This window comes from Poecile atricapillus, chromosome 4 (assembly GCF_030490865.1).
Source record: "Poecile atricapillus isolate bPoeAtr1 chromosome 4, bPoeAtr1.hap1, whole genome shotgun sequence".
Lineage (NCBI taxonomy): Eukaryota > Metazoa > Chordata > Aves > Passeriformes > Paridae > Poecile > Poecile atricapillus.
In genome coordinates this window covers 73,949,007-74,089,823 of record NC_081252.1, presented here as the reverse complement: position 1 = coordinate 74,089,823, position 140,817 = coordinate 73,949,007, and the positions used below count along the sequence as shown (strand labels likewise).

The window sequence follows — 140,817 nt, the reverse complement described above, 5'->3', positions numbered from 1 at the left end:
CTGGAAACTTTAAATTGGCATCTTGGGTGGGCTGAATTATCTTCCTGAAAAGTCCTTGAAGGGCCTTGCCTGTAATAATGTTCCTCGGTGCCTGGCGTGGGTGAGCAGCTCTGAACTCCCAGCAGAGCTCCATGGTAACCAGAAATGGCATTAATAAGAAAAAATCACCACTTCTGCTCAGTCACTCTTATAAAATAGCCCTGAAGCTGGAGGACCGTGTGTCTGGCTCAGGTGTGACACAGGTTCAGGCTGGAGCAGCCACTTCCACCACTTTGGCACCCCCTGCATCCCAAGTTTTGGTTGCCCCCCTGCATCCCAAGTTTTGGTTGCCCCCCTGCATCCCAAGTTTTGGTTGCCCCCCTGCATCCCAAGGTTTGGTTGCCCCCCTGCATCCCAAGGTTTGGTTGCCCCCCTGAATCCCAAGTTTTGGTTGCCCCCCTGCATCCCAAGTTTTGGTTGCCCCCCTGCATCCCAAGTTTTGGTTGCCCCCCTGCATCCCAAGTTTTGGTTGCCCCCTGAATCCCAAGTTTTGGTTGCCCCCCTGCATCCCAAGTTTTGGTTGCCCCCCTGCATCCCAAGTTTTGGTTGCCCCCCTGCATCCCAAGGTTTGGTTGCCCCCTGAATCCCAAGTTTTGGTTGCCCTGTGAATCCCAAGCTTTGGTTGCCCCCCTGCATCCCAAGTTCTGGTTGCCCCCTGATCCCTGCTGAATGATATTTCCTCTGCAGAGCTTCCAGAGTGAGTTTGGAAAAGCACCAAGAACAGACAGGAATGAGAACATCCATGTCATGGCTGCTCCAGGTATCCCTCATGGCTTGGGGAATGGAATTTCTCAAAAAAAACCAACCCAAACCCCAATCTTTGGTTTGGATTTCATCATGACCATCTCTCAAGGGGCTGCTGTTGGTGTGGGATGGAGGAGCCAGCAGGACAAAAGATAAGAAAATGCTATTTCCTCAAAGCCACGGTATTTCCATTTGTCATTAGAGGCTGGTGATATCTGGTGAGGGTTGGTCAGATTTATTTGTAATTTATTTTTTTTTAATCTACTCTGACTTTCAAAGGCTGACAGGACATCCTGTGCTCTTGAAGCTGGTTGGTTTTCCAGACTGTTTTGGGTTTTTTTTGCTGTTATCACTAAAAACCTAGAAAGGCTTCAACTTCTGTGCTGGAAGAGTTGAGTATTTCCCTTACAGATTCCACATGAAGGACAGGAGACCAGTTCTTGTCCACTGAAAATGCTCTTCAGTTCCTAAAAAGTGGCCTGGACTTCAACTGACTAGATAGTGAAAGAATTACCTTTAAATCACAGCTTTCAGAGAAATTTTGAGCACTGAATTTCTGTCAGCAAGAACAGAATTCAGTTGCTGATTTTTATTTAATCATTTTGTTCATGCAGAACAGAGAAACAGTGAACCTGAATGAGGGTAACTGAAGCAATAAATAAATGTTTCTGACAATTTAAGGTATTTTTTGGTTTGTTTCTGGTAATGAAGATATCTAGGCTCACTGAAGAGCTCTGATAAGCCATAGTAGTGCTCCACTATATCTTATTTAAATGTATGTGTGACTCCCATCTTGATGATCAGGGGATGAAAACAGCCCAGAGAAGGAACCTCTGCTGGAAAAGCATTTGGAAGTGAGACCCTTCCTTTATGAAAACCTTAAATTATTTTCCCTGCTGAATTATCTTTGATTTTTTTTTTTTTTAACTGGCTTTTTAACATGAGTACTTTATGATGACACTTAAATAACACTTTATATCTTAAAAGCACTAAGTGTGCATTAAATCCTGCTGTAACTATTAGGAAATAAGACTTCTGGCTACTGGCAGAAAAAAAATGAATGTGATGCTTTTTGGTATTTGAGTCATTTATTACCTAAAATAGTACAAGATGGAGGTCTGGCAGGGGGTTATGCAGCCCAAGTGTGACACAGATATCCAGGAAGGAGACCAATCCAGGCAGGCACAGGAAGGTTGGGATGATGAGCACTAATTCCCCCAGGCAGGTTTCTATTAACATCACCGTTCCTTGAGTAATTTTTCAGCTGGAGCTTTTGCCTCACTCATCTCTGTGGGTATATTAAATAGTACATGGTGTACCAGAGGCTGAGAGATGTTTTGTAAGGAAGGGGATGTGTGGATCCTTCCCCAGCAGATCAGAGTTTGTAGCCAGAATTAGCAAAATACAAAGATAGATACAAGTTCTGTGAGGGTGATATCAGTCTTGCTCAAGTTGGTTTTAAATAAGCAAAAAGGGTGAGGGTGTGGTTTTTTTAAGCAAACCTGCTTTGGTAGAGAGGGGAAAAGAGATTTCCTTAAATTCCATCCTCAGCACTGTGCATTTGTGGGTGACAGCTCCTTTCTCCTGAAGGAAGGAAAGTCTGAGCGTTAATTCTGCGATTGCACATCTTGTGTTTGTTTTGCCTTCACTGCCATGACTTTACCCCCTCTCCTCAGCTGATACTGATGACTTGTTAGCTTGGTTAATCCCTCTCCCTCTTTGAAAACACTGGATTTTTCAGCTGCTTTACCAAGCTGGGAACCAGGTTCATCATTAATTCCTGGTGTGAATGCTTTACCCATCTCAAGTGCTCCTCATTCCCATGGCTGATTTTTGTGGAGGTTCTTTAGTCCTCCGAGTCCCTCTGCTCTTTCCTCCAGTTGCTATTAGCTGGAAGTAGGATTTCAGCTCTTTTCATGCTGACAGACACATCAGTAAGTTGTCACTTCCCTACAGGGATAAAAATCTACCTCTGCAGAGTGGAGCTGACTTTCAACCTGAGTTTGGTATGGTTTAATCTTAACCTGCTGCTCTCTGCATCACCAAATGCCCCCCAACCCTCCTGTTCAGCTCTTCCAAGGTGCCCTGCGGGCCATAAATTTCCCATATTTTTCTCTCTAAAAGATCCTTTGGCCCTCTCCAGTTTCTAGCTTGTAAGGGGTGGATTGTTTATCTAGATTTTTTTTCTGTTTAAATATACAGGCATCTCTTTATGGTGTCTTCTCCTGGCTATACAAACATCTCACCCGAGAGGCTTTTTCATTTTGATGTCCCTGATGTAGTCCAGCTGCTTTAGGAGCTGGGATAGTGTTTGTCAGGAATACCTGCCCCTGAAAACAGAGCAGTTGAAAGCTGAGGCTCTTAGGAAAACCCAATTGCTTAGAAATAGGACTAGCTTTGCTTTCACCTGAAAAAAGGCAATAGGTGAGGCCTCTGCAAACCCATCAGTCTGTGCGTGGAGCAGCAAGAAACCAAATCCCTCAATCTTATCACAGAACCCTGGAATGGTTTGGGTTGGAAAGGTCTTTAAAAATCACCCAGTCTCACCTCCCGCTGTCCCAGGTTGCTCCAAGCCCCATCCAACCTGGCCTTGGACACTTCCAGGGATCCAGGGGCAGCCACAGCTGTGGTCCTGTGCCAGGACCTCACCATCCTCACAAGGAACAATTTCTTCCTAATATCCAATCTAAACCTTCCCCTTTCAGTATAAGGCTACTCGTCCTTGTCCTATCATTCCAGGCCCTTGTCCCCAGTCCCCCTCCAGCTCTCCTGGAGCCCCTCTCAGTCCTGGAAGGCTGCAGTAAGTTCTCCTTGGAGCCTCCTCCAGCCTTGTCATGCCATGCTCCGTGAGCAGCGTGGTGGACCCTGATGTGTTGATGCTGGAGCGCTGCCTCCTGTCAGGGATGGGGGAAGGTGTGATGCAGGCACTGCCTGGAGCAGAGCAGAGGTTCTTGGAGGAGAAAAGGTCTGCGAGTGCAGCCCTGACCTTGACTCCAAGTTCACAGGCAGATAAAAACGAGCTGGAGAGCGTTCAGATGTCACGAGCTCGCCAGGGTCGCTGGGTCTCTCCAGCTCTGCAGATGAGGGAATGTGCCAGTGACATGTTTTTGGAGGAGTCTGAAAGGACAGGCCGGTTTGATATTTAAATCTGTATCCGGGGAGGCGGCAGAGTTGTGTGTCTTGGAGGAGAATGTGAGTTTATTTGCTTGGATGTGTGCTCGGCCACCACTTGTAGCATGAAATGTGAATTTGGAGAGCAGCTCTCAGGAAGGCTCCAGTGACTGTGGGCTGATGTGGGGTGGGGCTGATGCTTATTTAATGAGCTCTGAGCTTAAATATTCAGTATAGGAGCCCAGCTCTGCCTGAACACCCCCTGTGACCCCCCCCCCCCGGGCCTCTGACTGCTCAACTCCTATTTAATTGCAGCTTTTGCTTGTACTCACAAGGTTGGTGTAAAAGAACTGAGGGGAATCTTGAAAAAGGTCTCTTGGAGAGCAGCACTGAGGGTTTTGCTTTGCTTTTCACTTCTGAGGGGTTTGGGGGGATTTTGAAGCACGAGCTGCTTCTTGAGTGACTAAAACCCAAGATTATTGGTTTTTATTTTACCTCCACAGTGTGAGAAGGAGCAACCTCATATGAGTCACCCAGCAGCTCCTCCTGAGGTGACACAAGGCTGGACAGCTTCAAATACATCTGCAACATGATTTCAGATAAAAAATTCTATATACATGTGATTTTTAGCTGCACCTAGAGTCCAACCAAGAGCCAATTTGGCACTGACAGCTTCAAAGTTAATCTGTGGTGGAGTTTTTTTCTTGGGGGGTGCTGTGTGTGTGTGTTGTCCTACTATGAATAAATATAAACAGTCTTCTCCATCCAAGTGTTAGCAAAAGCAGAGCAGGGGATTAAAAAATGTGAACACCCACCCTGTTTTGCCTGAAAACCTCTTAGAAAATAAACAGTGCTGCATGATAGACTGAACTATTTACACGTCTACTTTTACCACCAATGAGAGTGGATGGGAAGGAAAAACACCTTCAATGCCTCTGGTGTCTTGTTGATTTCTGTACAAACTGGAGCACTCAGGTGCAGGTCCATGACTACCCTTAAAATGATAATATTGATGTCTACCTGTTCTTCTGTTTGCCTAAAACAACCTCTGTGACTCCCTGGTGATCTCTCCAAGCTCTCCATAAGCTTGAGTTTAGGAGTGTGGAGGTCAAATCATTTCTCTGGTCACTCGTGTCTGAGGTAATGCTTCCAAAGTCAGGAATTAAGTCTGCTCCTGAGGTTCAGTTATTAGGGAATGGGGTGTTAGTAAGGATTGGGTTAAATGACCACAACAATTTAATACCTGCTTATGTTACCAGGCATTGCCTTGATACAGCCACATTGGTATCATCTGAGCACTTAAAATTTAATTTTACTGAAGGAGCCCCTCAGGGTAAGGCCATATCTCCACTACTGAAAATAACCTCTCAGTCCTCTGAAATTCCCTGTGGGGAGCTGAGCCTTTGCAGCAAGAATCTGCTGACCAAAACCAGCCTGCTCCACTTCAATGACATTGGGGGAATGTCCCATTTGGAGCTTTTCCTCTTGGATAAAACACATGGATTTCTGACAGGAGCGTGGAGCCAGGTGGGGGTCAGGCTCTCCTCCCAGGGAACAAAGGACAGGATGAGAGGAAATGGCCTCAAGTTGTGCTAGGGGAGGTTCAGGTTGGATATTAAGGAAAATTTCCTCACTGAAAGGCTTGTCCAGGACAGTGTTGGAGTCACCAGTCCCAGAGGGATTTAAAAAATTATGCATTTTCCATAGCAGGGCATCCCCTTCATGGGTTTAACAGGGATAAGGTGCCTGTGGTTGCCACATCTTGATGGGTCTTCAGCTAATTAATTAATGCCCCTGGATGTTCTGGCCTCAAACATTCCTTCCATCTTCTCTGGCCCTGGTGCTTCTTGCCAACCAAATGAACTTGGAGCTAAAATGCAAAACAACTCTGAAATTAAAGCTTCTGAAGTTTAAAGCACTGCAAAAGCCATGCTGGATTGCAAGTCAGGTCTGTGTCTGCAATCCCCCTCTAAGAATGCTCCCCTGTGAGTAATTTCTGCCTATTAAAAATCTAAAATGAACCCCTGGGATAACACCCCGTGTTACAACTGGAGAAAAAATTCATCTCTTTCTGAGGCACTGTTTTAATCTCTGTGGACTCTCTCCCTTGTGTTACATCTTGGCAATTTATAGCAGATCTGAGTTTTTTTTAAATTTGGGCTTGGGCAGCTCTTTCTGGCTGAAAGTCCAGTTTCACACCTGACAGACTTTTATAACTGGGGGTGTTTGGAAGCAATCTCAGGAGTTCAGGACTGCTTCAGAGGGCTTTTAGCCCAGCAATCCTGGCTGGGGGTTTGGTGGCACGAGAAGGGGGTTGTGACAATGCTGTGTGAGGTTGGGGAGGCCTCAAGGGCTTAAACCATGTGTGTGTGTCACCTCACAGGAGGCTTTGCTGCGAAACAAAAGATGCCAGGGCGAGGCCAAGAGGAGCAAAACCGCGGTCAAAGGCTGTACTTTGGGCCTGGGAGGTCTTTTCCAAAGGGAATGAGTCTGTGTACCTGCTCTGGATGTTGTTTTGTTGGCCTGGTGGAGGTGGAGGTCCCTCCTCTCGTGGTTGCACAATCCCTCTGCCTCCAGAAACGCGGAGGTGCTCGCGCCGGGAGATGTCGGCTCTCCAGAAAGTTCTTTCAGGAGGAAAAGCAGAACCCTACAGCCCAGTCAAACTCGAGCTGTGTGGAACAGGAGTCCCATGGTGCAGGACAAAGCAGGCCCTGCTGTGCTGTGTGTCCTGCTGGGGCTGCCTTTCTTGTACCGTGACCTCCCCGAAGGAGGCCGTGTCCCTCCTGGGGCTCCCTCCTTTGTGTGGAAGAGTTAAGTTTGCAGCACAAACCCAGCCTGGCTGAGCAGAACCATTGCCTTCAGTGCACCATTAAACCCATTTGCAAAGTGGTGGCTTTCTCAGTGGTTTCACAGAGTGCCCCTCCCTGAAGGGAAACTCTTATCCCTCCCCGGGGGTCTCTTTGATGTAGCAAAGGCCGTTCTGACCGATTCAAGATGTTTGAATTTGATGATTTGACCTTGCTGCGAAGTGCACTGAAGTGCAGCCACCTCCTGAAATGACCTTGGTCGCTGTCTTGGCTTTGGCTCACCCCTGAGGAAGGGTCTGTGTGCCAGCATGGAGTGGGCAGGGGGATGTGAAATGTGCCCAGGGTCGCTGCCCCTTGTCCCCTCAGGCCACCTCTGTGCCCTGTGTTTGCTGCTGATGGGCACCAGTGGCCCTGGATTTTGGGGTTCCTCAGGACTCCATCCCCTCGCAGGCCAGCTCTGCCTGAGGGTTCCAGGGTGTCCTGTGTCCTGATACTCTTTCAGACCAGAGCAGGGAATTAAAAAATGTGAACACCCACCCTGTTTTGCCTGAAAACCTCAGAAATTAAACAGTGCTGCATAATAGGCTGAACTATTTACACGTCTACTTTTACCACCAATGAGAGTGGATGGGAAGGAAAAACACCTTCAGTGCCTCTGGTTGATTTCTGCACAAACTGGAGCACTCAGGTGCAGGTCCATGACTACCCTTAAAATGATAATATTGATGTCTACCTGTTCTTCTGTTTGCCTAAAACAGCCTCTGTGACTCCCTGGTGATCTCTCCAAGCTCTCCATAAGGTTGAGTTTAGGAGTGTGAAGGTAAAAATCATTTCTCTGGTCACTCGTGTCTGAGGTAATGCTTCCAAAATCAGGAATTAAGTCTGCTCCTGAGCTTCAGTTATTAGGGAATGGGGTGTTAGTAAGGCTCTCCAGGCCTCTGCACTCTGAGCAGGGGGTTCCAGTGGTCCCACCTGCCCAGGCTCCCTGTGTCCTCATTCCAGCTCTGCCTGGGGGTCCCTCATGCCCCGAGCCACAGGACAAGGGACATTGTCACTGATAAAGTGAGGGACTGAAGCAGGCTGAATATTGGCTCCTACCACTATAAAAACCCACTCTTGTGTCGCCCAAGAGCCTTCTGGTTTCCCTTGGAGGACCACACCAAGAGGAAAATACCCAGGTGCTTTACCTGGCTCCATCTGGAGGAGTGAAATGCCAGGGCCAGGTGGGTGAGGACCCTTCCAGAGGTGTGAGGCTGTCCCCAGGGCTGGTGCTGTGGCCCTGGTGTCCCTCACTCTTCAGGAGAAGAGGGAAACACCTGCACTGGGATTGGGTGGTGGGGTTGGGATAGCTGAGGGCTACAGGGGTGGCTTCCCATGAGAAGCTGCTGGAATTTTCCCCATGGCCCATGGAACCAATGCCAGCTGGCTGCAAGGTGGACCCAGCTGAGCTCAGGAATAAGGGAGGGGTGTGGACAAGGTGTTTCTAAGGTTTGGGTTTACTTCTCCTTGCCCTGCTCTGATTTGATCGGCAATAAATACAACAAACTGCCCTGAACTGAGTCTGGTTTTCCCTTGATTTAACCAGTGAGGGATCTCTGCCTGCCCTGGTCTCGACCTTGAGCCTTTTGTTGTGTTTTCTCAGCCTTGTCCAGCTGGGGAGGGCAGTGACAGATCTGCTTTGGCTCCCAGTCAGGGTCAGCCCCACCACAAGCCCAAATACCTCCTCCAAGGCCAGCTCAGTGCTGGGACCTGGGGCTAAAGGCTGCAGAAATTGGGGGAAATGTGGATAGCGATTTTTAACTCAAGAAGGATTAGCTGCAGAGATTTTCTGCAGAGTGATTCACTCTGTCTACGCCTGCTTAGATTTCTTTGGATCTGGGAAACACTTGGGGAAAAATTACCCAGATTGGTTTTTTAGGCACCTTAAAATCTATTATGGATAGAGAGTCTTTCTGCAAGAGAACAGTTTTAGAGCAGGAATTTGAAAGATAATTATTGACTGTGAGGGTGGGAGGACCCTGACACAGGGTGCCCAGAGAAGCTGTGGCTGCCCCTGAATGCCTGGAAGTGTCCAAGGCCAGGTTGGATGGGGCTTGGAGCAACCTGGGCTAGTGGAAGGTGTCACTGGGTGGCACTGGATGGTCTCTAAGGTCACTTCTGACCCAATTAATTCCATGATTCTGTAATATCCATGTTTAAAAGCAGCAGATGGATTTATTTTGTGCCTGGGGCTCACCTAAAGCCTTGAGAACAGGCTCTGAGGACCTGCTGCCTGCTCCCCCTGCCAGCTACTTGATTATACCCAAGAATTATATGTGAGCAGAATGTGTTTGTGTTGGGAATATTGTGACACTCCAAACTGACACCCTTAACTGAGATCTGCCTTATAGACAAACTTGCTTTGTGATAAAAATGCAAGATTTCTTGTATTTGCTTGTGTAAGAAATACACAGCAATTTCTTGAAGTTAGACATTGAAGTTGTTCTTGAAATAAAAAATCCACAGCATTTCTCATGCATGCTTCTTAACTTCTTTTTATTTTTATTATTCTTCTTTCCCCTCCATCCCCATGAGCCAGGAAGATTAATGGGAATTTGCTGTTCTCAGCTGTGGGTTTCTTTCCTGATGCTCCTGGTAGGAGATAGCCCCTGTGCCCTGTCTGTGGGCAAAAAAGTAAATGGGATTGGGGGTTTTGGGTTTATCCAAGCAAGGAAGGAGCCACAAGCCATTGGGAAGAGGAGGAAGAATCATCCAGATGCATTGCTGGGGGTGCAGAGAAGTAACTTTTCCTCCTGCTGTTCTATTCCCCTCTTGAACTTGGCTTTATCTTTGTCTTAATCTCCTCCAACCCTTTTTCCTTCGGTGCTCGGGAGCTGGGGGAAGCCCTGGGGTGTCTCCTCAGGAGATGCTGAAAGGATGAGCTGCTTTTGGGGTGCTCCTAGGTGCCCTTGTAGCTTTGTTCCCACACACGGCCCAGGGGCTGTCCTGGGATGTGGGGAATTGCCACAGACTGGGATGAAGTGCAGGGATGTCCCCAGCACAAACAGGAAACTGCTGAGTTCCCCTTGGAGCTCCTTCCAGATGCTGGGGACCTTCCTGCACAGGGATGGTGGAGCTTTCCTGGATATTGTTGGAGGATTTGTGCCCCACAGCACTGTGTAACTCCTGTAGATCTGTCCAGCCTTGGGCTGCTGTGGTGGAGAAGGAAAAACCCATTTCTGGATTAGGATAAAGTGTCCCATGGCTGTGGTCAGGCTCTCCCAGGGGAGCTGGTGATGGCAGGAGACAAGGATTGCCATGGGAAATCCGCTCAGCTTGTCCTTTTCTGCTTTCCTGGGGGATGAGAGAGCCCATGGAGCAGATGCAGGGTTTGTCCCAGTGTGGGCTGGCTCTTGGTGCCTTGAAAAGTCACAGTTGGTGATGGGGATACACCTCATTCTCTATTTTGTCAGAGTGGTGAGTGCCTTGTGGGTCAGATGCAGGCTGTGGGGTGGGGAGCACAGCTGGGGCTGAAGTTTCTGCCCTGCAGAGCTCCAGGGTGACTGAAGGAGGAGCTGGAGGGATTTTGGGATACTCTGGATAGCTCCAGAGCTCACTGGTCCTGCAGCACCCTCCATGCTCCTGGTACACAGGCAGCAGCCCAAGCTGGCCATTCCTGGGGTCCCCAAGCCCTCAGAAGTTCGGACTGGCTGGGAGCTGTTCATGAAAAGCACTTGGAACCCACCCAAAAATTGCTGGTTTTGAATTTATGGAGAGATTCCAGCTCTGAGGGATGCAGGTAAAGGAGGTTTTGCTTTTCCTGTGCCAACAAACCGTGTTCCAGGATTGTAATGTTGTTAAGAGGGGGGCTCTGGCAGCCTTGGGGGTCTCTTGGATCTTGGGGCTGCCTGGTCACCCCAGCTGTGGTGTCCCCATCCCATTCCCAGGACTCCCATCCCATACTGGGAAGGGAAACGCTGCCATGAAGGTGCTGTGTGCTCAGGGCACGTGGAAGTCCTGACTGGAAAGTGTAGGAATTGTACAGCCTGGAGGGGATTTTTGCTTCTCCTGCCCTGATCCCACCCCACATCATCCTGTTCTCAGGGATAATTTACTGGAATTATATGGAATTATCTCTCCCTCTGACAGGGAAGCCTTCACCTGCTTCAAAGCACCTCAGCTGCTTCCCCCAGAGCTCCCTGTTCTGTTCTTCTGGGCTGCTCTGCTTTGTGCCTCCTGAAAAAAAACTCTTCCAGATGGTTGAAATCACTGCAAATCACCTCTCTTTGGAGCAGAGGTGCTGTTGCTTCATCAAGCACCAAACTTTGGGAATTTTTTTTTTTTTTTTTGTGTGTGTGTGTGTTTGTTAGCCACAAGTATTCTGTTGGGATAATGACTGGATAATTATTTAACCTCTTTTGAGTTTTGTGGTACTAATCAGCCCTGTCTTCTTTAATCTGTGCTCCAGTGTCGTGACTGGGGCATGATTTACAGGGAGGAGAGGGGCATTAACTTGTGTTGTGGAGCCAAATTTGCTTAACCTCCCTGAAATAGCCTGTGAAGGTTGTGTTGCTCCAGACCACAGCTGATCCTGTTTGTGCTGCTGGAGATCTGAAGGGCTCTGTATGATCTGATCTCCCTTTGATTTAGGGTTCTCTTGGTTACTGGGAGTGCAGGGAGAAGTTTCTGCCTTACCCAGACAAATCACGAAATAATAAAAATCTCCAGGGTCACAAGGGAGGAGATTGAAGAGTGTGGTCAAAGATGGGGGGAAAAAAGAAATATTATGGAGATTTTTTTTTGCTTAAAAGTCTAACAAAAGGTAACTGTTCTTATGACACAATGCAGAGCTGAAGGTCTCCCTGCTGCAGGGTTTTTGGAGATGCTGAAATGACCTCAGGGGATGAGTGAGCCCTCCTGTGAGGGGCACATGTGCTATAGAGATCCTTGGAATCCAGACTTGGAGAACACCTTAGGAAGCCTCTCCATAGGCTGGGAAGCCACAAAAACTCTTTAATGGATATTTATTGGTAGTTTTTTATTCAATCCAGGGTTCTGGGCTGGAGCAGATTTATGGATCAGTGGAAGGAACTGTTTTTTAGGCTCTTGAGATGCCCTTTTCCCTCCTCCCTACCCATCACCAGTAACTCCCACTGTGTTCAAAGGCTGGCAGCAACACTGCTCCAGGCTTTTGCTTTCTCTGCGGAACCAAAACCTTAATGGGATGTTTGTTTGGGAATTGTGGCCAGGAACACTCACCCTGGGTGGATGTTGCAAGGAGAGGGGCTGAGCCTTTAGCTGTCTGCATCCTGGTCCTTATGGTTTTCACAGGGCTTGCTCAACTCTTCCCTCACAGCTTCTATTTCTTGTTGGTTTCCTCATGACAGAGGAAATGTGCCAGGTGAACCTTTCAGTCTTTCAGAAAGTCAGATAATGACCTTGAATCCAGCCAGGATGGTGCTGTCAGCACCTCAGGCTGTTTTGTGTGATGGGGACACTGCCACTCAGCTGTTTCAACCTTTTTAATGAGTGAGGCTGGCTGCAGCCTGGTGTCCCAACCCACACCAGATCCAGGCAGGGATGAGCTGGATATGGGCTGGAATCAACCACAAATTGAGCCAGGCTTTCCTGAGCTGCAAGACTTTGGATAAGACTTTGGATTTCTCTAGACCTGTCAGATCTCACCTTGCTTGGGGTAGAATTTAAATCATTGAATTGTAGAATGTTCTGAGTTGGAAGGGGCCCATAAGGATCATCAAAATCCAACTCCTGGCCCAAGAATATCACCCTGTGCCTGAGAGTGTTGTCCAAACACTTCTGGAACTCTCCCAGGCTGTGCCTGAATTGGTTTTGGTATTGGGACAGAACCAGCCTGTCTCTGATAGGACAGAATTCCCTTTCTCCTTCCTCCTGCTGAGGGAACAGAAACCAGGGATGTGATGTCTGGGGAGAGCTGCTTGTGCTGAAATCACACAAAGCAGGGTCACAAACTCAGCTCAAACCCTCAGTGAGGATTTCTTGCTGAAACTACCACGAGCACCTAATTTCTCAGTGTGGAGCAGGATGGAATATCCCCATCCCAATCCTCGATCCCAGGGTGGTGAGAGAAGTCCTGGGGGGATTTGTATCACTCATCCAATATAACCACAATAAACATTTGGTACTTTGTGGTGTTTGTAGCATCGTTTTAGAGTGCAGGGAACATTCTGGCTGTGAGAGTTCAGGTGTAGCAAACATGAAAACAGCCTGGCTAAGCTGGAGGGGAGTCCTGGAGCCAGAAGGTGGCTGGCAATGAACTGCTGTGGTGTTTCAGTCTATAATCAATAAATACTTGTAATGGCAGGAAAACTCTCTATTAAAAAGCTTTGAGAGTGTCTGCTTTGTGTCTCCAGGCTGAAAACAACAACGTGCCAGGGCAGCAGCCTCCCTGATTTGCTCCTTTCAAATGCTGCCTTTGTTTGCTCCCCTGTTTGTGGCAGCAGTTCAGGGGGTGCCTCGTGAGATGGGCAGAGAAGGGGCTGAAGGGTTGGAGTTTGTGTCCCCCATGAGCTGGGACAGGAGGGATCTTCAACCAGCCTGAAGTGATCTGCATGGACAAGGAGATGAAGTAGATGTGAATGCAGCTTCTCACCTAAATGTTTTTATGTTTTATTAGGGAAGAATGTTTTAGCTGCTGAATGAGGGCCTGGCATGTTTGTGTATAAAGACAAAAATATCAAGAGTTCCAGGCTAGGTTGGGTTGGACTTGGAGAAACCTGGGATAGTGGGAGGTGTCCCTGCTCATGGCAGGGTCTGGAACTGGATGAGCTTTACCATCCCCTCTAACCCAAACCACGGTTCCCTGATATCTGTAGGAGTTTTTGGAAAGGTGGATCAGTGTGTTTTCAATCCTGGGAAGGGATTGAAGGTCAGTTTTGGAGTGACAGTAAACTCCATCACTTAAGGATCCTCCTCTGAACAGCATCATGCATTACTTGGTGGAATAATATCAACTCTGACCCTAATTTTGGCTGCTTATCTGGTTCCCAGAAGGCTTCAGTGCTCAGAGACAAAATCATCTGAGGCTGGTGCTGTCTTGGGGGAAGCAAATGCTGCAAAGAGAGGAGTTGTTTCTCACTCTGGAACTAAAACATTTCCGAAATCAAACTGCTGCCCAGCTTATCAGGGTGTAAACACGTTCTCCTGTGGGAACAGGAATTGCAAGCCAGTCTGAGCTGAATCTTGTTGCCTCTCTTCATATCAGTCTGCTGGAATTTCTCAGACACTGGAGGTCTGCAGAGGGTTTGAAATTCATTATCTTTCTCATCTATTTTCTTCATGGGGGAGGAAACAAAGACCTTGGACTACCAAGAAACTTTGGTTTCATTGAGAGCTGCTCTGTGGTGGGTGCTACACCAGCACAAGGGAATGCACTGCTTCTGTTCCCTTTCTCAGAAAACCCCTTGTTTTGGTGGTTGTGGTGCTGAAAGCTCAGAAATTACACCAAGGCTCCTTCCACAAACCCATCCTTGGGGATATTTCAAACTGGTTGCACTCTTGGGGCTGTGGACTATCCCCCAAAAAAGGAAGGACAGAATGTTGTGATAAAGGAATTGTGCTCCTGACGTGTTTTGTTCTGTCCTTGGGTGCAATCTCTTGCCACATCCTGGGACTTGAGGCTGGTGAAAGGGCAGGGCATGCAGGAGCTCCCCAGAGAAGGAAATTACTCTCAAGTTACTCTCTGCTTTAATTTCAGTCATTTCTACCTGTTTTCTCAGGATTTCCAGCCAGGAGCCAGCCTGTCTGTGAGAGAAGCATCTGAATGGATGAGAAGGTGCCAGCACTGTTGTAGGTGGCTCTTTGAAGTCTGCTCATTCTCTTCAGCCAGGACACCCCAAAATACAGCCTGGAAGAGGAGGACAGGGAGCTGGAATTACAGGAGTTGTAATTCCAGCTGGATTCTGCAGGAACAGGAGCTGCAGCCTGGCAGACACAAATCTGTTGTGGTGGACAGCTCTGAACTGCAGCTCTCAAAGTGGCAAATAATGGTTGGGTTTGGTCATTTTGGTGTGTGAAAGTTGTTTCTGCTCACTGGGGTAAGAGGCAGCAACAGGACTAAAAGATATTTCTTATAGTTCTGCAGCCTCAGGTGGAGAATGAGGAAAGGGGAGTATGGGTGGGCTGTCTACAAAATAAATACAATATAAATATTGTGGAGTCTTGCATCTCTTTGCACGTAGAGCTCTTTCCTGTAGCAAGGAAATAATTTTATATTCTGGCACAGGACTGATAGTGAAATACTGAATTCAGAGATAAGAATCACTTGTTTTTCTTCCAGCTCTTCTCTATTAAAAAGGAATAAAACTCATCAAACCTCCCCTTGTTTTATACATGACAACCTTTGGGGTTTTCTGGTTTGTGCAGGAAGAATAATCTCCTAGGAGATGATGACCAGACTGGTGTTTAACTGGCTTAATGTTGGAAAACTTCCCTGCTAGTGAGTCAAAATTACCTTGCACTGGTCTTTACCTGTTCCTCTGCCTCATGCCATTAAAACATGGCAAAAGCTCGTGGTCTATTGGAACTTTTTCATGGAATGGTTTTCTTTGTAAACTTGCAGGTGATTTCAGGCTCCTTACTTTAGGTATCAAATGCTTAAAAGTTTCCCTTTCTGCCTTGTAAAGACTGAGAAGGAAGTTTCAAACCTCCAGATCACTCTGGGATATTTTTTTCCTGTCCAGAAAGGGTTGCAGAAGGCAGATCTAATCTCTCAGCTGGACTAGATGATCATTCTAGGTCCCTTTTGGCTGGAAATACTCTACCTCAGGAATGGCTTGTCCAGCTGGTTATTCTTTCTTCCCTCTCAAGGAAAAGGGAGATGTTTGGCTGGAGGAAAAACCCCTCTGCTTTCAGACTCTTTCCTTTGTCACTGTTCAGTGGGAGTCACTAAATCCCTGCTGGCATCAATATTCTGTGGCATTTAATGCAAAAATATCATTATAAAGATGATATAAAGACCAGGCTGCTTCCTAAAGTCATTGAGGGCTTTATTTATTCCCTTCTCCAGGTGAGGGGAATGCTGCTGATCCAAATTAATTTGAAGAACATGTGCTGGGCTATTAGCATTAAAAAGAGCTCGGTTTTGGTTGATGTGGCAGTAGGGAAAGTAACTCAGTCCCTCTGTTGGGTTGTGCTGTTGCATTGGTTTTTCATTAGTTGTTGCTTTACTCATCTCAGAGTAAAACATTCCTTTAAATTGGAGTTTTAGCTTGTCTGGAAGCTGTTCCAGTTGCTCACAACTTCTCTGTGCTGCAAGTCCTCATGAACCTGCTGCTGAGTCAGTTAAAATCTGCTTTTTTTTGCCTGGAAAATGGTCTTCATTAGGCTTGTTTTTGTCTCTACTGCTTCCCACGTGTTTTTGCCAGGTGTGAAGCTGCACTGCTGCCTGGTGCCCTCCTCTTCCTCGTCATGAAGGTCTCAGGTAAATATTTATGCCTGTGGATATGTGTGATTTAACTGGATGAATTAGTCAAGAGACTGAATAGCTGAGATTTAAGGCTATTCCTCATTACATCTTGAGAAGCTGCTGATTGTCCCTGTTTTTTATCTGCTGCTTTCCGTTGTGTAATTCTTTATTGCGTTGTTACATGACATCATCTGGATCTGCTGCTCTGTGCTTTGGGCTTCAGAACATGTTCAGCTGAGTCTTGGGCAAGGAGGAGAATTTATTACTAAATCCATTAGAGTTCTGAAAATAAATAAACACCATGCTGAATTCCTTATCACCAGCACGTTGCCTCCAGCAGCAGTGAAAATATTCACATTGAGTCACTGCTGACTGCCCGAGAGGGGCTGGGGTTGGCAGTGCCTGGAGTGACTGAGAGTTTTTTCCTTTAAATTGTGCTCTTGCACAAAAAAAAAAAGAAAAGAAAAAAAGGTTGGCAAGTGTGTTCTCTACTGGAATCAACAATCTCTTAATGCTCTGAGGCTAAACTAAGGCTGAAGTCAGCTATTCAGCTGTGGCTCTGTGCAAATCTATTGTGTTTATCTCTGCCCGAGACATACTCATTAGGCAGCAGGACTCTTTGTGTAGCTGTAACATCATTTTAAGGGTAGGATTTTCCCAAGATTTTCCCCACAGAGAAACCAGAGCAGTGGAAAACCATCTTCTGCTGAATGTCCCCTCTTCCTCAGTGGCTGCAGTGGCATGGCTGAGCCTCAGCAATCCCACTGTGCTGGAGAGGAGGGGCAGCTCTGATCTCTGCTCTGTGATGGTGACAGGACCCGAGGGAATGGCTGGAGCTGGGTCAGGGGAGGTTTAGGTTGGAAATCAGGGAAAGGTTCCTTATCCAGAGGTTTGTGGGGCGCTGCCCAGGCTCCTCAGGGAGTGGGCACAGCCCCAAGGCTGCCAGAACTCCAGGAGAGGTTGGTATCTCAGGTACAGAGTGGGATTGTTGGGATTTCTGTGCAGGCCAGGAGCTGGATTGGATGATCCTGTAGGTCCTTTCCACCTCAGGGTATTCCACACTCTACCAGTGTTTGCTGTGTCCTGTAAGGATGTGCTGGGTCTCTGGCAGCAGGGAGATGGAGCCTGGGCTCTCCTGCAGGGTCCTGGCACGTGTGTGACAGCCCCTGTGTGACACAGGGACCCCAATCCTGCTGTAAACCAGCCATGGAATGGGGATGTGCTCTGACAAGCTCCACGGAGAGATTTCCGATTGCTACAGGAGGGAACACTGACACCCAGGCTCTGAAGGGACAGAAAAGAGCTTAAGCTGCTGCTTTGGGAGATGGATTTCAATCCCACACTCCCTAGGAAATAACTTTTTCCTTTACACCAAAATTGACCACAATCATTGTTGCTTCAAACTCGGGTTTGAAATTTGCCCTGGGATGGACTGGCTGTGCTCAGGAGGACAGACTGTGGCTGTAAGAGCAACCAAGCCCATGTGCTGCTGCTCCTCTCTCCCCCAGCATCAGAGAAGGACTTGAAGCTGCTGGAGCAACTCCAGAGGAGGTCATGGAGCTTCTCTGAGGGCTGGAGCCCCTCTGCTCTGGAGCCAGGCTGGGAGAGCTGGGGGTGCTCACCTGGAGAAGGGAAAAATCCAGGGAGAGCTCAGAGCCCCTTGCAGGGCTTAAAGGAGCTCCAGGAGAGCTGGAGAGGGAATGGGGATGAGGGCTGGAGGGACAGGACACAGGGAATGGCTTCCACTGCTAGAGGGTGGGGATATTGGGCAGGAATTGTTCCCTGTGAGGGTGGGCAGGCCCTGGCACAGGGTGCCCAGAGAAGCTGTGGCTGCCCCTGGATCCCTGGAAGTGCCCAAGGCCAGGTTGGACACTGAAGCTTGGGGCCACCTGGGACAGTGGGAGGTGTCCTGCTCGTGGCAGGGGTGGCACTGGATGGGCTTTAAGATCCTTTCCAACCCAAACCATTCCATGATTCCATAATCCTCTCCAAGCTGTAGTCCCATTCTGTAGCTCCTTTCCAGGGAGGCGACAGTCAGGTGGGAGTTACTCCCTTTTTGTCTCCTTAAACACCTCCTGGAGGTGGGAGATCTTTACAAATAAGTGAATCCTGTTTTAGGGTGTGGGAAGGGGCTGTGCTCAGGGCAAAGCTTGTGCAGTGACCACAGTGGTGATGTCTGAGCTCTCGGTCCTGCTCTCATCTCCCCGCTCTAGCTGGGGGTAGCACGAGTTGGCTGCAGAGTCTGGCCTAATAAGATCTGCATGTTGGCATGGCTTTGGCCAGGGAGTTTCTGCCTCCAGCTCTGGCAGAGCCTGCTGGAGACTGGCTGCCTTCCCCAGCTCCTGCCACTGCCAGGAGGAAATCACCATCTGGGTGCAATCTGCAGCTGAAGGAGCCTGACCTTCCCAGCAGCTCTTGGTTGAGCACCAGCTCTGGCCCTCACTGGGCTCCTTTCCTTGCTAGGGAAAAAAAAAGATTGTGCAGGAGAGAGACAAAGGAATGAGTGGTTTTGTGCATTTAAATCAAATATAGCTGATTTTTTCTTTTGTGGGAGATGACTCTCACCTTCTGGTTGGGAGCATGAGCAAGGAGCAGCAGAATATTGCCTTTGCCTTAAAGCTTCAGATTTCTGGGGGTGCTCCTCGTGCAGCTGCCTCTAACCCCCTTGTGCTAAAGGGACTGTTGTGCCTTTTCCTGGAGCTGTTCTGTGAATTTCATGGTTTTCTCTCTCCTATTTGGATGAGCTTCTCAGGTGGGGGCAACCTTAAAATATTTGACTCTTAAAGGAGGTCTTGATGTGCTCCCTTTCACCTGGGTGAGCTGATGCTGTTCAGTCTAATATTTCTTTGTGCCTTTGTGAGCTGAAAAGGCACCAAAAAGAAGATGGCAGTTGCTAAACTCACCTCAAAAGTCTCAAAACCTGCTCAAATTGTAGGTTACTGGCTCCCTTGGCCTCTAAACTCAGTTTCTTTGATTCCTGAAAGCAAACCTGGTGCCTCAAACCAGCCTGAGGGTCTGCTCAGGGCAGCCTGAAATGCGTGTCCTGAAATGGGATCCCCAGAGCTGCTCTTGTGGGATTCAGCTCCAGGGGTGAAGCCAGAGAGCGCTGAAGGAAAAAGTGGTGGGATAAACACTTAAAACCCATCCTAAATGGCACAGAATCCAAGGCAGGAATTACCTGGGAGTTCCCAGCAGGTCGCTGCTCCCTCTGCTGTGCCTTTGACTGCAGTGTCCTGCAGGTGCTGGCACGAACAGGATGTGCAGCAGGAGCTGGGAGGAGAACTCAGCTTTCCCTTGAGCTGCAGTCAAAGCAGCAGGAGGTAGGGTGGGATTTAAGGAGTTCATGACTCACACAGAATAAAACAACCCAGGCTGCAGGTATGGTAGTACTTAAAGTTTTTATCTGGATCCCCTAAGCAACTTCTTTGCTTTTGTTTCAAGTCTTGGCTGGTGTCACAGCTTGGGAATCCCAGTGCTGCTTCATGAGGATGGGATAAGGGTTTCTCTGCAATGCTTGGGTCCACCTAGTGTTACTTTCTGTGTCCAGGCTCTTGCAGCCTCCAATGTGAGGCCATCAGAAAGAAAAAAATAATAATAATAATAAAAAAAAAAAATATAAATCAGAGTCTTGGAAAAGCATCCTGCTAAAAAGCAAATACACCTGGCATCTGTCCCTGGCTTGGAGGGAGCCCAAGTATCTTCTGCTGGGATACTCGGCTGATCCTGCTGGACCAGGCAAGCAGGTCCTGTATGATCTGGTTGTGAAGCAAAAATCCACTTCCCGCTGGTTTCCAGCCACAAACCAGCCTGGCTACAAAGAGCTGCTTAATGCCAACCAGTCAGTCAATAAGAGAGGAAAATGAACTTCTGCCTGGGAGGGAGGTTGGCTTTGTGCATAAAGTTAAGAACCTGCTGGAGGGGAATGTTGGGATGAGGCTCCTCAGAAGCTGATGGGCTCAGGGAAGGGTGTAACTCCTGCTCCTTGGATCCAGCTGCCCCTGGGTGACTCTGCTTGGCTGTGACAGTGGAGAATGTCTGCAAAGAGCAGGTCTGGAGACACTGGGGTAGACCAGAAAGCGCCAGACACTGAAGTATCTGATGTCCCCTCTGGTGCCTGGCATCGTGTCAGATAAGCTGATACCCTCCAGAAAATGCTGCTGGTGTGGGGACTGAGATTTCTAGCATGGGATAGAAATCACTGCTATAATGATAATTTATCATAATGGGGAAATATGGTTTGGTGTATTGAAAGGGAGTTAATATGGGGCCAAGTTTTCTACCATGAACTGAGAGCCCACAGGATGTAGGACTGGAAGGGATCTCAGAACTCCTGGAAGAGACTTCCCAGCCCTGTGAAGCTGTCCCTGCATGCTCTGGTGCATTCCACAGTCCCTCCTGGTTATCCTCTTCCAGGAGGAGCTGGCAGGGTGATGTTGGGGGACACTGAGCTCCCACTCACCTGGTGCAGCTGCCACGTGCTCAACGTGTGCACATAAAATCTTGTGTTCAGCATGTACAGTTTAAGCCATCCAAACAAGGATTCACTTCCACAATAAATGCATCTTCCAAACCAACACAATTGGATTAAAACCAAATCCCCCCTCCTTTTTTTTCTCTCCTCTTTTTGGGTGATGTCCTTGTTTTGGCTGGGTTAGAGTTGATTTTTTCTTCCTCAGGAGCAGGTAAAGTGCTGTGTTTTGGATTTAGTATGGAAATAATGTTGGAGTAATAGCTTTAACCTTCAACTTTTGGCAGAGAGTTTCCCACCTCAGTTAAAATCATGTCAAATGCTTTCCTGGGTGCTTTGGGGTTTTTTTTTCCCTGGATGTGGTTTGTTGATTTAGAGGACGGGGAAGGTTCACTCAGGATATGCTGCCTTTATGCCAAGATCTGTAGCAAACAAAAGTCAAGATGTCAGTAAGATTTTATTAAACCTTCTTCACATCCCATTTCCAAATATCCAAATTTTATGCCTGTCCCTGGATCTCTGGAAGTGTCCAAGGCTCCCTGCCCATGGCAGGTGGGGTGGCACTGCCTGGTCTTTAAGGACACTTCCAACCCAAACCATTCCAGGATTCCCAAACTGCTGTAGTTGGATCCGCTGAGACCCTGCTGAGGAAAGAAAAATCAGAAGATAGAGAAACAAAACAGTCCAGTCTTTATGGTATAAGAACTTAAATGTGCCTGTTTTTTCCTTAAAGCAATGGCTGCAGGTTGGGTTTTTCTGCAGCTGCTTTTCAAACTTTGTCATTGCTGCTTGGTTTGGTAAAGAACCTCAAGCTGCCTCGCTGTGCTGTGCCCCAGGGATTTATTTTGACTCAAAAGTGCCTGTGCCAGGCTATTTCAGAGGAATTTTGAAGTGCCAGAGAAAACCGGTCTGGATGATGGGACTCCATGGTGTCCATGAATAGACCTGATGGGAAAAGCAAGATTTCTCAGTGCTGTGCTTTTCCCCTGCTCTAAAGTTATGAACATCATCTCCCCTGCTAATGATTCCAGCAGCCTGGATCCCTGGAAAAATGAATACAGATTTAATTTTTCATTGAAGGGAAGAGCCTCAAAGCAGGGCCTGTTGTGCTGGAACAAGGTGGGATGTTTTTAACCTGAAGTATAAACATCAATATAGATATAAATTAGTATTAGGAGCAATTTTTTCAATAAGAAAGAGGGTGGTGAGGCCCCGACACAGAGTGCCCAGAGAAGCTGTGGAACACTGTAGAAGTGTCCAAGGCCAGGTTGGACAGGGCTTGGAACAACCTGGGCTAGTGGAAAGTGTCTCTGCTCATAGCAGGGGGTGGCCCTGGGTGATCTTTAATAATAATCTTTAATAATAATCTTTAATAATGATCAATATATTCTATAAAAAAACCCACAGAGTCCCCGAGGAGGGGTCTGCGGGGCAGGAACTGCCTTGGCTGTGTCGCTGTCCCCGCCGGGACCGCGGGCGGGCTTTAGGACCCGGCCGGGTGTGACACCGCCTGTCCCTTCCCCTTCCAGCCGCGCTCCTCACTCGGGACTTTCTCCAGCTATTATTATTTATTTTATTATCATTTTTTTAAATTATTATTTTTAAATTGACGCCTGTGCGGGGAGGGGGGGGGGGAGAGGAACGCGCGGGGGTGTGTGTGTGTGTATGAAAACCGAGTTGTCTCTATTTTATATTTTTTTATAATTATTTATTTTGACGAGGAGGGGGGTGGTTAATAAGGAGCGAAGTCTCTGCCCCCCCTCCCCCGCCGGCGGCGGGCGCGGGGAAGGCGAAGGCGCGGCGATGGTGAGGACGGGGTGAGCGGCACGGCCATGGCAGCCCGGCGGCTCTTCCACCTCCAGCCCTGCGGTGAGGGGACACGGGGGCTCTGGGGGGGCTCTGGGGGGACCGGGGTGTCCCCACGCCACCCCGCTTGGCACCCCGGCTCCTGCTTGTTGTATCGGCTCAGGGGATGCGGTGGGCTTGGAGGGGACGCGTCCTGATTTTCCCTCTTGGGATCGGGGCGGCGCGGGGGAGAGAGAGAAAAAAAACCTCTCTTTTTTAGTTTTAATTTTTTTTTCCTGTTGGTAAATCTGCGGGGGAAGGGGGTGACACCCCCAAAGTTGAGCGGGATGTTCCATCCCCGGGGATACGGTGGGAAAAAGGAGCGATGGAAAACTTCGGGTCCGGCTGTTCCTGGGGTGTTTTTTATGCCCCGTTTTTACTCGTTTGCACCCAGCATGGGGAGGAGGGCACGGTGTGGTGCTCTGCTGCCTGCGGATGAGGTTGCCTGACTTAGTGTCGGTGCAAAAAAACGCAATAAAAAGGAGAAAAGAAAAAAAAAAAGTAGAAAAAGCGAAACTTTTAATATGAAGAGTTGGGACAGCTGTGCGTGCAGGCAAAGACCCCCAGCAAGGAGTTCAATTGAAACGCGGGGGGGAGGAGGGGTTTAAATGCACTTGGGAGTTCGCTTTCTGATTTCGGGTGAACTCTCGGAGTTATTTTTGCGGTGTTTCCCCGCTGCAAAGGAAGCGCTTCCTTCAGCGGCATGGCCGCGGCAGCGCTGGGTGCCACAGGGGCTTCTGTGCTGGACCACAAGTGACTGTAGGTGGCACAGCAGCTTTGTCACCCGTGCTGTCCCCGGACCTCTCTTGAGGATCGGTGCCCGGAGAGGATTTGTGCCTCCGGAGCTTTTCCCCGCTCCAGTTTAATGGAAAAGTTTTTATTTATTCTGCCTTAGAGCTTTGCTCTGCTGCTTTTTAGTGTCAGCGTTCACGTTCTTGAGACCTGGCGGTGTCACGGAACAGAAAATCGTGGAATGGTTTGGGTTGGGAAGACCATAAAGTTCACCTCATTCCACCCCTGCCAGGGGCAGGGACACCTTCCACCATCCCAGGGTGCTCCAAGCCCGGTCCAGCCTGGCCTTGGACACTTCCAGGGATCCAGGGGCAGCCACAGCTTCTCCATGTGGATTTGCACGTGGAGAATCCGCAGGGAATTTTCCCCTTTCCCCCGAGCTGTTTCAGTGTTTGCAGGATTTCTCCTGGATTGTCTCTAGGTGTGAGCGCAGCCTTGTCCCTCCTCTGCCAAATTCCTGCCCCTCAAGTGCCGGAGCACGGGATAAACCGCTTGAGCCAGGATTGAGAAAATCCAGCTGTGCCTCACCTGGGTTACTGTTGTTGGGTTTGTGGCTGCTTTTTGGGGTTTTTTTTGGGAGGCTGGAACAGCGATGCAACACTTTGAATCCTGTCTGCACAGCAACCTCAGTCATTGGTACCCCTCCTGCGAGCCGCGCGTCGCCGCTTCCCGGCTATAATCGGGATTTGTTGGCTAATCCATCTCAGCCAGAGCCCTCCCGTTTTGAAATATCTGTGGCTTTTGTACAGTTGGTGCTCCGTAAGAATGATGGACCGCAGAGGAAGTTCCCCTCCGGCTCTCCTGTTGTTCTTTGGCAGTTTGAATGCTTCAGCTTGTTTAAATAAATGCAGATAAAAAGGGAGGGTTGGGGTTTTTTAACTGGAGCCCTCGCTCGACCCACCCGGTGGCATAAGATATCTGTGTGTAAGCTCAGAGTGGCTTGACTTCTAGTAAAGCTGTAGTAAATCATTTGAGGCTGTAAACATTTATTAAAACAAGCTTTATTTTTGTGTTGAGTCAGTGTGAAAACAAAGATGTCTTGGGTTTCAAAGGGAAAGGATCCGCAAGGGAAGCTTTCTGCCTTGGCTTAAAGGAAAGTGTCAGTGAGAAGTTGGATATTTCAGCAGAAGGGAGCTGAGGTAAGAGTTAGGGTCAGATTTTAGCTTCAGAGTTGGAATTTAATCCAGAATTATCAGACTTAGCTTGGTGCTGTTCAATTTGCTTGTTTGTTGTTTGGTTTGATCTTCCTTGCAGGAGGCAGCTGAGGTAAGAGTTAGGCTCAAGGTCAGGCTTTAGTAGCAAAGTTGGATTTTAGTCTGGAATTACTCAGCTTAGCCTGGTGCCATTTTATTTGCCTGTATAAGACTAAAACCTCCAATTCTGTCCTGGCAGAACCGCACTGATGCTCTGCATAGGTCCTTTATGCCTGAGGACAGGTGTTAAATCACATTATTTAGGGAAAGCTGCTTGTTTGGGTGTTTTTTTAGTAATTCTAATACTGTGCTGTGATCCAGGTGTCTCTGGGAAGCCACAGGAACCTTTTTATTGCAGTAGGCTGAGTTACCTCCTCCTAAGGTGAACCCACTTCTGGAGAAGTCCTGGTTCCTTGTGTAGGATTGCCGTGGGAGTAAACAAAGCTCAGGATGCTTTAATAACTCATCATCATCATCGTGGAGCTGTTATCTGCCCTCTGAATACGCAAATCCTTGCCAAGACATCCAGCACAGGTTAAATCTCAGCTACCTTTGCTGTTATCATCCAAGCTGGGTGGTTAAAAACCGGGAATGCTGAGGCAACTCCTCAAAGTTCATCCTTACTTGAGTCTGAGCAGTGTTGTGTGATTGTGAAGTTTGCAGAGCAGCTCCTTCGGGAGTTTGTGCTGGGACCTGGCGATGCTGAAAATCTCATTTTATTTTTTTTTTTACTTTTTTTTTTTTTATTGGAAATACAAGTTCCTAACTCTGATCTGGGCTGAGCTCCCCAGAAAGGCTCTCTGCAGAGCACGGTGACACGCTGGCCCAGAGCACAGCGCTGCGGGCTCCTGCATCTGCCAGTGCTGGCTGTGATATCAAAGGGCTTTGCTGTCACTCATAACTCCGTGGGTTTTTCTGCTCCCTATTTCTAAATTCATTCCTGGCTCTCACTCCCAATTAAAACCAGCAGGACTGAGGGCTTCACTCTGCCTCTGGTGCTGAAGGAGGTTCTGCGAGTGCTGATGAGCCAGTGGGGCTGTGATTTGGGTAGGGAGCAGAGGCAAGGGTAGTGTCAATCCTCAGACATTTGCTGATAAAGTGTGAGAGCATGGGGAGAAAAGCATGAAAACCAAGCCAAGGGAGTGGATTACACTTCAGGTTGGTGTTGGGTGAGGACTTTTCTTCCCCACATGTGCTTTGGGGTTCCCCAGGTTTGAAGGACCTGATGGAAGTGGCAGGAGAAAGGCTGGTGGGGCTGTGGTGGGACGGTTGCCAGCAGTGCTGATGGGGGCTGTGGTATGGAGAACTAAGATTGGAAGCTGGTGGAGAGAAGATCTCAGCTGCTCTGTGCTCAGAACTGGGCAGCCTTTGTCTCAAGGCGTTCAGCTTGGGCAAACACTGGAGATGGAGTGAGTTCTTGCTGGGTGTTACCCACTGAGAGGGGCTCAGGAGTGGCAATTAGGAGGACAGGGCAACTTGGGAGGAGGATGAGGTGACCTTCCTCCCCTCCTGGTGTTGGGGCAGGTGCTGGCACCCTGCAGTGCCCACCTGGGCTCACCCCTGGGACAAGCCACCCCACGGGACGCGGTGTGAGGTGCCAGGTTTATTCTCCTTTTTCCTCTCACCCGCTGCCATCTCCTTTTCCAGGAGTTAAACGCCTCTTCCCCCTGCTCCGAGCCTAATTGCGTCCCCAGGGTTTAACACGCGTGTGTTTGTTTTATTCAACGTGTTGGCTGTTCCCACCGGAACAGGCTGATTTTTCTATTTTTTTTTTATTTTTTTTAAGGATCGGGCTTTCTTTTATTATTTTTTTTTTGCTTATTGTGCACAACAAGCTCCTGCACAAGATATTCGTTGCGGGAGGAGGTGGTGGGGTGGGGGGAGGAACTGTAGTAATGCCAATACTTCTTGAATATTATAAACCTGGCTTATCAGCCCGACGCAGAGCTGGAATTTGTCTCTTCCTGTGCTGCATCTCTGCTTTCTGAGAGGGGCGTTTAAATACAGGCTGGAGACGCTGCTTTGCCAGTGTGCTCTGCTGGGCTCTGACAGCAGCAGCGGGGCTGCTCCAGCGCTTTTGGGGTTTCTTTTATTACTCTTTTTTTTTTTCTTCACTAAATAATCCTTTGGGGGGGAAAAGAAAAGAACTTCTCTGGGAGAAGGCTCTGAGACTGCATGTCCCAACAGTACGCGCTGCAGGAGGCGAAGGGAGACGCGGTTTGCTTCGTACCTGGCTCTCCTCTCTTCTCCGTCCTGATGGAGCCGGCGTCCTTCTGCTACCCCCGCCTCACCTTTCTCCGCTCGCCCTACGGCCAATTCGGGGCCAGCGCCGGCTCTTCCCAGGATTTGGCCCCGTGGCCGCAGCGTTTGGTGCCTCAGAGGTGGAGCAGGCCGGTGGATGGTGCGTGAGCAGGGCTTGGAAGGGTTGGGACAGGGCAGCGGAGGAGGCCAGTGGGGTTTGAGGAGGTTCTGGAGATGGTGGTCAAGAGGGAGGCAGTGCACGTGGGACCTGGAGGATGGCTTGGTGTGGTTGTGGTGATGCTCTGGGACCTCTCCTGATCTCACAGCTTGGCTGTTGGCATCTCCACTAAAGAGCAGCTCTGGTCCCTGCTGCACCCAGGGAGAGCTGATAAACAACCTCAGCGTGGAAAAAATTAAAAATAGAAAGTGATCTGAGCCAGTCTTTTGTTTCCTAAGCTTGTTCACTTGCTGAAATGAATCCGGCGCTGTGTGAAACCTGAAATACCTGCTGGAGGCTCAGCGGGCTCGGTTCACCTTTAGGGTTGTGATGCTGTCAGGTGTCCTCTAAACTGTTAGTGAAGGTATCAGGTGTGGGGATAGAGGAAGGTTTGAAGATGTTCTCATGCAGGTTTGTCTCACTGTGAGGAATTACCTTAAAAATTTCAGCTTGGTTCAAATCTTGCTTTAATGTAATATGGGGAGCTTGGTGAATCCTGCCAAGCTCTCTTAAGTGCTGATCCTAAGGATGGGAGTCTCAACTTCTTATAAGAAGTTTTTTGTGGGGAAGATGTCTGGCTCGGTGAGGTGTTACCCTGATTTCTCTTTAGAGGTGGAGCAAGGAATGGGACTGGAGACCTCCAGGGGTCTCTTCCACTCTCAAACACCTTCTGAACCACCCTCTACCTCCTTAGCATCTTATTGCCAGTCCGTGATGTGCTTTATCTGGAAAAGCTCGTCAGGTGGCACGGCAAGATAAAAAAAAATAAAAAAAAAAAAATGGAGGAGACTGGCTGAGCAGTCTCGGCAGAGAAAACGCGTGGGAGGTGTTTAAAAACACGCACTGCCTGTGGTTCTGTGCAGTGGAAACGAGCCTGTGGCAGGGCCTGGGGATGGGGGTAAAGGGATGCCCCTTCCCCAGCCGGGTGCTGCCTCCCCTTGTCTTGCTCTGGGAAGTGTTTGCTGCCTCCTGGTAAATATCGTCACTGGGAAATTTTTTTACTGAAGTCCCAGTGATTGTCAAGAGTTATTGTAGTGGGGGAGTGACCCAGCCTTGCCAGCATTTGGATAATTCGCTATTTATTTCTGTCTTATTCTTTTAGGGTTCTGCCTTTTCTAAGGCTGAGTTGATGTTGCTTTGGGGAGTTTGTTTTTTTTCTTTTTTTTTTTTTTTCTTTTTTCCTTTTTTTTTTGGTTTTTTTTGTTTGTTTGGCCAGCTTAGACCATTCCTCTGGGCTTTAACTATCCAGCTGGGGGAGACTTGGCTTATTGTGCTGAAAATCTCGAATCGTAAGGAAAGTGAAGCAGTGTGGAATAGGCTGGAGCAGGAGGAGAGGATGTGGCATCTTCCCTCTAAAGCTTTTTAGGCACCTCATGGTCCAGCACTGGGCACACAGCCTGGGATTTAAGTCCCCTCGGATGAGGTGAGGTCTTTCAGCTTTAAATTCTGCAACTTGCTGCTGGAGCACAGACTTGCTGCCCTGTTTCTCATTCCACTGCATGCATGCATTAACCCTTGCACTGCTTGCTGCCGTGCAGCTGAGCTGGGTGAAACCCCGGAGCCCGGCGGCTGTATCTTTAAGGAATTTGCTCTATCTCCCTCTCAACAGCAGGTTTTTTTCCCCCCCTCCTCCTTTTTTTTTTCATCCTCTGGCTTTCCCTGTACTTCTCTCTGTAAGGTACAGCATCTTCTCACTTCAGCTCAGCCTGGCTGGCACAGAGCTTTTTTTTTTTTTTCTTTTTTAAGGAGGCACAGGAGCTTTCTCCATCCTGCATCCAGCAAAACTCTCCGGCTCCGGAGCGCTGGGTCGCTTTAACTACTCTATTTTTGCTCTTGGAGGCAAACAGCTCCGAGAGGCGGTGGGATCTGGGTGGCTGGAGGAGGAGACAACCCAAAGCCTTGGCTGGGGCAGTGGTGGCATGTGCAGAGGTGCTGCCCAGGTGTGGGGTTGGCAGAGCTGGGCTGGAGGTGTCCATCTGGGAGCTAATGGGTCGCGCTCTCACTCCACCCATCCGCCGCTCGCCAATTGGAAGTGAGGGACAAAGATGCTCTGGATGGATTAATATTGGAGCCAGTGAAAAAGCAGGAGCCGGCACTGCCTCGGCCACCTGAGCGAGTGGCCTTTGGGGACAAGTGCTGGTGGCTCGGGGGGAGCAGCCCAGAGGGGAGCAGAGGCATCTCTCTCTTGAAGAAGTAGTGCAGGTAAGTTGTGGGCTTAAAACCACCCCCCAAACTGAGGCGCTGCTGTTGCTGGGTGATGCATTTGGTCAGGAAATCTAAAAAAGCAGCTCTGCCAGCTCTTGAATTATTTAATTCACTAAAGTAAGGCAGTGCTTGATGTATTTTCTATGGGCTTTGCTCTGCTTAGTGATGATATCTATTGCCTGTGCTGGATGTCTCTGTGTTTAAGGATGGAGAATGCCTTTTGAATTCCATTTAAATTAACCAGAGTGCTGGCTGTCGGGGTTTGAATTTAGTTTCAAGGTATGCATGGGGAGATGAGTGCTGAAGAGCTTCTCTGTTCTGGTTTTTCTCTTAATTAATGGCAAAACATCTTCCCAGCCTGTCAGTGAGCTTTACATAGAGCTGTTTCACTTGGGGGAAGTGCAGTTCTGAGTGGAGACAAAATCATGGATGTAGTGTGTCTGAAATGCTCCCAAACATCATCCCTGGTGCTGTAGCCATGGAAGCCTTGTAGATGAACCATAAACAACATCCTAATGAATAACATTATCTCACGGCGTGTCAGCTGCAGTTATTTCATCACTGGACTGGGGCATTTTAATTTTGGATTGATGATGGACAGGAAAATGGGATCTGGTGCTGCTGCCTCTCCCCCCACCTGTGTTGTTGTTGTTGTTGTTGTCACTGATGTTGTTTTATGGCTCCTAAACATGGGAAACTGCATGGGGTGGTTTGTGTTATCCTGCTGAGCCTGGTGGGAATTGCAGACCCTGTTTTTGGGGGGATGGATGAGGCTGCAGGGTGCAGCTCCATTTGGGTATCCTTTGGGCTGCTCTTGCTTTTCGTGGCAGAGGGAGATTTTCCTTTCTGAGTCTTGATGAGAAGCACAACTGCAAATGTGTTTGGTGATCAGGTGGCTGGGTTCAGTGCTCTGCTTCTGCTTCCAGTACAGACCTTGGGTTTGGCCAAACTTCTGGTTTTCTGGGTTCAATCTCTTCCATTTTGGGGGGTGGTGGTGGGAAGGGGTGCAGGAACAACTTTGCTATAAAAGCTTGGCTCAGCCACTGCTGCCTTTTCAGCAGCTGTTTTCATTTCTGGTGGTGATAAGATAGCAGGGGTGAAAAAAACTTTCTAGAAATTCACTTTGTTCCAAAACATGACCCTGGTACCCAGGAGGAGGGAGGGATGTTCCAGAGAGACACTGGTGGTGCTGCAGCATCTCTTCTACTTAACCCCCAAGAAAGGCTTATTCCTTTTACCCATTTACTCCTCCCTGCTGATTAATTTTTAGAGTATTTCCACATTTAAACCCCTACAGGGAGCAGCTCCCACCCTCTGAATAGCCCCAAGTCAGTGAAATGTTGTCAGACTGTCTCTTAACCATTTTTGCATGGTTAACACAGTGCCACTGCAGATAAGTGGCAGGTGGTGGCCTCTGGAAGACCTGCCTGTAAAAAGAAGGCATTTCAGCAGAGAAAAATATCTCAGGCATCTTTTAAAATCCATCTTCAACCCTGACCAAGGTTTGGGGCTGTTGCAGTGTCTCTTTTTCTTTTGGATTAAGAGTGATGAGGCTTCTGATATGGCCCTGCAAGGGAAAGAGCTGCCTGAGAAGCTGTCAGTAAGAGTTAATGCTTTCTAAATTATTTAAATGTTTCAGGAAAAGTCTACTGAAGAGCCTCAACTGGCCTGATCTTGGGCCTTTGCCAGCTTGTGGGATCTCTGGAGGTATTTGCTGTCTCTCCTCTCCATGTAGCACTTAAGCAAGAAATCCTTGCAAGTCTTAAATCACTTTAGAGGCTCCAACAAAACAAAACCTCCCCCTTCAATCTGTAAAAAAACCCAACAAAACAACCAAAAAAGAAAGAAAAAAGGGGAGAATAGCCAGAATAGTCCAGCAGCCAAATCCCAAATTGTTGCTGGTGCCTTGCTGCTGAAATTGTCCTGCTCACCTGTGAAATGCTGGCCAAGAAATCCAGTGGATGAGGAGTGGATATCCCGTTGGGAAAGCAGCTGCATGGCTCTGGATGTGCAGGGTGGCTTCCTCTTGCAGCTCACCTCTGGGAGGCAGCCTCGGATATTAATTGTTTGGGTGGGCTAAATTGTGATGAGTCAATCTGGAGAACGTGGTGCTCCTGCTAAATCCAAACAGCCTTTGTCGGTTGTTTTTTTTTTTATTTGTTTTTTTTTTTTTGGGGGTCGGGGGGGAGGTCTCTGGGAGCTGTCACTGCTGCACCCAGTGACTCTTTATTAGCTGGTTTTATTGCAATGGGTGAGCTGGAGGAAGCTGAGGAGGGGAATTGTTCAGTGCAGTGAGGAAAAGGCTTTGAAAACAGCCACGTCTGATCCCTGAGCCTGTGTGTGGGTGTGTGTTTGCCTGGCAGGGAGCAGGCAGGAGGATGCTTCCTGCTTTATCCCTTCAATATGATGCTTTATTTTCCCAGCCAGCCACTGTGGAAATTGGTTCTGGGGTTTCATTTACCACGGTGACCCGTGGCATAACTTAAAACCTCCCCACACCATTTCCACCCTCAGAAGAATATCCAGCTCCTTGTGTACAAGCCATGATTTGAGCCTTGAGTGCCTGCTGAGCCTCAAAGCCACAGAGTTGTGTTTTCTGCCTGGACCAGGACTGGGATGTCATCCCATTCTGATGGAGGAGACTGTTTACAGAGATCCATGGAGCAAAACTTTATATCCAAGTGACTTGGGATAGCGCTGGAAATGTCAGAGGACTGGTTTGTGTTCTCCAAAAATCACAGAAATGGGACATTTGCAAGGGACGTGATGTTTAGTTTGGATAATCCAGACCTCTGAGTCCTAAAAACAGGGGTCTGGGGAAATTAAACCCTTCTGGGAGGCAAAGAAGTGGTGAAAATCCTTTGGGGATACTTCTCGTAGGTGGATAGGGGAATAAACAACACATCAGTGCAATCCTGTGGCAGGAGGAACATGTTAAACATAAAGAGAGTTTTAAACAATTATTTAACAGAAACATTCTTTCCTGTAAGGTTTGCTAGAGGACATGTTTTTACATCGGGGGGCAAAGCCTGTGTCCCTGCAGGTCTGAGTCTCTGGGCTGGAGCAATCATTTTCCCTCAAACAGGGCTACTTAAAAGCACCTTCCTCCTCAGTGTCTGCTCTGAACAGCATCCAAAAGATTCATCTTCCCAAAGTTTACTGGGGTTAAGAGCTTTGGAGTAGATTTAAATCTTTCTGGGGCATGGCTATCTCCTTAACTGTTTTCAGGACCTCCTAAGTTGATTTCTTGTAGGTATTTGCATGCAGACGATGTTTTAATCAACCCATTTAGGTAAAAGTCTGCAGTAAATATCCCTGTTTCATTTCCCAGCGATGCCAGCCCCTGCTGGTGCACCCTTCTGCTGCCTGTGTTAAATCTCCAGGTGTGCTGTGCCTTTTCTTCCTTCAGGGGCTGTGTTTTTCCTCCCAGCCTCATGAGGAGGAGGAGGAGGATGAGCTGAGGAAGGTGAGGGCAGCAGATGCAGGCAGAGGGGAGCTGCCCTCGCTGTGGGTACCAGCTGCACTGTGGGGCACTCTCTGCTCTTCTGGGGCTGCAGGGAGCTGTGTTGGGAAGATATTTTGACATCTGTGGTGGGTGGAACCGGGGGGGAGCAGCAGCACAGCTGGTGCCCGTGGAGCTGGGTCTGTCCTTGCAGAGCTCTTCCCTGCAGCCCTGGCATGGAGCTGGAGAAGGGATGAGCTGGGGAGGGATGGGGCTCTGCTGTGCCTTGGGAAGGGAGGGATTATCCCCCTCAGGCTCTGCTGGGGATGGATGTGTGTCTGCTCTGACAAAGGAGAGCGAGGCTGTAAAGCTGTGCCCAAAAAAAGTCCTTTAGTTGATCTTGACTCAGCCCTTCAAGAAAAAACTCCCTGGGACTCCCAGTGCGGATATTCCCCTTTTAATGACTTACAAAAGGTCTTTTTGGCCCTCTTGAATTTTGTCTTTGATGTTTTCCTTTGCCTTCATTGATGCTTTTTGGGGAAAGGTCTGTGTTTGGGCACCATTTACCAAGCACTTTCCTGCCCAGGTATTGCCAAGCATCCCCTACTGATCTTACACTTCCTTGAATAACAGTGATCAGTTTGGAAACCCTGATTTCTGTGATTATCTTCTTCCTTTTTTTTTTTTTTTTTTTTTTGGGTCACACCTCTCTAGGCATGGAGAAAAACAAGTCAAATCTCCAGTTCTTGTCCTGTCTTGTCAATTGTGATTGCCCAGACCAGCAGCACAGGGGCATATTCCAATCTCTGAGCCAGCAGGAGCTTTGCTTTCACCAGGCTTTTCCAGCTGCATTAGGTGGAGCTGTGGGAAGGAATCAGCTGCTGAAGGTGTAGATAGAAATGAGAAGTGGCAACTTGAGGCAGAATAGCTTTTTGCTTGCTGCTGTCCATTAATTCTTGCTGACTTGGGTGGTTTTAAATGATATGCAGGGAATGTCTCCACCAAGAGACTGTGCTGCTTGGTTCTTCTTGAAAACTCCCAGAATCTCTTGTTTTAAGAGCACAAGGGAGACTGTTGGAGAAAAACTTTAATATTGACATATTTGGAGCTGATGATCTCATCTGTGATCAGATCTGCTGCCTGTCAAGCTCCTGTCCTATTCTGATGTGATGCAGTTGTGTTATCAAAGGAGTCTGAGGCTTCCTCGTCCTCCTTCAGTTGAGCTCTTGCTGCACACTAAGATTTTTAAACTCCATTTCAGTCAATGCTCCACATAATTAAAAAATTCCTCCTCTCCTGTTTAAATCCTGAGATTTAAACTCTCAGGTTTCCCCTAAGGTAATCTTTCCTGTGTGAGTGATTTTTCTTCTAAGTCTGGGTTTCTGCTGCACCATTTGGTTATTGGGTATTTAAAGCACATAAATTGTGACTCTCCCCTTGTTCCAAATTGCAGGAACCTGAATGCAGCTTCCAGATCCCTTGTCCTGGGATGTTAATTCATGGGTGGAGAGAGCAAAGAATAAGAATTTAATAAGAGTTTAATATGGAACACTGGGACTGGGGAGCTTTTGGATGGGGGAAGCTGCATCATCTTCCACCAGGTTGAAGCCTTGGATGAGACCATAAATTTGTCCAAGCTGGAATTGTCCCTGGATCAGTTTGAGGGGGTGCAACTTAACTGTAACATTCTTCATTTTGCATTCAATGAACTCCTGGAGTCAGCTGGAAGTGGCCAAAACCTTGCTGCAAAGAAAGTCCTGCATGTCTCCTGGGAAGTAGATTTCTTTCCAGTTATCCATCCCATTTCTGCCTCATTCTCTGACTGAGCAGTTCAGTATGATGCAATAATTGCTAATTCTTCCTGGGAGGAAATAGGCAAAGTCTAAAGGCTTTTTCAGCACAAACAAGTGATTTTTGTGGTAACTTCTCGCTTGCAGTCTGTCGTGTTTTGCTTTATCAGCTTTGAGGCAGGACATTGCATGTGCTGGTGAGTCTCAGAAATGTCCTCAGAGCTCCAGCAAAAAATGGTGGAAATTGAGGTTGTTGAAGAAGCTGTGGCTGCCCCATCCCTGGAAGTGTCCAAGACGGGGTTGGAGGGGGTTAAAGGTGTTGGAATAGGGGGTTGGAACTAGATGGTCTTTAAGGACCCTTCTGGCCCAAACCATTCTGTGAAACTGGGATATTGGAGCGCATCCTGAGTAAAAGATAAGAAGATACATGATGTTTTCTGATGGGAACTTCTGGGGTAACTAAATTTTCCAGATGTACGAGCTGCCCACAAGAGACAGCCCAAGAGCTGCCAATATTAAAGGGCCTGTAAATAAAAATATTCTTCCCAAGTACCTCTTTCAAACTGGTGTTGTCTCAAAATAAACTCCAATTCACTATCAAGGCAATTGTTAAAGGTTTACCAGAGAGAAATCATAAAAGCCAAGGGCTGTGGCAGTACTTGTAGAAAGCTTTTGCAGAGCTGTGTTTCACTTCAATATAAGGCTTGTGCTGCAGAGGGCTGTTTACTTGGAAGATGCCAGCACCAGAACATTGTAATTGAGTTACCCAACTATCCTGAGAATGTGTTTTTATTCATAATCCTCCAGTATTGCAAGGCTCAAGAGAACTTACTGCTAAGTTTAAAACATGAGAGTCAAAATGGGTTATTAGATCGGAGACGCAGTGCCCACAGGAATTTAATAATGGAGGATGGCATGGCAGGGGTTTGTTGTTAAATGTAAATGTAAAAATGATAGGAATGTAAGAAATCAGGAAATATACTCACTTCTTGTCTGGTGCTTCCCGTGGTGGATCAGCTGTTCCATAAAACCAAGAACCTTAAACAGCAGCAATCCTGACTCTGCTTTCAGCTAAAAAAAAAAAAGTCATATCTAGGTTTGGTGGAAGGTGTCCATGGCAGTGTTGGGCTGGATGGTCTTTTAGCTCCCAGCTCAAACCAGTCTGTGATTTTCTGCTATTCCTCTGCCTTGGTGGCTCTGGGGGTCACTGCTGTTGCCTCAGCTCAGAGGGTGGTGGCTTAGCCATGAAATCTTCAGCTGTATCCTTGAGTCTAGAAAAAGCAGCTTTGTTTTCTCTTTTGCAGTGCTTCAGCTCTTCACCTCTGAATTCAGCACTCAGAAAGCTCAGAAATTTTCCTTTTGGGAAAGGAAAGAAGTGGTAACACCGTGTGCCTCTCCAATTTAGTCTCATCTAACAGACGTCCCTGCGGGGAATAAGGTTGGGGTGGCAGTAGGAAGTTATTTTCTGGAGTAAATTAACGTTTAGAAAAGAAGAGCATGGCTTAAATTGTCAAAAGAGAGCTGCACCATGTGGTTTTGGGCAGACTCTGGAAGGTGGCACCTTGTTCTGCCTTTGGATAGGGAGAGCAATTGGAGAGTCTGGTTGTCCTTGGAGGTGATGGGTGAGAATGAGTCTGGAGAGAGGCAGGACCTCTCTGAGAGGTAGCAGAGGCACAGGAATGAGTTGTTGTGCTGTGCATCTTTGCTCCTTGGGGTAGTGCTTTCCAGCTTTGTCTCTAGAAGCCTTTGTCTTGCTGACATTTCCTTGCTTGGGTTTTTTTCTTTAACTGTTGGAGCCTTTGAAAGAAAACCTGGGTGAAAGAACAGGTTTGGTGGATCTGAGGGTGTGGAGAGGGGGAACCCGTGAGCCCCTGCACTTTGCAGGCTGGAGGAAGATTTATCCTTCATGGAAGCACTGCTGCAACTTCAGGCAAACCCTGGAGCATTATCATGTTGATGCCTAATGAATTTGGAGACTTGTACTCCTGCCCAGGCTTCCCTAAGCCCAGCGATTGCATCGATCACCGCTGTGTTTCATAACTGGCCCTTGCTTGAACTCTTTTTAATTTCAGGAGTGGAAGGTGAGGTGGGGAGAGGCAGTGCAAGGTTGGTGTGTGCGTCAGGCAGCGGCTGCTGGAGCAGAGCGGGCTCAGCCTTGCTGTCAGCTCCGCGCAACCCGAACCCATCGCAGCAAAACCCGGCCAAGGAGCCGAGACCTTGGATGTGAAATCCCGTAAGCGCCGGGAGAGGGGAGCAGGTGGAGCCTGCTGATGTGTTTGTCTTGCTGGCTGCTCCTGAGCCTGCACTTCAGCACGAGCCAGCTGGCCTTGTCCTTAGGTAGCATCCCTCAGCATAAGGAATGCTCGCTCCTGATCGGGGAATGCGGGGAGAAAGGGACTGGGGCGTAAGGAGGAAAGAGATTAATTGGGCTCCCCCTGAGAACTGTCTGGTTTGTTCTGCTCAGTTCAAAGCTTGGGGTTGTTCAACCTGGAGAAGAGGTGTCCTCTTCATTTCAAGATGTTTCCTCCTGATTTATCCAAAGCTGGGGCAGAAGGTTCTAGGGTGATCTTACTTACTGTGACATTATAGTGCTTAAAGGGGGCCTTTAAGAAAGGTGGGGACAGACTTTTTTAGAAAACCTTGTTGAGATAAGACAAGGGGTGATGGTTTTAAAAGAAAAGAGGTTTAGATTAGACATAAGGAATAATGTTTTTGCAGTGATGGTGGTGAGATACCAGACCAGGTTTCCCAGAGATTCGGTGGATGCCCCATCCCAGGAAATGTTCAAGATGAGGCTGGCTGGAGTGCTGAGCAGCCTGATCCAGTTACAGATATCCCTTCCCATGGCAGGGAAGGTGGAGTAGGCCTTTAGAAATCCCTTCCAACCCTAATTATTGTATGAGAAAGGTGAATGTTGAATTCTGTAATGCATCAGAGGTGCAGATGCTGTAGCCCCCAATTTACCCTTCCTACCTCCACTTGTGCTAATCCCTGACCTTTCAGCTGCTCCCGTGGCTCCCTGCCTGTGTCTGGGCTTGTATAAACACCCATCACCTTTTACCTCCTGGGCACGCCACACACAGGTTCCTGATGTTAATGTGCCCCTTCCGTGGGGGATGTAACAGCTTTTCCAAAGGCGCCAACAAGGCTGTTTGGAAGTCTGAATTGGGTTGATGCTGTGGGACAGCATTATGTTGGGAGAAGACAAATTACCAGGGCTGGGTTTTTGCCAGGATATAGTAGGGTGAACGCCTGACTTTTTTTCCTTTTTCTTTATTTTTGTTTTTTTTTTTTTTCCCCAAACGTGCCATTGCATCTTTAATTACAAGGTTAAGACCTCTGTTTTATGACTCATCTGAAAAAAACAGCACCTCCACCATAATTACCCGAGCATGTTGCCGGGGGGACTGTGGCTCATTAGTGACTCAGAGGAACCAGTGGTACCTAATGAAATGGCACTGCCTGCTGTAACACCCCAGCCTTGCCCTTTTCATGCCTGGTCCAAGCAGAGACCAAACCAGTCTCCCGTAAAGGTGTGATGCCAACCCAGGCAATGCTGCAGTTGGAAGGAATTTCTGAGGAAGAAACCAGACAAATTCCCGATCGTTAGACAGCGTCAACCTGCAGAAATAGCTGTGTTCAGTTGAAGGAAGAGCAGAGGGTCTCATTTTGCCCAGTGAAGGATGAACATGTTCCTTCAGGCTCCCTCAGAAGCCATAACAGGAGTGAGAAATGGATAAACCATCCTGGTGGGAATGTGGGTTCCTTGGGTAATCCGCCCGCCCAGGCGTATTTTGTTTGTTTCCCTGAAATACGTAAATGCAATCATTGCACAATAAGAGCCTCTTTAAAAACTTTCCTTTGATCATTAACATGCTAATCAATCTGGATGGATCTTCTCCTTCCCTTCCAGGTGGAGGGAAACAATTGACTGGTGTAATGGGTGCCCCTTGGCCACAGTTCGGTGCCGTTTGTTCCTCCAGCCCATTGTTCTGGGATGAACTTTGGAACATTGTGTTTCTCCCTTGGACCAGACACTTGAATTGCTCTCTGGTTTATGTCCTGGCTCTTTTTCTCGTGGCCATCAGGGTATCCCTTCAGGAACCTGTCGGCACTGGAAGGTCTGAGGGGTGACAAGTGACAGGGCTGGGAGGTGCTGCCGTCAGTGGCGTGACTTTGCATCTGTCATGTGCACAAAAGCTCCCGGGGGAGCAGCAGGAATTATGAGGCCTGAAAATGTGGCACACTGTACATGGGAGTAAAGAGCCTGCAACCTGGGAGCCAAAAGTTACGGAGCACAGAAAGGGTCTTTGGGAAACAGTGTCATACCTCAAAGGAAAAGCAGGAAGCCTAATCTGTAGAACAATAAGGCAGGCAAAACCTCTTTCCTTGTTGGCCCAAATTCATCCCAGGCTTGCGTAGGTAATGTTTGATTAGCCTAATGAAGTGGGGAAAGACGGAGCAAACCTATTCCTCTTTCTGATTGCATTTTGGCTGGGAAGAAGAGTGTGAAGAAGCAGCATCGAGCCCCAGGTTTCCAAGGGGCTGCTTGGGTGACTCTTGCTCGTGGCTTGAAATCAAGAGCTCTGTTATTCATGTAAAATGGGCCCTGCACCTGTCCAGGGGAGCTGCTGCCTGTGCCCACGCAGGCTGAGCTGTCACTTTTTGTCATCATCTGGAACAGCCAGGCTGGGTTTGGGCACCAGGCTGTGATCACACCTGAGAGCAGGTGCTCCTGTGCTCTATTAACACGCCAAGAAATGTTCAATACCCGCTTTGCCAGCAGTGAATTGCAGATTTGACTCGGTACCAAAACCCCTGTTCCCTAATAAATGATGGGGATACATCCCTGCTGCTGCTGTGTGTGTGGATTCGCTCTTGCCCAGCATCATTTCCCATTTGTGGCTTCCTCACCGGACCCTGCTGGTGCAGATGGTGTTGGCTGCAGCATCCCAGCTCAGGAAGTGGGCCAAGGAAGGCTGGAGGGTTCTGGGGCTTATCTTCAAGTGCCAAGCACTGTTTGGGGGATATCCTAATGATTAGGAGCAGCAGGATGGGGAGTGAACTCCCATTTTCATCGAAACAGAGGGTTGCTTTTTTTTCTAAATTAAACTGGTTCTTTTTATCTGAGCACAAGGTACAACCTGGGCTTCGTTACAGCTTGTATTTTTATAAAAACCTTTCAGATGTCTAGATTGTATAATTGCTGACATACTTGTTGAGGTTTGGTAAATCCCTGAGATGATCAGACTCGTCCTGATCTTTAGCCTTGCTCTTTTGTGGTCCCAGCCCAGGATGTCTGAGACTTTTTTTCAAGTACTGCCTGTGGCTCTAAAGGAAACTTCTGGTAAATACTATAACATCAATAAGCAAGAAGTTGCATTTACCACATTCAGGAAAATCTGATGCCTGCAGTATTTTGGAACTGGCTTTGTGCTGTAAAGTGAAGACATTCAGCATCTTGATGATTCTCATGTTTCACTTTTTTCTGTCTTCTCCAGAGTCTCCACCAGCAGCGATGTCAAGAAATGGATACTTCTTTGAAGAGAGTGGCAAGTATTATTTGACTTTTCTGTGCACACAGCATATTTGCTGCAGGGGTAGCTGCAAACCTGACATGGGTGATACAGAATCCATTTAGCTGAAGTGTGATGTGAGAACAGTCTGGTCTGGTGGTTGTGTAATCTTGTACTGGGAGCAGGCTCCGTGTTTTTAAATCCTGTAGATGTTTGAGATAGTCAGGCAGTAAATAATCAACTCCACATTGTCATCAGTGACTGTTCTGGGTGGCTCCTTGTTTTTCAAGTTCTTTCGTGATGTTTTCTTGTCGTACAGCCTGGCAGGTGTATTTGCTTGTCTTTTTCTGGAGTGTGGGGATCATGTGTGGGTGTTGGATCCCTTTGGGGAAATCCTGCCAAAGAGCATCAGGCAAATGTTAGATGGCTCTGGCAGACACATATTTACTGCAAAGATTTTTATTTTTTTTTTTCTTTGAAGCAAGATTAAATGGTGGTATTTGAAAACTTGGATCCTCTGCCTCAACTTGGATCATCTGCCTCAAAGATGACTGAGATCTTGGAGATACTGTACTGATAAAGGAACAGCTGAAGTGCAGTGAAGTCCCATCTTCTCTGCTGATTTTGGAGAAGTAGAATCACGGAATCATTTTGGTTGGAAAAGACCTTAAAGATAATCTTGTTCCAACCCCCTGCCCTGTGTTTTCCCCAAAACCAGCATGCGTGTAGGGTGCTAGGGAGAGATCTTCTGGAGAGTTCCAGCTTCTTCAGGAAGTAGTCCCTGAGGGCTTGGGGCTTCCTGCCCTTGGAAGTGCTGGAAATATTCAGGACTTCCAAATGGTGAGAGGAAAAGACTAAAATTCTCTTGTTATTTAGGCCTTTAGATGCTTGTAGCTGTCACAGCTGTCTTTCTTGTTCCAGGGGGCCAAGCCTTAGGTTGACATCTGGAAGGGGAAGCTGAATGTCTGCCAGATGTTTGCTGATCCAGCACCGCTGGTGACAGCATTTCCTTTGGCTCTGGCTCTCCTCTTCTTGTACAAAGAACAAATTTTGGGAAGTCAGAGGACGAAACTGGAAGCCAGTCCTTTCATCTCTAGACAGAGATGTTCTATGGAGGCTGGGTTGACTTGCAGAAGGGCAAAAAATAATGCCTGACCTGAGGGAGGTTTTCTGAGGGCATGCGGGGTGTGAGGTCTGCATGGCCCTGCTCCTTCCCTCCTTCCCACCTCGCTTGTGGGCTCTTGGAATGTGGTTGGTGCTTTCCTGAGGATTGGGAATGTGAGAGGTTGAGCCAGGTTGGGACCTGGGGAGGTGGCTGAGCCCCCAGAATCCACCTGAGAGCAGTTTAAGGGCCTGGGGAGAGACTCTGCTGGTTTTGGAGGCAGGACAGGCCCCTACTTCTTCCCAGACCCTTCTGCCACAGGGAACACAAACCCAGCTGTCTGTCTGAACATCTTAGGTGGCTCCACATGTCCCTTTCCAGGACTCAGTCTTGCCTTCCTCAAACTATCCCCACAAACAACAACAAAAGCCTCCAAAAGCAGAATCTCTGAATGTTTTTTTGTAGTTGTGGCATCCTCTGAGAGAGGCTTCTTCTTTTGTCGACGTGGTGCCATGGCAATGGGCATTTCTGCCCTATATTTGTGTTATTACTCATCTTCCTCCTTTGTCTTAAGGAGACAGCACCGTGGAGCTGCTTTTGAGGGCTTCAAGAAGCTGTGTGGTGCTTTCCTGTTGTGCTTCTGTGTGGTTTGGGGAAAGAGGGGATGTTGCCTGCGAGTTCCTCCTCGTCCCACGCCCAGCACTGAGCGTCGTGTTATGTGTGATTGGAAATACAGAGGATTTCTTGGTTATTTCACTCTCAAAGCTGCTGTCACTCTTAGTCCTCATTACAAACTGACCTTTTGGAAGAGTTCAGCTGCTGTGGAGTGATGAGTCACCTTCTGCTGGTTGATTGAACCAAGGCCTTTTGCAGCATATGGACAGAACATCTCAGAGGCTGCCGGCGCGAGCGCTCCCATCCCGCTGCGCTGCTTTGGTGATCTCTGCAGGAGTTTTGTGCTCTCAGGTTCTCAAAGCCTTCACCCCAAAACGTCATTGGGGCTGGAGGAAACCACAGATAAGGATGTTACCTTTTCACAGGGTTTCAAAACAGCTTGTTTTGAAATGGAGCTGCGAAATCACCGAGCTGCTTCGTGGCACCGCTTACGGGGATCTGCCAGGCAAGAAATGCTCTTGCCCCACCTCTGAAACAATAAAATTCCCCAATCCCCTAATGCTGTGTTGGGAGAGGGCAAAGAAAAAAAGAAACCTCTTTAATTCTGTTTTTTGGACACTTTCCTCCCTTTTCTCAGTAGAGCAACATCTTTTGATACTCTTGCACTGCCTAGAGTGAAGCTTTTTTCCTTATCTCCTCCTGGGATCTTGCATATACATATGGTTTTCTGTATTCTTAGTAATTAGGATGTTTTTGTTTCTAAGCATATCTGAGACTCTTTTCGGAGCCTGGGTCTGTCTTTTGCCAGCTAACTTTTCTTTACCCTTCTTGCTTTCTCAGCAATATTAAAAATTAACAGTTGAAACCTCATTTTCAGCTGAAAGAACTGTAGCGAGGGTGATCTTGGCTGCAGCACCAAAGCAGAGCTTTGGAAGAACCTCCTGGATGTTTACATCCATAAAAACTTCAAGTGTTTAATAATTTGTAGCTCTGTTAATTACTGAGGAGCTGGGGAAAGCCCTGGAAGGATTTTCTAGTGAATTAATCTGTGGCTATTTGGGAAGTTCAGAGGTTGTTGTGGCTCCAGCCATCTCCCAGCCTAAATAGCTAAAAATCTGGAAAGTTTATCAAGGAGACCACATCTTCAGCTTTGAGTTGAGGTTTTCCCTTATTTCTGGAAGAGCTTGAAAGCCACTTTTGTGGCTTTTAATGCCTTGCATGAGGTAAATACTTAAAATGTAGTTGGGGAAAAAAAATCTGGTGAGTAGTTTGTTCTGTACAGGCAATATTAAGAGGAAAAAAGAGGAAATCAATTTGTGCCTGCCTAAGTTGGACATTCCTGATTGAGGGTGGTGGCAGCAGATTTGATGGCATCTGATGGCCACGGTCTGCTTTCAACCCATGCGTATTGTCAGTTTTAATAGTCGTCCTCTGCCACCTTGCTGGTGAAAATCCATGTTTTTTACTCATTTTTTTGAGTTCCTGGAACAAGTCTCTTGTACAAACAAACCTGGCAGGACCTGGTGGTAATTAGTGTCCCCCTCCCTGAGTGTTGAAGTCACTTAAATCTTCTGTAAGGTTATTTTGACAAATGAGTTTTCTTTCTGGTGAATTTAAGTGAGTAATAAGAGGATTGTGTAGCCCCAATCCAAACCTGGGGGTAACTGCAGTGCTGATGAAATGCAGCTCAGCAATCAGGGCTCAGAATTAACTCATCAAACCCCCCATTGTCTCTTGTGGGCATCCTGCACTCTCCTCCTGGAGGCAGATGAGCTCTAAAGGCCCTGGAATTACCTGCAAGTGATTAAATTCTGCCGAAATTGCGATGAGGTTTTTAACTGAGCCAAGAACTTTCCCTGGTAAGACACAAACCCAGAAGTTTTCTGGTTCCTCTTGCAAAATCCAAGGGAAGGAATCCCAGTGCAATGGTGGAGGATATCTGAATTGTTGCATTGTTTTAAAGCTGGCTCAACAGATCCTGCAGCATAATTTATTATTTTTTTTCTGGTCTTCCAGAGCAAATCCCTCACTACTTGGTCTCCTCTGACTTATTAATTGGTTTTGCTGGCACAATAAATCACAGTTGTGTTGAAGGGCCCCAAGGCCCCAGTCTGGCTTGGGATGTTTGGATATATTTTATCTGCTTGTTTTTGTTTTTCAGTTTGCAGTTCAGCTTGGTATGTGTGCTGGGGGGGGTTTCTTTCTCTCTTTCTTTTTTTTTTTTTTTTTTTTTTTTTTGACTTTATCTATCTTGGAATTGTTTGCTTAAGTAGGAGATTATTTTAAATGTTTTTTTTGAAACAAATCCTTTCCCATGGGTTTTTCCCCATGAGATTCCCAGTTTGCCAGCAGGAGGTGAACTGCTGCTACCTGTGGGAGAGCACGAGGGGATGGCTCACAGATCTCTTGCACATTTTTATTTCTGGAATTATCAGGAGGCCTGTAATAAAAAAAATAAAAAGACCAGGAACACCCCTGATTTCTGGGGGTTCTGCTGCAAAACTGAAACTCCACTTGCTCCTGTGTTCTATAAAAACAAAACAAAAAGCCCCAACAACACTCCACTGAATTAGTTGGATTATTCACAACATTTCCTAGAAATCTGGCTGCAAAATACAATACTGGAATTAATTCAAAAGTGCCTGGGTGTTGTTTGTTTTGTTTTTTTGTTTTGGAGGGGTTTTGTTGGTTTTTTTTTGCAGCAGCAGATCAGCTCTTGGAGTTCTGTTATGAATTATCACTGAAGTGGCAGGGGAAGCTTGACGTTTTCATCTGGCTCTTCAAGACAAAAGGCTGGAGTCGGGTTGGGAAGATGCAGCTGAAGTTATGGTCAGCCAGTGGTGCAGGGATCTGGGAGAGCTCTGCTCTTGGTGAATCACCTGCTCTGCCCTTTCTACCTCTGGGTTGGATTTTTATTTTTTTTTTTTTCCAAGAGGAGGTTGTGGTTTAATCTGTGCTTTTGAGCTTAGGTAATGGATTGACATCATTGTAGCAGGTGCTCATTGCTCCAGAAATGCTGAATCTGATGGGCTCTTGGGGAGTGCTGGAGAGCCAGGAAGCATCACCCAACCCTTCCCTGGCTCTTAAGGTACTTGTAGAAGGTCTGGCGTTGGGGGACTTCTCTAAATCCCATTTTCATGATCTGAAGATCTGCCTGTGCCAACCCAAATGATTTGGCTTAAACCTAGTGTGATTTCTATGAATTGGGACCCTGAAGACCATCTCATCCTCCCCTGCCATGGGCAGGGACACCTTCCACTTGACCAGGCTGCTCCAAGCTCTGTCCAGCCTGGCCTTGGACACTTCCAGGGATGAGGCAACCACAACTTCTCTGTGAATCTTAATAAAGGAGTTTTGCTAACCAAGGTATTCAAGATAAGCTCTGGGTGCTTCTGGCCGATTAATTGTCAGCAGCAAACCCTCAGCAGTCCAACCATGAGGTCTGGGGACACCCCCAGCCCCCCAATTGTCTCCTGGGCTGGCACAGTGTCCCTGTGGCTGCCAGGGGTAAATCTCCTGTGAGCTTTGCCAGGGACTCTCTCAGCTGTGAACCAAAGGAAAAGCTTAAAATCCTAGCAAGCATCCAGCTTTATTTAATCATTGTGGCTTACAGTTTTATTTGGGTGGGAGACAGCTTTGGGTGCTGCTGGCTGGCTGCAGCCTTGCAGTTGTTATTGTCAATGAAATGCAACAATTTGTTGGGAAGGAATGGCTTTTTCGTGACCCTTGTCATGCAAAAAAACCCCCAAACTTTGCAGCTTAACCTCAGCAGGGATGTGTAAAACTGAGGTGTGTATTTACCTAAAAAATATGGTTATAGCAATGAAATTGCTCTCATTTTATCTGGGAAGAAAAAAAGAAAAAAGAGAATTATTTTGGTAAGTAGGTGATTATGCTGGAATCAGCCTGTGGGATGTGCCCACAAACTTGTTTTGGTTCATGTGGTAGTAGGGTGCTGTTCAAACCCTTTTTTTTCTGGAATGCTCTGGGGGTTGGGGAACTGGTAACACTTGTCCAAAGTTCTTCCAGGTCTCTCCTGAATCCTCCAGTTGCTCTCTCCCTGCCAGAGTTAACTGACTGGAAGGTTACCTAACCTATGGAGGCACCAGGAATCCGTGTTTTCTGTGCAGAGTGTAAAGGTCAGGATGGAGGTGGATGCTCCATTATTAATTGAGTTTCCTTTTGCACCCAAAGTTGGGGATTTGGGTGTTTTCCAAGTGATGCAGTGAATCAGAGCCTGCAGGGAGTGAAGCAAACCCTCTGAGAGCTGAGAGCTCAGGTTAATTAAAACTTCATACCTTTCTGGAAAATTAGTGTCTGTTCTTGGCTAGAGCAAGTTAAAAACCCACGAGGAGAAAAATTAGGTGAAGATGACTTTTCTTTAACTTACTGCCAGTATTATCACCAGTTTTTAGGTAGATAGAAGGCTTAAATCTCTCTTGAGTTCCTTAATACTCTATTACAGCCAAGCACTGGGATGCTGAAAAGAACCAAGCTGGATTTTAGGGTAATGCACATGTCCCAGTTGATGCTCCTTTACCTTTAAAAGCTATTGAATATACATTATTATCATTGATTCCTTTGACCTTCTGTACTTGACCTGTAATTCCTCTAAGAAAATGGATGCAAAAATGGTTCTTGGGCTCTTCCAAAACACTTTGCTGCCTTCTGTGCCTAAAAACTCACTTAGGAAATCTGAAATGGCTTCTAGCGTGACAAGCTGATAGTGTTGGATTGCCAATCATAGCTCAAAAAGCCTCTTTTACTGCAGTTTGAGGTACCTGGCATTCTGAGGAGAGGTTTTTTTGGAGGGGTAACTACCACTAGTGAAGAGGAGAAGATGCAATTCCATGATTCTGGAAGCCTGGGCTTGGATTTGACAGAGGGAATCGGCACTGCTATAAATGAGAACAGTTTTCCAGGTTTGGAGAGGAGATTGCCTTGGAAATTGAGGGTAAAAATCAGCTGCTTCCAGAAAAGTTCCCTGAGTCAATGGCTTGTGCCTGCAGATGTTGGTTAAAGCTCCACAATTGGCTTTGTCACCTGAGATACCCTGAGAGGTGGTGCAGGCACTGTGGCTAGAATAATTCCCATCACCTGGGGTGTGAGAGGATGTTTTTAGTAATAAAGCTGCTTTTCTCCCAGGAAATTTGGCTTGATTAAGGTTTTTGGCTTTCATGGAGAAGCCTGCAGCCCTTGTGCTGGGAGTGCTGCTCCCACTTCAGCTTTTCCAGGGAATGGATGTGATGTGGCTGAGGATGAGCTTCCTGCTCAGCATGGCTCTGCTGATTTTACTGCCCCAGGTGCAGCTGCCAGGTGCCACCAGAGCAGCACTGGGACACTCAATGCCACCTCTGATGGCAGCAGCTGCAGTCACTGCTGCTCCCTACAGAGCCCTGGGCATTAAAACTCGGCTCCAAAGCAAAATAGCTGCAGGGCAGGCACCTTGTCAGAGCTGTGAGAAGGCTGAGAGCAGCAGGAGCCAGGAGATGGAGCTGAGAATGTGAGGAGAGTAAAGAGAGAAGGCTGGGGATGGAATCATGGAATCCTGGAATGGTTTGGGTTGGATGGGACCTTAAAAATCATCCAGTTCCACTCTCTTGCCATGGGCTGGAGCAGCTTCCATTAGACCAGGTTGCTCCAAGCCCCATCCAGCCTGAGCTTGGGTGGATATTGGGATTTTAGAGCATGGCAGGTCTGGGCCAGGGATGAACTACAGAGGAAGGGGTGATGCTTTGGAGAGGAATCACCAGAGAAATAATAATTATTTCTTTTTTTTTTTTTTTTTTTTTTCTTCCCAGCACCTGCATAAATTTTTGTTTGTTTTCTAGTTATTCTAGTTTATTTTCATGTTGCATAATACAGGCTGAGGGAAGCCCTTAAGGTAAAGGAGGATTTAAGGTGAAAGCATCTGCTACCTCTGACCACAGAGGGTGAGGAGGGGGTTTTGCTCCTGCAGCACTGAAGGATGCTGCTTGCTTTCCTTGTCTCCTGCACTTGCCATATTTTTCCATTTCTTAGCCTTGAGATGAGTCCTGCAGGGTGGACTGAGGGGGGATTATCCTGACCACAGTGTGTTCTTCACGGTGCAGGAGGGCTGCACTGATCTGAGCCAGCTTTAACTGTATTCCAGCTCCTCCTCAGCCAAACCTCTTTTCTCCAGTGCTTTTAGACCATATTTTGGGCTGAAGTGGAACTTTCTGTGCTCAGAGCTCTGACTGGCCCCGTCACGTAGCTCGTGGCACTTCAGCAAATGCTGCTTTCATCTGAAGGTGCCAACTTGCAACGATAAAGACAGGGGGAACACCAGTTTGGAGATCTTAAACTCTCCCCCAGGAACTCTGATGCCAGTGAAAACGTGTTTAACTCTGTCCTCTGTCTCTGAAGCAGCTGCTCCTGACAGAGCCTGTGAAGTGTCACTGGGAATTCCGTATGGACACTTGACTGGTACCTGCACAAATTCTGCAGCAGCCACGTCAGATCCTGCTCTGAACTTCTGCAAAACACCCATCAAACTTCCAGAGGAGCTGAACAGCTTCTGCTGTCGCTTGTGACATCTGCTGCCCTTCAAGCAGCGGGGGTGGCACTCAGTGAACATCAGGGGATGGGGAGGGGAGCAGCTGCCAGGGCTGGAGGCAGGGCTGCAGCACAGAGGGAAGGTGCATCTGCCATGCACAGAGCCTGTGTCACCTCGAGGTCACCCTGCAGTTGACAGGCGTGAATTGTTCGTGGTTTCAAACTCCTGGCAGACGAAATAGGCTGAAGGATTGCAAACAGGAGTGGTCTGAAGCCTGGAGGTGGTTCAGTGACAAAGCAGACACCTGTCTGGGAGTGCAGTTCCTGTCCAGCCCAGGTTGGGAATTATTTGCAGGCCGAGTGTTTTGTCCGTCCCTTGCCCAAGGGACACGAGGCTCGGCTGCCTTTTGTTCTGCTCTTTCCTCCCCTAAAGAGGGAGGAACAGAGGATGCTTTCCTTGCCAGAGTCCTCGCTGACCTCTGCCCAACCCTCTGATCCTACTCCACCCTTGCCCTTCTTCCAGCTCCTGGGCTGCTTCTCTCCTGTCTCCAGCCCTCTCTGTTTTCAGAGGCCACCACTGCCACCCTCTTAGCAAGCCAATTTCGGTGGCTGGGGTGGGGAAATAAACAAACTCTGCTTGGTCTTTCCTGATTTACCCATCTAATGCTGTTAGGACAGGGAGGAAAAGCTCAGCCATGTTCTCAGAGCTGAGTGCTCAAACTATCCTTACATGTGTCTCATCTGCCCCGGGGAGTGGGAAGGTTGGAGATGCTCAAAACTTCCCTGAGGCTGCAATTCTGGATGTGGTTGAGGTGGAAAAAGCCTTCCCCAGGCTGATTTTTTCCCTTTGCAGGGCTGCCTGAGCTCTCCTGGCACTGAGGGGATTGTCAACTCTGTGGGTGCTCAGCTTTGAGGAGAAATTACGCTGTCCATCATGAATTTTGGAGGATCCAAGCCCCAACTTTGGGGCTTAGTTTGGGATTGAGATGCTTGAGTGGGACTTTATAGTACTTCTGATGGCAGCAGGCACCTTGTCTGGCTGTTGTCCATCCCTCCAGGACATCCCTGCCACATCTGCCAGCAGAGGTTTCGTATCTGGTGGTGCCCACAGCGTTCAGGTGTTTCCTGTACTTTCCTCACCTCACTTTTTTCTGTCTGGACAAGTTTCCATCATTCAGGGATGCAAACTCCCTAAGCTCTGCCAGCAGCAGAGGGTGATATTCTCGGTGTGCTTTGCTGGATGGGGACAGAAGCATGCTGGATGCTGTCTGAAACCTTCAGAACACTTCAGACAGCGCTTATTCACATTTCTTCCTGTTAAGCTGTAAGGTGAAGGAGGCAGAGGTCAGGAGGGGGGTTAATCTCAGGGGCTTTATCAGGTTTTCCACACCTTTGATAAGCACTTTAGGAGCCCTCTGGAGGCTTGAAGCTCCTGCAGCCCCTGAGCTCTCAGAGGGGATGCTGAGCTCCATCAGCTCGTGGCAGGAAATGCTGCAGCCCCTGTCCTGTGTCACCGAGTTCCTGTTTGTGGCCTCACTCCTCTGGGTTTGAGTTTTGTGGTGGAAAGCTGTCGGCTCGATCCCTCAGAGGCAGCATGTGCTGCTTTCAGCTGCTGCCTCCACATTTGTTTATACGAGGCTTTAAAAAAAGCCATCAATATTTTAGTTTCCATTCAAGCCTTTGCCTTGAAGCTCCCCCTTTTCATTTCACTGTAGTGCCTAGAGCCAGCTAATGAAATATCTCCCTCGTGCTTCAAATTAGGCATAAAAGACTTGTCAGAAGATGAGGAGAAGCTGCTGAATAATCCTGGTAATGTAAAAATCGACATTCTATAATGTCCCTAATTCTCCTAATTAAACATGATACATGAGTGTGCTACAAGAGTCCTCCAGCTGCTCCATAATGAGATGTTGCAGGGACCAGTTTGCTGTTGGATGAGGCTGGGTTAAACTCTAATTAAAGCCTTGCAAAAGGCTAAGGAGTTGTCTGGTGTAATTAAGAAACTTGTCTCGCATTCTCAGTGCTGCCACCCCCAGTGACCTGCTCCTCTGCCCCGTGGGGAGCTGTGGATCTCTCTGTCCATATCAGGTGTCTCCTTGGAAACTTTTTTAGTTTTTTAAAATTTTTTCCACCTCTAGTTTCAAATTGCCGTGTCTCAGAACAGCGGCGTGGCCTGGGGTCGATGGAGGTGTTGGGTTCGGGGTGGGCTGGGGCGCAGCTCTTGCTTTTGGTGGTGTTTTTACGCAGCGTTTTCACCCTGTGGTGGTTTTTACCTGAGGGGAGCAAGGTATTGGGGCCAGGCCTTGCTGCCCACACCATTGGCGAGGGAAGAACCCCTGAGGCCACCCCAAAACACGCTGGGGGTCATTCCTTGAACACCCCGGGCCTCAGAGCGGCCCCTCAGCAGGCCCTGGCGGCGGCAGAGCCCTCGCCGGCCATGGAGTCGGACTCGGAATCAAACGCTTCCTCCCACCCAGTGGCACCCAAGAGGAGCCTGCAGCCCTCTTACGGCACCCCCTTCTCATTGTCAGGGTACCTCAAGTGTGACACGGACGATGTGAAGGAGGAAGGGGCGGGCGAGGAGCTCTTCGATGGCGTCAACTCCACCATCGTGTCCGGGGACAGCATCCGCTTCTTCGTCAACGTCAACCTCGAGGGCGCTCCCAGCGCCACCGGTGAGTGACCCCCAAAAACGGGGATGGGACTGGGGCTTGTTCCTGGTGCTGGGGTTTCATGGGATCACAGTGGGTTGGGTTGGAAGGGAGATTAAATGTTATTTCTTTAAGGGTGGGGACACCTTCCACTAGGCCAGGTTGCTCCAGGCCCTGTCCAACCCATCCTTGAACCTTTGCTTGTGGTGCAGTGTTTTTATATCCTCAGTACTGCCTGTGATAAATGGTGAGGGAGGAAGATAGCCAAACCCTTCACCAAAAACTTCTGTTGTATTCTGGTTCATGTCATACGCGATTTTGAACTCTTTTTTTTTCTTCTGCACAAAATCAAACAAAATCCTATTCACTTAATTTCCCATGAAAACCAGCGCTGATGTTTAGTGAATCCTTTGAAAAGTAAAGCTTGAAGATGTAGGGAATACAGATCTAAACTGAGATCCCACATAGTGCCAAGCCAGGTCTGAGAAACAGCTGCATGACTTGATTTCTGTCCTCTAAAGAGGTTTTTTTTTTGTGGCTGGTGGCTGTGACAGTCTTGCTTAGCTGTAGCAACCTTTTAATTTTTTTGAAAATGTTTTCAATTATAGTAAGATAAGTAGTGCTCAAGTTAGACAAAACTTAACCTTCTTTATTCCCTGGAAGTGTTCAAGGCCAGGTTGGACTGGGCTTGGAGCAACCTGGTCTGGTGGAATGTGTCCCTGCCCATGGAAAAGGGGTGGAACTTGAGGATCTTTAAGGTCCTTTCCCACCCATTTTGTGAAAACTGAATTTTGTGGGGTGTGCCTGGGAAAACACAGCTCTCAGACACTGCAGGAGCCTGGGTTTGTCCCAGCCTGTGTGGGCACTGGGTATTTTAGAGGTTAAATGCACAGGCTCTGGATTATTCTTGGTGTCACAGTGTCAGAGAGTTCTTTAAGTTTGTTAAAAGTTATTTTTAGGTTACATGCAAATCCCAATTGATCTGCAGCGAGCAGTTACTGGGAATGGTGATGCAGATTAGGCACGGCCTGGACCCCTACTTGACTATCTTGGAGTCTGCTTTTTGACTCTGAGTGGTGACTTGAACTTAGGAATAATATCCAGCAATTTCCAAGCCTGCAATTTTACAAATGCCATCTTAATTGAAAGATTTAAGGGAGCTGTGCTCTGCTATGACAAGTCTGGACTTAATTCCGTAGGGTGCATTGTTTGGGGATCAGGAATGCAAGTGCTGTGGATTCTTCTGCATCTGAAGAAGTTCACTTTCCTTGTGTGCCCTTCTGGGCTTTTTTTGTTTTCCTTTCCATTCAAAACAGGACAAAAAAGGCTTCCTTATTTCCCTGAAGCACTGCTGTTTGTGCTGGTGCTATTAGTTGTATCCTTTTTTTTTTTTTTTTTTTTTTCAGCTGAGATGTTTAGGATTTTTTTATGGAAAAATAGATTTCTGGTGTGCTGGGGTCCTCTTTCCAGTGAAGGCTGGAAATTTTAAAAATGAACTTCAGGCAGAACAAAAGCCCAAACTTCCAGTAAGGGCATATGTGAAAAAAAGAGATTTTCTTTTTTTATCTTTATTTCCCCCCCACCACCCCCATTACAACATCAAAGTGATCCAGGTAGCCAAAATCCAACTTTTTCACTGTTGACAAAGATTTCATCAGAGTCCAGGTGTTGGAGTCATCTGGGCTATTAGTTCCTTTACAAAGATGGTTTTACTGGAGTTTCTTGCAGGCTGGATTCTGTACACATCAAATCAGTCTGTGGCTGCACAGGGCACAGCTGATCCTCCTGGAGGGGTGAAATTTTGGGTGGCTGAGATGAGTCCTTCAAGCTCTTCCAAGAAAGATACCCTGAACTTCTGAAAGAATACCCAATTTCCAAACTGGGGTTTAATTATGCCAGAGCCAAGGTGTGTCTGGGAGTGAAGTGTTCCCTGTTTGGAAATTCCCTTCCATAGCTGCCACTCTTTGGAATTTTGGGAGGTTTGTTTTTATACTCAGGCTTTGATTTGCTGGAACAAAGCTGGAGCTGAACATTTTCATGGATTATCCAGAGCAAGGCAAGCTGGAAAGGAGGGGGAAATAAAAGTAGGGTTTCTCCAGGTGATGCCAGAGACCCCAAACACCTCATTTCCTACCCCTGGGGAGCTGATTCACTGGGATCCTACAAAATCCTCTGCTCTGAAAACACAGAGAGAAATGAAGCATGGGAATGCAATCTTTGCATCCTCATCTTATTTTCCTGTGTTGTCCAAGCTGGGTTTGAAATGTTTGAGTCAAAATGTGCTCTCTTGGCTGAATGTGGTGCCCAAACTCTTTTCTACTGGAGACTTTTTTGGGTCAGCTGCTGTGAGGTTGCTGCCCACCTTAATACAAGGCTAAAAGATCCAACATTCCCATTTAGGGAGGGGATGAGTTGGAACCCTGGGATCCAGGTGCTGGCAGGCAGTGAAGGTGGAATTACAGATGCAGTGACAGCTCTGCATCATCCTGTTGAGCTTTTCCTCTCTGTGTGATGTGTGTGCAGCTCTCCATGAGCATAATTGGATGCTCTCCACTCTAATTCTGTTTTAAAAAGATCCCTGTGTGGGATTAAGCTTTGAGCCAACAAAACACAGCATGACCCATAAAACTCCAGCAATCACCATTGACATAAAATACTGGGCTTTGTGCATGGGTGTGTGTAAAACAGGATGGCTTGAAGAAATCTGGGGTTTAAGGTATGGCCTGTCTTATTTTTAATTAATACTGGCTGTCTTTGCAGGGAATACTGAGCCCAAAGCAGTGCAGATGTCTGAGCACTAAAATTCTGCTCAGTGGTGACATTTGGGTCGTTTCTTCTGGGTGTTCCAATGCTTCCTTGCATTAACTGATAAAAGGTTTTTTCAATTTTCTGCTGCTTTTCATCCTTTTAACTTGGACTTTGGTGGTAACATTTGTTTTCACCAAATGTTCATAGCTCTAACAGGAAGGTGGGTGTTTGTCTGAAGCTGGAGGCTTTTGGACATGGGATCTGCATTTTTTGGGGAAGATCAGGGTGGCTTTTAGGCTGAGGCTTCGTCTGAAGTCACAATAAATGTTTGCAAGTAAAATCACAGAATTGTTTGGGTGGGAAGTGACCTTTAAAGGTCATCTAGTCCAACCCCCCTGGAGTAAGCAGGAATGTTTTCCAGTACACCAGTTTGCTCCAAGCCCCGTCCAGCGTGGCCTTGGACACTTCCAGGGATCCAGGGGCAGCCACAGCTTCTCTGGGTAACCTGGGCCTCCCCACCCTCATTGTAAAAAAATTTCTTTTTCAGGTCTAATTTAAATGTCCTCTCTGTCAGTGGGAAGCCATTCCCCCTTATCCTGGCACTCCAGGCTTTTGTCCAGGAAAGCTTTATCTGCAGCACACCTGGAATTAAATCCCTGCAAATAAATACAGCAATTTGGTGTAGGCTGGGCCTTAAATTTAATGGACAGGTGATGCAAGTGAGTCTTTGGAATATGTGGGGACACATCCTTGCCATCAGTCACAGTGTTCTTATCTCCTTGGCAGCTCCCTTAAATCAGCCAGGCCCATATTTTCATCATTTGGATCTTGGGGTTTTTTCTTCAGTTTTGGGTTCCAAAACAATCATTTGGGTCTTGTTCTTGTAGTTTGGGGCTTTAAAACAGTTCTTTGGATGTTGTTTTTGTAGTTTGAGATTCTGAAACAATTTGTCTTCTCCTTACCCACATTGCAAGAGGGTTTTACACCGTATTTTCTTAAATTTAGCACAATTTATCAAGGATTTGTGGAGCTGTAGCTGCCTAACTTTTCCCAGTTGCAGCTGATGCTCAGACTGGTGATTTTAGATGTGCCTCCAGCAGTTCTGAGGAGAGCAAGACAAACTCCTGACGGCAGCGAAAAGCCAATTGGAAAGCAGGATGTGGCTCTGCTGGGGTGTGGGGGGGAAGCAGCGGAACACGAATTACGCTTCAGGAGAAATTAAAGGCTGTTCCACCCTTCGGACAATTGATCATTCCTAGATACAGAGAATCAACAGTTTCCTGTATCCCGCTCCAGAGGCACACACGTGCACGCCTGCCGCCGCTGCTCCCGGCAAAACACAGCATCCAAATCCTGGCCCAACCCCTGCCCAGATGACTTTTTTCTTCAAGGGGACGAGGAGAAAAGCTGGATGCTGGCGCCAAGGATATTCCAGGGAGAGTAGCGTCCAGAGACAAGTGGTCTGGGCTTGAATGGGTATCACTCTGCACACAATAGTCACATTTCCTCACATTAATACCAAGGTCCTTTTTATGTCTCGAGGCACAATGCTGACCCACGCGTTCCATCTGATAACTCCTGTTTTAGCAGTTTGATGTCAGAGTGGGATGTTGGGCTCCTGAGGCTTCCTACCCTCTAATGGAAAGTGGATATACCGATTGTGTGCCGGGGAGGGGACGGCCTCCCTCCGAATTTCCTGACCAGGGTGTTTTCAAAGCGCTGCTTAGGAAGCCGAGGGAGGTGTGGGGGGAGCACGGGTGGTTCTGCACGGAGGCAGCGGCCTCTCTTCTCCCTGCTTCACCTTGGCCCTCTGGAGTGGCTTCCCATGGGATTTAGAGTGCATGAAAAAATTGCACATTTTCCCCCTGCCCCAAACTGATTGACAGAACCTACCACAGGTGGGTTTTTTCACGAAATACTTGGATTTTTTAAGCACAAGTGACACCTTGTTCCTGGTCACTCTCTGTGCTGTCCCCTCTCTTCCCAGTTCTCCACCCAGGAGTTTGAGGGATGGTTCTTCACCTGCCCTGCTGTTTTTGCTTCTCCAGAATCCTTATTCCCACCTGCCTTTGACCTGGGGATTTGTGGGATGAATCCAGCTGACTTCAGGCTCTTTGCCCCAGCTCTGCCCATCACCTCTTATGGGAATGTGGGGTAATGAAGACACAGTTATTTATCTAACAATATTTAACCAAAATTACTCAAATCTGATGGTGATTAGTCCAGGCTCAAGACAGCAAAGCACAGAATCCCTCTGAGATCCTGTTTGTGCAGTCACTCACTGCCAGTGTTCTGTTAGAGGTGTCACCACTGCTCCTGACAATCTACTGTCATGCCCTGTGGTGATGGGGTTTTATTTAAATATTTTTAAGGCAGATTTGAAAAGCAGAACAGTTTTTTCTGCTTACAGTGTGGTTCAGCACAAGTAGCGGAGTCTTAGATTTGGGCAGAATCCTGATAAAAAACAAGGATTATTTTATATATATATATATATATATATATAAAAATTATAAGCACTCCAAAACTTAAATACTTCCACTCACACCAGATCCTTGATATTTTTCAGAGAAAAACATGGAAGTGCTAATACAGTATTCTGCTCTTATTTATTTTACTGTTCTTATATATATTTACTGTGAAGATGCACCAGGGAGTGTTTGTAGATGTAAAGAAATGTGCACAGCCAAAAAACTCTTTTCTCTAATTTCCACTCCTTTTATCCTGAAAATAAAATACTGTCTTAAGATATTGCAGGCATCCAGTGGTGGCTTTGCCCCAAAAGCTTTTGGATCTTCTCAGGTGTTAAGGGCAGAACTGGGGACCTGGATGAGGAAAATGATGGAAAGGGATCCTGGGTGAAAGGAGATCTCTTAAGGCAAAAGGTGAAAACCCTTAAACTTTGGTATTTGACATTCAGGGGTTTGTTTTCAGGTTTGCATGGCAGATGTTACCTAAGCAGGAGGTAGAGGAGAAGCAAGGAGGGGATTTTATTTCTCTGGGTTGCTCTCAGGGATATTATTAGGGCAGCTGCAACGAAACTGAACAAATAAACTTCCAAGTAGTAAATCTCCTCGATCGTGTTGAAGTTGGATGGAGCCTGTTTGGAGAATGGTGGGAAATAAAAAGGAGAGGCAGGGCCCTGAATGTGCTACAAGTTCTGATGTTGACAATTCCTCGGCATTGTCAGAACTGAACTCCCCGGGAGTCACTCGTGGCATTCCCAGTAACGCTCCGTGCCTGCATGCACGCATCCCAGAAATTCGGGATGCGCGTGGCGCCTTGATGTGCCTGCCAGGGGATGTCGGGGATGCGTTGCTGACTTTTTGGCTTTTCCCCTGGGCAGGACCTGGAGCAGAGCCCAACAGATAAGCTCGGCCACCCCTGGCAGCTCTCCCTCAGCTGTGTGTGAGGACACACAATAATGCCCCTCGCTTGCTCGCTTGCCTAAAATAGGCTTTTGCTGCCTGCTCTGTCCGGCAAGGACGGCCACAAAAATAGATGTGAAAATTTCATGTGGTCCCGACCTCCTCATAGAGTTTCATTGTGCTTAATTGTGACGTTCAGGTGTGAAATCTCAAATTACTGAAACTTTCAAGTTGCTGCTCTTGGTAGTAAGACCTGGCTGAGGAGATTGATGGGGAGTTTGTTGTAGGGTGAATCCAGAGTTTTCTGTATCCATGTCATCCCCATGAAGGGCTCCTCTGTGGAGGTGCAAGGGCCAAGGGTGTTGAATCTTTTTACCCCCTCCTTGGCTGGAGGGAGGCAGAGATGGTGCTGTGGAGGAGGAGAAAATGAGTAGCAGGCTGGTGGTGGTTGGACTTGAGCTTTGGATGTGTCACGGGCAACCTCCTGCAGGGTTTGACCCCACATTGCCCAGCAGGAAATAAATGGATATTTAATGTGATCAAGGCAGAAGAGCACTTGAGAAGTGTTTGTGTGTTTTCCCCTTCCCTTTGTCATGTTCCAGTGGATTTGCTGCTATCCCTGAGTGATGTTGTAGCACTCCAGTGAGCTTTTAAGGTACCAGCCCAGAACTGTGACGGCCGTATGCATCCATCTCCCTGCCTGGATTAAATCCAAGCCGTGAGTTGTTGGGATGAGTGATGAATGAGGCTCTGGGCTTTTCCAAAGCACCACCTCCATACCTAGAGCAGCTTTTTCAAGAAGTTTCAAAGATCCTGCTCCAACAGATGTAATGGGATGTTTTTGCTTGTGTTGATAAAGCAGCACCTGGTGCTCCTCCAGCTGGGTATGTGAGAGAGCTGTCAGCAAAGATTGATACACCTTGAAAATGATAAGAGGAGCCAAGAGTTGCTGCCTGATAAAAGCACAACGAGAATTTCTGTTCCGTTTCCATGTATCCATGAGGACAGGCTGCAGCTCTCTCTTCAGCATGTGCCTGCTATTGTTCAGGATTGTGGGTGTTTTTTGTCTCTCCCAAACTATTTCTTGCAAAAGCAGATAAACCAAAACATGTTTTCTCCTCAATGAATATTTATGGGCTTCCAAATCTCCCTGCATACTTCTGCATGTGTAATTAGGCTGGAAGTTGGGTAAGTGAGCATTGGAGAACTACAAATGTGAGAGCCTGGGGAAAATGCTTGATGTTTCTGGTTTATTTGGGTGCTTGCTTTTTAATAATAAATTGCACTTTTTAGATGAAACAGCTTGTGTTTTCCAAAAGACGTGTCAAAAGCAGGAATAACTGGGGCTGTTGCAGCAGCAGACTTGTCTGGTTAAGTGATGCTTTTAATCACATGTGCAGCATCCAAGTGAAATTTGGGAGAAGTTGGGTGATGTAACCATCTCATTTTGTTTAGGGGCAGATGAAGTCAATCCTTTCCCTCTTTTCTACAGCTCTGCTCCCACTTTGAGTTGGAGCCTTTGAACCCCATTGAGGGCAAGACTCGAATTTCCATTTGATCAGCAATGATTTTGTTTAAAGCGGCTTCCTGCATGCAAAAGATAATTGTTTTTTTCCTGCAGTTCTGGAGTCTTAACGTGAGTTACACCCTCAGCTTAATTTTTGGAGAGTAACAGGGCTTGGCTTGAAGGTGCGTGGCCAAGTCATGGGATTGCAGCAGCTCTTACAGGTTAGGATTTGGAAGTAGAGATCTGGAAAGGAAGCAAAATCCTCATCTGAATAACTGTAACTCCATGTTACATCTCTGTAGTTTTCCACAGCTTGGCCTCTGGAAAAGTTTTGGTCTTCAGTGGGTTTTTTCCATGCTGCTGCTGCGCTCGTTGGAATTAAACCCATTCATGTGTTTCATTTTGGTAGCAGCTCAGGCTTGGGGGGTTTTTTGGAGAACTTAAGGAGAAGGATGCCAGGCTGGAAGTGTTCAAGGCCAGGTTGGATGGGGCTTGGAGCAGCCTGGTCAGGTGGAAGGTGGCCTTGATGGTCTTTAAGGTCCCTTCCAACCCAAACCATTCAGTGATTCTTTACTTAAAAAGTACCTGTAGGACAAATAATGCCACAGAGAGGCTGCCTTGGCTGCAAGGAATGGGCTTTTGGTAAATACAGCTTGGTTTTGTTCTATTTTGTAGCCGATACCCAAAAAACGCTTCGTAGATTCTTAAGAAAATGTTATTGTTGGCACTTGGAAGTTTGAAGTGGGAATTTCCCGGGTTCCCCCATCCTGTGTATTCAATGACATTTACTAGTCCCTAACCAGCAGTTTTCTTTCCCAAGAGCAGTGTTGCTTTCTCCTCAGATTTATGGAGGCAGCGTGGTGAGTTGACAGGACATTAATGTGCTCATCTTGGAGTCACTGCCTGCAATCCCTTGGAACTGCCTGGCTGTTATTGTTGACTCCTTAACGAGGACAAGGAGGGTTTCCAAACGAGGGTGACTCATGAAATCGTAGCCTCAATCTATCAAACAACGATGCATTGGATTAAATGATTACTTCAAGGATTAGGAGTTAGATTTTTGGGGAGGTGGAGAGGGAGGGAGAGAAGAGAAGAGTAAAAATACATCAGAATTACAAAGAACTAGCCAAAAAAAGCTGCCAGACATAATCCCCTAGCGATCAGATAATGCCAATCCTGTGCTTGGTTCACGCTTCCAAAATGGGAGATGTTGTAAAAACTGAATCTCTGCTTTTCTCTAGAGATCATCTCCTGCCAAGAGAGTGATGCTTCACCTCCTCCTGAGCCTCCTGCTTGGCTCCTGTCAGGTACCTCTGATAGTAACACTCTTCTGATGTGTTTTTTTTTCCCCTCTTTCCAGCTGAAAGTGAAGGTGCTGGCTGCGTGTTACTGCACACATCAAGGAAGGTAAGTAGAGGTGCTTTGTGACCAATTTGGTTTCTTCATCATCCAGAAGTACAGAAAAGGATCATGAAACACACTTGAGGGGCTGCTTGTCACTGGCCTAAGCAAAAGGCATTTAAAGGCTTCTTCTCTTGAATTCCTCTCCCTTTCTTTAAACCTAAAAAGCCACGTGCTGCTCATTCTCCGAACAATTTCTCTGTAATTCTGATTGTTCCACTGCTTTTTGTCCAAGACAATTCCTTGACATGTTAATTCATCACTTTCTCTCCTGCAGCTGCCTCCACAGGGATCCAAGTGTGTGCTGCTGAGCTCCTCGGAGCTGGAAGCAGAGACACCCAGCAGACATGGCTGGGATTTGGTTCCCTCTTTATTCCAGCTAATCAGTTGTCCTTCACGAGGTTCAGCAAGAGTGAAATCCCTGGGAACAAGCAGTCTAGGAGGAGGATTAGGAGCCCACACTTAGTTTACACTTGCTCCTGAGACTGTAGCTCACTAATAATAAGGTGAAAGTGGAAAAAAAGCTCACATAGCCTTTGTTATTCCAAACCTTCAGCTATAGAAGGGCACAGAAAGTAGTCAGGGAGGAACTGGGTTGGTATTTTGATAACTTCTCTGTAAGGGTGGATGGGCCCTGGCACAGGGTGCCCAGAGAAGCTGTGGCTGCCCCTGGATCCCTGGAAGTGTCCAAGGCCAGGCTGGATGAGGCTTGGAGCACCCTCGGATAGTGAAAGGTGTCCCTGCCTGTGGCAGGGGTGGCTCTGGGTGATCTTTGAGGTCCATTCCAACCCATGCTTTTATTCTCTGATTCTGTATTTAGTACCACATGAAGTTTTGTCTTTAGTGGTGCATTAAGTTGTCTTGACTTCCTGCCTGAATGCTGGAAGGAGTGGCTGTTGTCATGGGAACTTGTAGCATCACTGATCCTGGTAAATCACAGAATCATTTAGGTTAGAAAAACCTTCTAAGGTCAGCAAATCCAACCTTTCCCCCAGCACTGCCAAGGCCACCACTGCCCCATGTCCCCAAGTGCCACATCCACACAGCTTTTAAATCCCTCCAGGGATGGGGACTCCAGCACAGCCCTGGACAGCTGTGCCAGTGCCTGAGATCTTGGATTTCAGGCTCTGTTGCAGGTTGTAACTTGAGGTTTTAGTTTGTGTAGCCTTGTAAGCTTTGGGGGCTTTTTAGGGAATCCCAGAGAGCTCTTTAATTCTGCTTTGCTTTAGACCTCTAAGACAGCTCAAATCCTGAAAAGATATTTCAGAAGGCTGGATTAGTAGTGGGAGGAAAATGTGTGATAGCTTTAGAAACCTTTACCCCAAGCTAACAAAAAAACCCCAAAGCAAATAAATACCAAAGAAAACACTACCCAAAACAAAGCCACCACCACCAAAAAAATTTAAACATTGGTATAGAATCATGGAAAGTTAAAATAAGCAATTCCATGCTCAGGAATGAAAATGTCTTTATCCCTAATTTGTCTTGTCTAATCCCAGTGCCAAGGTTCTCAGTCATACACACTTGACTGAAAGTAACCTGAGAACTTAATCACTTAAAAGTGCAAATTCTAAGTCCAAATGCAGGATCTGCCTCTGATAAGAAATAGTTGGAAACTGCTAACTCATAAGTGTCTCTTCTATTTTGTTTTTCCTTTTCAGAGCTGTAGGATTCTTGCTTTTTCTGGCCTACAGCTCATGCTTGAGCATTTTAGTGTGCTGTGGAGCCACAAATACCAGAGAGCTTTAGCAGGGCTTGAGAAAAATATACTTTTGCCAGTTTTTCCCTCCAGGGAGGATGAGTGGAAATTTTGTGCTTCAAATGCAAAGGAAATTGGGACCTGACTCATGGAGGAGATGGCTCCAAGTGTCTGGGAAGGGGGAATCACCAGCAGAGAAGTGAGAAGCTTTGTCTGGAGAGGTTTCCCTGTAGGTTGTCCCTGTCTCTGGTGGTAGCCTATGGTTCTGGAAGAGCAGTTTGTGTCTCGGGCGAGTTGCTATCTAGCAGGGCATTTGGTGGGCAGGAATAAAGGCTTCTTCACACAGATTAAGCTGTTTAATCACCATCACAGAGTGGTTCTGAGGGAATTGGCCCAAAGGACCATGGCAGCAGCCCAGGCAGGACTCTGCTCAGGAGAACAGGATCTTTTGGAAAAAAACTTTGCTGGTGGCTCTAAGTGGAGGTGTCTCCTGAGCAGCCAGCCAGGGGAGAGCCTGCATTTTATGAGCCTTGTTGATCAGTTAGAATGTGTGATTTTGGCCTCCCTGAAGTCAGGTGAGGCTGTTTTGGTGTTTCCCCTCTTTTTTGGCACAGCAGTTCCTGTCACAGTGCAACATGGAGCTTTGAAATCAAGGATGCCCAGAGCTCTTCAAATGGCTCTTGGGTAGCTGGCTTGAGTTTCTTCCTAAGCAGTTTCCAGCATCAAGTTTCCAGCATCAAGTTTCCTGGTGTGACTTGACTATCCAGCTAAAAATATTAGTGAGGGAGCGTTCATTAATCTCCCCTGAATCCAGCAGGGGTCCTGGCTGGAACAGTTGTGCCTGAGCTGTCGCTGAGGCTTTGCTGTGCCAGTGCTTCCAGTAATTTGATTTTGGTGTGTCTCAGGGAGTGATGGATTTCTCTCCTTTCGTGGTGCCTGCTTGCCTTGTGATCTTTAATGTGCATAAAGCCTCTTTAAGCTCCGAGAGTAGATTTAGATTGGGAGTTAGATTAGGAGTCCCAGGGAGCATCCTCACAAGGGAGCATCATGCTGCCTTATGAGGGTGGTGAGGTCCTGGCACAGGGTGCCCAGAGAAGCTGTGGCTGCCCCTGGATCCCTGGAAGTGTCCAAGGCCAGGTTAGATGGGGCCTGGAACAACCTGGGCTAGTGGAAGTGTCCCTGTCCATGGCAGGGGGTGGAACAGGATGAGCTTTGAGTTCCCTTCCAGCCCAAACCATTCCATGACTCTCCCTAACCTTAGGGAATGATAATAATGATAAATGGGTGATAAATATGAGTCTTCCCTCTTTTTCCTATGAAGAACCAACAGCAGGGAAATGAAACAGCAGTGAGGCATGGAAAGTTATTTTCCCAAGGCATTGCTTGAAGCCTGTGGCTCAGCTGGAGCTGAATCCTCCTGCCTTGCAATGAGCTGCTGCTGGTGCTGTCAGGCACAGCTCACTGCAGGATCAGTGTTGATTGAGATGAACTTGGGCCTTCTGGTACCTGAAGGGAGCTACAAGAAGGATGGGGAGAGATTATTTACAATAGTCTGGAGTGACAGGACAAGGGGAAATTGCTTCAGACTGAGAGTAGGTTTAGACTGGATATTAGGAAAAAATTCTTTATCATGAAGATGGTGAGGCCCTGGCACAGCTTGCCCAGAGAAAGCTGTGTCTGCTCCACCCTGGAAGTATCCAAGGGCAGGTTGGATGGTGCTCTGAGCAACCTGGGGTAGTGGAAGGTTGGAAGAGGGTTGGAAGTGAATAATCTTCAAGGTCCCTTCAACCCAAACCATTCTGTGATCTGGGCAGATAACCCACATAAATGCCTTTGATTAATTTTTTTGCTGTCCCTCAACTTTCTCCTGCATTCTGCTTCTGCTTGCTTCTCTCGTGCAGAAGTTGGCGACACAAAGCCACCTTTGCTGTTTTGAAAACTCTTATTACAGACATGTGTTAATCTGCTCTCAATTTGAGACAGACTCAGTGCTTGCACTTCTGAGGTGGAGCTGTAGCTGTGTCACCGTCTCCTCTCCTACGAGCAGATGGTTCCAAAGCCTTGGGGGTGGGAGCTGAAACGCTTCAGAGAATCCTCCCTCTCAAGGATGCCGTGGAAAGAGTGATTGATGCAAAGTAAAACAGTGCTAATTGCAATGGATGTGTACTGACAACTTGATAGTTGCTGTGATAATTACAGTAATTAGGGAGATGTTAGCATTTTTTTGCCTGTGTCTATAAATGGAAAAGGTAAGAGAGAGAGTGTGCATGGAAGGAGAGGACCCATGAGTCAGGCTCTGGGATGGCCCTTTACCCTGGGGGGAACGTGGCATGGTCCTGGCTGTGGAGGCAGCTGAGGATGAGATTTGTAAAAGCAATTCAGAGCTCGGTTCTTCCTGAGCTTGAGGGGACCTGAGGGTTTCGATGTCTCTTGACAATCTGGTTCTCAGCATCACAAATTCAGCCTGGCAGCTTTCCCATTGGAAGGAAGAGCCATAGAAGAGCACAGTTCCCATTTCCTCACTCAGGCTGTTGAAGGAGAGGGCCAGGACTGCCAGCCCTCCTTGTCCAGTGCTCTGTGTGTGGATTTCCAAGGGCTGTGCAATGGGAACGAGGCATTTGTAGTTTGATCACTCAGTTGATTGCCTTCACAGCTGACAGGTACAGAAAGGAGTTGAGGTTCTGGAACACACTGGGGCTGTATTTTCCATCTCAAGGCCAGTAAGTCTGGGACGGCAGAAGCAGAGTTGGGCTACTTTCAGCCTCTGCTGCCTTTTTTTTATTGTTGCTTTAAAGCTAAATCCACAAAGGAGGAAAACTACCATGGAAGTGGAAAGAACAGAAATTTAGCAAATATCAGAAAAGGTGATGGGCTGGATGGGATTCCCCACCTGCCACTTCAGGCTTCCTAACTGGGAGCACTGGGGATAGATGGTTCCCAGTTTGAGGACAACTGGGTTGACTTGGGACTGAGATTCATACTGGTAATTTTTCATGCTGCTGAGCTCAGTGTCCATTTCTCCCAAATAACTTTCCCACATTTTTTCAAACTTCCTGAATTACTTGAACTTAAAGAAAATTTGAAATGCTACCTTAAGTATTTTTGCTTTTAGACCAACTTATCTTACTTTATTCTAGGCAAAACAAACGAACAAAAGAAAAGAAAAAAACAAAACAAAAAACCACCTTTTTTTTTCCCCTGCTTTCTATGTCAGGGTATAAATGGTACCTGGGCATGGGCACACTGTTAGGATAAGCCTTGAAAACACAAACCTTCAATGCATTAATGCATAAAATGCCTTTTCTTCTGTCTTCTGAATGGCCAATAGAATCTTTGGGTGGGTGGTAACCTCAGCAAAACTGCTTGTGAAGGATCCAGATTGTGCTTTGCTGGCATTGTGTACAGCTGTCTCATGATCTGACCTTTTCCCAACACAGTACCTGAAATTAAAGAATTTTGAGGAGGAGGTCAGAGCCCAGCGAGACCTGGATGGCTTCTTGGCCAGAGCCAGCATCATCCTGGATGAAACAGCGACATCCTTGGACGATGTTCTCCGGGAGATGCTGAAACATTTCGCCGAGGATCCTGAGAACATGGAGCCGAGCTGCAATTTTGAAAAAATCATGAACACTTTATTCACAGATTCAGGGACCCCACGGGAAGGGAACGGTAATCAGCTCTTGGTTTGCTTTGGCTGGTGGGCTGCTGTTCATTTGCCATCCTTGCTGTGGTGGGGTGCTGGACACTCACTGTGTGGTCCCCAGGCTTGCACGTTGCATGTGACATCGTGGGTTGATTTTTTTTTTTTCCCATGTCACTCAGACTGAAGGGCCTCATTTCTCCTGGGTTTTTGTGTTTTGGTGGAGTCCTGCCCCTGTTTCATTAAGATCACCCGTTGTGGTGCTCTCTGGGGTGAGGAGTCAGCAGCACTGGGGTGTCTTGTCTGCCCAAGTTTTGGTTTGCTTGTCCTCAGACAACGCTGTTCAGCCAAGAGACTCTTGCTGGTGTCTCGTCAGCAGTGGCTCCTGTGCCTTGTGGTTCTCCACCTGAATTCACACAGGCTGGGGAATTTTGCCTGCTTTGGATGAGTAGCTGGGGAGGGTTGATCCTTTGTGTCACTCCCAGCCCACTGGAGAAGATGGGAGATTTTCTGATTTTCCTCCAGAAGCTCAACCTGGGCATCCCTAGCCAAGGTTGTTTGCTCTGGTGTCACCTTAAGCTATCAACAAATGTTGTAGTGTAGTCTAAAAACACTGCCTTTTAGCCCAAGATGTGAAGAAGCTTAACTGAGCATTGTTTCTCTGTAGGCACCCCTGATGTTTCAGAGTCAACAGGAATGAATGTACAAACATGTCCATCGCACCTCAAATGTAACTGTCACAGCCTGAGTGAATTTGTTTAACAGATATGTCAAGTCCTGAGCATGTAGTAAGCATGTTCGTGCTTTGGTTACTTCTTGCTACCTGTCTTAGAGCTTCGCATTTGTAATCCCTTTAATTTAGCCTTTCTGCCAATAAAGAACAAAAAGTAAGTAGTGCCATAAAATAGTGTGAGAGCAGTAGCTGGGAAGAGGGGGAGAGAGGGATTGGGAAGGTGACACCCCTCCCAGTCCTGTCTGTGTGTGTGTGGTGGATAATGCTAATCTAATAACCCAGTACTGCAGTAGGATGATGTTGGGAGGAGAAGGCAGCTGCCTTTCTAAGCTGTGAATAGTTTAAGGACACAGTTCAAAAGCAGCAGGACAAATGTTTCCATCTCTGTCTGTCAGCCCCCACCCCTGCATCAGTCCACTGGGCAGATAGGAATGCTTGGGGTTAGTAGTCAGCTTCCATTTAGAAGGAAATGTTATTTACAGCTGCAGAAGAAATGAGGACAGCCTGTGATGTTTCTCTCTCTTCTCTTCCCAGTTCACCTCTTATCAGACACAATTCAAGGGGTCACAGCCACAGTCACGGGGGTGCAGTATCAGCAATCCTGGCTCTGCATCATGTAAGTACCTGGGTTGGATGAGGAAAATCACTGACATCCAGACCTTTTCCTGTGCTGGGAGGAACAGAGGTTCAGAATCTGCCCTTTTGGGTTAAGATGGTGATGCTTGTTCCATCCATCCTGTGGGATCTGTCTCTCTCTGGGCTGCTCCTCTTTGCAAACACATGCAGTAGGTGACCACAGCCCCTCCAGGGCATTCAGCTCTTGGATGTTATAGAAATCTGCTGTTAACAAGCTAAGAATGCTGAAAAAATGAGCCAGAAAATGCTAATTACTGAGAAATGCTAATAAAGGAACTTCTCAAAGGGACAAGCAAACTGGTTCATGGACTGCTTTGCCTGCCAAAGTCTGGGAGCCTGGACCAAAAGATTTCTTGGGTCCTTTGATGGAACCATCCAAACTTTGTAGCTGAAAATTGAAGTCAGACATTCCACGCTACTTAGACACTGATTACTTTGTCTGACAATTAATTTGGATGCTGATTAATTGTCAACACTGTTAAACACTGGAGGAGCAGGCCCTTAAGACAGTAAGAACTCTGTCACCTGGGATTTATGAGCTGTGGTGGCTTCACCCCAGCTTGCACTTGACCAGGACTGGGGTTTGAAGTTATTGTCTCCAAGTCAGGCCTGTGGGGTGAGCCAGGCTGTCCCTTCACAGGGGACAGAACCTGAGTCCCTGAGCCAACCAAAGCAGTGCCTTTTTGACTCTGTTGCTTTATTCCTGTGCAGTCTTGGAGTCGAGTTGTCAAGAAATATGTTAATTCCCTGAGAAATGACTGGGATATGTGGGATAGGTGCCTAAAGGCATGCACATATTTTAGCCTTCACAGCCAGTTTGCTGGGACAACTGTCACAATAGTTTTCCTTCTGCTTGCACTTCTTCTCCTGCCCTCTGCTTACAGCTGGGGAAAATGGAGAGAAATAGAGGATTTTTAAAAAAAAAAAAAAAAAGTCAAAAAGGAGGCATCACCATCAACAAACAAGAAAAAAATCTCCCTCTTGCTTTTAATTTCTTGTTAAAAAGAAGGATGTGACCTCAGTGTGAAGGGATGACTGCATATCAGGGCTGTGTCCTGAGAAAGAAGAGGGCTGGATGATATTTTGTGCTTTGTGTGCTACTTTTTTGCACCTAGCACGTACAAAGCAGGACCATGAGGAAGAAAATGAGTTCATAAAGTAAGATGGTGTCAACCAAGAGGACTTTGGGGCAGTTTTCACCACTTTGGCAGGGTGACAGCAGTAAGGATATTTAGGTGCTGCTGATGGAAAGGATGGAAGTTTCTCCTGTGGGGTGGGACAGCTCTGTGGAGGGTTTTGGGGAGTGTTGACTTAACACCAAAGCATTTTAAAGGTCATGATACAAATGCTGTGATTACATACATGAGACTGAAAAGGGTGGGTTCAGCCTGTTAGGAAAGTGAGCCAGAGCTTTAAGTGCATCCATGTGAGTAATCCTGGCTTCCATGACAAGAGATGATTTGAAAAATAAGCTCACAGCCTGAAGGTGTCTTGTGCAAAACTTTCCTTGTTTCTTCCTTTTGTTGCTCTGAAGAGGGAGAAGAAAGTGGTGGGAAAGCAATGATGAGTTATTAACTATAATTATCTAATTATTGCACTGTATTTCTGCTGGAGTTATTGTGCAACAGATTGTGAACCATATTTTTAGATCTTACATTTTTCTTGAAGTCAGATTGCAAAACAGCTTCCAAACCTCTGAAGTAAAAGGAATTTGTTGATGAAAAAATTTTCCATATGAGTGGGAAGAACCTTTAAGATATCTGCTGTTCTTTATCCTTGCATTTGGTCTATAATCTTCACTAAATTTTAATTTAGCACTGCTGGATTGGTGCACCTTAACCAACTTTTAATTCCTGATGGATGAGATAGAATTGAGTATCATGATAAGATTATATTAATGAGGAAGAGGAGCTCAGAGATAAGGTTTTGGTGGTGTTGCTTCTGCATAGATGATGAGGGGAAATATTAACAGCTGAAATGAGTTTGGGGTGAGAAAGGAAAGAATTTTGTAGGATAATCACTGAGTTGTGCAGAGCCTGGCTGCAGAAGAACATTCCTAATAGAGACAAAAATGTGTTTCCCTCTCCTTTGTGCTGGAAAGAAGGCTCTTACTTCTTACCTGATTTATCCTCAGTGAGAAGAGCAGTGGGGAGGACCTGGGGTTGAAATAGTTGTTCTGCTTCTGTTGGGTTTGGTGCTTTCCTGATGGTTTCAGGTCTAGGGAAGTTCCAGCAAGGTCAGACATTCCATATGGATCTCGGCTTCAGCCACAGGGCAGAACAAACCCTTGAGGAATTGAAGATCTCAAGGTTTCAGTGTTCCAGTGAAGTCCAGGAAAAGAACTGAATTCTGATTCACTGCAGGCTTTAGGGCTGATGTTGTCAAAAATTACCAAAACTGATCTTGCCGAGGCCATACCAGGATACATCAATTTATGGAAAACTTGGGATTCTTCTGTTGAAATGAGAGCTGAGAGTATAAAAGCCTTTCATGTCCCAGTGCCCAGCTCTGGAAGAGTGAAGGTTGCTATTTGTGTACATGGTCCTTTCCTAGCTAGAAAAGCAAATCTTGAGAGTTGTAGAGCTTCATCAGCTCAGGACAAGATCTCACACCTTTGAAACCATGGGCACAACTCTTTTTTTTCTTTTCCCCTCCTATTCTAGAATTTATCAGAACAGGAAGACACAAACTGGCACAGAGATTTTCTGGTATGAAGCTGCTGCTGGTTGTTTCCTTGGAGAACCTGGGATGAGGGATAGTCCTGTCCCAGAATGGGAACTGTTCTCAGTTATTGCAGTGGGGAAGCTCAGCTTGGAATGCAGCATGGAATGACTGAAGCAGGCAGAGGTGCTGCCAGGAGGGTGCTTGGAGCTCCCCCTGGACCACCCAGACCTGCCATGATCAGAGGGGTAAACTGGATGCTTTCCATGTCTGGAAGAAATGGGCAAGAAGCTCCAGTGGGAGCTGCTGGTTTTGGTGTTGCAGTTTTGTGCCTCCAAAAGGCCAGGAAACCCCTCCTTATGCCATGAGAGGTGACTTTATCACAAGCCAAGTCCTATCACACCCCATTCCTTCTTTCTCTGCCTGACAGATGAGGATGAAAATGCCTGATTTTTAATTTTTTCCTCTTGGCTTGAAGGATGTCTGATTTTAAAAAGGCTTGACTGGGTGCTGGTGGATTTTTCTCCTTCATGTCCTACTAGGAGAAACATCAGCTCAGTGGGTTATAGAACAAATGTCCCTGAGCTGATGGAACTCCCCAGGCATCCCAGCTTCCAGGCTGAATTCACCTTGCCAGCAGATTGATATAACTGCTGATTTCCAGAGCTGAATCCTTAGAAAAAACATGAAATCAAGCTGCTCCATAGTCAGGATGGAGTAGTTGTAGAGCCATTTCTTCTGGCTGGATTGCTAAGGCACGTGGACTGGGCATTAAACTGATTCCCTAAAGCTGTTTCAGCAGGCAGAGCAGAGGGAAAAAGAAACCTCTCTGTAGGAAAAGAGTGGTTCAGTGATTTGTGTGCTCTGTGTTGCTGTAGAATTTCTGTCTTGGATGTAGCCTGTCGTGGCAGTGACTCCTGTGGAGGAGTTTAACTCAGAAAAAGCCAGGTAGCCTCTCAAAAATAGGTATTGTGAGATGACAGTGGATAACCAGCAAGGCTGCTGTTGAGATAATCAAAATTTGAGGAGTAAGATCCCAAATTTAATGTATTTCTGCGTGAAAGATGGGACTGGTGTCTCTCTCAACAGAAGTAATGCAAGTCCATTTTGTGTATTTAAGGATTTTCCAGACCAAAAGGTCTGTGGGTTTCTAGAAGAAAAACATTGTCACTGATTTAGCTGTTGAATATATTTCAAATAGAGATGCTTCAGTTGCTGTCTCTTCCTCAGATTATTCTTTTAAAGGGCAAAATGGGAAATTAAAACAGTTGGACTGCTTAAAACAAATATTTTCATTTAGAGGAATGATTACAAGATTTGGAGCCTTGTAAGCAAGAGCCTCTTCTCCAGAATTTACAACCATCATCTCTCAAGTGTTCTTTGGGCTCAGAGAACCATATAATTTTTTTAAGGGCCTCACCACCCTTTTTGGGTTTTCGCAGATTTTTCTGGAGAGCTGAAGCTCTGTCAGGTGCTGTTTTATGGAAAGAAAACCTCAGATTCAAACTCTGCATTAGGAATTTGGGTGCTGAAGAAGAAAGATGGCTCGTTTTGGTTCCTGCAGGGTCTGTACAGGAATGAGATATCTCCTTACAGAATCACGAAGGTTGGAAAAGTCCAACCATTAACACAGCACCACTGTGTTCACCTCTAAACCATGTCCCAAGTGCCACAGCCAACATCTGGCAAGTGTTCTTTGAATTCAGAGAACCAATTAATTTTCTTTTAAGGGCCTCTCCCCGCCGTGCTGCGCCATCCCAGGTGGTGCTGGAGGGCTCCTGCAGGTGCTGTGTGATGGAAAGGAGTTCTCAGTACTCACTGGCCTGGAGGAAATCCTTCCCCCTGGAGAGGATGAGTCTTCCTGGAGCCCAGCAAGGTGCATTTCCCAGGCCAAAATGACTTCCAGCCTGGAGTGGGGCTGTTGTGGCTGAGCCCAGCCCCGTGCCAAGCTGTGGGTGAGCTGCTTGGCCTGGCCACAGCTTCGTTCCTCACTTTGCAGCTCCTGGTTTCTCAAAGCTGGTGCCTGGAGCTGCTCAGCAAAGGAAGATTTATTGGCAGTGGATGAGAACAAGAAGTGTCATTGTTGTTCTGTGTGGGGACAGGAAAAGGCTGGCTGGCTGATTACCTCTGCTGGGCACTTTTTCTTATTGCAAGGGATAATTTGTTTCTGAATTAACTTCCTTTCTTGCCCGTTTAAAAGAGGGTTTCTGTTTCTCTTAGGTCTCCATAATTTGACCCTTTTTATGATTTGGTTGAGCAATGTGTTATTACTCTGATAACATCTTGGGTGTGGGGCAGACCTGGGGCACGTGGGACTCGGTGGATCTGGGATTTTGGTGGAGCCCTGCCAGTTCTCACTGTCCCAGTGCCACCCTCAGCACCAGCAGAGAGGAGCACAGGGAAGCAGAATTTGTGCTATAATTTAAATGCCCTTTTTATGAGCTCGGTTATTGGGGGATCAAGATAAAACTGCTGAGAACACAACCTGGCATCTCATTAAATCATAGTCCAGCATTTCCTGGGGTGACTAATACTGGGTGAAAAGAGATTTTTCAGCTTTCTGGCCAAACCAAGGGAGAATGTAGCTCAACTCAAACCAAAAAGGAACTTGGAGACTTTGCCCAAACCAGACTTGATTTAGAGTCAGCTGAAAATGTCTTGCTAGTTCTCAGTTTTTTGGGGCTTTTGCTATTTACCCTCCAGGTTTTTCTTTTTTTTTTTTTTTTTTTTTTTTTTTTTTATTTTATTTTTATTTTTTATTTTTTTACTGGGAATTTGTTTAAGTGCTATTTAAAAAAGGAAAAAAAAGTTGTTGCATATTGAAAATTATTTTCTTCTTGGCCTGATCTGTGCTGACTTTTACCTACAGTCTTGCTTGACTTTTTGATTTGATTTCACTTTGATTTCAAAATCAAATTTGTAATCACTTTAATTTCTCCATGTGAACCAGGGAATTTGTTTTGTGCCTTTTACAGATATTTGCACAAGTCTAGTTGGGACTGCAGTTTTGGTTTGTATTGTATTTGTATCTGGATTCTGGAATGAAACCAAAAGTGGGAACTGTAAGTGCTACACCAGGGAATAAGATTTGAGTCAGCTAAATAATGGCTTAAATGTGAAGAAAAGCTTGAGCTGCTGAATGATGCATGGGCAGGAGCGACTTGGCCTTGCACTGGAAGTATTGAAACACCATTTTTTCCCCAAACATAACATATTTATGGATATAACAGATATATATGGATATAACAGATATATATGGATATAAAAGAGGGAGAGCAGATTCAAATGGGGCTGCATTCTGCACTGTTCCTCCCCTCCATGCAGCCAGGCTCAGATAAATCCCATCTTCTCTGTGGCACCTGTTTAAATCTGGTTTTAATCAATTTTGTCCTCACTAAATCAACTCCAGCCTGATTTGTAAAGGTGTTATTGATCTGAATTATTTGTACATTGACCTAAGTGTTGGAAATTCTCAATTTTATTGGTGTGATATTGGGATTTAGATTGATGTGTCAGTGTCCATAGAGTTCTTTACAGAGGAGCTGGAGGAGACTTTGAGAAGAGTGAGTAACCTCAAATTCCAGCACTCTGGATAAAACTATTTCAGATAAAAAGGGTTGATAATAGCAGTGAATTTCTTGGTGTCTAGTAAATGTGCTCCATGTAAAATCTTTCTGTGCTGTGGGATCCCCTTCTTGCCCTCAGCTTAAGGAAACAGTGAATTCCTGACTAAGAGAAACACAAATTTCTGTTGGCTGCCAGGAAAATGATCTTGTGTGTGAGACAGACCTGATAGAAAAGCTTGGTTTTTTACAGTCCAGTTTTCCCCTCTGTACCAAAGAAGCTTCTTGAGCTGAAGTGGGATTGTGGCACTACTGTCAGGATTCTGTCTCTGGAAAACACAGCTCTGGAGACAATTCATGGAGCTGAAACATAACCCTGTCACTCCAGGGAGAAAGAAGACTCCAGAACATGTGGCTTGCTTTATTATTGTACTTTATAATAGGCTTTTCCCAAATTGCTTTGTACTTCAGTGGTTGTGTGCTTGGTCAGGTCCTGCCTGGTGCTCATGGTAGGGAAGGGATGATGTCTGGGAAGTGTTGGTACAGCTCTGGGAGCCACAGGTAGCTGATTCCTGCTTCTGGCCATGTCTGGGATAGAAATGATATCCAAAATGCCCAGCAAACCTTCCTTTTCAAAACAGATTAATCGATGAGCGCAGCAGCTGAGGTACAGAAGTGCTGAGAACTGAGCTCAGAATTAATGTTAATGGTGCAGTAATCATTCACTGCTGGTCACCAGGTGGGTGAAGGTGAGAGAACTGAAGGTGTTGGGCCACTTGAAGGTTCTCCAGCTGGTCCAAAGCCCAAAGTTCATGTCCCCTCTGGCTTGCTGAGCTGTAACACGAGGAGAGTTGTCTGCTGTCCAGCCACAGCTGGATTGCAACCAGGGGCTTGGCTTTGGTTGTGAAAACAAGTGTAGCTTGCACTCTATTTTCAATTACTTCAAAAGATATTTATTCCTCACCTTAGGACCTGCCTTGATCTTTCTCTCTTCCAAAGCTGATTCAAGTACAAAAAGAACAAGAGGCTGTGGTGAAGGGAAGTAAGGAAATAAATGAAACAGCGTCATCTTTCTCATGTCCTGTATTGTTCTAATTAAGCTGTTTGGTTGCTCTCAGACGAGTGCCTTTTTGAGATTAATTTACAGAAGCAGGCTGCTTCCAGTCTGAGATCAGGAGGTCAAATTCAGTAAGAAAATATTGATGGTGTGATTTTTAATTTTTTTTTTTTTTTTTTTTTTAATGCTAATAATGAAGGACCTGATAGGAAATACAACGTGGAAATGAGGACATCTCTGGCCAAAGATCTTGTTAATGGAACCTCAGGGTGCATGGGGGTGAGAATTCATCTTAAAAGGAAAGAAATAAGATGGGATTATGGATGAGAAATTAGAGAAATAAATCCTCCTGTTGGAGGACTGTGGTAGCTGCTTGTTAGATGAACAAAAGGGAGTAAGCAGCTGAAATAACATTGAACCAGGTAAAATGAGGGGAAAATCACTGTGAGGTAGGAAAACACTTTCATATCTCTTCCAGGTGTCTGTAGGCAAACCCTGTGTGCATTTTTCACCTTGCAGAAGGGTTGGGAATTGGTTGTTGGCTTTAAGGGGAACAGGAGAGTTGTATGCCAGGCTGGCATTACCACCAAGCCCCAAAGTTTCCCAGCAGGAAAAGCGACAGCTAAGCAGGTCCCAGCTCTGTTTAAATATTCCAGGGTGGAGACAGACCTGGCCTTTCTTGGCCTCTGGAGATGATCCCTCTTTTTGTGATGATTCCACACCACTTTTTTTTGCTAGTCTTGGTTCTGGGATTCAAACATCCATCCCATCCCATGGATCACAGCCAAGGATTTCCCTCCAAGCACTAATCCCATCTCTGTGGATCTTGAGCAGGGAGGTCAGCCGGGTTTCTTAAACACTTAGGAGCCAGAAGGGGGAAAACAACAGCTGGGAGCAAATGGGGAAATGCCATTACAACAGAGAGGTCTGCCTGAGGCAGAAGTGGGAATATATTGGCTTGGCATTTTGCCTTAGTGTTTCCAGAAGCACTTTGGGAGATCAGGTGAAATGAAGTGTAATCTGCTTTCCAATAATGCAGGTGTTTTTTAATAAGAGGTTTTTGTTGTTTTTTTTTTTAATGTGTAGAAGCTTCTGTAGCTCTGCAAGTACTCAGTGTGTTGCACTCGCTATCATTTGTTTTCTTGGCTGTTAAAAAGCAGCTGGAGGAAAAGGCAGAATACCTTGAAATCTTGAAAGGTGTTTCCCAAAAAAACATGGGTATCAAATTTTACAAAAGGGAGCAGAATTGGGCTGATAGTAACTAAAAGTCACTGTTTAAGACACTTCAGCAGTCTTAAAACACCAACTTAATGTGCTTTTCAAGGCTGAAATGTGTTTTTATGCCTTGTGCAGCAGGGGAGATCATTGCCTGGTGTTGTGGGGCCCAGTTTAACGATCCCATCTTCCCTGACAGTTGCACTATAAAGTCCCTTCAGCGACGTCACGTTTGCATCAGCCGCCTGGAGAGGCCTCAGAACTGGGGTGAGAACTCCTGTGAAGTCAGATTTGTGATTCTGGTCCTGGCTCCTCCCAAGATGGTGAGTTTTGTCTTCTTGCTCCAGAGATTTGGGGTGTTCTCCTGAGTTCACTTTTCCTTGGGCTCCTCCAAGGGTTCATAAATGTTGTTTTTAAAACACAAGGGGATGTGAAAAGGCCTGAGGTCTTCTCAGCAGCTGCCAAGATGATTTATCCTGTTGGTGAGGGGAGGATTAGTGGGCTGTGTCCTCGACTCATGGCCTGTATCCTGATGGGGAGGAGAACACTGTGTAGTCCCCACACACACCTGGGATGCCCTTAACACTCCCTGGATTCCCCTCTCCAGCTGTGGCTGCTATTTTTAGAAGTAAGAAATGCAGTTCCTTGCTCAAACCAAGCTTTTGAAAGGCCCTTGTGAGCCTGCAGCTGGTGCCCCACTGCAAAGGTCTGGGTTGCTTCCCAACAAACTTCCCTGATGGGAATGACATTTACCCTGCACGTGTGGCTGCAGCAGCTGGAGGTGATGTAGCCAAGAGGAAGATGATTCTTTTTTGAGCTCTGTTGCAGTGAGGGTGAGATTTTCTGGGTGCTTTTAAGGTCAGCCTGTCCCTGAGGCTTTTTGGGCCTTTCAGAGCTTTTAGCACTTGAAACAGCAAGGTTAAAGCTTGCTGGAGTTCTGGTTCTTTGGTGTAGGCAAGAACGGCACAGGAGAACACTTCTACTGCAGTCAGAATATCCTGAGTTGGAAGGGACCCACAAGGATCATCCAAGTCCAACTCCGATATCATGGGGTGCATCGAGGTTAATTGGGGATCACCATCCTGTCTTCCTAGAAAGCACAGGCCTGACCAAGGTGGTTCTTCCAGCTGATGGCTGAATGGTTCAAGGCTCAAAGACCTTTTCACACTCCAGCTGGCTGTTTACACCTTGGGGCTGCTGGGTCTGTGCTCCTGGGAGCTGCTGGAGAGGTTGCGGACCTTTTCTGGGACAGGATATGTCCTGATTCAGTTTCCTGCTCTTCAATGCTATCTGTGTGACCTTGGGACCTGCTGGTCTGGCCTGTCTCCTCCCCCACTTCACCACCACCCCGTTTAAATGGGAATACTGGTGTTTCCTTCTTTCCCAGCGTTTCTGGCAGGTCTTTCCCAAACCGAGCCGCTCGATGCTTTTGGCTTCGACCTCGAAGCCAACAGGCTGAAAACATATTGATGTTCCTTGTGAAAAGCAGGAGGGAGAACAGCTGGAGCTGTGTGCAGCTCCATGGATCTCTCCCTCATTGTTATCTCGGGCCAGCTACGTGCAAAGCGCCCGGCGAACGGCTCCGCATCCGCTCGGATCCCGAGAGTTTGCAGTTCCAATGGTCAGCATCAAATTAAGGGAAGGGAGTGGAGGCCAACAGAGCTCACACTTGCCAATGTGCTTTTTTATTTTAAATGGGTTGGTGGAGCCAGCCCCAAGTGCGCATTTCTGGTGCAGCAGTTAAAATAATTAACCTGCTGACAGCAACACATTCAATGGGCCTTGCTGGGGAGGGGAAAAAAAGTCCACAAAATGGGCATTTGTTGTGCTGGGAATCCAGATCCTTGGCCTTGCTAATGTGGAGGATGAAAAAAACTGAGTTTTCTTGCAAATACCCACCCCCTCTAAACTGTTCATCTCCTTGGTAAGGGAAAAATGGGAAGAGAATTGGGAATGTTGAAACAATCTTTGCAGCATCTAGCCCAAGGATTGCTGCTGCTGCTTAGAGGTGAAAGGTGGAGCCTCCTCTCTGATGGCAAATCCAGACTGGTTCAGAAACCCTAAAAGCAAGTCCCAGGGAAAATCCTTCGCTTAAATCCAGACCTCTCCCTAGAAACTTAAATTGAATGTGCCCTGGTGAGTGTTTGAGGGGACATTCCTGGTGATGGAATCCCAGAATGGTTTGGGTTGGGAGGGACATTTAAGACAATCTCATTCCAACCTCCTGCCATGGGCAGGGACACCTTCCACTATCCCAGGTTGCTCCAAGCCCTGTCCATCCTGGCCTTGGACACGTCAGGGATCCAGGGGAAGCCACAATTTTTCTGATCAAATGGAAGAGAGGAGGGTGATGAGTGATGGAGGGGGGGCAGGGTTAGCAATGACTCTGGGACCAGCTCAGTGCCACCCACGCCTGCTCCTCTGCGTCACCCACACTGAATTATTTGATTGTGTTCATGGGGGAATTGTTCATCTGTTCGGTTGTGAATCATGAGAAGCAATTGGGATCAATCACAGATGCTCACTCTTCTTTTCACAGCAGTGTGAGGAGCTTGGAGGTTCTCCAGGGCTGGGGAGTGTTTGGGTGTCTGTGGTAGCTGCTGCATGATGAGTGTGGAGTGTAGAAGAGGTGGGTGGGTTAAAACTTGGCATCAGAAGGAGCTTTTAATGAGCTGTGATTCTGTGTAATTTGGCCTTGGCAAGTATTTTACCTGTCCTGGCCACAGCAGGAGCAGGTCAGGGCCTGGAGAGCTTGGATTTGATGGGTTTGTGCAGGGATGGGGAGCTCAGCCTCCTTTACTCTTCCCTGTGCATTTAATTTCCTGCAGAGGGAAAGCAGCTTGGATTCTGTTGGAAGCTGGACCCCCAAAGATCAGGCCTGTGTCTCACAGAAATATTGAATCCAGAAAATAAGCACTTTTTTAATGTCTGCAAGACTCCTGTCCCTTCCAAACATTTAGTGAAGACAGACCAGAGCTCCTTATGTGTGTGCTCAGCTGTTTTTTCCCATCCTTTCCTCTGTGCCAGTGGTTACTTGAGCTGAGAGCTCTCAATCTCCACTCGTGCTGCCAGAATTGCCCTAGAGTGGCTGAGTGAATTGAGTTTTAATGCCCAGAAAATAGGAATCAGATGAGCACAATAATCTCAGTCTTTCAGATAAGACATCAGCAGATGCAGCAGATTCACCTGCAGAAACCTTGACTGCAGCACCTTTCCAGCCAGGTGCAGCAATGCTGAGGTGCTGTAAGGTGGTGAAGATTTTTGTTTGCCTGGTCTTGAAGGGAAACCAGGGATAAAATGCATGCTCAGCATGATTCAGCTTTGAATTGATTAGTGGGAAGTTGATCAAATAGAGATGGATCAGGGCTTCAGAGCTGGACTTGTGTTGGTGCCTCCACAGGATTCTGCTGTGGTGGTGTGTTCATCTGCAACAGCTTCCACATGTGCCCTCCTCCCTCACGTTTCTCTGGGATCCTGGGAGCCCCTTTTCAGAGAAGTAAATTACAAGGCTTCAGGAGTGAAATTAAATGGTTTTACAAGCACTTTTTCTGTCTTTTTTTCCTCCCCCCCTGCTTAGAAAAGCACCAAAACGGCCACAGAGGTGGGCAGGACCTTTGCCACGATGTTTTCAGACATAACCTTCCGGCAGAAGCTCCTGGAAACCAAAACTGAGGAGGAGTTCAAGGAGGCCTTGGTGCACCAACGCCACTTGCTGACGGTGGCAAATCAGAGACCCTCAGGGATGAGCGATGGGCACAAGTCACACGGTAACAAACCACTCAAGGTAAGGCTTGGCCAGCACCTCTGCCATGCCCCTGCTTCCCTGGTATCCAAATCCATCAATCCAAGGGGATTTGGGGTGAGGAGGTAACACTTGAGGCCAGTGGATGCAGCAGCATTCCCAGCAAGCTCCCAGCACCGAGGCTTCCCAAACTTCTGCTGTGTGCACATCCACCTTCCTCAGATTCTGCTGTAAATCTCCAAAAAGCCACTTCAAAGAGGCAGGTGCTGAAGGGATGCACAGAGCACTTGGGGGTTGAAATGGTTACAGGACTTTGATTCCAGATGCTTAATCGAGGGTGGGATTAATGGATCCCTGCTCCTTGTCAGTCCAAGGTACTTAATCCTTACAATCAGAAGGCTCTGAAGGAAGCTGCTGCTTGTCTTTCCTGCAGCCAAAAGCCTTCTTGGCCATCTCTGCACGGTAATTTCACTTAAAAGTTGCCTGTCAGAATTTGGCCTGAATTCTCCCTGTTTGATCTGTAGCTCTGTAAAACATTACTTGCTTTGTACTTTAAAGTTCGAGGGAAATGCTGTAACTCAGCTTTCTTTTCTGGAATTTCCTGTGTGTTGGTCATTGCTTTGTTTTTCCGTTCAGAAATCCATTCTTTAAGCAGACAGCATACCTGAAAAACAAATTGTGCCATCTCCAGCATGCTGCTCCTGTCCCTGCATTACAAATAACCCCAAAGCTTTAGGTTTCTTATAGTGCAGGAGCTGCTTCACTTATCACTCTTATTTTCCCCCTGGAGTAGATTTAAGGAGTTTGATCTGCACATCTGGAAATGAGCAAAGCTCATGTTTTTCCTGTGGAATCCCCATGCTTATAGGTAGTGCTTTGAACTTTGCTAGACCCCATACCTGCTCTTAGCTTTGCAGAAGAAGTCCTGAAACCCTCTTTAAACCCAGCTTGTGCAAGGCAAGGATATTTGGAGTAGTAATTTACCTGAAGTGGGTTTAACCCTTTATACCTGGCCTTTCAAAGGGGTTTTTGTTAGAGCAGCTGAAGAGTCTGGTTTTGTCTTTGCTAGAAATAGCAAAAAAAATGTCTCCAGAGGGTTTTCTGCGCTGTGGTTTGGTGAAGAGGGCTGGATGAGACACTGAGCTTTTAGATTTTGGCCTGAGACTGGTGATTCCTGCTGGCCTGCTTGGAAAAGCAGCCTTGGCCAGGCAAAATCTTGATTTCTCCAAGCCAGTGCTGTAGAGAGTGACACTTCTTCCTTCAGCTCTTGCTTTTGGCATTGACAGTTGTGGGCCTGGATTTGCTGAGCTGTTTTTTTTTTTTAAACAATTTTATCTTTGAGCCCTTGAGAGATGCAGGCTCTGCATCCCATCCCCACCTTGCCTTGCCAGCACAAAGAGCTGGGAAAGGAGATTTCCTGGCAAGCCAGGGTATGCCTGGAGAAGTGAGGTTGATTTGAGCCTCTAGGCAGGATTCCTCAGCTCCTGAGAGCCATCTCCAGCATCTCCTCCCCTTGTGGAGAGGAAGCATTTAATATGAGCACAAACCCTTGTGAGACCAGGAGTGTAATTTCAACCTGTCAGCCACCCCCAGAGAAATAAACACCCTCACTGGAGCCCCTGGACTATGACAAGTGAGCTTTCAGGAAGGTCTAAAGTCTCTGGGTGACATGAAAATCTGGCCCTGGTGGGTCCTGCAGCAATGGGAGAGGAAACAGGCCTTAAATTTTGTGTGTGAGTGGGATTTTTGCAAGTGCTTGTTTTTACCTCTGCTGAAGTACTGAGGGGGATGTGACAGTCACATTCCCTGCTGTGCCTACAGCACCGTCACTTTGCCTTGGCTCATCTCAGAGGATTATTTAGGCAAGGCTATGTACTCAATCATAATTAAGTCAGCCTGAAATCCTCTTGTTTACTGAGGCATCTAATTGTGATTTTGTTCATGGAGGAGCCCCTAACAGCTGTGATGTTTTTCTGGCTGTGATTCTGTGTCCTGTGTGGATTTGTTGAGGGGGCTGTGTGCGCTCAGCATCAGCAGGAGGGAGGATACAGAGGATGTAGTATTTTTAACCAATTAAACAGAATTGAGTCCCTGATCTCTGTAAAATACTCCTGCAGGCCCCCAGCACTTTTGGGGAGGGCTGAGGAAGGGTCAGAGTTGTTGTAGCAGATTTTTTCTGTTTGACTTTATTGCTGCTAAGTGCTGGCTTAGCCTCTTCCTCAAACCCAAAAAATGCCAAGAAACTGGGAGGGATTTGTAGAATGGAAAGTGGAAAAATTCATGAACTTCATCTATTTGGATAGGTTGGGGAATAAAAGTGAAACCAAAAGGGCTGTAACTTTGGAGGTTAGTAAACTTAGTCTTTTACATTTTGTATTTTTTTCTCTTTTGTAACTCAGTCTTTTAGCAGCCTTCTACTGGAAGGAGGCCTGCAGGAAGGCTGGAGAGGGACTTCTTGCAAGGGCATGGAGTGACAGGAGAAGGAGGAATAGCATTAAGCTGAAAGAGGTAGATTTAGATGGGATATTGGGAAGAAATCCTTCCCTGTGAGGGTGGTGAGACCCTGGCACAGGGTGCCCAGAGAAGCTGTGGCTGCCCCTGGATCCCTGGAAGTGTCCAGGGCCAGGTTGGACGGGGCTTGAAGCCACCTGGGCTAGTGGAAGGTGTCCCTGCCTGTGGCAGGGGGTGGAACTGGGTGGGCTTTGAGGTCCCTTCCAGCCCAAACCGTTCTGTGATTCTGTGATATCTCTGGTGCAGCCCAGGTTGAGTCTGAGGGTAGGAGAGCAGAGAGGAAAGCTCACAGGAGGATCAGCCCAACAGAAGGAACAGCTTTTCCTACTGGTGAGGTTCCGCTGACACCCCCTCCCCTCATTTCACACACACAAGAAACAAGTGCGTGGAGGAATCATGGGGGGTATTAAACATAACCCTCGTGCCTTGTGGCATGAGTTAGGCAGTGCTTTCCTCCTCTGCACGCTCCCAGCTGCCTGGAGCAGGCTTTGTGCCTCAGAACCTCCTCCCTGCTGACCCAGGCCAGGAGCAGCCACGTTCCTCCTTCCCTGGAAGATGAGACACCCCGAGCATCCTTTCGCCTGTGCTCACTGCAGCATGATAAGTAAACATCCCAGTCTGAGGCCATTGTGATTCTCTGGCTGACTCATCCCTTCAGGAATCTCTTTCTGGAGGGAAAAATTAAATTGCTTTTCGAGTGCATCTGGCTTTGATGTCCAACTCTGCCACCAAATATGGTTGAAGCGCAGGGATTTTTTGGAAATGCTTAAAATGCAGATGTTTTGCTGGTGTCTGCTGGCAACACATCTGTCTGCTCATCCTGGTTGTTCAGGTTAGAGTTGAAACTGTCCTGAGGTTCAGAAAGTCCTACAGGTGTACTGGCAAATTGCAACAGAATCGACTTAAATAGCTGAAATCTGAGATGATTTCAGCTGATAAAGGAGCTGATCCCCTTTTGCACCCCAAACCCAGTGATTGCTGTGCCCAGTGTATTCCTTCTAAAGGGAAAGATTCCCTTCTTTATTTAGTTTGTGGTTCTGATTTTCCAGGTGCTGCAAACAGGTGAATTCCAAGAGAGAAGTCAAAGCTGTGTGTAGTTCATTAAATGACCACTGTAGTGTCAAGTCCTTTCTAAAGCAGTCATTTTTATCAGTTTCCACATGAACCAGCCAAAGGAAGAGCTTCCTGCTGCTTTGAGATGATTTGTTGGTGTAAATTTTGTGTCTGTGATTTTTATTTCCCCCCCTTACACTCCCTAGCAGAGGTTATAAGTCTTCTGTGCCTGGTTCTGCAGCAAATACACGAAACATTTTAGCTGAGGCAGCTGGGGTTGTTATCGCTGCATAAAGGTGCATTTGATTTTCAGAGTGCTTTGTGAGCTCTGAGAATAACAGGAAAAAATCTGACAGGTGCCTCATTTGTAAGTGTTGCCTACCCTGACGCTTTCCATGTGCTTTCCATAAGGAAGGAGTTGTGAGGATTGGGAGGCTGAGAGTCAATAGCAGCTGTCACATTTTCCTGACAAGCTCCTCATTGCCTGTGGAGAGCACCAGATCCTATCAGCAATCCCACTGCACCTTGCAGGCTCCCAAACCAGGAATAAAAAGGAACATGTTGGATATTTGGAACCCTTCCCCCAGTGTTTGTACTGTGTTTGAATGGGCAGAAATTATGGCTTGGTTGTGTGGATTTATTCAAGCTTTTCCCTGTTGCTGGAGTTTGAGGTACAGACAGCCTGAATTGCCTCACATCTCTTTGAGGTCTCCCTCTGCCATGGCAATGGCAAGGAAGAAGCACTTGCTGGGGATCCTCTTTCAGAGGTTTCACATGGATTGAGGGGAATTTTTTGTGCTGGCATCTAAAGGAAAAGTTGTGTGGAGGGATGGGGAAGGCACCTCAGATGTGTTTAGCCGCAGGGCACCCAAGGTCAGATCCTTCCAGTGGATTTTCAGCTCCTTCACCTGCAAAACAGGGATGCAGATAGGAATGGGAGGGGGGAAAGGGAAGGAAGGGAGGAAAGCAGGGTGGTCTGGGGGATTTTCTCTTTTATCTATGAGGATATAAATTGGATCCCGGCGAGTTTATTTTTATTATCATGACAAGACGGGATTTGAATGCCCTATTCAAAACGAGCCCTCTCGCTCCTATCAGGGTTGAATAAGGAGCTTAATCTCTTTAACAATGCATGAGCCTTTACACTGACACAGCACTTCCTTCCTTTCTTCAGCTGCACGACTTTCTCAATATTGGCAAGGGGATTTCTGATGACATTGCACGAAGATTCCCAGTGTACGCGCTGGACTTCACCGATGGTACGTTGGCCAATGTTTATGGAAGCGCTGCCCCGATTGGGGATTTTTTTTTTTGTGATGTGATGTCCTGTTTACAGTGTGCATTCAATGTGTGCTTTGATATGTGTAACAGCTCTCCTGGCCCTTGTTTAAAAGGGTGTTTTGGCAAAAGCCTGTGAATGGGCAGCGTGGAGCACTAGAGATGAAGCTCCTGCAGCGTTTCCTTAATGAAGGCGCTGGTGTGCGCACGGATGAGGATTTTAATTTTTATTAAGCAGTGATTAAATTGATCGATTATCGCCGTGCGTAGACTCAGATCAACTCCTCGCAATCTAATTACTCAACACTGGCCTGATAGGCCCTTTCTGCTGCCTCTGCAAGCCGGCTCCACACTAATTATAGTGATGCTGTGGGAGTTGGGAATGCTTAAACAAAATGTGAGCTGCAGTGACTTCAGGTCGGTGTTGTGAAAAACAGGATACGGCTCGTCCGCTGCCGCCAGATCACAGGAGCAGCACACGGTGTTTATAGAGAGCCTCAGCTTTTGGGCTTGATGCAGCTCCCACAGTGGCCTTGGGGTTTTTAGCAGTTGTTTTGTCCCTTTTCACTCGCAGACTTTCACTTTCTTGGAGGCTGGGAGGAGTCTTCAGGGCAAAGCTGGATTACAGAGCCCCAGCCTGACATCAAAACGTGCAGCTTGTTGGGGAGCTGGTTAATATGTTCAATATCAGAGCCAGAAAGTTCGGATAAAACAGAGAATTAAAGTGTAGTCAGGGAGAACCTTGGAGATTTATCAGATAAATCAGGAATTTATCCCTTCCTGCTGTTAAATCCACCTTAGCTCAAGCATGTGTCCCTGCCTTCCTCAGTGCACGAGTGCTCATGAGATGAGGCTGATCTTCCCTGGACTGAGCATTAAAAAACCAAAATGCCCACCCAAACCCCAATTTTCAGAGTCTTTTCTTGCAAAGCCACCTTCCACAGGCAGCTTAAGCTTCGGAGAAGCCTGGCCAAGGCTGTGGATGTGTGTCCCCACTCCCTTCCAGCCAGCAGAGGAACACGAATGAGATGTTGGCTCTTCACAGGGGTTGAGTGCCGGGTCCTTTTTTCAGGTGCTTTGGCACTGCTGGGATGAAACTATTCTCAGGAGGCTCGGTGTGATGGGAGGGCTAATGCTGATTTTTCTGGGGATTTGAGGGTGTTTTGAGGAGGATGGGGGATATAAAATGATTTTCAGGGGAGCAGCAAGGATTCGGATAAAACAGAAACATTAATTTTTGATGTGTGCATTGCTGGCATCAGGTCTGGCAAGGGGACTTCAGCTCCTGATCTGGACACTTCATCCCTTTGGCTGTTGCTTTTTAGAGCTGTCAGAGTCTCATTTTTCATTATAAAGGGATGTTGAAGCACTTGAGAAGGGAACTGCTGCAGAAGCACCTTGTGGGGACCCATGTTCACCTCAAGCTAGAGCAGCGTCTGCTGTGCCTGTGTGAGCACAGCAAGCAGAAAAACATTGGATTTTGGTCCTGCAGCCAATTCTGCCTGTCAGCAGACTTGGAAACCCCCTTCAGGGTCCATATTTTGGATGCTCTGACTGCGCCTGTGGGTGCTGCCTCAGCTCTGGGCTCTTGGCTGTAAGCTCTGCAAGCTTTGAACACGTTGATGTATATAGAGTGGGCTTAAAATTGGGATAAAATGCAACCACAAGTTAAAAAGTGTCAGTGTTTTGTTTTACAACTTCTGGAGAGTGGAAAGGAGCTCAGTGAAACTCCAGAACTACTTCAGCTCAAATGGGAGGTTCTCGCATTAGGAGCAGTTGTGCCTTTTCAGTAGGAAATGGGGAAAAGAGAATTTTATAAAAAAACTATTTATTAGTATGGCCATTTCTTCCCAGAAACCAGAAATAAGGATGAATATAGAAATAAGCATGAAATAAGCTCTTTAAAGGAGCTGCTTGAAATGAAAAGCAGATGGAGCATGAAGCATCTGCCATAAACCACTGAGACTGAAGGTGATCAGGAATGCGGAATTCCTGGAGCATCTCAAAGCAGTGGTGCATCAGAACATGAGGGATTTGAACTATCCCAGTATCTGCACTCCAGACAGCCACATGTGCACCTTCAAAGAGCTCTGAATTACAGAGATGCTGGGTTTTGAATGGCTGGAGTCTCTAAACCCTCAATCTGAGAAGCATCCCGGGGTTTGGGGTTAGACAGATAAACCCATCAGGGGCAGGGTGATAAATAATGAGGCTTTTGTAGGACCAGCAAATCTTTGGCCAGTTGGAGTTTTGTGGTACTCTTCACACACTGCACAAATTATCCTTAAAGGAAAAATCTTTATCTTTCTTTTTCCCCTTTTACTCCAGATTAGGAATTTACCAACTTTGTTTTGTTGCAAAATCTTGTGCATTTTACTGAATGGGTCAAAGGATCAAGGAAGAGTTTTCTAAACTTTTACTCCAAGATTTTGGTGATAAAGATGGCTTGTAATAGATGTCTTCCAGCAGGAGCATCTGAAGATGAACAATTGGGTTATGCTGAGCCTGAGGACTCCTGTAGTTTTCCTTTAAACTGGAATTTAATCCATTTGGCATGTGACTGTGACCTTTGTGTGTAGGATTCTACCTTAAAAAAACAGTGTGACTGAACTTCATCCTGATCCTGTCAAATTGGCTCAAAGCACTTGTGTGTCAAATTTATTACTCTTTAAGCCTCGAACTGTAGGAGCTTCCAGAAATTTCTTTATATTGAGGCCGGTTTGAGTGAAAGGGGATTCTGCCAGCACTCAGATACAAGATTTCTGAAACTCCTGAAAGCTGCTGTCCTCATTCTTCAGTGTTATTTTCTGGTACAACACAGAGGAACAAACACAATTGCAGTGTCTGAAGTGCCCAGTGGGAAATTTGAGGTGTCTGAGATTTTTATGGTGAGCTTTGATGCTGTGTCCTTACATATCCGTATCCCTTCACCTCCTGGAGAGGCAAAATGAAGGAAAAAGAGGAGAACTGAGGTTTATTCTCTTTCTCAGGAGTTTCTGAGCCTGTGTGTTTGATACCTGGCTGTGGTGGGTGGATAGTTCTGCTGGAAGTGTGGTTTTCTCCCTGTCCTTGGTCCTGCAGAGGGTCCCTAACCAGCTCCTGAGGTCTGCTGGCAGCATCCTTGGGATTTGCTGTGGTGCTCTGCAGGAGGGAGATCTCCAAAGCTCCCTGCAATGCGGGCATGCTTAGATGGAAGGCTTGAAAACATTGGAGAAATGGGATTTGAAAGAGAATTTTTGTCTTCCTGGCTGTCTGAGATAGCTCAGAGCTTAAACCTTGATCTGAATCCAGAGCTAAAATGTTGACCATGGACTGGCTTTGACATGTGCCAAATCCTCATCAGCTTTCCTGTCTGATTGCCTTGGCCACCTTGTCTGGCAGGATTCCATTCCTGAGGCAGGAGGGGAAATAAAGGGATTACAGAGAGGCTTTTCCCCTTCTCTTCCTTGCCCCTCCTGCTCTAGATCAGATATGAGGGAGCTCCTGCATCACTCTGCAGCCCTTCATCCCTAAATATCACCTGAGTACCAAAGTTTAACACCCTGAACTTGTGATTTCCCCAAAACATCCAGCTTGGGTTGCTTTGGGGTCTCTTTGTGGATGGGAGTGTTCTAAAGATGCATAAAAGCATCGTGTTTTGTCTCTGGATGTTTCCTTCCAAGAGACCCAGGATTTCCTGGGAAATGGGCTGAAGGAAGTGAGCTAGAAAGGGAAAAATCTGAGCCTTGATCTGATTTTTCATGCATCTCTGCTCTCAGCATATGCTTGGCTTCTGCTCCAAACTCCCTGAGTGGATTTCCTTTTCCAGTTGAGTTCTTAGTCCCACTTGTTCCGTGATTTACTCTTCACAGGACTTCAGGGAAGATTCCTCTTCACAACATTGGGCAGAGTCCAGCAGCCATCACATAAATGAAAGCCCAGTTTGAGAAGCTTCTCTTCTTCTGGGAGAAGTTTGTAATTCTGAGTTTTACAGTGTTTTTAATATTAAAAAGTAATTTTTTAAAAAAAATTAGGGCTTTAATAAACACATGCTTGCTGCTGTTCTGAAGGTCAATGTACCATTAACAGGCAGTTCAGAGAATGTCCATCAGCTGTGATTTTGATTTAGTAAATGTACAATTAATGGACTTCAGGAGCTGTAAACACAGTTTTTAGGGCTGCTGGTCATTAACTTAACTGCTGTGGAATCCCAAGCCAAGTGGGGCCAGAATTGCTGCAGTTTCTCCTGAAACTGTAACCTTGTCTGTACAAACTGTGACATTTCAGAAATGCAGGCAGGTAAAATGGAACTGTCACGTTGATGAACATAATTGCTCCCCATTCCAGTGTGTAGCTATTCCTTAATTTCAGGGGAATGCTCCTGTAATAATCAGCTACTCAAATTCCACAGCTGGACCGAGAGTTGATAAATTTCCATGGTGCAGGTGGAGTGACACATTTTTCAGTGGCTTTATGAGCCTGTCACAGATGAAATCCCATCATAATGCAGTTCACCTTCTTCTGAAGGAAGCCACGGCAGTCCATGGGCTGCAGAACATCCTGAAAATGTTTCAGGTGTTGGCTTTAAAAAGGTGAATCGTGGTTAATGCTGGATTTCAGTGCCTGTGGCAGGTGGATCTGTACAAGGAGAGGCAATGTTTGGTCGTGACTGCAATTAAAGAGTGAGCCATCAGCTTTGGGAGGAAGTGTGTTTAATCTGGTGTAATTATTGTCTGCATTACAAAGTGAATTTTGCTGCCTACCAGAAGGATTCTTGATCCTAGGATCTTTTCCGGCTGATTATGGATTAGAGAAAGTTCTGGAAGTCTTGGACCCAGCCAGGATGAATCACAGAATCACTGAAGTTGGAAAAAACCTTCAAGATTGAGTCCAAGCTCAATCCCCACCTTGTCACCAGCCCAGAGCACTGAGTGCCACCTGCAGTCCTTCCTTGGACAGCTCAAGGGATGGGCACTCACTGCCTCCCTGGACAGCCCATTCCAGTGTTTAACAACCCTTGCCACCAGGAATTTCCTCCTGATGTCCAATTGAACCTCCCTTGGTGCAGCTTGAGGCCATGTCCTTATGCATCAGGACCTCCATGACCAGCAAGGGCTCCTTTGCCAGGATTGAAACTGAAAATGAGTTTTTGTGATGCTCTTCAAGGTCTCTTCCCTCTGCCCTCATACTACGGTTTAACTACCTGAACCTTTGTAAAAAAAGATATTGTTTACTTCTCTGAACCTGGTTGTCCTTTCAGAAATGATTTCGCTGCCCCTGACCTTTCCTATTGGAAAGACTCCCTTCTCCAAAAAGCAATATTTTGGAGTGACAGAGAATCCTCTGAACCAGGGTGTGACTGTGTCTACTCATGGAACCACCCCTCAGGCCAGTTTGTCTTGCCAAATCCTTCCTTTTCTCTAAAGGTCTCGAGCAGTTTGGAGTGTGAGGTAGGAGCCTGCAGCTGTTGGACTCAGGATCACGGGAAGTCTTCATCTGTGAGAATTAAATTCCAGGCCCTTTGGGCTGCCAGGAGTGGTCAGGAATGTGACCTGTGGTTTCTGGATCTTCCCAATAAATGGAAAGGAATTTGTCTGGGAACAGCTGGTCTGATGACTCCCAAAAGGTCAAGCTCATATTTGCATGCTTGAGGTGTCTCTTTCAGGTTTTAGCCTGGACTTTGAGGATGCTGAGCATCCCAAGTGCTGTTTGTGTCTGTTCCTCTCCTGCCTGCAAGCAGGCACCTCACAAGGTGTCCTTTATTCATGTGGCTGCCTGTTCATTACACATCACCTTTGATTTTTGGGTTTTTACATCCTCCCCCCATCCTTATCTCTGCCCTGCAAATGGTGCAGAAAGCAGATGTTAGATAAGATCCCAAAGTCATTGAGAGATTTTTGTTCTTTTCATTCTGGTGATAAAGATTTTCAGTGTGGCACCAATAACCTCTAAAGCCAAGCCCTCCTTTATCTGATCCAGCTCACTGGATTTTACCTCTCTCAGCAAGGGGCTGATGCTGCATAAAGCTTAGGTGGGCATTTGGGAGCTCAGGGCAGATTCCTCAGTGGGAATTCTCTGCTCTGGAGCCTTCCAGAATGGAAAATTGGGCAGCTCCAAGCTCTTCCAGCTGTCTCAGAGGAAGAGAACCAGCAAGGACAGGCAGGCTGGAGGCTGAGGAGACTTTCTCCAGTGCATCCTCTCTGTTCTGTGGAAAAACTTGTGTTCTCCTGGAGCAATATCAGCTGCTGTCATCTCATCCTTTCTCCTGTGCATCCCCAGTGAGCTCATACCAACATCAGCCTGAAAACAGGAAGGGGAAGGGAAGCTACTTCAGAGGCTCTTAAATTCATATTCTGACACTTTAATTCTCTTTCTGGCTGCTTTGTGTTTTGGCCTGGTGTGTTTTTTCCGATGGAGATGAGAGGGGTGAGTGGATGGAAAAGAGAGAGGCTGTTCTTTCAGCAGGGCCTGTTAAAGCAAATCTCAGTGTAGCCATTCCTGACCTCTGGGGCTGTTTGTTTTTGTGTCCTGCTGCCATTTTTTGGCTCAGGGTAGCATATTATTGATTCAAACCTACAGCCTTAGACTTCTGTCTAGGGAAAAATGAAGTGCTTCGTGTTTTCCTGCCCAAGACAAGAGTAGGGGAGACAAGAGATCCTCGTGAAGCTCATTAGGGACACAGTCCAAAATGCCTGAAAAGTTGATGTTAAAAAGGCAGGGGCTGGGAGCTACAGTTTCTGCCTTGATCCTCTTCCAAGCTTTGGGGACTGGCAAAACTGAGCAAAAGCCTTCTTGTATTTCCTGTTTTGATGATGTCAAAAATGTCTGGTCCCAGATGAACAGAAGAGTGTGGGTTGTGCAGAATCAAATATTAACAATTTGGTTACACGTTTAAATGTGGACTTGAGTTTCTGCTTCAGCTTCTCAAGATGAGCTCATGGTGCCTGTGGCTGATGTGAGAAGGTTTTCAGTGCTTTACCAACATGATTTTTGTTGTGGTTTGCCCCAGGTATTATTGGGAACAACAAAGCTATAGGGAAATACATCACGACCATGATCTTTCTGTACTTTGCCTGTCTCCTTCCATCCATTGCCTTTGGGTCTCTCAATGATGAAAATACCCGAGGAGCTATTGGTGAGTTCATCAATTTTGTGCTTCTTAAATCTATCAGTTTCGTGCATTTGATTCCATGTATTCAAAATGTCATTTTGGTCACAGAAAATTGTGATGGTTTTTATTTACAGAGGGAAAACAAACCCAAAACCATGATTGAAGGATTTTTTTTCTAATTAAGTTCATGACTTTTGTAGAAAACCAGAAAAACTGAGCACTGCTTTGGGTGTTATCATCTGACTTGGACTGATACAGATGTATGCTACCATATTTTTGAATTATGCTGACTTAATGTAATTATTTGCCCATTTTTCTTGGTACAAGCTCCCGTGCTTTTGACCTGGATTTGATTGCTAGTATTGAAGTCCATGGGACAGAGCTAAACATCATCCTTCATCCCAGTTGCAGAAGAGTTTGTGCTGCAGTCACAATTCAAACAAGCACTGGTTATGTCTTTTAGGCATTAAAACAAAGTAAATATATTTAAGATGTATATATAAAATATAACAACATACAGAAAAAATCCCAGAGTCCACCAATTAGCTGAACATCCGGAACCATAAATTATGTGTACAAATAAAGGGTCACTTTTCGATTTATGAGTGTGTTACTCTTTAAACATTTCTTCTACTCATTAGTGGTTGGTTTCTCTGCCCTGTGAACACTCCTGGATGAGGGAGGGATTGACCCAAATCCCTGTTTTTTTGTTTCCATCCTCCCCAATCGCAGATGTGCGGAAGACAATTTTCGGGCAGTGCATTGGAGGGCTGCTCTACGCCCTCTTCTCGGGGCAGCCCCTGGTTGTGCTGCTGACCACAGCTCCCTTGGCCCTCTACATCAACGGTGAGTCTGCAGCAGGGGACTGGGGGATTGGAGCTTTGGGTGAGAGCTTTGCAGAGCTTGAGCTGTGTGTGTTGGATAAATTGATATTTAATGGCTGCTGTCAGGGAAAGGTTCTTCCCCAGAGGGTGGTGGGGCACAGGAACAAGCTCCCCTGGGAAGTTACAGGGCACAAAATCAAGGAATGCTTGGACAAGGCTCTCAGGCACATCATGGGATTGTTTGGGTGTCCTGTGTGGGGCCAGGAGTTGGATGATCCTGGGGGTCCCTTCCAGCTCAGGATGTTCTGGGGTTCTGTAAAACCTGAATCAAATTCCTCCCCTTTCCATCAGAATATCCTGAGTTGGAGGGGACCCACAGGAATCATCGAGACCAGCTCCTGGTTTAGTTCAAATTGTTTTTCTAAAGAAATCATTTTGCAGAGAAGAAACTTCATGAAAGTAAGCATTTCCTCAGCTTCAGTCAGAAACTGTGTTTCAGTGATGGTTTTCTCATGTGGCTGCATTTAACCAGCTTGAGACAAAGTTTTTTGGGTTTGTTGAGTTTGGGGCTTTTTAATTGATGTTTTAAAGTATGATCAGCAGCTTTCTAGATAACACAAGCTGATCTCAATGAGCCAGAGATCAAACAAAGGGACAAGCTCAGTATCTGTGGGGATAATCAGAGGACGGGTTATGACCAGCTGGAACGAGCAGCTGTGAGACCCCCTTGCTCAACAGCATCCCAAAATGTCAACGAGAGCAAATTCCAGCTGCTTTTTGTGGCCTCAATCCCCAGGAAAAATGCTTTGAGCAGTGTGGAGTGGGAGTGTTTCTCCAAGTGTCTCTCCCCATTTCTCGTGATGGAAGGGGAGAACAGTTTGTGTTGATCCAGTGTCCCTCTGGAAGTGCAGGAATATGGATTTAATGGTATCTGTAATAAATGCCTTTAGGGAAGTCTTGAAATTGGTTCTTTTTGGCCTGGAACAGATGGGAATCACTGAGTGGCAGTGACAGGAGTTGATTGTGACACACGAATTCTTCACTTTTGCAGTCATCCAAGGAATCTGTGACGACTACAACTTGGATTTCAGCGCTTTCTATGCCTGGATTGGACTCTGGAACAGCTTTTTCCTTGTGATCTACTCCCTCTTTAATTTCAGCCTCCTGATGAAGCTTTTTAAAAGGTAGCTATTTTCAAGAAGTCGTATTTTGGTCAGATTATTCTTCAAATGGAAAAATTACACATCCCACAAGTTCCTTAATTATGAACGTGCTGCAAAATGTATTTTGTGGGATGAGGAAAGTATCATTTTGGCTTATTGTTTCAGCTTGAAAGAAGTTCCCTGATTTACTGGGTTTTGTTTCTAAGTTGGAGCCTAACTCAAATTGGTGTATTTTCATGTAAATTGATGAATATGCTGATTTTTCTTTGAACAGAGTTGAATGCAGCTCTATTAATTCCCGGGCTTTTTCCACAGGTCAACAGAAGAAATAATTGCACTTTTTATATCCATCACATTTGTGCTTGATGCCATCAAAGGCATTGTTAAAGGTAAGTCTTGCAAGAGTGTTTTTCAGAGCAGATCTCTGCTTTGCTGCCTTGTCAAAGGCAAGCACAAGGCTGCAAAAATGTGTGATGTTTGCTTGTTCTGTGCTTATTCAAAGTCTTCAGGGAAGAAAAGAAAATCAGTGTGTGTGAGATGGAAGCAGCCCTTTGTCAGCAGTTTACCTGGGTGTGCAGAATTTTTAGCAGCTTTAATTTCAGTTGGTTGAGAGAGAATTGGTTTCTAAACTCTCACCAAATGGGGAAACCATGATGTTACAGATGTGAGAACCTTCTCCTGATCCCAGTTTGGTTTTGAATGGTCCTGGCAAAAAAAACCCCCAAAAAAACCCCAACAAAAAACCAATTTAAATGCAGTGTATGGAGTCCTTATTCTTTGACACATTATTCAGACTCTGTGGAGGGGAGTTGAAAGATGGGTTGAGATTTCCTGTTTCTCCCTGAGCTCTGAGACCCTTCTGTAATGGCAGCACAAGGACTGCAGTGCCTCCAGCACATTCCTAAAGCTCCTCTTCCCTTTCCAGCCACCTGGTTTTCCCATTTTTGGGTTAAATTCTACTTCTCCATGGAGAGCCTTGGGGTTTAACAGATTCCTCTCACACTTCTCTCTCTCCCCACAGGGAGTGGCAGGAGGTGTTTGAGAAGGTGAATCACAGTAGCAGAAATACCTTGTGAGTGGCAGCATTTCTGTTCATCCCAGTGAGGAGCTGGACAATGCCCCATTCCTTGATTTTTATGACCTGTTGTCCAACATCCCAAAGTTTGGGCTATCCTTGAAATCCTTCAGGGTACACCCAAGCACTCTCCTTGTTTTTAAGACTGGCTTGCAAGGGAATGCTTTCCAAGAGATTTGACACTGCAGAGCAATTTGAAGCGAGATACTTTCTCGCTTCACTGGGAATCCTTAATTTGCCTTGTGTGCTTTGATTGTGCAATCAGAGGTTTTCTTTCTCTGCAGAACACCTGCATCTTTAAAATATCCTGCTTAGAGCTTGGTGAGGGAGAAGGTTTCCTGGGATAGCTGTTGACTCCATGAGCTTTGCTGTCAGTGCCCTGTCGTGGAGGCTTGGGACAGTCTCCAGGTCATCCTCAACAGGACATTCAGCTGCTCTGTAAAAATTAGCAAATAGTCACAAAGTTTCTGCAGCCCAGAGCTGATCTCCCATAACAGAGGTGTGGGGTGCAGGTTAAAAGTGCAGGAAGCATCCACTGGTCTTGTCTGCCAGACTTTCTGGAATATGAGAGTAAATCCTTTGAGTATTTCAGTGGGAACAGGAGAAGATCCTTAAGACAAGGGCCAGTGGCCTTACTGACAGAAACCAGGTTTAGATGGGATATTAGGGAGAAATCCTTCCCTGTGAGGGTGGGGAGGGCCTGCCACAGGGTGCCCAGAGAAGCTGTGGCTGCCCCTGGATCCCTGGAAGTGTCCAAGGCCAGCTAAAATGGGGCTTGAAGCAACCTGGGCTAGTGGAAGATGTCCCTGCCATGGCAGGGGGTGGAATGAGATGATCTTTAAGGTCCCTTCCAACCCAACACATTCTGTGATTTTATGTGTGATTAATGAACCAGCTAAATTATTTTTGTACTTTGTGAAGGGATGAATTTATGGGAATGATGGTAATAAAGTCACACCAGCACTCATGTGCCAGCTCACATTGGCTTCAGCTGCACCTGGGAGTGTTCAGGGCATCCAGAGCTGTTTCCAGACTCAGGAGGGCACCAGTGCTGGCAGGCACAGACTTTATTCTTAACCCTCTTAGAGCCCATATTTAAAAACATGACACCAGTGCAGCTCACAGCTGTGGGCTCATCTTTGTTCTTCCCCTCCTGTTTCTGAGGAGGTGATGGTTCGCTGCTGCCACCTCCTCCTCCCACTCAAAGTTTTGGCTGAGCAGTTCAGTAAGAAGTGAAAGCTGGTATTTTCCCCATGCTGTTTAAACATGTCCTGGTAGTGCCTTATCCCACTGGCAGCAGCTGGGCAATGCCACCTCTGCCCAGATGTTTTCCCAGCCCATTCATAGCCTTGATTTTTTGCAAGGTACAGGAAAGGAGGGGGAACCAAAGCCGTGAGTGTTCCCTCAGTCCCGGTGACACTTTGTTTTCACTGCTTGTCCCGGCCGCTGAGGCTGTGTTTGTTTGATCTTGACATCTGCACTGGGCAGGAAATGGTGGTGAGCAAGCAGAGGAAAACAAAGCCAGCTCATGTTGTTGGAGGCTGGAGAAGGGCTCGGCTTCAGCCAGGGCACCCCCGGCTCTGCTGCTCTCTCTGGGTCTTGGCAACGAGGTTCGCTGAGCTCTGGTGTGAAAACAAAATAGAAATGTTCAGGAATCAAATCCTTCCCAGGAAGGTGGTACGGGGTGAAGGCCTCCACTCTTTGCCTTGGTGTGCTCTTGTTGCTTTAATTAAAATACAAGAGGAAAGCAAGGTTTTTTCTTCCATCCAGGAGGGACTGAAACAATCCTGCCTGGGTTGGTGCGTATAAATTGAATTGCAGCCTCAGAGATGGAGTGTGGAACGGTGGAGTGAAGCTGAGCAGAGGACACCAAAGATCAGCCCCAAATACATTATTACAATATGTCCCAGCCCTAAATATATTATTGCAATATGGCCATCTGTGGGAGCTTGAGAAAATCTACAAGAGCCAAAACAAAATCACTTGTTTGTTACTCATTCCAGTCCAAGTCTTAATCCAGAGGAATGCAAATCCATTCTCTGTACTTCCTGGGTTGTTTGTGCTGCTGGTTTCTCTGATGCTCAGATGTGTCTCTAGGACTCAGTAGCACTTAGGGTGAGCAGGCTTTTCTCCCTGACCCGCTGTGAATTCCCAGGAGATGCTGCCAGAATCATTTTTGTCAGGACAAAAGCGTCCTTTGGCGCTGGGAGCCGGAAGGTGCACATCTTCCAGCGACCCATTCTGTGCCAGGCTGTGGGTCATGGCAGTGTCCTGAGCCCCAGATTTACCTGTTTGCAGAGCAGGTGTGTGTGTCCTGCCAGGGCTGAGGGTGGAGGAGGAAGTAAAGGAGAGCAGAGCCTCTTCTGCAGCACACAAATGGAAATGTGAGCGCTGACCGGGGTCAGGGTGGGTTTGCTCCTCACTGGGGGAACCTTTCTGGAGCTCTAAGGTGATCTCCCCGCTCCTGGCTGCTCGTGGTGCAGCTTGAGAGGTTAAATTTTGAACTGTAAACCTTCTGTGGTGTTTAAATTTATGTACAGGTGTATTGAATGTGAGGCAGTCTTGTCTCTTGTGCCACACTGACCTCATCCACGCTTGTGGAATGCTCAGACTCCTTTTAAAGCACCTTTCAATCCTTCTAAAGAAGGTACAAGAACCATCATTACTGCATTTCAAATGGCTTCTTGGCTGAACTCGGGGCATTTGACACCGGGGTGAGCTCCAAACCAGCAGTAACCCAACCTGGGCTTAGCCAGGCTCAAGGTGGTTGCAAATATCAGTTGTGCTGCACAAGATCATTCAAAGTTCCTTTTCAAATATTCAGAATTAATTTGTCTGCCCTGCTTTCCCTGCAGCCACTGCAGATGGAAAAGCTGAAATTTTTGGGGCTTTCAGAACCTGGATTATTATTTGAGGGTGAGGGAAATGTTAGGAGGTGCATTTTAACCTTAGCTTCAAGTGGTTGTTGTTTTGCCTAGAGAGGATGGTCTTGCCCTTAATTTCTCTGTGAAGAGTTTGAAGGGATATTTTGACTAAAATGAAGAAAGGTAGCGGGACTGCAAAGCTCTGGCATGGTGGTTTCCATGCTCCTATATTTCCCATGAGTACAGGGAAGTGTGGATGCTGAATGTTGCCATTTGAAGAGATATTGTTGGAGCACTGAGGCTGCAAAGCCCAATTCCCATCTTCTGGTTTTACTTGCTTCTTCAGGCTGTTCTTCCCCAAAGAGGTTAAATGATCCCAAAACCATATTTATACACTCAGACCCAGCCAGTGACATAGAAATGGGATCACAGTAAATGCTCAAGAGCAGGAGGGTCTTTAGAGCTGTCCATTCCTTTATATAAATGCCTTTGAGCTGATCTAAAACATTTATGGACAGTTCCAGGGGCTTTACTGGGTGTTTTGCTTGTGCAGGTTTACTTCAGGTGCCCTGTAACTCTAATTTGCATTGTAAATTTAAATGTTCTGCCAGGCTTTGCATGTCATCAACGCTTGTCTCTAAAACCTGGACTAGCCTTGGAAGAAAAGTAATTACTGTACACTGTGTAATCCACTTAAGGATCTGTGCAGCCTGGCTGCTCTTAGTGTTTCCAGAGAATCCTGATGGAATTTGTTTGCCAGGCTGCTGAAAGCAGGTGTCTAGATAGAAATATTTATATGTCTGTCTAAGAGCAGTGCTTCCAGTGTTGGGAACAAAACCACATAATTAGCACTGGAAGTCCTTCCAGTGTTGCTTTATAGATTAATTTAACTCTTCCCTGTTAAAATAAGTTAAAAAAATCAATTTGTGAAGCTCTGGCTTCCTAAGAGCAACAGCTCTGATTTCTTTCTGCAGGCTTGAGAGGCAGAGCTGGTGAAAAAAAAAATGATAGTGAAGCATAACTTTAATACTTCACGATCAAGCAAGAAACCAACTTTATTTTACTTGCTTTGATTGTCACTCCTAACACTTGCCTATTGGTTGTGCAGTTTTTAAGAAATATTACCACCACGGGCACACAGAAGGCGGAAAATCACGGGCTGATGCTATCCCAGGCCTCAGCATCAACACCACTTTCCTGATGAACTCCTCAGTGAGCGAGAACCAGACTTGCACTCACGATGCGCACTACGGGCGCGAGACCGCCGTCCTCAGCCTCATGTTGATGTTGGGAACCCTTTGGCTCGGCCACACGCTCTATCAGTTCAAGAAAAGGTGAGTTGTTTAGAGCTCAGACTGCTGATTATTTCATGTTCTCTCTGAGGGAGTCATTAACAGCTTCGATCTTAATTCTGCAACCCAGGAAAATCAGGTGGAAGCCAAAGGCAGAGGTGAACTTGGCAGGGCCACCTGGAAAATGCTCCCAGTAGAATAAAATGTTCGCTCAGTGGACGATGCTCTTCCGTCTTTGGTTTGGCCTCACAAATGACTTTCTAAAAAAGCTTTGGGTTCCCAGTTCATGTTGAGATCCCTGTATCTCCCTCCAGACATGCATTGAACCATTTTTCTGGGTGAAAATTCCTGATGATGCAGGAAGGGTCTACTGGGAATGTACCTTCAGTCTGCTCTTGGGAGTCAAACACTGGCTCTGATTTGGGGTTTGCTCCTATTGCTCTTAAAACTCTTCATTTGAAATGCAGGAAGTAATTAAAGTAAAGTGGAAATGAGACACAAATTAGTGCTTGAAGGCCTTTTTTTTTTCTAGTTTGCATCTTATTTTCTTGTTTCTTTGTGTTTTGCTTCTGCATTCATCAACCTTCAAAGGCTGTAGGTGCCAGAGGATTTAGGGCTGAGTGAAAGACTCATTCTTCACTCCAAGGATCTCTTTAGAATTGCAAGATGGGACTGAATTTTCACTTCTAAATCATTAAGTGTTGTCTGGATTGAGTGATTGTCCTGACAGTGGGGTGTTGATGGGAATTTTTTGTCTCTTTTGCAGCCCATATTTGCACGCGAGGGTACGCGAAATTCTGTCCGACTGTGCCTTACCCATTTCAGTCCTGACCTTCTCTGTTGTGGGTTCCTATATCTTCAAGGAAATTGAAAGTAAGTTCTGGTTTTATTCTCTGGAATACTGGGTTTTGTGAAAGAGAGAAGTGAAATCCTAGAAAGTTTTGCTAAAAACCAAAGTTCTGCCATGTAATTTCACAAATACTGCGTGTACCTCCCGCCAAGAGCTCAGATTTCCTCATCATTAGATTTATGTCATTCAAAACCCTGGCTAAATGAGGCTGGGGCAAGAAAAATTATCCAGATGTGTCTTTTCAATGGGTTTGAGGTGTGTGTCACAGGGAGATGAACAATTTCTGGCAAAGAACAAAGGGCAGAGTAATCAGCAGGCAGGAAGGGTTGTTGCCAGTCATATCAACATAGAGTTGGTCATCCCAGTTTGTCCTTTTTGTCTCCAGTTTGTTTTCCTTATTTAGGTGAAATGGTGCAGAGCATCTGGGCAGCTCTAAGTTACACAAGGAAATCTAAAAATGAGACACCATTCATTGGCCAGATAGATCAACTTTTCCATATCAGGAAGTGATAATGGGGACAGGAATTGCATTGTCCTGCAGTGACGTGAGCGGGTGATGTGAGGAAATGTATGGAAACAAATAAGAAATGTGGGTTTTTTTATTGTGATGGCCATTCCATCCAGTTGGATTGCAAAATGATGCGTGGCCATGTGTGATTTATCCCTAGTCATGGATTGCTTCCAATGGCAGCAGAATTTTGATTTAGATTTTACACTAAAATGCCTTGCACAGCTTGTTGGAGATGAGGAAGTTTCCAAATGCCTCTGTGGGTTGATGAGCTGAGCATTATGGTGCTGGTTATAAAGCTTCCTCATCTAAAAACACCTTGCATCTGTGGAAAACAAGTTTCCCTCTTTTGTTTTGCTCCAATATCTGTAATGCCTCGCTAGAACTAGCAGTGGCCTGTCCCCTCAGGATGGCAGCCAAATCCTAAGTGGATAGAGGGAAAAAATAAACCAAACCAGCCAGATGGACCCATCTCCCATGGCCTCCAGGCTCCCAAATGCCAGAGCATCGTGCCTGCTTTCCTGCTTGCTTCGCAGTTCTTCGTGGTGTGGGTAAAACATTGATGGCTGGATGATGTGATGCCTCCTAACATCCTTCCCTTCCTCTTTGCAGTGTCCAAATTCAACTACAACACCTCTGACAGCTTGTTTGTGCTGGCCCCCGTGCAGTCCCTGTCCATTGGGTCGGTGATGAGCGCCATGGGACTGGGATTTCTCCTCTCCATGCTCTTCTTCATCGAGCAGAACATCGTCGCGTCCCTCGCCAACGCCCCGGAGAACAGGTAACGCCTTCGGTGCTGCTTTTCCCTCTGTGGGGAGCTGTGCCTGGGTCTGTCACCACCACTGCTTGCCCAAAGCTTGTCTGAGCATCAGAATATGTATTCAGGATGTGTTTTCAGGAATTCCTATTGTCACAGGTAGAGGTAACTCTGCTGCTTAGCTCCTCACCATCCTCAAATCCCAGTGTTGTGGCAGTGAGCCAATACCACAAACCCTCAAAGAGCTCATCACCTCAACCTGTTTCTTCTTTACTCTCTGCTCCACACCATCGTTTGTCCCCTAAAACTCTCAAGGCATTTTTCAGTTTAATTTTGGAGTTTCAGGAGCCAAGAGGTGGCGTAGTGAACGTGAAGTGGATATTTTGTACGGTTTGAGGTCTTTGGATGCACCTCAAGATATTTAGGGAGTGTCTGACACATGTGGACACTTGCACTGCTCTTGCAGTACAGCGAATTTGTTGAAAATGAGAAGCCAATGACCTACATAAATGTTGTAGCACAACGTGCTGCAGCTGAGTATCAGGAGTGTTTGGAACTGGTAAATTCCAACTGAAAAAAAGGTGGAAGTGCAATAAAACAATATGTCCAGTATCTGATAAGTCTCACTTATATGCAAACTTGAGATGTTGCACTATTAAAATATTCCCCCTGATGTTTTTGTGGTGACTGCCATCAGATGTGATGTCAGGAGTGATTGTGGATGACTTTTTTCTGGGGAAGCTACCATGTCTCTGAGGATTTTTTGCTAATGTGATGCGTGGGAGGGTTCTCTCCTTGCATAATGCACATTAGCATTCTCCATGTTGTAGCTGGAGTGACACAGTATTAGGAGAGAGGAGACAAGCTCAAATTCAGCTACACTAATTTAGTTTCCTTTGACCACCTCTTATCTCTATTATATCCCTTCAAGTGTTGCATAAATCTGTATGTAAATGGGTCATCTCTTGGCTAGGATGAATTTAGTCTAAACTTTTGGTATTTTCCACTTGGATGTCTTCAAGGAATGTAAAATGTTCTTTGGGGTTTTTCAGAGTGCCTGGGTACAGGGTTGAGCTGATGCTGGTCAGGTGTTGGGACAGGGATTTCTAGAGATGTAAAAACTAGGACTTGACCCCATCTGTTTGTGGTGCCATCACAGCCTTCCACTAGCCCAGGTTGCCCCAGTTTTGGGACAAAAGCCTTGTCCCACTGGGAGTGTCCCCCTCCACTGGCTGAGGAGGCAGTGGGGTGAGTGGGTCAGGTAGGTGTCTACCCTGCAGTGCCTCGGGAAGGTGCTGGCAGGAAGGGTGGGATTGCAAACGCTTTTCCTGAGTTGGCTCACGCTTTGGAAACGCAGCCCCTGCTCACGTGCTGCTTTCTCTGAGCAAAGGCACCTCCAGCACCCTCAGGGTCATTGTTTGTTGTCCTCCCCATTCTTTTAAGAAGGCTTTAAGGACATCAACCTGTTGGAATGAATCCAGAGGAGGCCACCAAGATTATCAGAGGGATGGAGCCACCTCTATTGTGAGGAAAGGCTGAGAGAATTGGGATTGTTCAGCCTGGAGAAGAAAAGGCCTTGGGGTGACCTCATTGCAGCCTTCCAGGACCTGAAGGGAGCTACAGGAATGATGGGGAGAGACTTTACAAGGGCCTGGAGTGACAGGACAATGGGGAATGGACTCAAACAAAGAATATGCTTAGATGAGATATTAGAAAATAATCCTTCCCCCTGAGGGTGGTGAGGCCCTGGCACAGGGTGCCCAGAGAATCTGGCTACCCCTGGATCCCTGGAAGTGCCCAAGGCCAGGCTGGATGGGGGTTGGAGCAACCTGGGGTAGTGGAAGGTGTCCCTGTCCACGTGGGGGGTTGGAACTGGATGATCTTCAAGGTTCCTTCCAACCCAAACCATTCTGTGATCCATTCCATGATTCTGTGACTACCAAGGAGGAGCTGAAGTTTAATGAATTCCTGTCCCATTTTCTTATCATGCAGTAGCAATTACATAATTAGGGGATTACTGCAGCATACTGAGCACGTGTTCTGCTCGTGGGGAAGGAGAGAGATCAGGGTTACAAACGAATTTCAGTGTCAGTACTTTGACAACAAATGCTCAGGATTTTATCCGCTCCCTACGTGGACTCGGCGAGCAAACACACACATGGATTTCATGTACACTCTGCAATAAATGTAGGAGAAAAAAGGCTGATGAAATTTTCATGGGCTGTTGCTTTGTTGGGCTGCCTTTCTGCTCAAAGTTGTTCTTTCCAGATGACAACAGCTTTGGGAGCAAACCATCACATTTCCCTGCCTTTAGTGTTCACACCATGCCAACGGTAAATCCAGAGGTGTGAAGTGTGTGTGTGTGTGTGAGAGCGCTGGAGTGTTCACCAAAGGCGGCCTGTGGGGTTTGCACCAGGTGTAACCACTGTCCCCAACCCCTCATTCCAGGCTGGTGAAGGGCACAGCCTATCACTGGGACCTGCTGCTCGTGGCACTGATCAACACGGGGCTGTCGGTCTTCGGCCTGCCCTGGATCCACGCGGCCTTCCCGCATTCCCCCATGCACGTCCGCGCCCTGGCCTACGTGGAGGAGAGGGTGGAGAGTGGACACATCTATGAGACGTGAGTAGATCTCTTTGGATTCATTTGTGGCTTCCCAGTCCTTTGGGAACAGTGGGTTGCGTGCTTGGGGTGTTGGCTGTTGTATTCCAGGTATGGAAGTGATGGGAAGATGCCCCCAGTGAGTCTTGATTTGGCTTCATCCCCTTCACTCAAGCGCTCAAATTCACACTCTGGCCAGTGGCAGAATCCCACAGGGATCCCACCCTCTCCATTGCAAATTCTGCTCTGGAAAAGTCAGCCAAGGCCATTTTCAGTTTCAGCCTTGTGGGAAGCTGAGGAGATGATCTGGCTGAATCTCTCTGGATGCTTTCCCCAGAAAGAATCCAAAGCTGATTCACTGCCTGAAACCTGTCTGGTGGTTATTACGAAGGGGAAGAAAAATGCACCATTATTTCAGAGCTCCCATAACATCTCCCACCACATTTTGGGAAGGAGATGCTTAAATTCTCTGGGTTTTAAACAAAAACAAGTGTGAAAGCCATGGCTGGGTCATGGGTTTCTATTTAAGACCAATTCTTCTGCTGCTCTGAGTTGAGCAACACATTCTTATCACAGACCTATTAAAAAAAATTGAAAAATTAAAAACCTTTTTCTCATGAAACAATCTCTGCTCTGGCCTGTTTGATCTCAGTCTGTTTCAGTTGAGTGCTTTTACCACAGGAGTGGTAATTTCCACTCACGTACCATTAGTTTTAATTTTCCTGCCTTGGTTTCCATTTTCTGAATTGCCACTTATCAAAAGTGAGGCTAAGTGATCATTGACTTTGGGGAACAGAGTGGGTCTGCCTTAAGTCTTGCCTTCATGCTTGTTTTGGTGCCAAATGGCCCAGCTCAGCCAGGTACAGCTGACTGTTGGGTCAGGGATGGACAGATTTCACCTCCCACCTCTGGAAATTGCTGAGTTCTGCTGCTCCCTGTAACTTTCCTACAGATCTTTTCCTGGGAGATCAGTCCCTTGGGTTTGTATTCCCATGTTGATATTGGTTGTTTCCACGACTGTATCTCTCTTGAATAAATGCTAAACCCCATTTGAAGAAAAAATCCAGGGTTTTAATCCATGCCCTTGATCCTCGTGTCCATGATGTGCTCTGGGATACCTCCACTCTCTGTTCCTTTGAGAGATGCAGAACTCACAGTTTGAAACCCACGTGCCAAACCTCCCTCCTGTTGTCACTTTTAATATCAAAGTGCCTCTTTTTCCACTGTCATGATTCTGTATTCTGGCTTTTCCTTGACAAAGTCAAATTCCCTGCCTGAACTAAGGAATAATCCCTGTCCTTGTCCTCTTTTTCTTCATGCAGCTGCCCCAAAAAAAAGCACCAGAGGGTCCTTTTTGGCCACTCTGACTTAGATACAGCTCCAGTGGTAATTCTGGAAGGGCTGAGGGCTGCCCTGATCTCCCTGAGTGTGTTCCCTCATGGCACAGCTCTGCTCTGCTGGAGGCAAATCGGTGCTGGGAGCTGGATATTGGGAATGAAAAAGGGAATGAGGGTTTCCTAGTGCTTTGAACTCCCTTTGAGACCAAAGCTCTTAGTTCTCTGCAAAGCACTGGGGCTAGAACAGAAGGCTCCAGGCAATGTAGACATCTTCTTTTTTTTATTTCCTTTTTTTTATTTCCTTTTTTTTTCCCTTCTTAGCCAGCTCTGCTGAGAAAGAAATGAAGCTCAATTAGAAAATCAGCTCTGTCTCCCTTGGCAGGCTCCTTCCCTGCACTCAAATCAAAGCTCCCACAGGATGATGATATAAACAAGGGTAAAGATCTGTCACAGTGAAAGCAAAATTTTCTTCTCCCCTGTAGAGAAACAATTTAGGTTTCCTGTGGCAATCTGCAAACAGGCTCTTGTTGCTTACTTGGAGAAGTTCAGGAATAGCTAATCCCATGTTAACCATATTTAGAGGATTTTGGGGAAATGAGCCTGGATTGTGCTCTTTAATCTCCATTAATTACTTTATTTCCATCACAGCACAGACTTTCTGGAACTGTTCCTCAAGGGCCAAACCAGATTTTGAACACATGGAAATCAAGGATTCCTCTGTTGACTTAATGTGACTGTGATGTTCTTACTCTGGAAATGAGGTGCTAGAATTAGCAGAAGACCAATCTAAGGCTGGGAACATCAGTTTTAAAAATATCATGTTTAGCCAATTATGAGCAATTTTAGCAATGTTCTGATAAAATATTCCAAACTAATAAGTGGCATTAGCAGGAGCTGGCAGCAATTGCAGTACATCTTGTCTGAGATCAAACACAGTGCTGTGATTGCTGCATCCCTAAGAGATGGCTGTAGAAAATTCCATGAACTTCAGAAGTCTCTTAGCAAAGGGATGCCACTCTGAGCTTGTACTTGCAGCCTCGCATCTGATTGAAATGTGGTTTTGTAGCTCCTTTTGTTCCTGTGCTCTCCCATTTGCATGACTTCCCTTGCAGACTTGTGTGTGCTTGCAGGGCAGGAGCCTCCCCAGCAGGAGGGGAGATCTGTGTCTGAAATAGCAGAAATTCTTCCTCTGTGGCTGACCTGGTGCTGGAGGAACTCTTGCTGGATCTGGATGAGGTTAAATCAGTGCATCCTTAAACTGCTGCTTCTCTGAGCCACCACAGAGGCTCATCGTGGTTCTGGCAGCTCTGGAGTGGCCAAACTCTGGAATTACTCTGGCACAGAACTTCCAGTTGCACTTGAAGCTGCTTGGCTCTGTTCATCTCCAGGACTTCTGTGGTGATCCAGACCTCTGGAGGCAGTGGGAAAGGTGCCAAACTCTGTCCATTTAGGTGATGTCCCAGTTCTACCAGAGCTGGCAAGAGTGAAGCGTTCTGCTCTCCCTCAGCTCCTCTAGGCACTGGCAGGGACCCCTTGGATGGAGGAGACTTGCAAGAGGATCCAAGAAAATCTATTTGGAAGGAGAAAAGCTGTGGTTTAAACCCATTGGAAGGTTACTTAAAGGTTAACACCTCTGTGCATCCTGTCCTGGTAATCCTGGGTGATTTGTATGACCTGCCCCATACTCAGAGAAGAGTTCCAGCGTTGTTCTCAGGACTTTGTGTGCTGTTTGTGGTACCTGTTGTTCCTTAGGTCTCATGACTGCTGGTGTTAATTCTGCCTTGTTGTCCAAATCCTCAGAGCAAGCTTTGGGCTGTCACCCTTTCCCTCCCTCTCCAAATACAGGTGTGGAAAGCCCTTTCATCCCCTCAGCTTCATTTTGCTCCTGCAAGGTATAAACAGATTTGAAGTTCAGCCTGACCTTACTTCTAAGCAAAACTCTCCAACTTAATATTACAATAATTCAGTCTTCTTTAGGACAGAAGGGATTTGGAAGTCCCAGCAGTGCATGTGCAAAGGAGGGAAGTGTGTTTTGATAGATTATTTGTGTTAATCCTCAGAGAAATTTGTGTACAGGGTTAATTTAGAATTTGAGGGGTCTCATCCAGGGAATGAGGTCACTAAATGCCACCAAAACAGCCTATGGACAAAAATTTTCCATCATAATAGGGGGATTTATTCACTGGCTTATCCACTGAATTGCTGGATTTATCTTAAAAAAAGAAAAAAAATTAGGAATCCTCTTTTTATCTATTTGTAAGTAGTCTTGACAGATGTGGGTTTTCTTTCCTCCTCTTGTTTCTGGTGATTTTTTTCAGACTGGGAGGAGATGCTCACAGGTTTAGCTGAAGTGCAAAGAAAACACAGCAGCCTCCCCTCGAGTGGGTTGCTAAAGCTGCTGCCTGTTTTCCTGTCAGTCTTCCCCTCAAAAAAAGCTCAATTTGTGGCCTGTCAGCTCTGGAAAATTTGCATTAATTAATGACATGTTTTGAGTGGTAATAAGCAGTTGCCCATAGCAGGATTGAATCCCTGTGTGGTGCTCTCAGCATTCCCTTCCATGTAAACAGGGAGATCCTCGTATCCATCAAAAATGCTGACTCGCTGGCAGGAGCCTGCTGCCTTTCTCTTGTTTTTGTTTTGTTTTGTTTTTTTTTTTCTCCAAGAGGTTCCTTATTTCCTGGAGAAGTCAATGAGTTTTCTTTGGGACAGAAGCCAGTTGCATGTGCCATGGGTAAATCAAGGGAAGAATTACTGCCCAGAAAGAGGATTCTTGCCTGCTTTGGGTTTTTTTTTCTGCATTGTGCTAAACAGAATCAGTTTTGAGGGTAATTTAGCTCAGGATAGGATCTGTAGAGCTTTGCAGAAAAGGGGAATTTGGCACTTTTCCAGCTGCTCTGTTTGAGCTGTGGATTAAGTGCCTGGCCTGGCTCCAGCCAGGCTCTGCCTCCTCAGTGTCAGCACGGGGCCAGAAGTGCTGATTTCAGTGTGCTGAGGATGAGTTTCCCTTTCCCTGGTGGCACGTGTCCTTCTCCTCCACAGAGCAGCCACTGGGATAAACACTTCTGGATCTTGGGGTGTCATCCCTTCTTTTCCTACCCCCTCTTTTCCTGCTTCCAGGATTGTGAGTGTGAAGGAGACGAGGCTGACAAGTCTGATGGCGAATTTCCTGGTGGGGCTGTCGCTGCTGCTCCTCCCGTTCCCCCTGCAGTGGATCCCAAAGCCGGTCCTTTTTGGCCTCTTCCTCTACATCGCCCTGACCTCCATTGATGGGAACCAGCTCTTTGAGAGGGTGGCTCTGCTGCTCAAGGAACAGGTACCTGCACTTGTGTTTGCACCCCGAGCACACAACTGTTCAAACCGTTGCTCTCTCAGTGTGGGATTTTTTTGGGGGTTTTTTTGGGGTTTTTTTAAACCCCCCCATGCTGTCGTGTCCACATCTTCAGAGTACATGCATTTAAAAAAATCAATAATATAAAATAGAAAAAGCACAACATCAGGAAATTATGATCTTAGATTTCCTCAACAAAGCTTCAGGCAGGTAATTTTTTTTTTGTGCTGTTCTACGCTTTCATTTTGTGTGAAATACCGCAAAATGGGATTTTAAACTCAAAATGAAATTACTTGTGTTATTGAAACCTCTGTGATGTGGGCTGAAAACAAACCTGGGAGATATTTTTTTTTTTAAAAATCTGTCTCTGTTACAGGTGCTGAAAAGGTGTTGTTTGGCAGTGTAGGTGGTACCTGGAGCAATCTCCAGCTCACCTTCTCTTATGTAACAAGGGTCAAGGGCTTAATAAGCCCAACATTTGGCTCAGCATCTCTGCTAATCTGTCTTGATCTCCAGTATTACATCCCAGAGGTTAAAACTCTGAAATTCGGGTAAAGATTACAGTTGTCATGTCAATTTTTGAATGAGAGTTGAACGGCTACTGATGTATGTGACTTATTACTTCTGCTTTCAGTAGGAATTATGTGTGGAATTTTCCAGGCTTTGGCATGGAAAATGAAAAAAATATTCTCAAATATGGAAAACTCCCTATTGTGGAAACCTTTTAATGGGTCATGGCACGATCTGAAAGCCACTGAGGCTGTGCTGGTGCCAGCAGACAGTCGCTCATCCTCTTCATTGATGTATAGACAGTGAGTCAATGCCTGTGCTCAGACATGAGCAAGGAACTGTCAAAAGAAACCACCATATTTAGCCTATTAATGTCATTTTTTCCCCCTTATTTCTCAAAAATGGTTGGCTTATAGGGGCACACAGAGAAAATCCCCGAGCACAGCCTCTTCCCGCACTCCCCTCATCTCCTGCTCTTCCCCTAACAGGGTTCAGCCAAGAGATGGGAGCACCAGGGGCAAGCCTGGAGCCTTGGAAGGTTATGAAATAATGAGGAGCTGGGTGTCAGGTGGAGGAACCACTGACAGAAACAGCACCTGGATGCATCTGCTCTCCTTCCCCCCCCAGGATCTGTGGCTGTGGAGCGCTGACAATCCCAGTCCCCCTCAGGGAATCCCATTGCTGCTTTTCCCAAGATACTGCATTGCACTCCAGATGTTCCCAGAGGCAATCCTGGCCCTGAGGGATGTCCTGTCTTCTCTCCAGGCTCCCAGTGCCCAGTCACCCTCTGGCTCTTGCTGCCCATGCTGTGGTTTCAGGCACTGGAATTAACCCTACAAATCCCGTGTTCAGCTGCTGAACCTTCTAAGGACCCTGATGTTGATGCATTGCTTGTACAAATTGATGACTTCCCTCAAACCCTGGTGTCCCAAAAATCCCATTCTGCTGTCACAAGTCCAGGTCCCTGCATGTCTAATGTGTGGTTCTTCTCTTCCCTTCTTCTTCAGACTGCTTATCCTCCGACCCATTACATCCGCAGAGTTCCCCAGAGGAAGATCCACTATTTCACAGGCCTGCAGGTCCTGCAGCTCCTCATCCTCTGTGGGTTTGGAATGTCACCCCTGCCTTACATGAAGATGATCTTCCCCCTCATCATGATAGGGATGATCCCCATCAGGTAGGAATTTTATCCCTGTCTCCCATGCCTTGTGTCTTCAGGCTTGGATTATTGGAAGTCTGAGGAGAGGAGAAATTGGGAGCTGGGCTTGTTTAGTCTGGAGAAGAGTGAGAGTGGATCTCACTGATCCATATAAATATCTCCAGGATGGTGCCAAACTCTTTCCAGTGGTGCCCAGGGACAGGACAAGAATTAATGGCCATAAACTAAAACACAAGAATTTCCACCTCAACTTGAGGAAGAACTTTATGTTGAGGGTGGCAGAGCACTGGAACAGCTCATGACCAGGGAGGCCATGGAGTCTCCCTCTCTGGAGATATTCCAAACCCACCTGGGCACGTTCCTGTGTCACCTGCTCCAGGGGGATTGGACTGGATGATCCCCAGAGGTCCCTTCCAATCCCAACTATTGTATGAAGTGAGTTTCAGTTTTCTGCATTTTCCAGACTAACCAGCTCCTGGAGGTGGGTAATGATGAGGGTTGTTTTTACCAGCTGCTCGGGCCTGAGGAGGAATCAGGATTTCAGTGCTGCTGGGAACTCTGCAAAGGGTTCTGGGCTGGCAAGTGCTGCTCTTCAGCTTCCCAGGAGGGAAGAACCTCTCCTTTTAAGTGCCTGTGAGATGCCTGATCTTCCTGACAAGCCACAGGCCAAATCTCTAGGTGTTATTTGATAATGTTCCTTACCACTTTGCAATTTGATTTCCTCAGGCCAGTGCTCAAAGCAGAGCTGGAAACTTTGCCTAAGAGGAATCCTTATCTCTTACCCAGTGCTGTGGTGACCTCACAGACCTCCTGCACTGCTGGATGCTTCTGTCAATGATCAGTTGGGTGAAACTGACCACATTTAAACTTAAAATATATGTTTAAAGCTGAGAGGACCCCACACTATCCTACAGTCTTGTGAGAGAATTGTTAAGAAATTTAACTAATTTCTTCCTTGGGGTTCATTAGCAGCCACTGCCCATCATTCTCCAGTTAAATCATTCATGCTCTCAGTCCTTTGGATATAATGAGAGGCCATAATAAGATCTTGGAAGGAACAGATCAAGTTTGCAGTCCACTTGATTATTTTTAGGCCATCATGGTACCAGTGATATCTGCTTGACTTTGAGCTTGCTGTCCCAGAGATTCTCCCTCTGATCCCACATTTCAGAGCTGCCAATTTGCTAATCTGCACCACCTGATGTGGTGTTTTCCTTGGCTGATAAAGATGGCTCCAGTCCTTTCTGAAACAAAAGCAAATGTCAGAGCTACCGTGGCTTTCAACAGGATCATGTCAGAGCCATTTGGGCTGGATTTTAAAAGATAAACAGGCTTGGAAAACACTGAAATTATTGTTCCTCTGGTAGTAATGCCTCACCTGCCCTTCACACTGGTGGCACTTGGGGTGGCTGGATGAGTGGCTGGTAAATATTCCAGCTGTGAGCAGTGCTGGATGAGCGGCTCCTGCAGGAATCACAGCTTTGCACACAGGGCAGCTCAGTGCAGAACAAAAAACGTGGGGCACACTCAGCCAAATTCAGGTGTTGGACATGGTATAAAAAACTCAATTAGTGTGGAGAGAATGCAGTCAAAAAACCTGATTTTGTACTAAGAGCTAGATACTAATATGCAAATATATCTTCTTTTCAGTAAATAAGATGCTGTCACTTTATACCCTCTGTTGAGGGTTGCTAACTCATTTCTCTTTCCAGGGCAGTTTTTTTTTCCCAGCAGCTGGAAAATCAGCTGCCAAGGGGAAGATGCTGCTGCCTGGCACAGCATGGAAATTTGCCCTTGGCTTTCCTTCCTCTGATTTCTTTTGCCTTCATGTAGTTTCTGTGGCCTCCAGCCAAGAAGACAGCACCATGATCCATGAGCTCTGTAGTTAATGACTTTTTCCCAAAGATTTGGCACTCTAAATAGATGAGGCAGTTGAAGAAATTTAATATCTTTTCTCTTTTTATACTTTTTTTTTAAGAAATGAGGGGAGAAAGAGGAGATGGGACAGTAGCCAGAGGGAAAATTCAAGAGTCAAACGCAAATGAGCGAAGCATGGCTTGGTGTCCCATCCAGAACACCAGCCACGTCCCAAAGCCACATTTCCATCCATCCAACAGCTTTAGAAACATGATTTGTGTTGACATTGGTGAGGGATCACTGGTGTGGGTCCTAAGATTGATGCTGAGAAGCCACTGAAATCCATTATTGCAGTGGAAAACAGCCCTGTTGGAAGAAAACGTGACCTCTTTGGGTACTCCCAGTTCCTGGCTTGGATTCTGAACTTTGGGACGATGAGTTTTTGGTTGCCCACAGAAGAATCTTCTCTCCAAGTTGTCTTTTATCTGGGCTCTCTCTTATCTGTGGTTCTCAAGCTTTTTATTCTGTGATGGGTCTATTTAAAGAGATCCTGGTATTTCTCATTAATAAATTATGTTTGGGATCTCTTGCACAGCTGTTGAAAACTGAAACTGATTTTTTGGTGCTTTCTGAGTTAACAGCTGAGAAGTTGCTTCCTTGTTAAACAGGGGGAAATGCCACATAAATGTGCACTGGGATTTACAAGAGCAACTCCACAGTGCCTTTCTACCCCAGTATATTCATTTGTGAGGATGTTCATGCAAAAAATCAAATTTAAAAAATTTTTAAAACTAAGGGAAGCCCTGTCTCCACGAGGAGAAGCCAGACACCAGCTCAGGATGGTCTTGTTTGGAGTCATGGCTCTTCACCTCTGTGTTTTTGTCACCCTGAGGACTTGGTGGTGACAGAGCTCGAGGAAATCCTCCTGTGAGGATGAGGATGTTCTCTTTCCCTTCCAGCTGAAAGGAGGAAGCTCTCCCAGAGGGAGCCTGGCATTGCTGTTCCTACAAACACAGTGTTTGCTTGCAGGATTGGTTGGTTTTGCTGGCCCCCGCTTTGTGTCCCCCTCAGCTGAGAGAATGTCACAGCCAAACTCACCCAGGAGCTCTGGGACAGAGAGAAAAACAAGAATAAACATAAACCAGAACTGACCCTCTCTCTGCTCTGCCTCAGGTACAACCTGCTCCCGAGGATCATCGAGGCCAAGTACCTGGATGCCATGGATGCAGAGTACTGAAGGCAGCACAGACAGCTCCTTTGGGGGCAGAAAAGGCGTGGGACCATCTCCTGCAGTTCTCTTTCACCACTTTCTTCGTGCTCTGACGTTGGCAATGCACTCCTGTCACAGCTCCACGGGGCCTGTGCCAGACCAAGGGAGCCTTGGGCTTGAGAGGACGATGCTCTCTGGAGCTGTGAGGCGAACAAGCTTTATGGAAAATGCTACTTCCCACGTCCCCAACCACACAAACCCCAAAGATCGGCCTGGCTGCACGGTTGGAGCATCCAGAGTTGTCCTGTGTTCCCTTGTTTGAGGGTGGGGGGAGCTTTTGTAATGCACCACATCCTCCTCTTCCCCAGCACTAAGAACAGCAACTGACCCTTGTTTTATAGAATGACAGCCCTGTCCTGGCCTTTGAATCCAATTCCCTGTGCCCCCAGTATTCCCAGATTGGTGTTCTGGGTGGGATGGCCAAGTGCTAAACCACTGATGTCAGGAGAGATTGTGGCTGTTTTCTCAGATTAATGGGTTTGGAAACAGTTGCAATGTGTACTGCTACAATCCACAGCTTTGGATGAATCTCTAATTTCCTGCAAATGAGCTGGGAACATTCAGAGGCCGGGCTCGCATGGCCCTGTGGATGAAACCCCATCTAGGTTTGAGCTGTTTGGGAATTAGTTTGGATCATTCTCCCATTTCTCCTGGGTAATCAAACACAGAATTGTAGTTTTTTGCACGACTGCAGCATTTTTTTGCTTGCACCCAGAGGGCAGTTGTGTGGAGGTTGCATATACATATGTACAGTAGTGCCTATGTGTACATATATACATATGGAGTTGTGTATATATTTTGCATAGATATACAAATAGGCCTGGTTCTTTCCAAATATCACAAAGTGTTTTGTGCAGTCAGTGTTACCCACCATGTCCTGACCATATTCTTGTTCTCTGCTTCAGTGCTGCTTTTTCTCCCTTGAGATATGGTCACTTTTATTCTTTTGGAAGCTGCTCAGTTACAGGTTTGGTTCACGTGTTGCTTTATTCAAGGTGTTTTCTTTGCTTTCTCCTTCCTGTGGCTTCATCATTCTGTCTCGAGGCTCCAACATGTGAATTTTTCATTTAATTTTGATGTACAGAATGCAATGGAAGTTTTCCTCTTTTCGCCTAATCAAGACTTGTTGGCCATTTCATTGTTTCTGTTGTGTAGCTGATTTCCACTTTCCCCCCACTCCCAGTTACATTATATTTCTGGATGAATCTTAACTTCTGCTGTCTTTTATATTTCAGTTTATTTAATTTTGCTTGTACTATGGTCAGTTTTCTTATTTGGAGTACTGTGAAACAAGCTGCCCTTTAGTTCAGTGCTTGGCACATCACAGGTCACAGCTAAAGATGTTCAGAAAATTGTGGACCTCGGTGATAAACTTTCAAAAGAGTAGAAATGAGGGAAGAAGAGGAACTTAAAATATGAATTTATCAGCACAGAGGAGTGTTTCTTACCTGTTGCTTGCCCAGTAAATGGTGCAGAGTTTTTTCCTCTCACCCCAGCATGGTGAGGCAGACCAGCCCAGCCATGAGGGAGGAAGGCTTTGGGTACAAAGCTCCTGAGCTGACACTAAGCCAGGCTCAAGCCACTGCAGATTTGGTGTATTTGCACTAAAGATCAGAAAGTATTTAATCTTTGTGGAGCTGCCCACAGCTCTCCAACACGTGTGAAGAACCAATTTTTCCATTTTCTTACGAAACCCTTTGAATTGAGGCTCGAGGGAGGAGAGCAGTGAGAGTTCCTATGTCCATGGTTTTATATCCTTGAGGGAATTGTAGGGGAAACCCCTCAGCGAGCAAAACAATGTCACAGATAGCAAAACCACGACCTTCACGTGGCACCAAGCTGATCTGAGAAGTCTCAGGGTCAGGGCGACCTCCCCAGTGCATCAAGGCAGGGAATTCGGCTTTCAGCAGCATCAGGGGCAGCTCCTGCCACGTCTGACAGGAGCAGGTACAAACCTGGGTGTGGTTTCTGACCACTTTCCCCAAAATTCCCTGGCTTTTGAGTCATTTCTGTGCCAGGATCACTTCAGAACTGTTAGCAAGGGCTGCATGTAGGAGCAGGGGCAGACAGGATTTCAGAGGTGGCAAAACTCTGTCTGATCTTCAGTCAACAGCAAAAGGGCAGGTGACAGGCAGCAGTTCAGGACCTGCTGGAAGCCTGGCAGTGCAGAGGGCTGCTGAGGCTGAAATAACATGTTTTTCCCAGAGATGTCAGAAGATTTAAGCAAAGCTGCAATCAGGATGTCATCCCCTGGCTGGGTAGAGCTGTAACACACACGTGTCCTGCGGGTGAATTCCTGGTGTCTCCGCAGGAAAAACCTTGTGGGGTGGTTTAGGTGATATTTTGGGTGCTGTGGCTGGAGGAAGGACAGGATGTGCCCAAGGGAACGTGGCTTTGGTCCTCTTTGAGGCTCTGGGTGGGATTTCCTCAGGCACAGAGCCATTGTGGGGTGAAATGGCCTGCAGGTCTTCCCAGATGAAATAGTTTTGAGATGCACCCTCCATCTCCCACTTAGAAGAGCCAAAAATGTCCCCATTTAAAGCCTTTTTGAAAGGTCAGTTTCAAATGTTGGAGAGAATGTAAAATTCAGGCAGCAGGGAGGGTTAAATATCCACCACAACTCTTGTTTCTATATTTTTATTTTCCTTCACCGGTGTGACTTCAGTGTTTGTATTTTCTTTGTAGCATCAGTAGGATTCTGTTCTGCAGGGCTTTTGTTCTTACAGAAGTCAGGGGCCAAAAAATCAACTGATGGGAAATCAGCACAGCTTGAGGGGGGAAAAAAAAAAAGCTGTGCTGGCTTGGACTGGTTGAACATTTGGACCTATGTCTCAATATTTGGGTAAAAGGGAGATGTGAGACTCGAGGCCTCTTGTCTCAGAAGGGGTTTTCATGATCCTGCAGAGGATTTATTTTATTTTTCCATGCCTTTTCTCTTCTTGTTTGCTTCTGGTTTTGCTGACTTAAGTGCAGGCGTTTCCAGGAAGTAGCTGACTAGGGAAGGAGGGTTTGTTTGGAGTTGATTGAGCACTTTAATACTTCTGTGAAGGTTTAAGACAATTAGAATGTAAAAGAAGTTTTATTATAAGCTCTTTATATACGCACAATGCTCTGTGTAACTGTTGCCAAAGAACTGAGTCTGAAAGGTGTCCAGAGCTGTTGGGAGAGTCCGTAGGGTTCACCTGGCATTGCAAGGTAGGGAAAAGCTTCTGAAACGAGTGGATTTTGGAAGTTGCCCTTTGACAGCTGCCAAAACGGTCAGAAACTGGGGATAGAATAAAATTCTACTCTCAAACTTGTAGTTTTTGATCCTTGCGTTGAATGTAGGAGCTAGAAGTGAGCTTGACAATTAAAATTGGATTTGTACCTGACTGGTTGTGTTGGTCTGAGACTTTATTTTGTTGCTTTTGAGGACGTCCTTGACGTGCTGTGTGTGGGATTTGATGTGTTTTTCCATGCAAATGAAGGGGAGTTGGTGCAGAGGTGGAATTTGCTGAACAAGCAGTGCAAAGATGGCTTAGGAAGCGCAGCTGAGAACTCTGCTGCACCAACCCCAAACTCCCTGGCACCAGCATTGGAAGTTATTTCATAAATGCCAAGTTCCTCTTGGATGTGCATCAGTGCTGCAGAAGGATGCAGAAGGATGGAGTAAAGGGATTCTGCTGGTTTGGCTCAGAGCTGCTGCTGGTGGAGTGGTCCAAGATGAGCCCCAGTGCTGTGGGACACAACATGAGTTTCCTGAAGATCCAGGGAGCTGGGGTGCTCTGGAAAGGAACAGGGTAGAGGCCACACTTATGTACAGCTGTAGGTTCTTCTCCAAAATTCCACATCCCCAGCTGCACCCAGAGGCTTTGCAAACCTCTGCTTGTGATATTTGGCTGCTTTTGGAGCTGCTGCTGGCTGTGCTCTGTGGATGCTCCTGGGAGGAACAGGAGGTTCCTCCAAAGTTGGATAGAGCTGGAGGATGTTTGGAGGTGGGAGGGAAAGGGTTGGTTTGGGGTGGTTTTGTGGAGTTCTCAGCAACAAGAAAGGGACCTGAGATGCCACATCATCAAAAGCAGCTCCTGTTTCCCAGTGTGTCCCACCAGGCATCAACACCATCACTGTCACACCTTCATGTTAGTCCTTTACAACCTTTTTTTATTGTTTGTTGCATTCTGAATCTGCTCTTTGCAGGGTTTTTACCTGCCTAAAACATTGATGGGCAGAGCCAGGAGTGGCTCAAACATCTCTGTTGTGTCTGTTCGCCCAAAACTCGGTGCAAGCTGTTTGCTGTCATCTCCTGAGCCAGCTCTCTGCTTCCCCAGCCCGTTCTAGAATCTGGCTCTGGAATTTCCACTGTGGAAATGCTGCCCAGGTGCTGAATGGGAATTTTTCCTGGAGCACCTGAGCCTGTGTCTGGCAGTGGCTGCTCCTTGGGGCTCCTTTGCCAGATAAGCAATGATGAAGGATTCATAACTGCCCAGCAGTTGCACCTCCCCATCCCTTCAGAGATCTCTTTCATAGCCCCTGTTCCAGTTGGGATGTTCTCCTTTCATCTGCCAAGCTCCCAAAACAACCTAAATAGACATAATGGGTTGTTTTCTGCGCTGAGGCCTGCGAATGTTAGAAGAGAATCGTCTTCTCTAATTGTTTTCCTGTCTAATTAAGGCATTGAAGGACCAAACCCTGGCCATTCCACTCGTGGCTGCAAAGAGCAAAATCAATGTTGTGGCCAGAGCAGAGGGGAGGGAGTTGTTGCAGTACAAGCTTTAGAATCACAAATTAGCACTTTCCTCTTTGGCTTTTGGGTGTTTTCCTTTCACACTTCCTTGGCTGTGTCTTTCTTTGCCTTGTACAAAACGCTGCATGAGCTCGGATCGCTTGGCTCTGCTCTGATGTCACATTAAATATTGAAGAGCCTGTCCTGGGGGAGCTGCTGCCTTCTGCTCCCCATCTGCCTCTCCTGCAAAGAGCTGCTCGCTTGGAGAGTCTGCTCTTCATCCATGAGACAAATTCCTGCTGCTGCAGGAGCAGTGCCCCTTACTCAGCCACAGAAGGGGAGCAAAATGCAAAGAGTTGGGGAAAACAGCTTGAAAATAAAGTCTCTCCCTCCTGATCTGAGTGATGCTGGCACTGGGGGAGAGCCAGGAGCTCTGCAGCAGTTTGTGATGTGATCAGGGCCCTGCAGGAAATCCTCAGATCAAATTCAACACCTGGGGGGTTGATTTCAGTGCTGCAGAGGCTTTTGGGAGGGCTGGGAGGAGTTCTCATCTGCCCAGCAGCAACAGTTGGTGTCCTGGAATGTTTGAAGTTTTCCGTGGCTGGATGAGCTGGGTGGTTCTGCAGTGTCTGGGGTGAGAGCAGAGGTGGCTGGAGCAGAGAGCCCCAGTGCTGGGGGTGAGCCCAGGCCGTGTCCCCTCCTGTCTGGGGGCTCTGCTGGCACCTCTCTGCTCTTCAGTTCTCAAATCTGGGACCACTGGTTTGGAATGGCACCTCCAGGCCTGCTTGAGCAGGGTTTTATGGGATTCACATCTTCATGGAATCATGGAATGGTTTGGGTTGGAAAGGACCTTGAAGCTCATCTCATTCCACCCCTTTCAGGCCAGGGACACTTCCACTGTCCCAGGCTGCTCCAAGCCCCGTCCAGCCTGGCCTTGGACACTTCCAGGGATCCAGGGGCAGCCACAGCTTCTCTGGGCACCCTGTGCCAGGGCCTGCCCACCCTCACAGGGAACAATTTGTTCCCAATATCCAATCCATCCCTGCCCTCTGGCAGCCTGAAGCCATTCCCTGTGTCCTGTCCCTCCAGGCCCTTCACTGCAGAGCTTCCCTTGCCCTGGCAGCTCCCTCCCCTCTCCACCACTCCTGATATTAAAGAGCTACAATGATCCTGGCATTTAGTGGCCAAGTCTGGAAGCTGCAGGCACTGGGATGTGTTGGATGTGTCCATCTTGGAGCTGGGCCATGCTCTGAGGTGCCCAGCAGGTCCAGGTGGGTTTATTCCCATGGGAGAAGCTGGAAGGATGCAGCTGCAGAGCACAGCAGCCACTGGAGAGTGAGGAGCTGCTGATTGACCCTGGCAGGGTTTAGCCTGTGGTGCCTGGTGGAGCCACCCTGGTTTAATCAGGGACTGAGGGCTCTGCTATTCTTGGAGGTGTTTATCCCCTCCTTTCCCTGTCCTCTTTGTTGGTGTGACTTTGTGCCTTGTCCCCACAAAGGAAAGATTGGACTCGGTGATCCTTGTGGGTCCCTTCAAAGTCAGGAGATTCCATGATCCAGTGAGATGTTACCCCAGAAAACAGAAATTCTCTTCCTGAAAACTGCAACATTTCAGCTGCTAAAAACCCCAAACTTTATCCAAAATGCCCCCTCAAATTAATGCAAACCGACCTCTTCCCTGTGATCCCACCTGAGAAAAGCATATCCTAAATACATAAATATCTTAAATACTCCCTTATTTTCCCCTCCTGCTTTCCCTGGGGGCAGTGTAAATGCAGAAAAAGCTCTGTTTGAGAGGAGAAACCTTCCAGGGGCAGATCCAGCTCAGATCCAGCCCTGCTTCCCCTTTCCCTGCAGATCCAGCTCAGATCCAGCCCTGCTTCCCCTTTCCCTGCAGCCTGGGGTGGATCTCCTGTGATGTGTAACAGTGCTGGGCTCATTTCCCCCCATGATGTTTAACTGGTTAAATCCTTCTCCAGAGGGAGACCAGGAGGTCTCCCAGGATTCTGAGAAAGGATTTTAAATGAGGGAGATCCCTGTTGAGGGATTTCTGGCCCACAGATATTGCTCTTGCTAAAGAGGCTCTCCCAGCGCCTGTCCCTGATCTGGTGTTGATTTTCCAGTGAAGGATTTCTTTTGATAAGAGTCACTTTGGGGGGAAGGGGAGGGAGAGGGAATTCCTTGGTTGTATAAGGAAGCTCTGTATTTAAAATGGAAATAAAAAAGAAATATGCTGTTTATATATTTCTACTTTTTGCCCAATCCCTGTCTTTTCTTTGATCTGAAGTTCCCAGCACAGCCTGGGTTTCTCTCCTGGTGCTGAGGGTGTTTCTCTGGGGACTGGGGACATTTGTGTAATCCCCAGCACTTGGAGCATTTGATCATCCCAGCTGTGACTGGAAGAGCACATGTCTAACATGTGAGAGTCTGGGGAGCCAAAAATTGAATTATTTCATCATTTAATGGGGAATAACTGCACCTTTTACCTGGTTTGGTGCACTGGGAGCATCTGGAGCTGGCTCTGACTTCCTTGGCATCACCCAAACCAGAGATGAGCCCAAATCCTGGTGAATATTGTCATCAGGGAGCCTGGGAATGAGCCACTTCTCCAAGGAGTGAATTTGTTACCAATTTGTTACAGGATCCAGCATCCTTTAACTCAGGGATCCTGGAGGAGCTCACCAGGACACGAGGTTGAGGTGAGGCTGGGAATGGCTGTGAGGGTCTCACAGCAGGATCTGGGACAATCCAGAGCCTTTAAACTTATCCCAGGTCTCCAGCCACTGCATCTCCCCAGGTTCTGTGGGATTCCTCCTCCCGCTCTGGCCTTCATCAGCATCAGCTGCCCTAAAGCAATGCTGGTGACTCTCATATAAATAAATCTTATATATATGTATTAAAACAATCCAAATCCATAAATGGAAAAAGGGGGAGTGTTCTGAGTGGTGGTAAATTGAGGGGGAGGCTGTTGAACGTGTGGGTTGCCTCTGATTTTTGGGATGGGAGATGCTCCCTGCTCTGCCACGGGGACTGCTGGGATGTGCCAGAGCAGAGCCTGTCCCAACCCAGGGCTGCTCAGGCACAGGCTGGAAAGCCCCAAAACTGGACAGAAGAACTGGGGAGAGGTGTTTGTGCTCGAGCAGAGCCCTGTGGGATCCTGCAGATCCCTGGGGGTGGGTGCTGAGCAGGGGGAAGGAGGTGGGAGGGACGTGTTTGGCACCTTCTGGATGTCACTGCACGGATTTCTCTCGGCTGAGCCCCTCCAAGGTGCCAAATGTCCCTGCTCAGAGCAGATTTTATAATGGAATTGGTTTAAACTGGGGAGGGTCAGGGTCAGGTGGGGACATGTTTCCCTCACATTGTCCTTCCTTCCCCACCTGCTCTGCCAGGGGCTTTGCAGGAGGCTTGAAATGTGAGATGGCCAAAAATTTCATGGATAAAATATCCAAGGAAGGGCCAGGCCCCAGGGATGTGATGTGTGGGTTTGCCCTGTGCCACGGAGGGCATGGAAAAAGGGATTATTTAGGGTGGCTGCGTCTTCAAACTGATGCTTTTGTCAGTAATTTTCCCTTCTCAATCTCCTGCTTTGGTTTAAACTAAAAAGGGAGTTGGAATATTTCTCCCTTCACTTCCCAGCCCTGCAAAGAACTGAAATTTCTTCCTGGAGCGATGCAGGTGTGGCAGGGTCTGTCACAGCCCCCAGATATCCACATACAGAGCAGAGCTGGGGAGAAGGAACCAGTTATTCCCTGTTCCAAAATCTAAGAAAAATCCCTCAAAATTCTTCATGTCTCCTCAAAATCCCTCAAAATTCTACAAAAATCCACAAAATTCCACAAAAAAATCCCACAAAATTCCCTAAATCGCCTCCAAACCCCACCAAATTCCAGAAGCATCCCACAAAATCTCCACAATTTTCCCAATTTTGGGGGGATGCAGAACCCGGAGATGGACCAGGAGAGAAAGCAGCAGAAACGCTGCAGCCAGCCAGGGGTCAGAAATCTGAATTTCTCAGTGTATGAGCCAAAAAAAATCAATTAATTGTAGTTGATTGGGTTATTTTGTTGGTTTTTTTTTTAAATGTTCGGGGTGGATTTTGTGTTTGTTTCTGTCCCTGAGCCTTCCCCGGCACCAAAACCTGCTGGCTTTCGTCGGGATTTTGATGTGCTGAGAGCCGGTGCCATCTAGGGGACAGGGAGAGCAGGGCCAGGGAGCAGAACATCGGGAAGGGTTTCACCTCCAAACCCCCAAAATCTGCTCCAACCTCCGGAGAGCCTCAGCCCAAGCCCTCTCCATCACCCGGGCACGGAGAACCCCGGGCTCAGAGTGGGAATTTGGTGGGTGCAGGGCTTGACTCGAGCTCCAGCAGCCCCAGATCCTGCGTGGAGAGCAGAAATCATGGAATGGTTTTGGTTGGAAGGACCTTCAAGCTCCTCTCATTCCATGGGCAGGGACATCTCCCACTATCCCAGCCCCATCCAACCTGGCCTTGGGAGTTGCCTTCAAGCAGCACCTTCTGCCCAAAAAAGCCAGGGACCAAAAAAAGTTGGCAGAAAAGTTTCTTGGAGAGGTTTGGTCCAAGGGGTTCAGAGCCCTGCGAGATCCCTGTCCCAGCTCTCGGCTGATCTCGGTGTCCTGCAGCAACCCTCCCTCCTCCTCCTCCTCCTGCTGCTCTCCACAGGGACCTGTCCTGCTGTCCTTTAGGAAAGGTTTGGCCAGGAGGGTTTGCTCTGTATCCCTGCTGGGGAGGACCCAGAGGTGTCACAGATCACAGAATTATTTAGGGTGGAAAAGCTCTCGAAGGTCATCCAGTCCAGCCGTTCCCCCAGCACTGTCCCCCTGTCCCCAAGTGCCACATCCACACGGCTTCTCCATCCCTCCAGGGATGGGGACTCCAGCTGGGCAGCTGTGCCAGGCCTGGACAACCTTTTCCATGAAGAATTTTTCCTAAATATCCAATCTAAACCTCCCCTGGCCCAGCCTGAGCTGTTCCCTCTCCTCCTGTCCCTGTTCCCTGGGAGCAGAGCCCGACCCCCCCGGCTGTCCCCTCCTGGCAGGGAGTTGTGCAGAGCCAGAAGGGCCCCCTGAGCCTCCTTTTCTCCAGGTTTTTCCCCAGGCACCAAAGTGAGGGGCTCTCCTGGATAACTCTGAGCCCCCAAAATAAATCTGTCATCTTACTGCACATACCTAAAGCCAGGCTCTTCCCAAACCTATGGAAAAGGGGGATGGGAGAGCAGTAGGTGGGAAAAGCTGCACTTCCATCACTTGGAATAAACATCAGCACTAAGGAAAACCAATAAAACCAGTAAGAATCTGTCAGATGGGTGAGTACAGCCTGGAGCTGCAGGGCTGAGGGGTTTGTGTTGGACACTTCACTTCTTTTCACTCCTTCCTATTTCAGGTTTTTGGGGTTTTCCCCTACCTTCATCAGCCCCCCTGGAAATCCTTTTGGCACCCACCATGGGCAGCTTCAGGGTGGACAGGAGAGCTGTGACAGAAAATTTCCTGCCAGGAGCTTCTCTTCCACCACCTCATCCCCAGATATCCCCTCCAGCTCATCCCCATCTCCCCAGTATAATTTTTCTTCTTTTTTTATTCTGGTTTACTTCTTCTCACACGTGGATTTCTCAGTCTCTTCTGAGCTGAGCTCTTTTGGAATTCTCTCTCACGAGGAGTTCTGTTTATTTCAGTTCTCAGGGTCAGGAAGAAAATTCCAAAGCCTGTTAGGATCTTGTTTCTCGTGTTTATTAGGATGTTATCACAAAACTTGGCAGGTCTCTCCAGACTTTCTGCACAAGTTCAATTCACTGCAACCTGGCACATTTTGGCTCTGATGGCACCAAATGGCTCTGAACTGTGCAGTTTTTTTATTTTTATACTTATCTAATTAACAATAGACACATAAATTATTTTTCTTAATGACCCAATGACCCATCACCTGTGTGCTGCACTGCAACATTTTCTATCCAATCACTCATTATTACCCCAAACCCTCTAGAAGAAGAAGATGAAGAAGAAAGAAGGAAAAGAGGCAACATTCTAAATCCTCCATCTTGTCTTCTGCTCTCTAAACTTTAACTTTTTCACCCAGTGACTTAAGAAAACTTTAATTTACACACTCACACTTTTAGCTTTTCTATCTAACTTTAACAGTTGTTTTCATGTATCACCATGAAACCACGCTCATAAATTTCATGTTGTATGAAATTCAGTGTTTTTCTGGATCTCAGAGTTAAGGGCACACACTCTGTGTCTCAGACCCCGACACCCAGGGCAGTCCCAGCTTTGCAGGACACCGGGAGGATGCTCTGGGCACTTCTTGTCCTGATGGAGAATGGGGACAACTCCTGAGGGCGCTTCCAGGTAACCCAAATTTGTAAATCCTGGTGATTAAAAGCTGCCTGTTGTCTGTGCAGAATCCAGCAGAGGGAGTGTGGCTGCACGGAACAGGATTAAAACGCTCTTCAGCAAATCCATCTTTTGGAGATGAATTATCAGGATGTCTCCTTTGGATGGCGTTTTCCCGACATTTCCAACTGTTCCCCACCTGCTCAAAGAGCAAAATGCATCGGGAGCCTTTAAAAACAACGGAGAGTTTCATTTATTATTTTTTTTTCTATTTTAATTAGGACCAATAAGGAAAAAAACACCCCAAAATCCTATCTCAGAGTTTTAAATCATTGGTAAATCATTAATTTACATCCCAAGAGGATGGGATTGGACCCCAAGGCAAGGGATTAATTTCTGGGAGATCCAACCCTCTCTTGGTTACCACGTTCCCACCACATTTTTCTTTTGTTTGACTCCAGGGAGATGTTCGTGATGCTCATCAGGGGCTGTTTTTGGGAGAGCCTCAGAGGGAAAGCAGGAGATGCCCATGGAGAGAAGGGGGTGGGATTTGGGTCACTAAAACACCTCAGTTTTTGTTATTCCTGATCACATCCACGGGAGTGGCACCGCAGCACCTGCAGAGGAGGTTTGGATACCCCAGACCGGCTCATCCCGAATTTCCCTGGAGGTAAAATCCACCCTTAGAGATGCTCCTTGAGAGCTGAGAGTCCCAAGGGATGAATTTTATCCATCTGGGCAGGCTCTGCCTGCTGGGAGGGAGAAATGTCAACATCTGTGTTGCAGGGAAGATTGCCTCGGGATGCAGGTCCTGGAAACACCGGGAGGTTGAGGACCCTGGAGTTAATGAGATTTCTCCAAATTTGCATATTAATAACTGCGCCTATTACCTCGCCATTAGACTTAATAGGGCGCAATATTGACAATTAATTGTTAATAAAATAGCCCTTTCATGGCCATTTGTACACGAAAATGGAATAATAGATTTGGGCACTGCCTTCCTGAGGTGCTGGGAGGATTTTGGTCACCCCTCCCGTGCTGCAGGTGCAGAGGAAAACTTTTTATTTCGTGTTTTCTGCTTCCCGGCTTTGTTTGGCAGGGATAATCTTCCTTGGGGTTCATCCCACCTCACCCCAGCGACATCCCTGCTCCTCCAAAGGCAGAAAGCTCCGGTGAGTGCTGAGCTAAGGCACGCTGGCCATTTCCTCCCCTAATTGCCATTAAATGCAATTAGTGCTTCCCAGCTCGCCCCAGGAGCAGTGTCTCAGCAAGGTCACCGTGGCCTGGGGCTGCAGAAATGCTGCAACAAGAGTTTTAGCCAGAAGAAGAATAATTATTTTAATTATTTCTTCACATGAAAATTGGCGTTTTCACTTCTGTCCTCCCCAAAATCAACCCAAGCAAAGCCTGTGTCCTCTGGCTGCTCGGTGAGTGTCCCATGAGCTGGGAGTGACTCTCTGCCCCTGTTTTTGCAGGGATTTCCTCGCTCCCCAAGTTGTCAGTGCAGCTTATTTCCCTGGAAAAATGGGGGGAACTCCCCTCTGGAGTTCCCAGAGCTGCAGGAGGTCTGAAAGGGAAAAGCTGTGGGTTGTACCCCACAGGAATGGGGCTGGGATGAGACAGAGCGAGGTAAATTCTGCTCCCTGGAGCTCTTGCAGGGTTTTGAGGCTCTGCCAAAAGTCCTGGAAGGCCAGAGCAAAGGGCCCAGGAAGGTCCTCACCTCTAAAATCCCCTTTTCTCCCTCATTCCTCTCTGCCAGGACCTGAACTCGACCTCTGTGCATGAACCGGCTGCTTCCCAGGGATGCCTCGAGAGGAAAAAATCCTTCCCTGTCTCTCCTTAGTGCGCAGGAGCTCCCTGCCGTGGTGTTCTCCCAAAGGCAGCCTCCAGGGAAGCTGGAAAAACCCCTCCAGGCTGGAAAAAAACCCTCCAGGCTGGAAAAAAAAACCTCCAGACTGGAAAAAAGCCCCTCCAGACTGGAAAAAAAGCCCCTCCAGCCTGTCCCCCCATCCTGTATCCTTCCTCTAACCCCTCTCCCAGGGGTGGGAGCAGATCTGTGGCTCGGGCTCAGATTGTTTCCCTGAATTTCTCCAGGCATCTGGCCACAGACTGAGCTGCTCCTTAGGGGGTGTTTTTCTCCTTGGCTGAATTTGTCGGGGTTTGGAGACCGCAGCATCCGGCGGTTCCCGCAGCAGGGAGTGCTGCAGATCCCTTTTTTTCCCTCCTTGGAAATCCCGGGTGTATTTGGCAGATCTCAGTGAGCTCCCACTCCCCAGGCCGTGCAGGGTTTGTGCATCAGCCCCATCCCAGCCTGGTTCGTCACCGCTCTGGAGAGGCCGGGAAAAAAAAAATCCCCACCTGTCATGGAAAAAAAAAAAAAAGGAAAAAAAAATAAAAATAAAAATAATTCCGGAGCTCCTCCAGCACGTCCTGGCCTGGCGAGGAAGCTATTTTCACCAGCCTCCCACACACGCCGCGATGCTCGAGCAGCAAAGGAGGAACCCCAGCGTTAAGCGCAGCTTTAACAGCCCTGGTTTAGCTCACCGGCGCTTTCCTTGCAGAGGCACCGCTTCGGGGTTTTTTTTTCCGGGAACATCTGTCCCAAAAATTCCCCGGGGATCGGTGCCGGCTCTGCCCGGAGGTGATGCAGAGCTTGGCATTGCTGAGGTTTAAAGGTGTTTTTCCCAGCCCTCCAGGCAGTTCTGGGAGGAGATTCCCAGCTCGCTCCCGAAGCGCTGAGCTCGGGGCAGAGCGGGGGGAATCGCTCCCCGAGCCTGCGGACACATCCACGGGCACATCCCCGCACCTCTGAACTCGCCCATCCCGAGGGATGCGGGACGGGCCCCGCACTGCCCATCCCCCCGGGAAAGGCAGCAGAGGGGCTGAATTCCCGAGGGAATGACCCTTGGGAATAACCGATGGAGGAGATGGCTCTGCTCCGCATCTTCCACCCCAGGAGGAGCAGCAAACTCTGACTGAGATCTGGTGCCCTGGCTTGAAATACCAGAGCGATCCCAGCTCCAAAGTCCCCGCGGAACATTTGGTGGGGAGGGAAGTGGATGTGGATCTATCCATGTTCTTTCCTGGGTATTTTTATAGTCTCTGTTTCGGTTTTCCTAGGGTTAGGAAAGGTTCATCTTTAGGGATCTGCCCCTCCCTGGCTGTTTGCAGCTCCTCAGCGAGGAGCTAAAGGAGCACGGGACCCGCTACAAGCCAGGAGGGCTGGAAAAATGCATGGAACGAGGAAAGAAACCTTCTCCTGTAAAATAATCCTTAAAGAAAAATTAAAAAAAAAAAAAAAAAAAATCACGGGGAAGGGCGCCTTTCCCCGTGCCTGCCCTCCTTGCTGGGTTCCAGGCTGCTTCTGCCGCCTCTCAGCGCTCCGAGGCATCTCCTCAAGTTCCAGCCTTTCCCTCCAGATCCTCACACGCTCCCCGCTCCCTCCCATCGCTGCAGGATCCAGCCTGGACCCCCCGCCCCGCTCTTTGCTCCTCCCCGGGGCTCCGAGGGACCATCTGGGTCCCTGCCCGGCAGAGGCGAGGGGAGGGCGGTAGGAGGGACCGGCGAGGCGGGGAGGGGAGAAGGATGCTCCGGGGGTGGCTCTTTGCTTCCCCGCCTGCCCGGAGCTCGCAGGGGCTCGCCTGGAGGATGTCTCACCCCCTCGGCACAGGTAACTCCGGGACCCCCCCATGGCCGCGGCCGGGGGATGCTGAAAAGGGGAGGAAGGGGCCGCAATCCGGCTCGGATTGAAACAAAACTTCAAGGGGAAAATGGGGTTTGAAACAAAACAAACAACAACAACAACAACAACAAAAAAAAGAGGATGTAGGTTTGTGATGCATGATGCTCGGAGCACCCAGGGGTGAGTCCTGCCCTGAAGTTTCCTTGCGGATGGCCGGGAATTACTTGCAGGGGTGGAATCCCGGGGGTGGGAGCGCGGCCGCGGCTCTCCGAGCCTTTTCTGCTGTGCGTGGTGGTGATGCTGAGGCTCCGGGAACGAGCTGGGATGCCTGGGCTGTGCGTGGTACCCTGGGGTGCTGCGTGCCAGGGATCCGCTCCTGTGGCTACTGACAGCTCGCGTGTGGCCACTGCCTGCCAGGAGCAGGGATTTGCGGTCCCGGCTTTGAAGTTGGCGTGTGCCACGGGCAGGGGACGCGGCCGGCGGGGGCTGTGCCCGCACTGTGGCTCGTGTTGTCGCATCCGCTCCCGTATCCACAGAGGAGGCTCTGCGAGGGATTAAATGTATGGATGCAGAGGAGAAGTGCAACAGCAGCGGGCACAGCTCGGCAGGGAAACACGATCCACAATCCGTTCTCTCTCTCCTGGAAAAGCGCATGGATGGGCAGGGAGATGTTGCAGGCAGCCCGTGCTCCTTTCCCAAGTGGAGAGCGGCTTCCTCCAAGCATCCCCCGGCAAAATGCGTGTCCTTAAGGAGACTTGGGAAGCGGCTTCCTGCCGAGCACGTGAGATGCAGCCGCAGCTTTGGGGAGGCAAGACAGGGGTGGAGGAGGGTGGTGACGGTGGGGGAGAGGATGAGAGGATATTCGGTTTTCTTCGCCCTGCTTGTGACAAGATGTTCTGGTTTGTCACCGGAGGTGCCACTGCTGGGGGAGCGCTCGTGCCGAGCTCGGAGCATGCTGCTGAGGGCCAGCCCCAGGAGGTTTCTGGAGCAGCACCTTCTCCTGGTGGAGAGCGCAGAGCAGCAGCGGCCGGCTCGGGAACCGCTCCCCAATCCATTCATGACTGAGGAACCCCCCGCCCCAGCCGAGCCCGAGCTGCCGCCCTCCAACCTCACCAACGCCACGGACTGCGGCGAGGAGATCCTGCTCTATGGGGACACCGAGAAGGTCGTCATCGGGGCCGTGCTCTCCATCATCATCCTCATGACCATCGCCGGCAACGGGCTGGTCATCATCTCCGTGTGCATCGTCAAGAAGCTCCGGCAGCCCTCCAACTACCTGGTGGTGTCCCTGGCCGCCGCCGACCTGTCGGTGGCCTTCGCCGTCATGCCCTTTGTCACCATCACGGACCTGGTGGGGGGCGAGTGGCTCTTTGGGAAGGTGTTTTGCAACGTGTTCATCGCCATGGACGTGATGTGCTGCACCGCCTCCATCATGACCTTGTGCATCATCAGCGTGGACAGGTGAGGCAGGCCCGGGCTGTGCCCCGCGCTCAGGTGGGCTCTGGGTGTTTCGGGAGGTTGGGGGGCCTCTAGAATCGTGTTCCTGGTTGGATCAGTGCTCCTGGAGGTGTTTTTTCCAGCTGATGGGGGTTTTCTGTGGGAATTCAGTGCCTCATTCCCTTTGGAAGAGCTGGGCTCGGGGTGTTTTCTCAAGTAACTTCCCTAAGTTACTTCTTTAGTCTTCCCCCTTTTGGCAGCTGCTTCACATTGTTCTTGAGGAACAGCACCTGCTTTCTCCATGGAAGGTGCCTGGGCCATGAAACCACTCAAGAAATAACAATCAAAAAAAAGCAACCCAGATTCACTTTGGAAATCCAGGTTCCAGGGCTTCTGGAGCCAATCCTGTGGGATCCTCTGCTGCTCCCTGGACTCGTGCCTTGGCTAAGGATGTCAGCAGCTCCCCACACCCCATCCCAAGATCCCAAACCCCCTGGTTTAGCTCAGTGAGCACATTTGTGAGGATTTACTGGCTTCACCTCCCACACCTGGAGCCGGGAGGGAAGGGCTAAGCCTGCCTGGCAAAGTGGCCAGGCTTGGACAAGTCAGCACCTTGGTGGCTCTAATTTTAGCAGCTGCGTCATCGGGGCCATGGCGCTGACGAGCCGGTGGCCGGGGCTGACGTGTGCTGGCATCTCGGGGGGTCGCTTTGGGCTGAGCTGGCACTGCTGGGCTGGGCTGCTTCAGGAGCAGCAGCTCAGGGGAGGGACACATCCCACAGCTGAGATGTGCCCTTTCAGCTGTGCCACCTCCCCGGTCACCTCGGCAGGTGTGACAGCGGGTGACAAAGCAGAAAGGACAGGGAAAATCTGCTGCTGCTTGACATCCCCCCCAGGGCACGCCAGCAGCGAGTCCTGCTCCGAAACCTCCATCCTCACCAGCCACTGCTCCCCTGGGAGCTGCAGATCCACAGCCCTGGGCAGCTCTGAGCTGCTGCTAGAGAGAAAAACCCCTGCCAGGCCACAGGCGAGGTTCAGCTCTTCTGCTGAACTTGCTTTATTTTAATAATTTTCCTGTCTGAAAAAAAAAAAAAAAAAAAAAAAAAAAAAAGCAGGCGTGCTCAGAGCTGGCAGGAGCCTGACTTGGTGAGAGGGAAGGGATGAAATGCAGGAATTAAATGTGTCAGTGCTTCCTCCAGTGGGTAAGGAGCAGGGAAGTGGCTACACACTAACCAGACTGGCTTTGCTTGAAAATTTCCTTCTTCTCCTTCTCCTTCTCCTTCTCCTTCTCCTTCTCCTTCTCCTTCTCCTTCTCCTTCTCCTTCTCCTTCTCCTTCTCCTTCTCCTTCTCCTTCTCCTTCTCCTTCTCCTTCTCCTTCTCCTTCTCCTTCTCCTTCTCCTTCTCCTTCTCCTTCTCCCCCTTCTCTTTTTCTGCTTTCTTTTGCCTTGCCTTGCCTCCACTTCCCTTTTACCCCTTTTCCCTCTTTCCCTTTTCTCTTTTTCCCTTTCCCCTTTCATTCTTCCTTGGCCAAGCATGTCAACAAGTCTCCCCACCCCATCCCAAATCCCCAAAAACTCAATACATGCAATCCTTTTCTTTTTCCTTTCCTTTTCTCCTTCTTCCCTTTCCTTCCTCTTCCCCTTCTCTTCCCATTTTCTTCCCTTCCTTTCCCAACCACCCAACTCCACCCCATCTCATTCCGATCCCTTTGAGCACGACTTTTCCAAACACACACACACAAACAGGAGAGATCTTTCCCCAGAAATCCTTGCCATGGATTCCACTCCTGCATCACGTCCCTCCCATCCAGTGTCACTGCTCCGGGGAGCAGATCCATATCCAAGGACACCGTGCAGGCAGATCCTGAGTTTGCTGTCACTTTGTCTTTCCTGGGAAGGAGAGAGGGAAAAGCTGTGTCCCAAGAGGTTGTCCAGGAGCCTGAATTTTCTGGCATGGGCTTGTCCCTCGTGTGTTGGCACAGGAACTGCACCATGATCAGTTTGCTCCCAGAACTTCCTCCTCCCCTCGCCACAGGTCTGATGGGGAAGCTGAGTGGTTGCAGGGCAGTTGCCTGGAATGTTATTTCCAGCTGGGAAAGGAGAAAAACAGCAAGGACTGAGCAGAGGGAAGGGATAGGACTGTCCCCCAAGCTGTGCCCACCCGGCTCTGGGTGGGAGGAAGGACAACCTGCAAGTGCAGGGGGCTTGTGGGGTCAGTCCTGGAGCTTGAGGAGGGAATAGGAATTATTGGGATGTTCTTCCCGCTCAAGGATCCCCAGGAATGGGCTGGGAGCTGTGTGAATCATCCCAGGGCAGTGTCCCACATCCACCCAGCATCCTCAGGCAGTGCCTCCAGTGGAGGTGGACTGAGGATCCAGGATCATGCCTGGATCTCCACTTCAGCCCTGAGCCTGGGATGGGCAGGATTCTTGGTTTGACTCTTGATGGGAACATCTCCAAAAGCACAATTCTCAATTTCTGTGCTGATACAACCACAAACCAAAAGCACGAGGAGAGCTGAGCTTGCAGAGCCCCTGAAAAACCTGCTCCAAAAAGAGATTAAATTGTTATCTCAGTGAGGCATCAACCCAAACCTCCCCCAGGGATAGGGACCAGCTCTTCCTCCCACCCTGTGAGGAAGAAGAGGAAAAGCCCTGGTGCTTCTCGGAAATAGAAATATTTCCTCTGGTTCTGTCCTGAATCCAACTTGGTCAGCACTGTCAGGCCCTCTCCTGCCAAGGAGGAAGCCCTGTTTTTATTGATGGCTGAAGTGTCCTCAATATTTTGCTTAGCTTAGATGGAAAAGCTACTTGGTTTGCCCAGGATGATGAGGACTATTAAAATGTAGGCTGCTGTTATTGATTATTAATGCCGAGCGCTTCCTAAAAGCCTCTCGATTGAAGCTGGTAGAACTAATCTTGTCTGAAGCGAGATTTGATTGATTTCCTTTGAAATCAGAAAAGAAAAATGCTGGAAACATCCATCTTCCTCTTATATTTTCCTTATGTAAAAGCCTGCCAATGTTGCAGATTTTTTAATGTCACAAACCAAAAACAAACCAACAAAAAAAAAAAATCCCCTCTTTTGGCTGCTCAGCTTTGATGAAACTCCATAAAAATGCCAAGGAACTGACAAAAGGAGCTCCCCAAAGCCCACACATAGCTTCTGGCATTCCTGGTGGAGAAAAAACTCTCCATCCATTTCTCAGGCAGCTCTACTGGGGCTCTCCCCTTTCCCTGGCAAGTATTTTCCACTCAAAATCAGATTATATTCTCCAAATCGGGGTCACCCTCAGTAAAAGGATGCCTCCCAAAAGTCAGTGGGATGAAAACCGCACAGCGTTTTCCTGGATTGCCGTTCCCATGTCCTTCATCAAATGTTTCCGAGGCTGGGTAGATCCCTGCTCTGTCTGGGATGGATCCCTGAGATGCTCCACCAGCTCTGACTTAGGGCTTGGGCAGGTGTAGCAGCCTCCAGCTGCCTTTTGTTTCCTCCTCTCCTTCAGCAGGATGGGGCAGGAATGGCATCAGCTTGGAAATCAGGGAAGGAGCTTATTTTGGCTGCAGAGGAGGCAGAGAATTGTGGTAAAACTGTGGGGTCAAGGAAACCCTAATTCTGGGCTCATTTGTCCTCCTGTGTGAGTGGGGATTCACCTTTTCCCGGTTCACCAGCTGCAGGATGGAGAAAGGGGCACCTCAGAGAGGTTTGGGTTGTTTTCATTATTCAATCCCTGGGATAATGATCCAACAATTGAAGGGGGCCTGCAGGGAAGCCAGAGAGGGACTTTTCATCAGGAAATGTAAGGACAGGACAAGGACAGGATTAGATGGGATATCGAGAAGGAATTGTGAGGGTGGGGTGCCCAGAGAAGCTGTGGCTGCCCCTGGATCCCTGGAAGTGCCCAAGGCCAGGCTGGATGGGGCTTGGAGCACCCTGGGCTATGGGAGGTGTCCCTGCCCCGGGGGTGGAACAGGATGGGATTTAAAGTCCCTCCCAACCCATTCCACGCTTCCCGTTGAGTGTAGAACAAACACTCTGAATTGCCTCATCCTTGGGGTCTGCTGGTCCAGCCCAGCCTGGGGCAGATCTCCCACCCCACAGCCAAGGGGCTGGGATCTGCAAGATCAGGAATTTGTTGCACCTGGGATGAGTGGCTGCACCATCAGCTCAGCACGGGGTGAGGGGGGAGCCCTGCAAATCCACACCGAGTGCGTAAATCCTGGGAATTGCCTTTTTTTATCTGATTACCCCTAAACCTGATTAGCAGCACAACACACACACACACAGAGCAAAACTAAAAAAAAAAATATTCAAAGGGAGAGAATTCCACTGGAATTCCACCGCCTGTCAGTGCCACCTCGCCTCCTGCAAACGCTGCCCTATTTTGAGGGCTTCCTGCTCGCTTCAAAATTATTACAAAGACCTCAAAACGGCCCCGTTTCCTCCAGCAGCGGCTGCACGAGGCACCCGCGGATGAAATGTGTCAGCTTTGCCTGCTCGTTAAACCTCGTCACCCAGCCTTTTCCTCGGCTAGCGCAGAAATTCCTTGAAGTTTCAGCAAATCCCAGGTGGATCGGCTCCCAGAGAAACCCGGTGACAGCATAAGAGGGGATGGCACCCGGTGGAAATGGATAATCTTGAAGATTCCATCCAACCCAAACCAACCTGGAATTCTCTGAACATTGATGGTCACGGAGAGTTCTGGTTGGTTCTTGTGACTAAGGCCAGCTCAAAAGCTGCAGAGGAATAAGAATTTCGAAAGAATGCAGAGGAAAATAAGGAAAGAACAACCCAATGAATGAATTCAAAACCATTTTTATCAGGAAGGCAGGGGAGAAGACTTAGTCTCTCGATTTAGCAGTCAGGAGGGGAGGAGAAATCAAATTTTTTTAATATACTTTATTTCCATCTTCTAATCTGGGGGCACGATTTGGAAAAGCAAAATAACCAGGCAAGAGAAAATCTCCTAACACAGTGAGGCTGTCAGAAAAAAAATTGCTACAGCAGAGGTAAAATTCTCCACAGATATTTTCTCTTTTTTGCTCAGCTTTCAGCAGAAAGTACTCACAGAGCTGCTGTTCTCACTGCCCCTCTGGAGTGGCACCGTTTATCCAAGAACAATTAAGAGGTGATGTGTTCCTGCCTAAAAAATTCCTGGCAGCAGGAGACTGGAATCAAAAAGGCTGTAACAGAACAGAAATCCATATGAGTGGCTCGAGGTTTTTGCTGGATTGATTGGAGCTGAATAGCAGGCAGATGTTTTCCAGGGGGAATGCTGGCTGACAGCAGCCAACACCCCCCCTGATTTATTGCTTTACAATTCTAATTTACCAACAGTTGACACAATTTCTTTATCACACAAACCCCTCCAATAAAAGACAGGATGGTTCACGTTTACACCCCGTGGCACAACGAGGAGCTGATGGAGGGTGCAGCCTCCAGCTCCTTTCAGGTAAAATAAAAGGTAACTCCTAACCCCAGGGGTCAGGATTGGGGGATCTGTGGGTCACCAGGTGTTCTGGGGATTTCTTATTCCAAACTCCACTCATTTTCCTCTTGAGGGAGAGCTGGACTCCATCACTTCAGCAGCTACTGGCTGTGCAAGCGAGCAGATGGCTCCAGCTGCTTGGGTCATTCCTATTTGAGTTTCCAGAGGTCAGCAGCTTTCAGGGAGTTGTGCAGAGCCAGAAGGTCCCTCCTGAACCTCCTTTGCTCCAGGTTGAGCCCCTTTCCCATCTCCCTCAGCCTCTCCTGCTGCTCCAGACCCTTCCCCAGCTCTGTTTCCTTCCCTGGACTCTCTCCAGACCCTCAATGGTTTTCTTGTTGTGAGGGGCCCAAAAACTGCCCCAAAACAGCATTGTCCACTCTCCAGCTTTGCTTCCAGGGCTCACCCAGACACATCTTTAAGTCTTCCCAAAGCCAAGATTATTTCTTGGTCTCCCAAGGCCATCTTAGCTCCAGGTTATATTTCTTCACCAACAAATAAGAGGAGGCTGTTGTGCTTCCCACTTCCCATTAAACACTGCTAGGAGTTATTCCTTTCATCTGGGATCAGTCCTGTGGCACATCACCCTGAGCATCACCCATCCCTCTCCTGGGTGTCCCCTTGGCATGGGCAGCACTCTGGAGTGAGTTATGTGCCATGTCTGGAAGCTGTTGCGTGTTCTCTGTACAGAATAGTTCTGGTGGGAAAACAAAACTCTTAAAGCATTTTTTATTCCTGAAAACGAAGCTTTTTAAAGCTTTTTTTATTCCCCAGGAGACCATGCAGAGTTTGGAGTGTACTCAGCAGTTCAGTGACAGCTCGTGCTATGGGCTCCCCATCCCTGGAAGTGTTCAAGGCTGGGCTGGATGGGGCTTGGAGCAACCTGGGATGGTGGAAGGTGTCCCTGCCCATGGCAGGGGGCTGGAATGGGATGGGCTTTAAGGCCTTTCCAACCCAGACCATTCTGTGATTCCACGCATGGGGTGATCACAAGAAAGTGGGGAATAAACTGGGGTGTTTCACCAAGAGCTCACATGCCTGGGGAGATTTTCATTTGGTGAATCAATTTCTTGTCCCCTCTGAGGGCCAAAACTCTCCCAGAGCTGATTAGGAGTGAAAGCCACCCGACAGCACCCCTGACAACTCCTCCTTCCCGCAGGTACCTGGGCATCACGCGGCCGCTGACCTACCCCGTGAGGCAGAACGGGAAACTGATGGCCAAGATGGTCTTCATCGTGTGGCTCCTGTCGGCCTCCATCACCCTCCCTCCGCTGTTCGGCTGGGCCCAGAACGTGACGGTGGAGCGGGTGTGCCTCATCAGCCAGGACTTCGGCTACACCGTGTACTCCACGGGCGTGGCCTTCTACATCCCCATGGCCGTCATGCTGGTGATGTACAGCCGCATCTACAAGGCGGCCAAGGTCAGCGCCGAGAAGCACCGCTTCATGAACTTCCCCAAGCACTACGAGGAGGAGGGCGTCTACTGCCTCGAGGCCTCCAGCCGCGCCCACCACAGCTCCCGGCGCACCAAAGCCGTGGAGGAATGCGCCACGCTCTCCAAGCTGCTCCGGCAAGACCGCAAGAACATTTCCATCTTCAAGCGGGAGCAGAAAGCCGCCAGGACCCTCGGCATCATTGTGGGGGCCTTCACGTTTTGCTGGCTGCCCTTCTTCCTGATGTCCACGGCGCGGCCGTTCATCTGCGGCATCCGCTGCAGCTGCATGCCCCTGAGGCTGGAGAGGACTCTGCTCTGGCTGGGCTACACCAACTCCCTCATCAACCCCCTCATCTACGCCTTCTTCAACCGGGATTTGAGGACTACTTTCTGGAACCTGCTGCGCTGCAGGTACAGGAACATCAACAGGAGGCTCTCGGCCGCCAGCATGCACGAGGCCCTGAAGGCCACGGAGAGGCACGAGTGTATCCTGTAGTGCCTGACCCACCGGCTCCTGCCTCTCCATGCCGGGTTCCTCTCTTCCCTGGCCTCCCAGGGGCTGGCAGGAGCCGCCCAGCCCCGCCAGACATTGCCACTGAGAGTGACGGCCCTTCCCCTCGCCCCGTGAGGAGCCGCGGTTTTCCTCACCCTGGGAACAAGTGGAGGGAACTTTGGGAACAGCCCTTCCTTCTCACTCTGTCCCAGCTGGGAGCAAGACCTGGGGTGTTCAAGGTCTACCAACGACTGTGGGCAAGTCACACCACCTTTCTGTGCCTCAGTTTACCCATCTGTTATTAAAATTAAAAAAAAAAAAAAAAAAAAAAGGGAAAAGAAACCCTCCCAGCAAACCAACCAAACGAAAAGAAACCCCTTGAAACTTGATAAGACTGTAGCTCTCCACCTTTAAAAAGGGCTCTAAGGTCTGTGGAGGGCACACAAAATCCCGTGTAAAGACAACACTGGCTGCACTTCTCTGTGGAATCTGACAGCAGCTCCGTTGTACACCCAAGCCCCCGTGCCATCCCAGCTTATCCGAACCCTTTTCCCCGATGTAATTGCATTTCACACCCCGAGCTCATGTCCAGGTTTTGCACGTCAGAGCAGAAATACCAATGACCCCGTTTCCCCCTACACTGTAGCACTGCAGTACTTGAAGGAGACGAATTTGCAGGATGAAACACAAACGAACACGGAGTTTCCTTTATGGTTGGATAGGGAAGTTTGACGCCTCCTCCTCATCGGGGCAATGATCAGAGAGCGAAGCCAGTTGTGTTTATTGGGTTGTACTGTAATTCATTCCCAGACAAGTGACGTGTGTTCATCATTTGTGGCTAATTGACTCCATAAAAGCACGCTTTGGTTGACAACAGAAAAAAGCATATAATTTCCCTGACAGCTTTACGGTGTTTCAGTATGATGTCCAGCAAGCTTGAAAAAATACACTGAATGATGTTATCTTTTTCTTAAAAAAAAAAAAAAAAAAGGGAAAAAAATGTTTGGTTTTCTTATTTTGGTGTAGAATCTTTGATCTCTCTGACTTCAAAGCATCTCTTCACTTTTTTTTTGTGGTGGTGGGACTTCTTTTCCTGCAGTTGTCTTTCCTCATGATCAGTGTTGTAGTGTCAAACTTGAAGCCCAACAAACCTTTGCCTGTTTGATGACAGAATCATAAAATCCCCTCATGGTTTGGGTTGGAAGGAACCTTAAAAAAACATCTTAAAAGCCATGGGCAGGGACTCCTTTCATTATCCCAGGTTGCTCCAAGCAGGCCAACCAGGCCTTGGACACTTCCAGGGTAGTTGATGTCTCCTCCAGTTCTTGTTGAACATCTCTGGGGTTTTTTGTCAAAGCCAGACTGCTCAGAGGCTCAGGGAAAGTTGTTTGTGATCCTCTTTTTACTCCAGATTTGCTTTATCTGGCATGAGCGGTGTAGTCCCACCTCTGGCATCATCAGGAACTCTGAGGCCTTCATCCATATCCGAGCTGGGTGTTGGATGTCCTGGCTGACTGCTGGCAGGGTTTGGCTTATCAATCAACATTTCTCCTGTGATGTGTTTTGTGTTCTCATTTGGCCTCTTCTCAGCAGCTGTTTCTATCCTGTCTCATTTTAGACCCTTTTCCTAGGAATGCCTAATGAGATTTCCAGTTTGGGCCACTGCAGGGAAAGAGGCTCGAGCCCACTGGGAATGTCCCAAGGGACTGTGAGGCAGGACACAGGAATGTGCCCAGATGTTCTCCGAGCTCATGTTCCTCACAGATGGAGTCAGAATTGCACAGAACAGCAGGGGAAGTTGTAGCTGTTGTCTCCAGAAGGAGATGGTTCAAGACAGAGCAGAGGATTGAAGGTGAACCTAATCAGGAATGATCCTAAAGGATTTAACTGGAGTTCCACATACCATGTCCATAGGGCACGCTCTGACTGCCCATCTCAGGACCTGCTTCACAAAACCAACCCCTTTTTCTCCCAGAAAACACTCCAGGCCAGCATCTCCTCTGCCACAACATCTCAGCAGCAGCTGTCACTGCTCCTGTCCTTCCACGGGGACGTGAAGCTCCTGCAGGCTCCGATTCCTTCCCTCGGCTCCTGCAGCTCCTTCCCTGCCCTTCTGACAGAGCTGTCTGCATTAAAACTGACCAGCTGCTAATTCAGGCTGTCTTGGCAGGGTGGAGAGCCCCAAGACAGGCAATTCCACATCCAGCACATAACAGAATCTGGTTGTGCTGCTGCAGTGTATTTATTGCTGTGCCTAAGGTCATCGTTTTACTTATTTTCTGTGTTAGGGTTTTTTTAACTGCCTTTAAAAAACATAACTTTGTTAAATTCATCTTAACATCCTTATTCTGATAGCATTTCTATCTCTCCTTGAAAGTATTCTGCAAAAAGCTATGAAACAGTGTTTCACTTTTTAAATTACATCATACAAATGCTGTTTTTCTTTGTTTGATGGTTTTCCAGAATTAAAAGAGTAAGGAAAAGAATAGGACCCTGAATGATCCAAACCCCAAACTTCTTCGAAGCAAGAGATCGAGCAAAATGGTTTATTTGTCTCAAAAAATCAAAAAATCAGTGTTTGCCTTGACTTGAAATTGAATGTTTTGTTGCACTCAAGGCTTACCTGATAAATGCTTCTGCAGCTTAAAATGAAAATACAAAGGAAAAGAATTAAGAGGAAAGCTTTCTTCCCAGAAACAATTCCAGAAGTTTGCACCCAAAAATATTTAAAGACAACAGCTCCACTAAAACAAAACATTTTCCTCCAAAAAATGAGATGGGTTGCTTTTCCCAGCAGAGATTGACTCAAGCTTTGAGACATCAGCCTAAACTCTGGCTTTTTAACTGCCCAAGATTAAACTGTGTTTGGGTTAAATAAAATAATGTGCACCCAAGGACACCAGGGCTTTTTCCACACACGAGCGAGCACCAACCATTTAGCTAAGCCAGTCAAGATCCTTGTAGATGAGCCGCTAAATCATGCTGAAAATACTCCGTGGGTTTTAATTTATTTATTTTTTTATAATCAGACAGGAATCAATGCTTTTGGCATCTGCAAAAAAACCCCCCCTGGCTTAAAAATAAATCTGAGCCAGTTTGAAACTGATTTTAGCGCACACGCACGTGTGCCTAAGCAAACTATGAAGAGAAATTAGCCCTGGAAGAGTCCATATTTAGGCAAAAATTTGAGCTCGGGGAGAAAATCACCAATTTAGGAGGATGAGAGAAACTTCTGTGGACAATGAGAGATTCCCAGCAGGCCAACAGCAAGACAGTGGAAAAGAATGAGAAGCCTCAGGCAGAGAAAATTGAACTAATTCAGGCATTAAATGAGTAGGTCTCAAGTCAGCTTTTTATTCCATTCCCTGCACAGGGGAAATACAGGAACACGGGCAGGGAGACCTGGGGAGAAAAGGCAGTTTTGAGAAACCCTCCACAGGGGTTTGTAGGGTTTTGATAACGACTCTGAGCAAAGCCAGGCTAAGAAATGTAAAACCCAAGTAGTAAAATCCTGTGTTTCTCCCCCAAAAAACCTCAATCTCCCCACTCCAAGCTCAGCACCTGATGGACTGACAGGCAGAGCTGGAGATTTGCAGGGACAGCTCAGCAAACCCACCCTGTTCCTCATCTCCACGGGAGTCCTGCCACCTCCTGCATCTCCTGGGGACAAAGGAATCTCAACCACATCAGACTGGAACATGACCCAACCTGGAGCACAGACCAGTGCTGGGTTCTTACAGAGCCAGATCAACAAAAACCTTGTGGAATCCTTCCTTGTCCCACCAATTAAAGGTTCAGCAATTAGCTGAGCCAGGTGCAAATGTTTAATGACCTCCAATGCCTGCTCTCCTTCTCCCCTCTTTAATTTTTTCCCTCTCTGTCATCCCGAGGTAATGAGTTCCACAATTTAATCACTTTTTAGGTGAAGAAGTGTTTCCCTTCCCTCCTAACCACCTGCTGAGCAATTCAGGCTCTGGCTGATCCCTTGTGATCACCCCTGTTCACCCTCTCCAGCCCAGTTGTGACCTTGCAGCCCTTTGCCATGTTCTTCCTTTTGAAATAAAAATCTGCCCAACCCACAGTTCCTTTTCCAACAGTAGGAGATACTCTGGGAAAAATATTAGGACAAGGATAGCGTGGATCATGTGCCCTCCCACCCTTTGCTATGCTCAAGGCATCAAACCATATCTAGTTCAGGAAATTCCCTGTTTATCCATGATTCCTGTGCAAGGCTCACTGGAACTCCCTGTTTTTCCAGGGGGAAATGCCCAATCTGGGACTGGACAACCCCACATCAGAGCCCTGGATGAGCAGGACCTGGTGCCCTGGGCACTGCTGAGCTTGGCAAGCAGAAGGCTGATGGTGGCAACTGAGGGGGATTTTGGCCAAATTCAAACCAAATTCAGGAACCTGACCTGCTTCTGAACCTGACTTTGCTATGAGCATGGCACAGATCCAGAAGCCTCCAGGCCGCCCTTCCAGCTTCAGTATTTTAGGATTTGGATGATTTGTCTAATTTCCCACTCGATTTATCATCCAGATTTTTTTGGCAAGATGATTTTCAGACCTCTGACCTGCCGTGTGAAAAAGCTCCTGCTATTTTGAGTCTTGCGTCAATAAAACTGAAAGGCAGCCATGAGACACTTTCCACCTGTGTCCTTAGGTAAGAAATGGGTTTTATTCTTTATTTTATTGCCATTTTAATCTGGAAATGTTTCATGTTCACTATGCAAGATCTTCAATAGCCTGACTATTCCTTTTCTCTATCTAGTGCATTACTCTGAAATGGAGCTTAAGCAAAACCAACAAGATGAACACCACCAGATGAACAGGCAGGTCACCACTTTAAAACCATCATACTCAGGAAAAAAGTGGACATTTCATAGAATCACAGAATTATTTAGGTGGGAAGGAGCTTAAAGATCACTCAGTTCCACCCCCTGCCACAGGCAGGGACACCTTCCACTAGAGCAGGTTGTTCCAATCCCTGTCCAACTTGAGCACTTCCAAGGAATTTTTCCAGCCCTTCTCAGCACTGGCAGCCTGGGAAGGAAGCAGAGAGCCCTGCTCTGGCAATTCCACTTCTTTTTTAAAGACAAAATCTTCCATGTAGAACACACAACTTGAGAAGAAAGCAGGAGTTGAAAGATGATATTATACAAATGCTTTAATCTGTCAAGAGCTGGACCTCCCTGGCTAACAAGGGTGGGACTGGGTGAGTTTAA

The 140,817-nt window shown here is 47.4% G+C and overlaps 2 protein-coding genes across 6 annotated transcripts; both read left to right on the top strand.

The window, feature by feature from the left end:
- Window positions 1–22,346: 22,346 nt before the first annotated feature.
- SLC4A11 (solute carrier family 4 member 11) lies at window positions 22,347–113,150 on the top strand. 5 transcript variants are annotated; one of them, XM_058838374.1, is made up of 21 exons: window positions 22,347–22,462; window positions 39,820–39,870; window positions 50,599–50,742; window positions 59,699–59,745; window positions 64,876–65,107; window positions 65,746–65,808; window positions 66,346–66,427; window positions 75,143–75,266; window positions 78,521–78,727; window positions 83,424–83,508; window positions 90,516–90,641; window positions 91,350–91,463; window positions 92,493–92,625; window positions 92,920–92,993; window positions 97,652–97,877; window positions 98,602–98,708; window positions 99,806–99,974; window positions 102,399–102,572; window positions 107,006–107,201; window positions 108,734–108,903; window positions 111,916–113,150. In XM_058838374.1, the coding sequence occupies exons 1-21, from the start codon at window positions 22,426–22,428 to the stop codon at window positions 111,977–111,979; spliced, it is 2,625 nt and encodes an 874-aa protein (XP_058694357.1). In that variant the 5' UTR covers window positions 22,347–22,425; the 3' UTR covers window positions 111,980–113,150. The 5 variants fall into 5 exon arrangements, with proteins under 5 accessions (XP_058694357.1, XP_058694353.1, XP_058694354.1 ...); XM_058838370.1 differs by lacking the exon at window positions 22,347–22,462 and adding an exon at window positions 26,418–26,824; XM_058838375.1 differs by lacking the exon at window positions 22,347–22,462 and adding an exon at window positions 28,960–29,083.
- Window positions 113,151–126,689: 13,539 nt separating this feature from the next.
- Window positions 126,690–135,598, top strand: LOC131579015 (5-hydroxytryptamine receptor 7-like). The gene is made up of 3 exons (XM_058838393.1): window positions 126,690–126,731; window positions 127,657–128,204; window positions 134,824–135,598. The coding sequence occupies exons 2-3, from the start codon at window positions 127,696–127,698 to the stop codon at window positions 135,593–135,595; spliced, it is 1,281 nt and encodes a 426-aa protein (XP_058694376.1). The 5' UTR covers window positions 126,690–126,731; window positions 127,657–127,695; the 3' UTR covers window positions 135,596–135,598.
- The last annotated feature ends 5,219 nt before the right edge of the window (window positions 135,599–140,817 follow it).

Excerpts from the sequence above, each read along its gene's own strand:
- LOC131579015 (XM_058838393.1), top strand. The coding sequence starts at position 127,696 with ATGCTGCTGAGGGCCAGCCCCAGGAGGTTTCTGGAGCAGCACCTTCTC. Across the intron at positions 128,205-134,823 it reads TGCATCATCAGCGTGGACAG|GTACCTGGGCATCACGCGGC; the intron begins GTGAGGCAGGCC and ends TCCTTCCCGCAG.
- SLC4A11 (XM_058838370.1), top strand. The coding sequence starts at position 26,599 with ATGTCCCAACAGTACGCGCTGCAGGAGGCGAAGGGAGACGCGGTTTGC. Across the intron at positions 65,809-66,345 it reads ATGTCCATCGCACCTCAAAT|TTCACCTCTTATCAGACACA; the intron begins GTAACTGTCACA and ends TTCTCTTCCCAG. Across the intron at positions 66,428-75,142 it reads CAATCCTGGCTCTGCATCAT|TTGCACTATAAAGTCCCTTC; the intron begins GTAAGTACCTGG and ends CTTCCCTGACAG.